Here is a 141958-nt window from a genome sequence, read left to right on the forward strand (position 1 = left end):
CTTGGGCGTGTATGGGAAGACAAGAGATACACCTGAGGCACGGGAGGACCTGCAACGTTTGCACGAAAAAGACGGCATGCCTCCGAAGCAGTATGAAGGTCCTGCCAACTACGCTCTTACGAAAGAAGAGAAAGAAATCTTCTTTGAATGTCTGCTCAGTATGAAGGTCCCGACTGGCTTCTCGTCGAATATAAAGGGAATAATAAATATGCCAGAGAAAAAGTTCCAGAACCTAAAGTCTCATGACTGCCACGTGATTATGACGCAACTGCTTCCGGTTGCATTGAGGGGGCTTCTACCGGAAAACGTCCGATTAGCCATTGTGAAGCTATGTGCATTCCTCAATGCAATCTCTCAGAAGGTGATCGATCCAGAAATCATACCAAGGCTAAGGAGTGATGTGGCGCAATGTCTTGTCAGTTTCGAGCTAGTGTTCCCACCATCCTTTTTCAATATCATGACGCACGTCCTAGTTCATCTAGTCGACGAGATTGTCATTCTGGGGCCCGTATTTCTACACAATATGTTCCCCTTTGAGAGGTTCATGGGAGTCCTAAAGAAATATGTCCGTAACCGTGCTAGGCCAGAAGGAAGCATCTCCATGGGCCATCAAACAGAGGATGTCATTGGGTTTTGTGTTGACTTCATTCCTGGCCTTAAGAAGATAGGTCTCCCTAAATCGCGGTATGAGGGGAGACTGACTGGAAAAGGCACGCTAGGACCGGACTCAATAATATGCAGGGACGGGCATTCTTGGTCTCAAGCACACTACACAGTTCTACAGAACTCTACCTTGGTGACCCTGTATGTCGATGAACACAAGAACAGTCTGCGCTCCAAACACCCGGAGCAGTGTGACGACTGGATTACATGTGAACACATCAGGACTTTCAGCAGTTGGTTGGAAACACGTCTCAGAGGTGACACCACTGTTTGTGATGAGTTGTACTCGTTGTCCAGGGGACCATCTTCGACTGTATTGACTTACAAAGGATACGAGATAAATGGGAATACATTTTACTCGCCCAAGATCAAAAGAGCACCAACCAAAACAGCGGTGTCCGCTTTGATGCAGCAACCGAGAGGGGAAAGGACACATATTATGGTTACATAATGGACATATGGGAACTTGACTACGGACATGATTTTAAGGTCCCTTTGTTTAAGTGCAAATGGGTCAATCTGTCAGGAGGCGGGGTACAGGTAGACCCACAGTACGGAATGACAACAGTGGATCTGAACAATCTTGGGTACACTGACGAACCGTTCGTCCTAGCCAATGATGTGGCACAGGTTATCTATGTGAAGGACATGTCTACCAGACCGAGGAAAAGAAAAGATAAGGAAGCGAATACATCATACGATGAGCCAAAGCGCCACATAGTTCTTTCAGGAAAAAGGGACATGGTGGGAGTGGAGGGCAAGACAGACATGTCTGAAGATTATGAAAAGTTTCATGAAATTCCTCCCTTCAAAGTCAAGGCTGACCCAAGCATCCTGATAAACGATGAAGATTATCCATGGTTACGGCGTAATAAGCAAATGACACAAGCGAAGAAAAAGTGAAGACTTTCTCCCGCAACTATTATGATGATACCATGCCAACTTTGTAATAGACGAGTATGATACCATTGTCTGTTTTGTACAAGAAGTGCATCTAGTTTTTGCCGTAACCCTCTCTACTTTCTTGCACATGCTATGTGGATGAAATGATGATACCATGCCAACTTTCAACCTTCTCAGAGTTCATTTGAAATGCTTTTCAATTTTAGGGTCTTATAGCTCAAAATAATTAGTAAATGCATGAAAAATAACAGGCCAAAAATTAAAAATTATGCCACCTACTGGGCCACCACGGCCTGAATACGATTATAAACCCATCCATGGGCCAGGATTCAGGCACGCAGAAGGCCCAGTAGGCCCACAGGCATGTACAGAGAGGTTAGGCCCGTAAGCCTGCTTTAGAGAGGAGCTCGACAGCTCAGGCGCACCGCACCTTATAAACAGGTGCGGCTCTCTCTCAGCTAGCGAGGTGGGACTAAACTCACCACCACGCCGCTGTGCAAGGCCATTGGTCCCGGTTGGTGGCACAAACCGGGACCAATTCCACTCTTTGGTCCCTGTTGGTGCCACGAACCGGTACTAATGAGGCTGTGGCCCCACGAGCACCTTTAGTACCGGTTCGTGGCACGAACCGGTACTAGAGTTTCTTACTAAGCAGTTTTTTAGTCCCACCTCGCTAGCTGAGAGGCACTAGGAGCGGTTTTATAAGCCCTGAGTGCAGAGACGATGAATAAGAGGCGCAATGCTCCCGTTGCTTAGCTTCAAGCCTTGAGGAATAAGGTAGACTGCATCGAGCTATGTGCAGTGCAGTCTACACTATTCCGAAAGGCTTGAAGCAAATCAACGAGCATTGCGCCTCTTTTTTATTTTTAATAACTTATTACAACTCCGGACTTCTTGTGTTCCGACAAAATAAAATAAACTTTAATAAAATTTATGAAACTAAAATTAACAAAGTATTTCAAATTTTAACAATTCAAATTTGAAAACTAATGGTACTAATAGAAAGTTTATATTTTTTCTAAAACTAATGGCACTAACAGAAAGTTTATAATTTTGCTGACCTAAAAGCAAAAAGAATTAAAAAAAAGCAAAAAAAAAAGAAAATAAATAATGCAAAAAACAAAACAAAAAAACTGAAAAAAAACTATTTTTATAGTAAAGTTAATCACAAACTTGTGATTCACACAAATTTCATAGAATTCAAATTTTAACTATTTAAATTTGAAAACTAATGGCACTAACAGAAAGTTTATAAATTTTCTGACCTAAAAGCACAAAGAATTAAAAAATAAAGCAAAAAACAAAAGAAAATAAATAATGCAAAAAACTGGAAAAAAAATTAAAAAAACTGCCACCTATTGGGCCACCACGGCCTGAATACGACTAGAAACCCAACCTGGGCCAGGATTCAGGCCCGCAGAAGGCCCAATAGGCCCACAGACAGCACAGTGTGACATTAGGCCCGTAAGCCTGCATTTGAGAGGAGCTCGAGATGGCAGCCGCAGTGGGGCTTATAAACCGCTCCGAGCCCCTCTCAACTAGCGAGGTGGGACTAAACTTTTGGCCGCGGGCAGCGCAAGGCCTTTGGTCCCGGTTGGTGGCACCAACCGGGACTAAAGGGGGCATTGGTACCGGTTCGTGGTACCAACCGGGACCAATGCCCCCCCTTTAGTCCCGGTTGGTGCCACCAACCGGGACCAAAGGCCGCCGGTTCCCGCCCTTTGGGCTGCTGAAAAGGGACATTTGGTCCCGGTTGGTGGCACCAACCGGGACTAAAGGGTGGCATTGGTCCCGGTTGGTGCCACGAACCGGGACCGATGCCCTTGCTATATAACCAGGACTTGTGAAAATTTCACATCTCCCTCGCCTCCCTCGCCAGTTGCCCCCGCCGCCAGGCTGCCCAAATCGCTCGCGCGCTCCTCGTCGCCGTCGCCGCCGCCGGCCGCCATCCCCGTCTCCCCGTGCCCCGCGCCCGAGCCCACGCCGGCCGCCGCCCCGTGCCCCTGCCCCGTCCCCGAGCACGCACGGCCGCGCCCCTGCGCCCCGGCCCGCCCCCACCATTGTCGTCGTCGCCCGCCCCCACTGCCGCCCCTGCCCCGACGCCGCCCCTCCTCCCCGTTCGGTCCGGCTCCGGCGACCCCCTTTCCTCCCTGCCCCTCGATCCTCTTCATATAATTTTTTTTCATATAATTTTTTTTCATATGCATATGTTGATTATATGGATGGATGGATGATGTATATGTTCATTATATGGATGGATGGATGATGTATGCTTTTTTCATATAATTTTTTTAGGCAGATTTTTAGAATTTTTTGTGTATGTATGTTATGTTTATATGTATGTATGTTCATATGTATGTATGTTTATATGCAAAGCATATGCAAAGAAAATGTATGAATGGTCATATGCAAAGAAAAATGTATGTATGGTCATATGCAAAGAAAATGTATGTATGTATGTTCATATGAAAGAAAAATGTATGTATGTATGTATGTTCATATGCATATGCAAAGAAAATGTATGTTCATATGCATATGCAAAGAAAATGTATGTTCATATATATGATGATATGTTCATATAAAAAGGAAAATAAGAAGAGGAAGAAAGGAGAAGAAGAGGAGAGGAAGAAGAGGAGAAATAAATAAGAAGAGGAAAAAAGAAGAAAAAGAAGAGGAGAAGAAGAAAGGAATAGAAGAGAAGAAGAAAAAATAGAAAAAATAGAAAAAATTCTATTTTTTCTTCTTCTCTCCTCTATTCCTTTCTTCTTCTCCTCTTTTTCTTCTTCTTTTTTTCTTCGATCTTCTCCTCTATTCCTTTTCTTCTTCTCCTCTTTTTATTTCTTCTTCGTTTTCTTATGTTTTATCGGGTCTGTCGTCGTCGATATACCCCTCTCCCGATAACTTCAACACGAGGGGGGGTCGATATACCCCCTCCCCGATAACATTATTTTCCCATGTATGTATGTCGTCGTTGTCGATATATATAACTCCCTCCCAGATAACTTCGACATGATGGACGGTCGATATTTATACCCCCTCTCGACCGTGATAACTTATACCACGGGAGCACCCCCCAGCCCTCTCGCTCGACCAAAACTCTCGAGGACACCCAAACCCTAGAAAAAAACGATGTCGGTCTCCTACCCCCTCCCGCCGCGCCCCTACCCTTGAAGCGTTGCCTAGGCCACCCCAAACTCGGAATAAGCTAGGTCTACGTTTGCACTAATATATCCACCTGCTGTCATGTTTGTGTAATAGTTGCCATGTTGTAATATTTGCAGAAACAATGGAGCACGGACGAGACGAGCAAGCAGAAGAGGTGTTGGGGGACATAATCTTAGCCGGAGGTGATATCTTGTCGTATCTTAACGACAATGATGGTCTGGAAGAACAGGGTGAAGAAGCAGGCTACGGTGATCGAAGAGTGGAGGAGGAAAGACATGATTATGATGGCTCCGGTGACCCAATGCTGGTGCAAGAAGGAGCCCGTGGTGACGGCTCCGGTGACCGAACAGAGTCCGGCCAGGTAAATATATTAGTTAAGCCTGTGCTGACTAGCTAATTGATGCATTCATTGTTTTGGTATGTACACATATTAATTAACACTCGTCTTTCTTCTTTTTTCTAGCCCTCCGGATCGAGCACAACTGCGGTAAAGAGACGAGGCCCGAAGAGAAAGTTGCGCTCGGATGAAAGGTTTGAGATCACAGCAATCGCGCGCGACGGCCAACCGATTGAACCCCTCCGGACAAAGGATGCATTTGCTGCTCAGTGCGGGGTTCTAGTTAGGGACAAGATCCCGATCAGCATCCACCAATGGTATAAGCCTAAGAAGGAAGACCCTGAGGTGTCTTATGTCAATGATATGCAGAAAGATGATCTTTGGACTGAGCTGAAGGCAAATTTCACCCTACCACCAGAGGAGGATCCGGAGAAGCCAGTTAAAGAGCAATTAATCAAGTCTCATGCTCTTAAGAAGATGGCAGACCTATTCAGGAGGTGGAAGAATGAGCTGAAAACGTTTGTCGACAAAGAGGAGACACCAGAATTCATCGGCCGGTATGAGAAGATCAGAGATCACTGGCCCGCATTTGTGGCCCACAAGACATCGAAAAAGAGTAAGAAGATGTCAGCGACAAACAAGAAGAATGCTGCGAAGAAGAAGCTTCACCATCGCACGGGGTCAGGTGCATGGCTACCTCAAAGCCCGGCCTAAGTGGGCCAAGGCTGAGAGGGATCTGCTTGATAAAGGGATCGAACCAGAGACAATGAACTGGCCAGACCGTTGCCGGACTTGGTTCTTCGGGGCTGGCGGAACCTTGGACCCTGTATCAGGGAAGTGCCGTTGGACGGACGAGCAACTTGGAATACCCGTCAAGAAGCTTAAGTACTATATCGATGCAGCGCAGGAAGGGACGTTCGTTCCAGACAAAGAGAACGACGAGCTCACAATGGCCCTCGGGAATCATGAGCACCCTGGACGGACACGAGGCACGCCAGGCGCCGTTCCGTGGAAGGCTGGTTTTCCGGACGCAGGCGGTTACAAAAGCCAGGAGAAGAGGAAAAAAGTGGAGCAGACCCAAATTCAGAAGCTGCACGAAAGGGTTAAAGCGCTAGAGGAACGAGACGGCAATCGACATGCCGAAACTGCCCCCGAAGCTACCCCGCCATCTCAGCGGAGAAGGAGCGTGGCTTCCACCGAGCTACTTCAGCCGGAGCATGTCTTGACAGCTCCTGCTAGCTACCCCGTGGATGCTATCACGGAGTCTCAACATTGCCACCTTATGGCGCAATGGCAGAACTTCAAAGTCAAGGCGGCTGTTGGCTCTGTTTTACCTCCTGAACTCGGCGCAACCTACCACTACCGGCCGATTCCAGAAGGATATGCTAGGGTGATGGTGGATGAAATAACGAAGGGATTTGAGGAGCTCCAGCTTGACCACCCTACCGGTGAAGGGGAGACTCGGCTGGGTTCTGCTCTGAAGACTCCATGCCTATGGCGGAAGGAGCTCATCAAGCTTCCGAACTGGACGGCTCCGGCGAGTAAGGGCACTCCGCCTCCTCCTACCCCTCCTCCTCCGGCGAGTGATCAGGGCACTCAGCCTCCTTCTCCGGCGCGTGGGGGCACTCCGCCTCCTTCTCCGCCTGCGCCGGCGCGCCAGAGCAGCCAGCCTCCTCCTTCTCCGCCTCGTCAGCAAGGGCGGAAGAGACCCGCCGCCGCTGCGGCTACTCCGGCGCGTCGTAGTCCTTCTCTCCGCCTCGTAAGCAAGGAAAGAAGACAGCCGCAGCCGCTCCATCTGCTCTGCCGGCGTCTAGCAGTACAGCTGCCAGAGGCGGGAGGCAATACAGATTCGGTCCTTCTCTGAAGACTCCAGAGAAGTTACCATACGAGAGGACCGAGGAGGAAACCAGGGAGATCGTGCGAGCCGAAGTGAAAAACTTCTTTGAAGGGGTGAAAGCAAAGAAACATCCACCTCCGGAGGAGAAGGTAGATCCGGTGAAAGCAAAGCGCACTCTGGCTGCCCTGACAAAACCACCAAAGTCTCCGCCGAGAGGCAACTATGAGTGCATTCTTACAAAGACATATGCCCAAGCGGAGCGGTCGAGAAGTACTGTCAGTGATAAGAGGTTAAAAGAACGACGAGCTGGGAAAAAAATTGCCCAGCTCGGCGAACAAGCGAACCAATCGTGCCCCCCGCTCAAGGTGCCAAAAGACATCGTCGCTAATGATCCGAGGATGGTGGCCGGTTATAGCAATCTTGGAGATTACCTGCCTGACGATGTACAATATGAAACCATGGAGGTGGACGAACACAAATACCATTACGGGAAGCCTCTCGTCAAAGATGAAAGCTCTCTAACAACGATGATGCGAAGACTACATGATTGGTACATGAAAACCTGCAGAGAGTCTGATGGGATGGATACTTTGACGCTGAGAGTTAAACCGGAGCATGACCTCGTTGGAATTGATCTGCTGAATGTTCCATTTGAGGATTTCTTCCTGTTTTACAATCAAAAGGCCCTCGATAAAACAACGATCACTTGCTACTGTCTGTAAGTAGTACTACTTCTGTCATTAAGTCTCTCTATATAGGTCAGCTCTTTCATTGCATGTATTTATAATTATCCTCGCTATATTATGCAGATTGAAGATCGCCGAATTGAAGAAAAGACAAATCGGTGATATTGGGTTCATTAACACAAATCTCATAGATGCATATACGGTTGAAAAACATCCCAAAGAAGCCGAGGCCAACTTGCTACAATCGTTGTATTAAATCAAAACAAAGATATAATACTCTTTCCTTACAACTTCAAGTGAGTGTTACTGTCTTGTGCATATTCGGTTTCCCTTATTAGTCCAGGTTATGGTGCTGTAATTGATGACTTATGCATGCATGCGCAGCTTCCACTATATTCTCCTAGAGATTAAGCTTGAGCAGGGAGTAGTAACCGTCTTAGACTCGAGACGAAAAGATCCCCAGGACTATGCGAACATGACTCAAATGCTCGAGAAGTAAGTTAAATTGATTATTATCCACCATATCAGCAACTTTGTTCATTTCCTGATATCAAGTAATTGTTTTCTTTGTCTGGCAGGGTTTGGAGAAAATTCACCACAAAAGCTCCGGGACTGCCGAAGAAGCTGCAATTTAAACACCCGAAAGTAAGTACTATAGTAGCATGTTCCGCGCATCTCTAGTGATTCAAGCGCTAGTTTCATCAATACCATTTAGCATGCTTGCTTATCAGTTTGATTGACCTCTATTTGTTGTAAAGTGGTTGTGGCAGGAATCCGGGAATAATTACTGTGGATACTACGTTTGCGAGTCCATCCGCTACACGACCTGTGAGCGGGGCTACACTGAAGAACAATATGAAGTGCGTAAGCAATAATATTCACAATTTTATTTTATTACCATCATTTGTGTTGAGTTTCATTTATTCATATATATATGTATTGACCCCCTTCTTCAAATTAGATGTTTCGGAAGCGGGATGAACTCCTAGAACCAGATCGTATGCGAGGAATTCAAGAGGAATTGGCGGCATTCTTCCTTGACCACGTGATCGATGAAAACGGAGAATACTATGTGGACCCTGTGTTCTTAGAATTTAATTAGGAGATTGTATTGTAAGAGATAATTATTGTATATATGTAGCCGGTAGTGTCGGATAGATATACGAGAACTTGTTGTTCGACCAATCTCTCGGAGAAGGAGAGGTGGTCGATATCACTTCTCTCTGTATGCATATGTTCATGACGATCTTCTGTTTCCTTCATTTGATTACTAGCTAGCGTGTCTACTCCTCTCCATACGTATATAGTACGTAGCGTCGACCAAGCACGGAGATAAGAGAGGACACTTCTCTCTATTAATTAGCTAGCTAACACAATATATGAAACACCTAAATCAACTCCCCAAAACCCCTAAACCACCCCCTTTCAAAAACAAAACAAAAACCTCAGCTCCTGCCAGCTGCTGACGCGTGGATGCCTATTGGTCCCGGTTGGTGACACCAACCGGGACAAAAGGCCCTGCCTATTGGTCCCGGTTGGTGGCACCAACCGGGACCAAAGGCCCCCCTGCCTGGGCTGGCAGCAGCGGCCACGTGGAGGACCTTCTGTCCCGGTTCGTGTAAGAACCGGGACTAAAGGGTTAGGACTTTAGTAACGACCCTTTAGTCCCGGTTCGAGAACCGGGACAAAAGGCCCTTACAAACCGGGGTAAAAGCCCCTTTTCCTACTAGTGGAGGAAGGTAGAATTGGAAGTTAAAAATCAACAAGAATTGTTTTTTTAAGAACACACAAGTTGTTCGTCTTCTGAATTAAGATAGGGAATTATTGCATCTTTTAGCTCAAAAGGGTAGTCAGAGAGAAGGCGGATAAGGAGATTGTTGATCTAGCTGGACCTGCAGGTGTAGGGGGAATGGCAAGACGTGCAAAGAAAAACCCATACAGCGTGTTTGGTTGGGGGATTTAAAGATTGGGAATGGGAGTTTAAGGTATGTGAGACTAAAAATCCCTTGATTGGATCTAGAACATGGGAATTAAGAGGGGAAGGGGAAGAGAAATTAAGGGGCCTAACTCCCTCAGATCTCTTCCCTGGGGTACCCCTGGTAATTCATGCGGGGATTGGGAATTGAGAGAAGAAATAACGATTCAGTTTATTTGTTACGTGCGCACGCGAATGGGTGCCGTTGAAAGTTTTCTATTCCGCAGCCTAATCCTATCAACCAAACAGGGGCAGTTAAGTCTCTCTTAAACTCCTTGGTCTAATTGCCTTCACATGCCGATCAAAGAATGGGATTTAATATCAATTTCCTATGGTAATCCTTCTGCAAACTCCCATCTCTAAATTCCCATTCCCTGTACCCATCGCTGCCAAACACGCTGTATAGGGGCTCGGACTTCTAGCCCAGTGATTAGAGTGCGGTTGTGTCTCCTGGCCGTTGTGGGTTTGAGCCTCGGCTTCGACGTCGTTGTCTCACATTGCCCTCTTAATTAAAAAACCGCAAGGGCTCCTACTGGTCTAGTCAAAAAAATAAACAGAACGGGCTGGTGAAAAGAACAGTTGGAAAGGTGGGCTTGCGCAGGGGCGTCAAATGCAATTCGAACGGCAAACGAAGCGTTCGGTGGTGTCCCAAAAATCAGACCGTTCGCTAATTAATACTTCCCAGAGAATTTAACGAAACTACAGAAATTTCGATGGTGCCAAATGAGGACTGATCTACAGCAAATGACATATGCATGCATCAGTCAATCTGTCCATCATTGACGCAACGTATGTGTTGCTTTTCTGCGGGGCTCTCAGACAAGTAGTATGCGTCCAATTGACACGGATGAAGGATTCGATGTTGGACTTGCTAGATCCTTAGTAATTCATGCAAGAAGTGATCACTTATGAGGATCCATATAAAATCCGTTTTGTGAAATATCTGCTGAATCAGAAGAAGAAGAAAAAAGACACAGAAGGTTTATCTACCGCTAAATAGATGAATCTTTTACTTTAGATAGAAAAAAATGATCCTTCAATCTCAAAGATTAGAAATAATTCCAGCGCTGGTAGCGACAAGCATCACATCTAGTGTCAGCCCTAGGCCATGGCAAAGGTGCGATGGTCCAGGGCCCATCTCAAATAAGGATCCAATACATATACATACCTAAATAAATTATAAGAAATACTCCATTCGTTTCTAAATATAAGTCTTTTTAGATATTTCAATATTGAATATTGTCTTTGGAGGCCGAGCTCCATGGAGCTCAATTTTGAAAAATTTGAATTTCGTCAAATTTCACATTTTCTATGTTTCAAAAAAAACCTGAAAAAAAACACAGATATACTTGAAGGCATAACACACATGTGTGTAATTTTTTAGGGCAAAATACGTTGAATACGGGCTGTGCAAAACAGACAAATTTAGGGCTTTTTAACACATGATACTATTCATCCTCCCATGCCATGAATGTGTCTTCTTTGTACAGGTCAGATTTCAACGTGTTTCATCCTGAAATTTTACACACATACACATAACACCCTTGTTTACTTGCACAATTTTTTTTCATATTTTTTTAATACCGAAAAGTTTGAATTTTGTTTTTTCCAAAAAAAAGGTCTCCATGGAGGCCGAGAGCCAAACGTCCGTTCTCTTCCAATATGGACTATATACAGAGCAAAATGAGTGAATCTACACTCTAAAACATGTCTATATATATATCCGTATGTAGTCCATATTGAAATCTCTAAAAATACTTATATTTAGAAATTGAGGGAGTATTATATACATAAGGGCATCTTTAAAGGAGACCCTCAAGCTCCGGTATATGTCTAGATTGTGGTGTTCGGCCCACTTGTGTTAACTTTTGTCATCCAGTTGGGACTCTATCAGTCCGTGAAGTGGTTTGAATGTCTGTTTTCCCGTAAATTGGAACTAAACTGGGAGAGCTATGCCAGAGTCCGGACATGCAATTCACCAACAAAAAGCCCCCACGTGGTTCTCCTCTCTTTTCTTTCTCTTCACATGCATGATCCCCTTCTCCTCTGTGACGCCCCCGATTTGACCGTACACTAATCATGCACGCAAATGTGTACGATCAAGGTCAGGGACTCACGGGAAGATATAACAACACAACTCTACAACATAAATAAGTCATACAAGCATTATAATACAAGCCAGGGGCCTCGAGGGCTCGAATACAATTGCTCAATCATAGACGAGTCAGCGGAAGCAACAATATCTGAGTACAGACATAAGTTAAACAAGTTTGCCTTAAGAAGGCTAGCACAAAGGTAGCAACGATCGAAAAGGCAAGGCCTCCTGCCTGGGACCTCCTAACTACTCCTGGTCGTCGTCAGCGGCCTGCACGTAGTAGTAGGCACCTCCAGTGTCGTGGGAGTCGTCGTCGACGGTGGCGTCTGGCTCCTGGACTCCAATATCTGGTTGCGACAAACAGATAGATAGGAAGGGGGGAAAGAGGGAGAGAAGCAACCGTGAGTACTCATCCAAAGTACTTGCAAGGAAGGAGCTATACTACATATGCATGGGTATATGTGTAAAGGGACATATCAGTGGACTGAACTGCAGAATGCCAGAATTAAAAGGGGGATAGCTAGTCCTGTCGAAGACTACGCTTCTGGACATCTCCATCTTGCAGCATATAGAAGAGAATAGAGTGAAGTCCTCCAAGTAGCATCGCATAGCATAATCCTACCCGGCGATCCCCTCCTCGTCGCCCTGTTAGAGAGCGATCACCGGGTTGTATCTGGCACTTGGAAGGGTGTATTTTATTCAGTATCCAGTTCTAGTTGTCATAAGCTCAAGGTACAACTCCGGGTCGTCCTTTTACCGAGGGACACGGCTATTCGAATAGATAAACTTCCCTGCAGGGGTGCACCACATAACCCAACACGCTCGATCCCAATTGGCCGGACACACTTTCATGGGTCATGCCCGGCCTCGTAAGATCAACGCGTCGCAGCCCCACCTAAGCACAACAGAGCGGTCAGCACGCCGGTCTAACCCTATGCGCGCAGGGGTCTGGGCCCATCGCCCTATGCACACCTGCACGTTGTGTACGCGGCCGGAAGCAGACCTAGCCTAGTGGCGTTCCAGTCCAATCCGGCGCGCGCCACTCAGTTGCTGACGTCAAGAAGGCTTCGGCTGATACCACGACGCCGGGATACCCATAACTACTCCCGCGTAGATGGCTAGTGCGTATAGACCAAATGGCCAGACTCAGATCAAATACCAAGATCTCGTTAAGCGTGTTAAGTATTCGCGAACGCCAAGCGTGTTAAGTATTCGCGAACGCCGACCAGGGCCAGGCCCACCTCTCACCTAGGCGGTCTCAACCTGCCCTGTCGCTCCGCCACAAAGATCCACTTGCGGGTACTCCTACGAGCCGACCCGACTTTAGTCATCACATGTGTCATGTATGTAGTATATAAGTATATACCCGTGATCACCGCCCAGGTGATCACGGCCCGATAGTATAGCACAGCAGACGGACAAGAATGTAGGGCCACTGATGGAAATCTAGCATCCTATACTAAGCATGTAGGATTGCAGGTAAAGGTATCAACAGTAGTAGCAAGGATAGGCTATGCATCAGGATAGGATATCGAAAAGCAGTAACATGCTACACTACTCTAATGCAAGCAGTATAGAGAAGAATAGGCGATATCTGGTGATCAAGGGGGGGGCTTGCCTGGTTGCTCTGGCAAGTGGGAGGGGTCGTCAACTCCGTAGTCGAACTGGACAGCAGCAGTGTCGGTCTCGTAGTCTACCGGAGAGAAGAGGGGAAGAAACAGTAAATACAATGCAAACATAAGCATGACGATGCGTGACGTGTCAATGAGCGGTGCTAGGTGTGTCCTAACGCGACAGTAGGTGGTACCGGTGAAGGGGGGGAACATCCGGGAGGTATTCCCGATGTTTCGCGTTTTCGGACAGACGGACCGGAGGGGGAAAGTTGCTAGTTCAATAGGTTAGGGAGGTGTGGTGGACGGACGGACTGCGTATTTGGATTCGTCTCGTCGTTCTGAGCAACTTTCATATAGAAAACATTTTCATCCGAGTTACGGTTTAAAAGATATGAATTTTCAAAGTTTATTTGAATTTCTGGAATTATTTTTATTCAGCAAAAAGGAATTATGACGTCAGCATGAGGCAAAGCTGACGTCAGCAGGTCAACAGGTCGGCTGACCAGTCAAACCAGACAGGTGGGTCCAGTGGGACCCACATGTCAGCCTCTGTTAGTCTAATACTTAATTAAACTAATCTAACAGTATAATTAGAGGGGTGGGCCCCACATGTCAGTGAGTGTTTAGTTAAACTAATTATTTTTATTTATAAAACATTTCCTTTTTCTTTATTTTTTAATTTCTGCGGCGGGGCCCTCATGTCAGTGACTGGGCCTGCCCAATCAGCAGTTGACTGGGTCAACCCAGTCAACTGGGGCCCGTGGGGGCCACTGGCAGTGACCCAGGGGTGGCCCCAGGTGTGCCACGTCGGCGGCCGGCGCCGGAGCAACGCCGGCAGCCAAACGCACGGCGGCGCGGCTCGGGAGGGGTACGGGTTTCACCCACAGTGGGTTTGCGGGGGCGGGGCTGGGCGCGTTCGACGCGGCTCGACGTCGCACGTCCAACGGCGGTGGTCGGAGGGGCTGGAACGGCCGGGGACGACCGCTACGAGCTCGCCGGCGGCGAGGTGCTACGGGTGCCCGACGGAAGCTGCGTTAGAGCGCACGAACGGCCGAACTAAGTAGCTAGGCGGGTGCGGCACGGTGCGGTCGGGCTAGCGGGCCTATGCCCGTGACCATTTGGTCACCGGAGACCCGCCGGCGGCGAGCTCCGCGGCGCGGCGTTCGGGCGCGCGTGGGGGAGCAGCTACGGAGCGCGGGCGAGCTAACGGAGAGGGGGAGGAGATGCGGGAGCTCACAGCGTAGCCGTAGGGAGTGGCAGCGTGCTCGGGGAGGGCGCGGGGTAGCCGGAATCGGCGACGATCGACGGCGGCCGAAGGTTGAAGACGAGCTCGGGGAGGTCGGTGCGGAGGCGCTCGGCTCGTTCCCGTTGGCGTAGTCGACGTAGTCGACGGCGGGGAGTCGTTCGGGCACGTCGTCGGGGCGATCTGGGCACGGTGGCCGCGAGTTCGACGGTGAACGGCGGCGAGCACGCGCGGGCAGAGGGGATCGAAGGGGAGAGGGAGGGGATCTGGCGGGGGGAGAGGCGCAGAGGCCGAGGGAGTGAGCGGGGTGAGTGGGAGAGAGGCCCGAGGAGACGGGGGCCGCCGGCGCCCTTATCCTCTCCGGCGTCGGTGCCGGCGAGGTGGTCGGGCGGGAGCGCGCCCCTGTTCCGACCCGGTCGGGGGAACAGGGAAGGGGGCGAGGGAGGAGAGGTGGGCTGGGCCGGGGGCGGGGGTTCGGCCCAGCTTGGGCCGGGGGTTCGGTGCAGATGGGCCACGGGTCCAGGGGGGAAGGGCCTTTTCCTTTTTTTTTTCCTCTGCCTGTGTTATGTTTTCTGTTTTCTTTTTATTTGTTTATTTTATTTTCTGTTTTATTTCATTTAAGAGTATTTAGGTATTTTATAAAAATGTGTTTTCTCCACCATAATTACCAGTGTAATATTTGGCACCCACTGAACATTTTTGTTTGAGTTTTTGAAAACTTTTATTTTTCACTTTAATTATATTTGAAGTTTGAACTAGGAGTTAGAAAAGGAAGGTGATTCAAATGTGATCAAGCCCTGCTTAGCAACATGATTAGCTTAATCACAGGGAGTTACTGTAGCATGATTCCCAGGGTGTTACAAATCTCCTCCACTACAAGAAATCTCGTCCCGAGATTTAGGAGGTAGAAGGAAACAGTGCGGGGTATTCTTCGCGCAGACGATCCTCTCGTTCCCAAGTGGCCTCATCTTCAGAATGGTGCGACCACTGGACTTTGAGAAACTTGATCGCCTTCTGACGTGTGCGGCGTTCAGCTTGGTCGAGAATGCGGACCGGATGCTCCTTATAGGAGAGGTCTTGCTGCAATTCGAGCACTTCATGATCCACAGCTCGGATTGGATCCTTGAAGCAACGGCGGAGCTGTGACACATGGAACACATCGTGAACCTGAGAAAGGTTCGGCGGTAGCTCCAGCTGGTATGCCACTTTTCCACGCCTTTCGAGAATAGTGAATGGGCCAATATAGCGAGGAGCTAGTTTGCCCTTGATCCCGAAGCGGTGAGCACCCTTCATAGGTGTGACTCGAAGATAAGCCTTCTCGCCAGGTTGATAGACCATGTCTTTATGATGACGGTCATACTGACTCTTCTGACGTGACTAAGCAGTCTTGAGATTCTCGCGAATAATGCGGACTTGTTCTTCGGCATCTTGGATAATATCCGGACCGAAGAGTGGACGTTCCCCAGTTTCTGACCAGTTTAGAGGGGTTCGGCACTTTCGTCCATATAACACTTCGAAGGGGGCCATCTTCAGACTAGCTTGATAGCTATTATTATAAGAGAACTCAGCATACGGGAGAGATTCCTCCCATTTCTTGCCGAAGGAAATAACGCAAGCTCGAAGCATGTCTTCGAGAACTTGATTGACGCGTTCAACTTGTCCTTGCGATTGAGGATGAAACGCAGTACTGAATGACAGATGAGTTCCCATAGCTTCTTGGAAACTTGCCCAGAATCTTGAAGTGAATAAGCTGCCACAGTCTGAACTGATAACCAATGGAATACCGTGGAGTGAAACAATCCTGGACATATAGAGCGTTGCCAACTGGCTAGCAGTGATCGTTTCTTTGACTGCCAGGAAATGTGCAACTTTGGAAAGCCGGTCAATGACGACAAGAATAGCATCATTACCTTTCTGTGATTTGGGAAACCCAGTGACGAAGTCCATCTCAACATGGTCCCATTTCCATTCAGGAATAGAGATAGGTTGCAGAGTTCCAGCAGGCCTTTGATGTTCTGCTTTGATACGACGGCAAACGTCACACTCAGCAACATAACGAGCAATGTCTTGCTTCATATTAGACCACCAGAATCTCTGTCGGATGTCTTGATACATCTTTGTACTACCAGGATGGATACACAGAGGCGTATCATGAGCTTCTTTCATAACTTCCTGTGTCATATCCAGGTTTTTCTCTGCACATGGCACCACTAGGCGGCCCTTGAAGTATAGGGTGCCATCTTCAGCAATGGTGAAGAATGAGGGCTTTCCTTCTGCGAGGTAGCGCTTAATCTTGTGGGCTTCAGAGTCATACTTCTGTAGCCTTTTGATGCTGTCCTCGAGATCTGGTTTAGCAACTAGGGTATTGAGAGAACCCTGGGTAACAACGTGGAGGTTCACCTTGCCAAACTCCTTAGGAGGGGGAATGAGTGCACCCGAAGGAACAATATGGAGGTTCAGCTTCCTGAATTCTTCAACAAGCGAGGGCTGAACTGTATGAACCTGGAGGTGGTTGCAGTAAGACTTGCGGCTCAATGCATCAGCCATTACATTAGCCTTGCCTGGCGTATAGGAAATACCCAAGTCAAAGTCTGCAACAAGCTCCATCCATCTCTGCTGACGGAGGTTCAGATCTGGCTGAGTAAACAGATACTTCAGACTTTGGTGGTCAGTGAAGATCTCGCAACGATTACCGAGAAGGTAATGTCGCCACTGCTTCAGCGCATGAATGACAGCAGCAAGTTCGAGGTCGTGAACTGGGTAGTTCTCTTCGTGAGGGCGCAATTGTCGAGAGGCATAAGCAATCACTTTGCGGTCTTGCATTAGGACACAGCCTAATCCTTGACGGGAAGCGTCGCAGTAAATGATGAAGTCCTTCTTAGTATCAGGTGGAGCTAGAACTGGGGCAGAAGTCAACTTGTCTTTGAGTGCCTGGAAATTTTCCTGACATTTGTCTGTCCATTGGAACTTGACACCCTTATGCAACAGGTTAGTCAGGGGCCTGGCGATCTTAGAGAAGTTCTCGACGAATCGACGGCAATAGCTGGCGAGACCGAGAAAACTTCTGACTTGCTTAACGTTCTTGGGAGGAGTCCAATCAAGAATAGCCTGAACTCGTTCAGGGTTGACGGCAATACCATCCTTAGAGATGACATGCCTGAGATAGGTTACTTCGGGTAGCCAGAATTCACATTTGGAGAACTTGGCATATAGTTGATGTTCTCGTAGCTTTTCCAGCACAAGTCGAAGATGTTCAGCATGTTCTTCTTCGTTCTTGGAAAATATCAGGATATCATCCAGATAAACCACGACGAACTTGTCGAGGTAATCCATGAATATGTAGTTCATCAGACGAGAGAAGGTGGCTGGAGCATTGGTTAAATCGAAAGACATGACGGTGTACTCGTATGAACCATAGCGAGTCACGAAGGCGGTCTTTGGGATATCCTCTTCGCGAACACGGATCTGGTGGTAGCCCAACCTCAAGTCGAGCTTAGAGAACACTGACGAACCCGCCAGTTGATCATACAGATCATTGATCCGAGGAAGAGGGTACTTATTCTGAATGGTAGCTTGGTTTATAGGACGGTAGTCTTGAACTAACCGGTTTGTCCCATCCTTCTTCTTGACAAAGAGAGAAGGTGCTCCCCAAGGAGAGCAACTTGGGCGAATGAATCCTTTGCGAAGAGATTTGTCGATTTCCTCCTTAAGCTCAAGGAGTTCATGCGGCGGCATTTTGTAGGGTCGCTTGGCTATAGGAGTGGTGCCTGGTTTCAAGTCGATGATGAATTCGACAGCTCTAGCAGGGGGAATCCCTGGAAGTTCTTCAGGGAAGACGTCGAGGAATTCACGCACGACGGGAATGTTTTCAATGCCCTCGAGTGGTGCAGCGTTCAATGCATTCAAGGCATAGAGCCTTGCCTCGGCATTTTGCACCAGATGAGCTTGGTAAGCAACTATTTCATCTGAAGGGTGTAATAGATGGACGGTTTTAGTGGCGCAAACTATAGAAGCAGTATGCGCTTTCAACCAATCCATACCCAAAATGAGGTCGATGTTAGACGACTTCAGGATAATGGGAGAGGCATAGAATTCCAGCCCTTCGATTTCCACGGGAACATCGATGCCAACCAAGGAGGTTTGACACTGTCCCACGGGGGTTTTGACCAATACAGAGGTGTTCATCTCCTCACATTTAACGTCGTGCTTGTATGCAAAATCTTCTGACATGAATGAATGCGATGCACCTGTATCAAATAAAACGGATGCTGGTACTGAATTTACGAGGAGTGTACCCATCACAGTAGCAGGCTGGTCTTGAGCTTCGTTGAGATCAACGTGGTTGGCATGAGCACGACCATAAGACTTAGCATTGTTGTTGCGGGGCTGATTGTTACCACGGCCAGTTGCTGGAAGGGCCAGTTGATTCTGGTTCTGGTTGCATTCTCTAGCACGGTGTCCTGGTTGACCACACCTGAAGCACAAGCCATTATTCGGAGTGGGAACAGGAGCTTGGGATGGTGGAGCTGGAAGTCTTGACTGCCTAGATGGCGGTGGAGGCAGACGAGGTGCAGCATATGTCTGCCTTGGGGCAGATGCATTTGGACGGTACATGCTGTTCGGGATCCATATCTTACGCTTCTGTGCGGGCGAGCCCGAAGATGAGCCCGTGTCACGGTTGCGCCTGTGAGAGCTCTGGTATTCCTGCAGACCAGTTTCGACATTGATGGCCTTGTTCACCAAGGTGGAGAAATCAGCAAAGTCATGCACTAGAAGTGCGAGCTTGATGTCAGCTTGAAGGCCATCACGGAACTTCTCCTGTCTGCGTGCATCAGTTGCAATGTCTTCTTCAGCATAGCGGGACAAGTCCAGAAACTCCCGCTGATAAGCTTCAACAGTTTTGTTGCCTTGGGTGAGGTTGCGGAACTCACGCTTCTTCCGGTCCATGACTCCTTGAGGAATGAAGCGGGCACGGAAAGCTGCTTGGAAGTCTGGCCATGTGATGATTGTTCCAGCTGTCAGAGTACACCTGTGGCTGTCCCACCATTGAGCTGCGGGTCCCTTCAAGAAGAAGGAAGCAAAGGTGACATAGCTGGCAGGGGCTACATCAGCAGACTCCATCTCATAGGTGATGTCACGGAGCCAGTCATCAGCATCCAGAGGCTGAGTTGAGCTGCGGTAGATGGTTGGGTTGAGGCGTATGAAATCTTGAAGAGTCACTTGAGCTGGCTGCTGGTTCATATTGGGGCGAGGGAACTGAGCCATCATATTTTCCATGAATTGGCGGTTCAGTTCAAACTGTTGGATCATACCAGCCATGTACTCAGGTGGTGGTGGGGCATCGCCACCACGACCACGACCACCTGGTCTAACCATCCTGCTAATTTATAACAGGGGTAGTTCAGCATTGAGAAATTTGCAATGACAAGAATCATTCATGATGAAACATGCATAATGAAAGGGGCACGATAGCTATTACATAGTAATCGGCATAACTTACAAAAGCGGTCATGCATAGAGTTCAGTACATAGACTAAAACATCATAGGCGGCACACAGGCTCGCGGCGACTGCAGCTAATACTACAAGCAAACCTACATCAGTCCCAAGAGGTACTGTGGAGGTAATCGTAGCCCGACAGCTGGTAGTGAGGCAACGGATAGCCCTCCACGTCAGCAGACTGGGGGCCGCGGATACTCAGGTGTAGAGCCCGACGCTCAGGTGGCAGAAGAGGACCAAGTGCGGGAGAGTAGCCTCCCACCTCTGGCCAACCGACACCGTGGGGCATCACGGTCCTGGCTGGGTAGATCGCAGTACGCGGTACCTGACCAGATCGGACAAAGGGGTGCAGCAGCGTCAGAGCACGGTAAAGGTGCTGACGGGTGGTGTACATCTCGTGGCGAAGAGCTCGGTTAGCTCGATCCAGCCCATCAGCATGCAGAACCAGGTGCTGATGGTAGAAGGGCTCTCGGGTGACAGTGGAGTAGGCAGCAGTATAGTATCCCTCCGCACCAACATCAGAGGCGATAGCAATGTGCCTGAAAGGGGAGGTGTCCAACTCCTGATACTCTCCACGAAGACGTGTCAGAGCAGCATAGGCAGCATCGTGGACAGCCATATCGATGGTCACACCAACACCATGTGCGGTGTGCAGCACAGTAGTGGAGTCATACTCCCGAGAGTAGAGGTGGACGATGGCACGGTACTGCTCCTGGTTAAAGTCCTGGTACTCCTCGTAGACGGTGTACTCAGGGTGCCAGCGATAACCCAGATAGGTCATCATCTCAGCTAGCACCGCAGGTGATCCCGAGGCACCAATGGCCATCGTGTGGCGAACGACCTGCCTCGTGGGTTCCATCTGAAAGCAAAGACGTTTCAAAGGAGTCAATTGACAGTGTGTGAATTGTTCAAAATACTATTCTAAGAAACAACTATGGCTTATCCATCTTTGGGGTGAACGCGGTCACGGGATCCTAGTGTTAAAGTTAGTAAATTCGTTTAACCCGAGTAGAAGAGAGTTCAGAGTCCCAGAGTAAAGGTCGATGAGTAAAAGATCCTAGTACCACCCAATGGCGACGTGGGCCCGTAAGACACACAGCCATGTTAGTAAAAGTTTTATAATGTCTAGACTCGACTTCGGCCAAGGAGTGTGGAAAGGGGGATTCCTACAGGCAGTCGGCTCTGATACCAACTTGTGACGCCCCCGATTTGACCGTACACTAATCATGCATGCAAATGTGTACGATCAAGGTCAGGGACTCACGGGAAGATATCACAACACAACTCTACAACATAAATAAGTCATACAAGCATTATAATACAAGCCAGGGGCCTCGAGGGCTCGAATACAATTGCTCGATCATAGACGAGTCAGCGGAAGCAACAATATCTGAGTACAGACATAAGTTAAACAAGTTTGCCTTAAGAAGGCTAGCACAAAGGTAGCAACGATCGAAAAGGCAAGGCCTCCTGCCTGGGACCTCCTAACTACTCCTGGTCGTCGTCAGCGGCCTGCACGTAGTAGTAGGCACCTCCAGTGTCGTGGGAGTCGTCGTCGACGGTGGCGTCTGGCTCCTGGACTCCAATATCTGGTTGCGACAAACAGATAGATAGGAAGGGGGAAAGAGGGAGAGAAGCAACCGTGAGTACTCATCCAAAGTACTCGCAAGCAAGGAGCTATACTACATATGCATGGGTATATGTGTAAAGGGACATATCAGTGGACTGAACTGCAGAATGCCAGAATTAAAAGGGGGATAGCTAGTCCTGTCGAAGACTACGCTTCTGGACATCTCCATCTTGCAGCATATAGAAGAGAATAGAGTGAAGTCCTCCAAGTAGCATCGCATAGCATAATCCTACCCGGCGATCCCCTCCTCGTCGCCCTGTTAGAGAGCGATCACCGGGTTGTATCTGGCACTTGGAAGGGTGTATTTTATTCAGTATCCAGTTCTAGTTGTCATAAGCTCAAGGTACAACTCCGGGTCGTCCTTTTACCGAGGGACACGGCTATTCGAATAGATAAACTTCCCTGCAGGGGTGCACCACATAACCCAACACGCTCGATCCCATTTGGCCGGACACACTTTCATGGGTCATGCCCGGCCTCGTAAGATCAACGCGTCGCAGCCCCACCTAAGCACAACAGAGCGGTCAGCACGCCGGTCTAACCCTATGCGCGCAGGGGTCTGGGCCCATCGCCCTATGCACACCTGCACGTTGCGTACGCGGCCGGAAGCAGACCTAGCCTAGTGGCGTTCCAGTCCAATCCGGCGCGCGCCACTCAGTCGCTGACGTCAAGAAGGCTTCGGCTGATACCACGACGCCGGGATACCCATAACTACTCCCGCGTAGATGGCTAGTGCGTATAGACCAAATGGCCAGACTCAGATCAAATACCAAGATCTCGTTAAGCGTGTTAAGTATTCGCGAACGCCGACCAGGGCCAGGCCCACCTCTCACCTAGTCGGTCTCAACCTGCCCTGTCGCTCCGCCACAAAGATCCACTTGCGGGTACTCCTACGAGCCGACCCGACTTTAGTCATCACATGTGTCATGTATGTAGTATATAAGTATATACCCGTGATCACCGCCCAGGTGATCACGGCCCGATAGTATAGCACAGCAGACGGACAAGAATGTAGGGCCACTGATGGAAATCTAGCATCCTATACTAAGCATGTAGGATTGCAGGTAAAGGTATCAACAGTAGTAGCAAGGATAGGCTATGCATCAGGATAGGATATCGAAAAGCAGTAACATGCTACACTACTCTAATGCAAGCAGTATAGAGAAGAATAGGCGATATCTGGTGATCAAGGGGGGGCTTGCCTGGTTGCTCTGGCAAGTGGGAGGGGTCGTCAACTCCGTAGTCGAACTGGACAGCAGCAGTGTCGGTCTCGTAGTCTACCGGAGAGAAGAGGGGAAGAAACAGTAAATACAATGCAAACATAAGCATGACGATGCGTGACGTGTCAATGAGCGGTGCTAGGTGTGTCCTAACGCGACAGTAGGTGGTACCGGTGAAGGGGGGGAACATCCGGGAGGTATTCCCGATGTTTCGCGTTTTCGGACAAACGGACCGGAGGGGGAAAGTTGCTAGTTCAATAGGTTAGGGAGGTGTGGTGGACGAACGGACTGCGTATTTGGATTCGTCTCGTCGTTCTGAGCAACTTTCATATAGAAAACATTTTCATCCGAGTTACGGTTTAAAAGATATGAATTTTCAAAGTTTATTTGAATTTCTGGAATTATTTTTATTCAGCAAAAAGGAATTATGACGTCAGCATGAGGCAAAGCTGACGTCAGCAGGTCAACAGGTCGGCTGACCAGTCAAACCAGACAGGTGGGTCCAGTGGGACCCACATGTCAGCCTCTGTTAGTCTAATACTTAATTAAACTAATCTAACAGTATAATTAGAAGGGTGGGCCCCACATGTCAGTGAGTGTTTAGTTAAACTAATTGTTTTTATTTATAAAACATTTCCTTTTTCTTTATTTTTTTAATTTCTGCGACGGGGCCCGCATGTCAGTGACTGGGCCTGCCCAGTCAGCAGTTGACTGGGTCAACCCAGTCAACTGGGGCCCGTGGGGGCCACTGGCAGTGACCCACGGGTGGCCCCAGGTGTGCCACGTCGGCGGCCGGCGCCGGAGCAACGCCGGCAGCCAAACGCACGGCGGCGCGGCTCGGGAGGGGTACGGGTTTCACCCACAGTGGGTTTGCGGGGGCGGGGCTGGGCGCGTTCGACGCGGCTCGACGTCGCACGTCCAACGGCGGTGGTCGGAGGGGCTGGAACGGCCGGGGACGACCGCTACGAGCTCGCCGGCGGCGAGGTGCTACGGGTGCCCGACGGAAGCTGCGTTAGAGCGCGCGAACGGCCGAACTAAGTAGCTAGGCGGGTGCGGCACGGTGCGGTCGGGCTAGCGGGCCTATGCCCGTGACCATTTGGTCACCGGAGACCCGCCGGCGGCGAGCTCCGCGGCACGGCGTTCGGGCGCGCGTGGGGGAGCAGCTACGGAGCGCGGGCGAGCTAACGGAGAGGGGGAGGAGATGCGGGAGCTCACAGCGTAGCCGTAGGGAGTGGCAGCGTGCTCGGGGAGGGCGCGGGGTAGCCGGAATCGGCGACGATCGACGGCGGCCGAAGGTTGAAGACGAGCTCGGGGAGGTCGGTGCGGAGGCGCTCGGCTCGTTCCCGTTGGCGTAGTCGACGGCGGGGTGTCGTTCGGGCACGTCGTCGGGGCGATCTGGGCACGGTGGCCGCGAGTTCGACGGTGAACGGCGGCGAGCACGCGCGGGCAGAGGGGATCGAAGGGGAGAGGGAGGGGGATCTGGCGGGGGGAGAGGCGCAGAGGCCGAGGGAGTGAGCGGGGTGAGTGGGAGAGAGGCCCGAGGAGACGGGGGCCGCTGGCGCCCTTATCCTCTCCGGCGTCGGTGCCGGCGAGGTGGTCGGGCGGGAGCGCGCCCCTGTTCCGACCCGGTCGGGGGAACAGGGAAGGGGGCGAGGGAGGAGAGGTGGGCTGGGCCGGGGGCGGGGGTGCGGCCCAGCTTGGGCCGGGGGTTCGGTGCAGATGGGCCATGGGTCCGGGGGGGAAGGGCCTTTTCCTCTTTTTTTTTCCTCTGCCTGTGTTCTGTGTTCTGTTTTCTGTTTTCTTTTTATTTGTTTATTTTCTTTTCTGTTTTATTTCATTTAAGAGTATTTAGGTATTTTATAAAAATGCGTTTTCTCCACCATAATTACCAGTGTAATATTTGGCACCCACTGAACATTTTTGTTTGAGTTTTTGAAAACTTTTATTTTTCACTTTAATTATATTTGAAGTTTGAACTAGGAGTTAGAAAAGGAAGGTGATTCAAATGTGATCAAGCCCTGTTTAGCAACATGATTAGCTTAATCACAGGGAGTTACTGTAGCATGATTCCCAGGGTGTTACATCCTCCCTACCGAACAACACACCACAATATCCCATCGCACGCATAATCCCCCTCTACTCTCTCTCCTTCCAACCGAATTAATTTGTGAATAGCATTGAATGTCCCTCCTGCATCATGTCCGTGGACCACATCCGAACATAAAAACAAATATTTACAGTATTAGTTTACTGGTCAACGTTGGAGATGCCCTAACATAACATCAATACCATGGGATGGACATGGGGCATTTGCCCCCCCCCCCCTACGACCACTTCACCATGTTATATTTATTCAATAGTTGTTTTTTAGTCAGCAATGTTAAGATATATAGTTGGCATAACCAGAAGTATAGAACCTTCCTTTTACAAGAAGGAGGGACTTGTGATTGGTTTTCTACAGGGAAGAGAGATACCAAGCCGGTTCATCAATTGACTCCTGACGTCTACGAAGGAGTGTGGTTCGTTCGACAAATTCCTACCTCTATATCGATCTCTGAGGTGTTTGGGTTTTGCAAAACTACATAGACATGCAGAAGAGAAATGCTATCCCTAGTCCGACCACCAACGAATCGAATTAACCCGATAATCCGTAGTCGGCAACCCAGATGGCTGGGCTATCCAAATCAGATCTGTATCCCCTCATGGTGATAGCTCGATCCGCTCACGCATGTGATTGATTTCTCCCCCCTCTTTCAAAAGTCTTCCATTCGAGCAGGAAGATTCCCTTCTCGCTCTGTATCCAGAACCTGAGGATGATGAGGATCTATAAAGGTTCTTTGATCGAGCACTCGCTTCGGCTCGACAGGCGCATCGGGGTCGGGCGAATCCGGTTCCCTGAGCTCGGCACGGCGAAACCACCTCGCCGGATTGGTGGCTATTGCGACGAATTCGCTTTCGTCCCCGGCTTCCCACAGTTCGCTTACAAAGGTATAACCTTTAGCTCCCCGGGGCTAAGCTGCTTCGCGCCACTGATAGTTAATTAAAATTCCATTTCAAAGGCATGTATCTTATGAAGGCAGTGTTACGCGTCCGCCGGATGATAAGTTTATTGAGACCGGCGCCCATGCTGCTGGAAACAGCCATCGGGCACTCCTCCCCTATGCTAACATCTTTCTGCAACCGAGGTTATGTTTCTGAAACAAGACCAATGTTGCAGAAAAAAAAACATCATCACTGAACCAGTTTTTTCTGTAATAAGACCTCTATTGCTAAACATTCTGAAACAAGACCCCTGTTGCAGGGAAAAAAACCTTCACCATCGAACCCTTCTTTTCTTTCTGAAACAAGATCTTTGTTGCAGAAAAAAACTGGATGCGCGGGACTTGTGGCCAGCATGAGCGCTCGACCAGGATTGATCTGACGGCTATGCAGGTGGTGGACGCATTAGCCGGGTGAAGGGTAGAGTTTTTCATCTTATAATCATTATTGTCATCATGTAATCACATATGTATAGTGTATTACGAAAGTGCCTTTCTGCTCCCGAGCTCATTTGAGCTCGGTGAACAGTAAAATCGAAAAAAAATCAAAAATTTCCAAAAAAAATTGGGAGAAACATTGACAAAAGTTCTAAGTGCTTGCAAAAAATTCATCATGAAATCACATTCCTGTAAGGCGTGGCAAAAAAAACAAATTCAGTGCTCCAAAATGCTTTTGAAAGTAGCTTTTTCAGAGTACTGTTTTTTTTTTTTGCCACGCCTTCTAGAAATGTGATTTCATGACGAACTTTTACAAGCACTTAAAACTTTTGTCAATGTTTCTCTCAAAAAAAATTGGATTTTTTTGAATTTTTTTTTATTTAGTTTGATTTTACTGTTCACCGGAGCTCATTTGAGCTCGGGTTCAGAAACTCCGCGTCCAGTGTATTAAGACTATTTTCCAATTAAAGGTATATTTTTTATGTTTATGTCATTAGAATAATTTTCATGATATGCAATGTATGTCAATGAAAATATTTATGTTACTTTGTTATAGCTAGCTATTAGGTCCATGGTACCTCGTTGCTAGGGCCGGCCCTGATCACATCCACGATATGGTTGGTTTTCTTCCATGCACGAAGAGTCTTCCCCTCGTGCTGCCCCGCCGACGCCAGCCACCGGCCGGCTCGCTCGGAACAGAGCAAGCCCCGGTTGCCTCGTTGCTGCACTGCCGCGCGCGCACTTTTCTCCATGCAGAGTCGACGCCGACGCCGGAGAGAATTAGAGAAACCGCCGAGAAAGCTCCGCCGATCGAGTCCGGTCGTCGGGGTCGTCAAGCAGAGGTGTCGGCTTCTGCATGCTCCCTCCCCGCGGGCCGGCGACGCCGCATAATGCCAGTGCCGCGGCTAGAGTACAACAAGGTGGCACTGCTGGCATAGATGCCGGCAAGATGGTGTATTGAGTTTTGATTGGAGTTTCAACTTTCAACGCATGCAAGACGGCGAGAGTATCCGCGCGGCTAGGTAAGGTAAGGTAAGGTTCCGAGTCGTGCTGCAGCAACTTGCAAGTCGTCCGTGTCCCTATCCTGCTACCGCCTACCGGGCATGCCGACCTGAAAAGGAGCGGCCGATTCCTCCATCTTCCGGCGAAAGGTCCGGTCAGGGTACTCATGAATATAGGCAGCAACTGGAGGGACAGGGAACGAATGGTGGCAGGCATCCATTGAGCTTGGACGAACCTGGTCGGTGTTGGCGCAACAAGGCGGCGACTTGGGGTAAATTAAATCTAGCAGTACGTGCTTCAGTGACAGCCAAAGAATGTGTTTCCTTCCCTCAAAAAAAAAATGTGTTTCCTACTTTTCTTGGAGTAGAACTATCGTTGACTACTTTGTTAGTGACAGCTGACGGGCACACCGGCCGTGCGGAAGGAACAGTGACGGGGAGAACATTCAGCTGACTAGTTGCGCGCGTGGGTGCTTTGAAATGAGAGCAGCACGTGCTCAAGTTTATGATGAAGATTCAGATTTTTATTTTTCCTAGTTTCACGTTCACATTGTTGGATGAAGTGGATACATGTAAACCTCTTGATACACTGCTCGTGTGCTGCACCACAGTCCTTTCAGTGTCGATGGCAATGGTGGGGTAGATGGGAAGAGATGATCGCGCCCGGGGTGATGGATAAGCTTTCCCGGTCGCCTAGGGACGGCAGGGAAGGAGGGCTGAAATGGGGCAAAGGAGGCAGAGAAAGATTGGTGCTCGGTACATGAAATCTATGTATTTCCCTTTCGGTGTGGATCTACCATCACCGCTGGAAAATCAAAGGCGGCGGTGGGGTAGGTGGGAAGAGATGACCGCGCGAGGGATGATGGAGAAGCCTTCCCGGTCGCCTGGGGACGGAGGGGGCAAGAGCAACTCTAGCAGACCCCTTAAAACGCCCCGACCCGCAAAATAACTGCCCGTTTACGGTTTCGCACGAAAAAAGTTGCCCGATCAGACACCTTATCAGCCCGCGACCTGTAAAAAAATTGCGGGGCACGGAAAAACGTCGCCCTCAACCTTTAGATTCACGGGGTGGGAGGCCGACCCGAGCTGACCCCTATCGGCTGCAAGATTTTGCGGGAGGGACATTTCCGCGCGGTAGTTCCCGCCTCCCCTGCCTTCCACCGCCAACCACCTCGCTTCGCCTGCTCCGGAGCACCTTCCCCTTCTTCCCTCCGCCGCGTTGGAAGCCTCCCAGCCGTCGGCCGTCATCGTGGACGTCATCCATGAGCCGTTCCCTTCGGCAGATCTCGTTGCCGGCGATGTCACGCCCGTCGCCGTTCAAGGATCCATCGCGCCACCCCGCAAGCGGCAGGGCAACGTCGTCGTTCAGTGCGGCGCTATCGCGGGCCCCCCGGGAAGGCACGCGCGCCCGCCGCCCCAGCCGCTACGAATCCGGTCCGTCCCGCGCGGACGAAGAAAGGGAAGGTTGCCGATGTGAAACGCAAGAAGACCACCACAAGAGCGACCCCGCTAACACCTCCCTCGATAGCTCCAGCAAGAACTGCCCCGAGGATGTCCGCCGATGACGCCGCCGCCCCCGCCCCCAAGATGTTCGACGGAATAGCCCTAAGGTATGATGCTTCGATTGCTTGCACTTCTTTCACTTTTGTCTATTGCGTGTGTTCGTGACTTGTCAAGCGAAATTGCAGCGCCGGTTTGCATGATGCGACTGCCGACTTCGTGCAAATGTTGGACGACAACACCGTCGACATCGATCAAGCCCCGATCAGTGATTACAATTACAATGAGATGGATGGTGCCATGCACGGTCATGGTGAGGAAGAAGATGATGTGGAGGAGGTTGACGAGGGGGTGTTCGACTAAGCGCAAGCAAAATCACACGCAAGATCGAAGAAACTACACACCATTGGAAGATAAAGTCTTGATCAAGGCTTGGGAATCGATGTCTCTTGATGCGTGCACCGGCACCGGCCAAACCACGAAGCTGTATTGGCAAAGGATCGAGGATCAATACCTCCGCACGATGGCAAAGTATCCCAACAGCACGCCACGCACCTTCCAGTCTCTCCAAGGTCGTTGGGACGTGATCAAGCCGATTTGTAGTCGTTGGGTTGCATGCTTGCAACAAGTCCGTAATGCACCTCCAAGTGGTACCGTTGAATTGGACTATGTGAGTTTGTTTTCATGTCGCACGTTGTGCAAATCTTTTGGAGCCGCCGGAGTGGTTGCATAATTTGACATTGTTTTCATTTTCTAGGACAAAATTGCACAAGAGAGGTACAAGGACATGGAAGCTTCTTGTAAGAAGGCATTTCAACTAGAGCATTGTTGGGAACTTCTCAAGGATAGCGAGAAGTGGAAGTTGATTGACAGAAAATCCCCACCGAAGAGAGGTGCACTCACCAAGATGGATGATGAAGATGAAGATGAAGATGGCCCAAGAAACAAGAACAAGCCCGATGAAAACAAGAAGCACTAGTAGAAAAAGGCCCATTTGTACCAACCGGGACTAAAGGAATTTTTACGATTTTTTTTTATTTTTTTAATAAAAAAATCCCGATTTTCAAATTTCATTTGTAATCCCGGGTTCTATTCCCCCTTGTTTCCAAGTCTGCACTTGTTGTTTTCCTGACAATACTAAGATGTCAATCCTATTAACCCTTAGGAGTTTAGCTTGAGCATGAAGTCACACGTTTCACTGTTTGAGTTTGAAACTATTATTCTAAAAAACAATAATTATTTAGTAACACTAATATTTCTTGAATAAGTAGTTTGACCATAGTTTGACCAGATTTGACCAAAATTCAAAAAAACTGAAATAATTATTTAGTAACACTAATTTTCTTGAATAATTATTTAGTAACACTTATACTTCTTGAATAAGTAGTTTGACCAGATTTAACCAAAATTCAAAAAAACTGAAATTTGAGCATATCTTTTTTTCCTTTTAGAATTTGAGGATTCTAAAAATTTGTAAAACGGCCTACGGCGGTCAAAATCAGATGCAGATTTTTGTGCTGAACATTTTGATATATTATACTTTTTTTTACATCGTATGCAAAAGTTATTGCCGTTTTACTTTTTCATAACACTTTTTTGCAAAACATGTTCAAATTTAAGTTTTTAAATTTTCCTAACTAGTAGATGTAGTAACATAACTACATCTCTAAGGATTTTATTTTTTGAAGTGTTTTTCATTTTCTTTTGTTTTTTTAACTGAAATGACGATACACCGGGGGGGTAGAGTTTGAGACCGGCTTGAGACACGAACCGGGACTAAAGGGCATCGCACCCTTTAGTCCCGGTTCGTGTCTCAAACCAGGACTAAAGGTCTCATTTGAACCAGGACTAATGCCTTTAGCCGCTCGAACCGGGACTAATGCTCACATTAGTCCCGGTTCGTAATGCAACCAGGACTAATGTGTATATTGAGCTGTGACCAAAGCCCTGTTTTCTACTAGTGAAGGCCAAGGACAAGATCAAGACGGAAGCGGAGGCTTCAAGCTTGCGGGACAAGCTAGATCACATGGTCAAGTCTAATGAGCTATTGGTGATCAAGACATTGGAGGCAAAAAAAAGTTGGCCGAGAAGAAGGCTCAAGAGAAGCAAGAGAAGTGGCAACTACTCAAGGAGGAGACCATGCGCAAGGCCGCCATTGAGGAAAGAAGAGCCATGGCCAAGCTTCTTGCCGAGGAGAACAAGATCATGATGATAAATCGAAATGAGATGGATGAGGTCACCAAAGAATGGCATGACATTGCAAGGTTGAAGATCTTGGAGAGGAGGAGGGTCGCCGCAAGAGGCCATGTGGTGCCAATGTTCGGTGGTGGTTTGGCAAGTGATGGTGCCAATGGTGGCGGTGAAGGTTTCATCTTGTGATGATGATGATGATGATGATGATGATGATGATGGATGCGATGTCTTTTGCGTTGTGGTGCGAAAACTATGTTGAAATGTCACCACAATTGTGTTTGAATTCTCGGGATTTGTGTTTTATTTGTCAAAATCGCGGTCAATTACATCGTGTGGTTTTACAGTTTGATGGGCGAAATCTCCGGGTTTGCGGGCTCTGTTCGGCCGCAACCGATTTCGGCCCTTAAAACGCGTTTTTCTCTGCCCTTATCCCGGTTATAGGGGTCGCGGGTTCAAGGGTCCTGCTAGAGGGGCTGAAATGGGGAGGGAGGCAGCGAAAGATTGGTGTTCGGTACATGAAATCTATGTTTTTCCCCTGAAGCGGATCTAGCGGGTAAGAATGGATCCAGGAAGATAATGAACGGCTCCGATTACGCCAAGGCGAAGCGAGACAGACAGCAGAGCAGAGCAGCACAGCGCCTTATCCTCTAGAAGAGCACGTCTTGACGCTCCGACACCACCAGCCCTGCCGCGCGCACCGCACAAAAACGCTGAACTGGGCACGCCATGGCCGCCGCTTCGCTGCTCCACCTCGCCGCCTCCATCTCCTCCCCGCGCCTCCATCTCGGCCACAACGCCGCCGCCGGCCTGCTCCGCCGGCAGGTCCGCCTGACGGCGGCCCCGCCGCGGGCGCACCGGGTGACGATCGAGCACGGCGGCGAGTCGCGGGTGGTGGAGATGGAGGAGGACGAGAACATCCTGGAGCGCGCGCTGGAGGAGGGGCTGGACGTGCCGCACGACTGCAAGCTCGGGGTGTGCATGACCTGCCCGGCCCGGCTGGTGTCCGGCAGGGTGGACCAGAGCGACGGCATGCTCAGCGACGACGTGGTGGCGCAGGGCTACGCGCTGCTCTGCGCCGCCTACCCGCGCTCCGACTGCACCATCCGCGTCATCCCCGAGGACGAGCTGCTCCAGGTCCAGCTCGCCACCGCCAACGACTGACCGACCCCTCCCCTCATCTTCCCACGCCGGCCACCTCGCGCGGCGTCGATCGGCAGAGTTCATGTGCTCCGAGGCTTTGTACAATGTATTTCACCAGCCATTGCAATAAGATGTTTCTTTTTTTGCCTAATAATCAGTTGCTTCAGCTGTTGCCTGAACAATCTTCAAACATTCTTGCTTGTCATGCTTGAAACATTGATTCGGCGATAACCGGAACATTAGCGAATCGAAAGATTTCATGTGAAGGCGACGAATCGAAAGATTTGATGAGAAAGGGCACATCATTTGTGGTAGTACTAATTTAACTTGATGTTTTAACACACAGCACAAGTTCAGTACTTCAGCCAGAGACATGCATATCCATATTACAGGCATGGGGAGCAGATAGATACAGGTAGTAAGGTCATCATTTATTTGGGAGTAACACATGGCACTGGATGTTTTCTCTACGATTCTGGAGCTTCCATCATCTTTTCGGTCTCGAGGTGGGTAATCACTGCCTGCAACCAAACAACCAAAGTATATAATGTGGATCAGTGTAACCGGTACTCATGTGCAAGAGAGGACAATTGACAGCACTTCAGCATAGCAGCATAGCAGCTCCCTGCTTACTTTGCCGCAGCGGCGGCGGGGAACTGCCGGTACAATTTCAGATCAGGAAATTCATTTCGGAAATGGTAGGCGCGGGCAAAGCTTGCAATGGATTCTCAACTGCAACATCAGTTACTACTTACACGGGTGTCGCAGAAGTAGAAGGTGTTTCCTGCTCCCAGCAGGTTACTTGTCGCCTGGGCTCGAGCTTGTGACTTCTAGACCATTGCCTGCGGTAGAAATAGAACCAAGCTGTCAATGATGGTTGAGGTGTGGATGTAGTAGGAATGGACTGCAGTACAAAGTTTGTATGCAATAAACACGAAAAGACAGATGAAAATGCAGTCCATTTGTCATTCCCAATCTTTGTTTCAGATATCAGACTTCCAAAGCGTTACTAACACACAGGAAATTCACTGCTGACGGAGTAACCATGCATAAACTTCTGGATTGAAATCTAAAAGCATGATGGTAGTCATGACAGATGCCATCTTTGGGTTTGTATTACAATTACACTCGGAAGTGGGTACGACAAGGCCAGTCACAAGTTAAAAGGAGAAGGAAATCTAGCATATGAAGAATGGTCCGATATACAAAGCAATGGATAGAATCCATTATATATAGCCCATAGATTTGGAAAGTTTATAGGTATCAGACAGTCTGCTCATGATCATCTTTGCTAACCAGAACACACCGCGTCATCTTTGGAGCATAAAGACGTGATAAAGTAAGCTCTAGCTAGTTATGGACAATGATTTGCCATTTTCGCTCTCCTGTCAATGATGGTTGAGTGTTGTTGAAACGGACTACATTATAGACTATATGCAACAAACATGAAAAGACAGATAAAAATGCAGTCTATTCATTATTCACAATCTGTGTTTCAGATATCAGAATTCAAAAGTGTTTTTACTAACACACAGGATATTCACTGCTCACTGAGTAACAATGCATAAACTTGTGAATTGAAATACAAAAGCATGATATTAATCATGACAGATTCCATCTTTGGGTTTTGTTACAATACACTTGACAGTGGGTACGACAAGGAAAAGGAAATCTAGCATATGAAGAATGGTCCGATATACTACAAAGCAATGGATAGAATCCATTATATATAGCCCATAGATTTGGAAAGTTTATTTATAGGTATCAGACAGTCGGCTCATAATCAGATTTGCTAGCCAGAACAACACAGCTTTATCTTTGGAGCCTAAACACGTGATAAAGTAAGTCCTGGCTAGTAATGGACAACTATTTACCATTTTCAGTCTCCTGTTGGAAACATATAATTGCAGCACTACTTACGAACAAGCAAATACAGTCTGCCTCTGGCTAAGATTTATCATCAACCTAAGGATGGCTTGCTACCTATTTATGGTAACGTTATGTAGTTTCTATTAATTTGCTGGGACTGATAGCGTAAAACTCGTTTTCAGAGCCCTATTGGAGTAACCTTGTTTTCTTTTTGGAGGACAGCTTAGCATAACCCGACTAAAAAGTGAAACAAAAGCATCTACCAAACAAGTACCTACATACTGAATGGCAGTTTATAAGAGAAATTGTACATGTATGCAGGAGAAATAAGATGCATAGCTGAACTAACCCCGTCTCAAAAACTTGACATGATAAGCTAACATCACTACTACTACTACCAATCATAAGTTATCCTAAGGACATAAAACATGCATAAACCCAACAGCTCTGATCTTTGCCTGAAGAAGAAGATCACCACAAGCACACTGCAAGTTCACAAATAGCACAGGTGATGGATTGTGATGGAGCAAACGAGTGTCAAGCTGGCATCCCTGCATCACTCAACCTGAATAACCCTCCCATTTCAAGCCACTCCTAAAATTGCAGACTTGTTTTCTAGTTCTCCTACTGAAGAATCTCTCTCAGAATTTCGTCAATTCGACACAATATCACTCAAATGCCACGGCAATTACAGTAGAAATCTAAAAGGATGGTGAGAAAATAGGAACCCAACGAAGATAACGAGGAATCCCTCGCTCGCTCACCGTCGGGGTCGAAGAAGAAGACCTGGCGCGTGCGTCCGTCGGGCTGGGACTTCTCGAACAGCTGGGTGCCGCGGGTCCTGAGCCCGGTGAGGAACCCGTCGAAGTCGGCCACGGAGAAGGCGAGGTGGTGCCGCCTGGGCAGCTGCGCGGGCGTGGCGCCTCCCTGCGCGGCCCCCGGGGCGGCGACGGCAACGGCGACGGCCGGGTCCCGCTCGATGATGTGGAGCGCGACGTCGGGGGAGCCCGGGAGGCGGAGCCAGGCGACCTGGAAGCCGGAGTAGGCCGGGGCCGGGACGCGCTCGAAGCCCAGCACCTCCTCGTAGAAGGCGGCCAGGCCCCGCACGTCGCCGGTCTCCCGCGCGATGTGGTTCAGCTGCAGCGTCGCCATCGGCTCCGTCCGGGGAGGGGGAGGGGGAGTGGGAGTGGGAGTCGGGAGTGGGCGGAGCGGCCGGGGAACTGGGCAAGAAAACGTGCCGTGTGGCCGGACACGTGTGCTGCGTGGCTTCTCGCGCGCCGCACACGTGTCACCCACAGGAGGGGGAGGAGGAGGAGAAGGGGAATTTGGTTTACCAGACCGGCCTTACAAAACAGACAACAAACACGTGCAGTGTTAAGCCAGTGATACAGTGATAGGCGTCGGCCGATCGGCAAAAAAACCAGGCGGGCGACCGCTCGGCCGTTAGATGCGAGTGGTCTGATCCGTTGGATCTAGAGAAAAAAAATGATTCGCCTCCATATTTTCTTCTTTCTCGCGCAACACCCGCCGTCTTCTCTCGCGTAACACCTGCAGCTCATCGGGTGCGCACGTCGAGCCACCGCACTTGATGCACCATATACGTCGTGAGTGGATGTAGCAAACATGTTGCCGGTAGTAGCAAAAAACCGACACAGTTGCAGCAAAAATGCCGTCCTCATCGTCGCCGGTCGCAACTAAGTCGTAAAGCACCATGGTCGTCGTGAATGGACATAGGCATATAGCAAAACACGTCACCGGTAATAGCAAAAATCGACGCAATTGAAGCAAAGAAATGCCGTCCTCGACGTCGCGGATCTTCACTAAGTCATAAATGGACGTGCCAAAAAAAATTGGTAGTAGCAGAAAACAATGATAGTTCCAGCAAGAACAACACCGCGGTTCCGACACCAAAAAATGAATGGAAAGAAATAGCATCTCGTAATAAAGTCAATCTTTTTTGAAAGGACATGTAAGCGCGCCCCAGACAAAGTTTAATGCCATTTCTGGATCTCCGAAAATCGTCCTGGTAACATTGTTGACACATCAGATGAAAAGTTGCTCATAGGGTCAAATCGTTGTCCTACAAAATAAACCAACAGAAAGGATTGGACAACCACTTTTTGGGAGTTGATCAAAAAAGATTTTATATGGATGGTTAGAGACTTTGAGAATGGTAATCTTGATATATATAAGTTGAATCATGCCATTATTACTCTTGTTCCCAAAATTCCTATGGCTAGAGATATGAAGAACTTTAGGCCTATCAGCCTTAGCAATTGTGTTGTTAATTTTTTTTCTAAAGCTATGACTACTAGTGTCTCCCCCTTATGTGACAAGCTTATCTCTTCCAACCAAACTGCTTTAATTAAGGGCGGATTCATTTTGGAAAGTGTGGTTATGGCTCATGAGGTCATTCATGAAATTCATAGGTCGTGTTCAGCTGGTTTGATTCTTAAACTTGACTATGAAAAAGCATATGATAGAGTTAATTGGGAGTTTTTGAAGGAAATGCTTCTTTCTAGAGGCTTTGGTAGTAAATGGGTGGAGTGGGGGATGTCTACTATTTATCAAGGGACTTTTCAGGTTAGGATTAATGACTCTAATGGTCCCCAGTTCTCTGGGGGAAAAGGCTTGAAACAGGGTGATCCCCACTCACCCCTTTTGTTCAATTTGGTAGCTGGTGTTTTCTCTAAAATGCTTCACAAAGCTGCCAATAGTGGCTTAATCTATGGACTGTTGCCTCAGGCCTTTCCAGGTGGGGTGATCAGTCTACAGTATGCTGATGATGTTGGGTATCGTAGCATAATTTAAAATTTTCCTACGCTCACCAAGATGCATCTATGGAGTCTACTAGCAACGAGGGGAAAGGAGTGCATCTACATACCCTTGTAGATCGCGAGCGGAAGCGTTCCAATGAACGTGGATGACGGAGTCGTACTCGCCGTGATCCAAATCACCGATGACCGAGTGCCGAACGGACGGCACCTCCGCGTTCAACACACGTACGGTGCAGCGACGTCTCCTCCTTCTTGATCCAGCAAGGGGGGGAGAGGTTGATGGAGATCCAACAGCACGACGGCGTGGTGGTGGATGTAGCGGGTCTCCGGCAGGGCTTCGCCAAGCTTCTGCGAGAGAGAGAGAGGTGTTGCAGGGGAGGAGGGAGGCGCCCAAGGCTTAGATGTTGCTGCCCTCCCTTCCCCCCACTATATATAGGGCCAAGGGAGAGGGGGGGCGCAGCCTTGCCCATTCCTCCAAGGAAGGGTGCGGCCAGGGGGGAGTCCTTCCCCCCCAAGGCACCTCGGAGGTGCCTTCCCCCTTTAGGACTCTCCCTTTCTTATCTCTTGCGCATGGGCCTCTTGGGGCTGGTGCCCTTGGCCCATATAGGCCAAGGCACACCCCTTACAGCCCATGTGGCCCCCCGGGGCTGGTGGACCCCCTTGGTGGACCCCCGGACCCCTTTCGGCACTCCCGGTACAATACCGATAAAGCGCGAAACTTTTCCGGCGACCAAAATAAGACTTCCCATATATAAATCTTTACCTCCGGACCATTCCGGAACTCCTCGTGACGTCCGGGATCTCATCCGGGACTCCGAACAACTTTCGGGTTTCCGCATACATATATCTCTACAACCCTAGCGTCACTGGACCTTAAGTGTGTAGACCCTACGGGTTCGGGAGACATGCAGACATGACCGAGACGCCTCTCCGGTCAATAACCAACAGCGGGATCTGGATACCCATGTTGGCTCCCACATGTTCCACGATGATCTCATCGGATGAACCACGGTGTCGAGGATTCAATCAATCCGTATGCAATTCCCTTTGTCAATCGGTATGTTACTTGCCCGAGATTCGATCGTCGGTATCCCAATACCTTGTTCAATCTCGTTACCGGCAAGTCTCTTTACTCGTACCGCAATGCATGATCCCGTGACTAACGCCTTAGTCACATTGAGCTCATTATGATGATGCATTACCGAGTGGGCCCAGAGATACCTTTCCGTCACACGGAGTGACAAATCCCAGTCTCGATCCGTGCCAACCCAACAGACACTTTCGGAGATACCCGTAATGCACCTTTATAGTCACCCAGTTACGTTGTGACGTTTGGCACACCCAAAGCACTCCTACGGTATCCGGGAGTTGCACGATCTCATGGTCTAAGGAAAAGATACTTGACATTGGAAAAGCTCTAGCAAACGAAACTACACGATCTTTTATGCTATGCTTAAGTTGGGTCTTGTCCATCACATCATTCTCCTAATGATGTGATCCCGTTATCAATGACATCCAATGTCCATAGTCAGGAAACCATGACTATCTGTTGATCAACGAGCTAGTCAACTAGAGGCTTACTAGGGGCAGGTTGTGGTCTATGTATTCACACATGTATTACGATTTCCGGACAATACAATTATAGCATGAATAATAGACAATTACCATGAACAAAGAAATATAATAATAACCATTTATTATTGCCTCTAGGGCATATTTCCAACAGATGATACCATTCTATTCTTGGATAACTCATTGGAGTATGCCAAGAATTTGAAATGGATTCTATCATGTTTTGAAAATTTATCTGGTTTGAAAATTAATTTCCATAAAAGTGATCTTTATGCTATTAATATTTATGAGCAAATATCTAATGATTTTGCCCAGGTTTTCTGCTGTCAACTTAGGGATTTCCCCTTTAAATATTTAGGTGTCCCCCTCCACTTTAAAAAACTTAGAAGGGAGGACATCCAACCCATTATTGATAGAATTATCAAGAACATCTCTGGGTGGTTAGGGAGATTTCTCTCATATAGGGGGAAACTGATACTGCTCACTACTTGCATTGCCAGCATTCCTGCGTACCTAATGTCTATTATGAAATTTCCCAAGTGGGCTATTGACATGATCACGTCACAAATGTCTCATTTTTTCTGGGGGGAATATGGGTGATAATCATAAATATCACCTTGCTAATTGGGGGTTGATCTCCAAAAGGAAAGAGTTTGGGGGTATGGGTGTTCCCAACCTTAGAGAATCAACATGGCCCTTCTGGCCTCGTGGGGAAAGAGGTTCTACGATGACAGGGATAGTGATTGGAAGAAGATGCTGACCTACAAATACAACACTGCTTGCCCTAATCTCTTTAACACAAGGGTGGCCCTGGGGTCTCCATTTATGAAAAGTCTATCTTGGGCTCTTACAGCCTCTAAGAACTTTTGTAGATGGATCCCTGAAGATGGTAAAAGCATTGCCTTCTGGCATGACATCTGGATTGGGGATTGTTCTCTAAAAACTGCTTTTTGGGATTTGTTTACTATTTGTCAACAACAAGATGCTACCCTTGCACAGGTTTGGGTGGATGGCGAATTACGTCTGACTTTGCTCTATTGGCTTCCTTCTGGAAGAAGAGAAAATATTGTGAAGCTTTAAACATTGTTACTGTTGCCACCTTGTGGAGCTTATGGCGTTTCCGAAATGACTTTGTCTTTCAGGGGCGAAGATGGCGAAGTATATGATGTGTTTTGGACCTGTTGGGGGCAACGATCAGGCAATGGAAAATCCGATGTTCAGAGGCTCAGGGTGCGCTTCTTCTCCAGTGCTTAAGGCTATTGGACCACCGAAGAGGGGAATTGCTTAGAATTGCATGGCGCTAAAAATGCTGCTTACCGGGGGACATGTTGGGTTGTGTTCTGTCAACTTGCATATCTTAGCTTTGATCTTGTAAAGTAGGCTGGCATGTTTCCGCCTGGTTATGTATCCTGCTTAGTTTCTGCCTAAAACTTGTAATAGGGCAGTTTAAAACCTTGATTTCCGTCTGTGGCAGCTACTCTTCGGTTGCCGCCGAGCGCTGTTAACAGTTTGTGTGACGTTTGCCTTGGCTTTATATAAAGTTGGGGCGGGGGGAAACCCCTTTTGGTTCAAAAAAAAGGATTGGACAACCATCAGACATCCCTTCGCTTGGCATCGTCAAAACGAGAACATGATGAGGGGATTTTATTCCCCACATTTTGTCCGCGTCATAAGGCACCCGGAGGTGGAGGGTGGCGGGTTGTCATTTTCCCTAAAGCGCGGTTATGGTCGTGTATGCGGTATAACGTTAGGTTTATGTGAAATCTAGTCAGATGTACACGTGTGTGTTGGGGAACGTAGTAATTTCAAAAAAAATCCTACGCACACGCAAGATCATGGTGATGCATAGCAACGAGAGGGGAGAGTGTTGTCCACGTACCCTCGTAGACCGACAGCGGAAGCGTTATCACAACGCGGTTGATGTAGTCGTACGTCTTCACGATCCGACCGATCAAGTACCGAACGCACGGCACCTCCGAGTTGTACACACGTTCAGCTCGATGACGTCCCTCGAACTCCGATCCAGCCGAGTGTTGAGGGAGAGTTTCGTCAGCACGACGGCGTGGTGACGGTGATGATGTTCTACCGACGCAGAGCTTCGCCTAAGCTCCGCAATGATATTATCGAGGTGTAATTTGGTGGAGGGGGGCACCGCACACGGCTAAAAGATCTCAAGGATCAATTGTTGTGTCTCTGGGGTGCCCCCTGCCCCCGTATATAAAGGAGCAAGGGAGGAGGAGGCCGGCCCTAGGAGGGGGCGCACCAAGTGTGGAGTCCTACTAGGACTCCCTAGTCCTAGTAGGATTCCACCTCCCATATGGAATAGGAAAAGAGGAAGGGAAAAAGAGAAGGAAGGAAGGGGGCGCCCCCCTTCCCTAGTCCAATTCGGACCAGACCAAGGGGAGGGGTGCGGCCACCCTTGAGGCCCTTTTTCTTCTTTCCCGTATGGCCCAATAAGGCCCAATACGTATTCCCGTAACTCTCCGGTACTCTGAAAATTACCCGAATCACTCGGAACCTTCCCGAAGTCCGAATATAGTCGTCCAATATATCGATCTTTACGTATCGACCATTTCGAGACTCCTCGTCATGTCCCCGATCTCATCCGGGACTCCGAACTCCTTCGGTACATCAACATACATAAACTCATAATAAAACTGTCATCGTAACTTTAAGCGTGCGGACCCTACGGGTTCGAGAACTATGTAGACATGACCGAGACACGTATCCGGTCAATAACCAATAGCGGGACCTGGATGCCCATATTGGCTCCCACATATTCTACGAAGATCTTTATCGGTCAGACCGCATAACAACATACGTTGTTCCCTTTGTCATCAGTATGTTACTTGCCCGAGATTCGATCATCGGTATCTCGATACCTAGTTCAATCTCGTTACCGGCAAGTCTCTTTACTCGTTCCGTAATACATCATCCCGCAACTAACTCATTAGTCACAATGCTTGCAAGGCTTATAGTGATGTGCATTACTGAGTGGGCCCAGAGATACCTCTCCGACAATCGGAGTGACAAATCCTAATCTCGAAATACGCCAACCCAACAAGTACCTTTGGAGACACCTGTAGAGCACCTTTATAATCACCCAGTTACGTTGTGACGTTTGGTAGCACACAAAGTGTTCCTCCGGTAAACGGGAGTTGCATAATCTCATAGTCATAGGAACATGTATAAGTCATGAAGAAAGCAATAGCAACATACTAAACGATCGGATGCTAAGCTAACGGAATGGGTCAAGTCAATCACGTCATTCTCCTAATGAGGTGATCCCGTTAATCAAATGACAACTCATGTCTATGGCTAGGAAACATAACCATCTTTGATTAACGAGCTAGTCAAGTAGAGGCATACTAGTGACACTCTGTTTGTCTATGTATTCACACATGTATTATGTTTCCGGTTATACAATTCTAGCATGAATAATAAACATTTATCATGATATAAGGAAATATATAATACTTTATTATTGCCTCTAGGGCATATTTCCTTCAGTGTGACCTACACAAGGAGGATAATTTCCTTTAAGAGACCAGGCTTACAAAACAAACAATGGCATACATGTCCTCAGGTGTATATATCGATATTGTCTTTTCACTCACTTATCAATGGCACGCCACAGGCAAAGTTTGATGCTATATTTGGATCTCCGAAACATCCTTCAAGTCAAGGTAACATTGTTGGCACATCAAACGGAAGTCATCGGTAGGATCAAATCACCATCCGAGATAAGAAAGCAACGAAAGGGATTGAACGACCTTCACAAATCAGTCTAGACATAATCAGGGAGGCATAATCTCAGTAGCTTCCTGACGTCGTGCTTTGTCGAAATGATAAGAAGCTAGAAGACCAAAACATGAGTCGTCGCCGTCCACTCCGCCAAGTGACCCTGCTTCAGATACTTCAATTGTAGATTTGAGTATTGAGCGAAAATGTTACACCTACAGGATATGGTACGGTATGAGTATCTGTAGGCAACATCAGGGAGAAAAGCGGTCAACCAGGTAGGCCTGTGCCCAGGAAAGAAAGGATTGGGGAGGGCTTTGAGAGAAGCCTTCAAAGTGGAAAATGAAGAGAGAGAGGGGAAAAAAGCATATCGTTTTTAGAAATTGTGGAATTTGACTCAGTTAAAGCTATGGTTTAGTATCAAGAGGGAAGTTTTGTAAAAACAACAGGAAGAATCAAACAGCCACCCAATATATTATCCGCACTTCATATCTTGTCAAGATCTCTGAATCTTCAATTACAAACCGGGAACTTTTTTCCATTTCCGAGGTCCAGAGAGGAGGAAATTGAAAAAACTAAGTATTAGTTAGGTTTAGGTTCAGGAAATGGAAATGGTAACAACGGCCCAAAAATGGTAAGGTTTTCTTTTCGAATCGATAGCAATAAGCCCTGTTTGAAGAGGTCCGTATACGGAACGCCTGAAAATTATACTTGAAGCAGGAAATTCAATTAAGCGGGATTCGGAAGCTATATGCCTCGCCCTGATCAAAGCTCCACATAACCTTCGCCGACGGCAATCGACATTGCCAGAACAAGAACATGATGGGGAGATTTTTTTTTTCATACACTACTGGCTAGTCCGTCCACGGCTCCACGCCATAAGGGCACCTTCAGCCACGTATATCTAATTCGACCCCTCAAATGCCCGCGGACGCGCCCGGTCAGTGACCGGGCATGTCCGTTTTGAGCCTCTACTTTTCCGTCCGCGCAGCCACACTCTTCATTTTTTTCTCATATGTTTGGTCACTTGCGCGTGATTGATGGAGAAGAAGAGAGAGAAAGAAAAGAATGAAGAAAGAAAAAGAAAAGGCGGTCCGGGATGGGGTCACGTCATACGTGGCGGACTGACCGGGCGTGTCCACGAGCCCTCATATATTTGAGATGGATATAAGAAGTGCCAGTTAGTCCGAGCGTTTGAGACGGATATGAGGGATCAGGTTGGGTCGCGTTTTCGTGACCGGTCACTAACCGAACACGGCCTGAGGAACCAGCGGCAGGCTGTCCTTTTTCCTAAGGTGTGGTTATGGTCGTGTGCATGTATAAAATTGGGTTTATGTCGCAATATAGTCAGATGTACAGCAAAACTACTCATTTATTCAGTTGAAAAAACAACACGTTTTCATATGACTTCTTATTCAGACACAAAAAATAAAATAGGAAGACACACATTTCCGAAATGCATATAACAACTCGATAGGTAGCTGATGATAATTTCATTTATCTTGATAATAATAACATTGCATTACAGAGGAAGAGATCTGGGAACTCTCTGATATATTACAATCTCTGGTATAATAACGGTTTAACATTCTGCAGGAGGAATTATCCTCCGCTTTCCGAGACATATACAATCACTAGTAAAACAAGTCTCATCAGCAATGCTGCAACAAGTCCTACATCTTTATTCAGAACCTTGCATCCATGGCTCATCGTCCCCACTTCCTCTTGAAATTCTGCTCATCGTCGCTCGCGTCGTCGCGCCTGAGGCTGCTCCTAGAACTGTGCCTGGACCTCTGGCTGCTCTCTGTATCACCATCAACGGTAGAAGAGACGCGCATTCTCTTCCTGTCATGGTGATCCTCGTGGTAGTCACTGGAACCTCTGTCGGAACGCCCATGGTCCCTACTACTCCTCGCCGGTCTTGACCGGGACCTGTCCCTCGACTCTCTGCGGCGAGGAGAAACCGAGCGCTGGCTGCGCTCTGATGGTTTAGATCTAGACCGGGACCTGTCTCTGGACTCTCGGCCGCGAGGAGAACCCAAGCGCTGGTTGCGCTCTGATGGCTCAGGTCTTGACTGGGGCCTGTCCCTCAGCTCTCTGCCTTGAGGAGAGCCCATGCGCTGGTTGCCTTGAGGAGAGCCCATGCGCTGGTTGCGATCTGATGGCCGGGGCCAAGCACCAGAGTCATGTGGCCTCTCGGTCTGCCTTGAACGTGCAGCAGCTCCAGCGTTTCCCTGGGAGACCTGCCTTGAGCGTGCAGCAGCTTCGGCATCACGGTGTAACGCGGCCTGGTTTTCCCAGCTAAGAAGAAACAAATGAAATACGTTTAGCATTCAGACTCAAATAAACAGATGAAGATACAGTGACTACAGCTGATCTTTACTAAATCGTTCCACTGACCATTGCTACGTCCATGTCTATGTTCATTTCTACAGGTAGAAATGAAGAAAAAATTGCAACTTGATAATACACACACCTTTGATAGTTTGGCGGATAGCCTTGCATGGCAAGAGCCTGCGGCGGAATATTGCCAAAGGGATTCATACCAAACGGACCCATCGGGAAACCACCATAGGGCATGCCCATTGAGCCGTACATGTATGGATCAGGTACCCCAAATGGACCCATTTGATATCCACCGTTGAAAGGGTTACAATATGCAGGGTCAAATGGAACGTTGTAACCATAATCAACATTGTTTGGATGAACAGCCTTAGATGAGTCTGCCTTCTTTCGCTTCTTCTTCAACTGATCAGTCTTAGCAACTTTTGGTTCTAAGGTCCCTGAAATAGTACCATTCTTCATAGTTGATTCGCTCACATCCTTCAGTTTGGGTAGGTCAGCATTAGGTATGGCTTTCTCTACTGATCGCCCTGCAGAGCCTTCAGTGTTGCTCTTCAGATCAGAATTCTTCTGAGGCCGGTCGACTTGATCACCTTCTGTGGCGACCTGGAGGCGGGCGTCGGGAGAAGCTTGCGATAGCTGGTTGTCCATACATTGCTTCGTGTCCCTTTCCAAAGCAGCCGAGGTGGTGTGGCTCTGTGATTTGGGATCAGCGTTGCTTCCTGAAGAACTTCTGTGCTTCCCTGTACCGCTGGCAGTGCTGCAAGTCCTTGTTCCTAACAAATTGCTGATTGTGCTCCTAACTGTGGGATTGGGGATGAGGGAATCTGCAAGGACCTTGACTCCACAAATGCACTTCGAATGTGTAATAATGTAATCTCGAATACCTGAGGGGGGAAACAGACGGTTATTTCTCATTCAATTTCAAGCAGCATAAACTAACGAAAATGATGGTACAAATATTGGGAAGAACTAAAGCAAAGTTGGAGCATAAGCACACTCCGAATATCTGAACATTGGCTCACCACGGAGCAAGACATCTAAAGATACAGACCGGATATAAGAGAACCGCTTACATTTATCACAGAAACTGACGAAGCAGCACTTGCTTGTTAACACCGCATCTGCCATCACCTTATTACATAGTTGGCAGTGGAGTTCTGCTGGCAAGTCATCAACTACACTCACAGATGCAGCTGGGGCAAGTGCGGATAGAATGTCATCAGCAGGATTTGGAGATACGACCGGGGCAACTGGACGAGACATTTTGTAGTTATCAAATTTGGAATCGCCAATGGTTGGGCAATGCTGAATAAAATGCCCTGGAACCCGGCATCTGTAGCAGGTATAGCCAGGTGGAGGCTTCTGGTTTTCCTGTGGGCAATGTTGAATGAAATGGCCTGCAACTCCGCAGCTGCGGCACACATAGCCAGGTGGAGGTGCCTCCCTTTCTGATGATCCATGGCCTTCAATTTGAAAGAAAATAGTGCACATGTTAAATAGTATTCTGAACACATCCACAGAACAACACAAGCATATTGTGCAGCAGTATAGTTCACATATTCACGAAACAACATGAATCTGTTAAAATTTGTATGAAAATCTGCTAGAGTTCAAAGGCTGTCCAATGGGCTGGAAACAAATTGTCTAGTTACTGTCAAAAAAGATCCAAGTGAAACATGGTCTACCGTACCAAAAAGAAAATAAATCTGGTCTTCGCAAAGCTTGAACACCTACACACTCTTTTTCATCATAACAATGGCTTTGATCTTTGAGAGAATCTTTTCAGATTATCTGCTAGCATAATCACAACTCAAAAGAACATGACACTGAAGACACGGAATTTCTGTATTACCATTATGGCGTCCTGATGTAAACCTTCCAGGAGCTTGTCCTCTCTTAAATGACTGCTCTTCCCTGCATGCGCCATTAAATAAGATCATTAGAAAAGGTACCCAAAAATCTAGCTGCTGACTTATGCGAGAAGGAAATGTTGTATTCTAACCATTTAAGTTCAGCTGCATCAATCACAGCTGCAATAGCAGCATCTTCATCTTTCACTTCTGCGGAGGAACAAGATTTTGAGACTGATTCAGTAACCACTGATCTGTTTGAAGCTATAGAACCATCTTCTATTACTTTCCGCCTGCAATTAGTGGTAGAATATTAGCATATGCAAAAAAAAATCTCCTTATATTTCACATGCAATCTCAGTTCCACCCCTTAAATTTCCTACTATGAATCATCCCCCCCCCCCCCCGACTTCTCTGTACAGACAGGGATACAGTGACTTACGAAGAGACCACGACGATATTCTCCGACTCTTGCCCAGCAGTTCGGCGGACCAGCACAGTTACGTTCTGTGGTATCATTGCATCTTCTGCATATTCTGCATTCAAGAACACAAAACAATATGTCAGAGCATTTCACTAAAACATTACCGTTCTAGCTTTTAAGTGTGAAATAAAATCTTCTCCAGTATAACCAAAATATGCAATAAAACTAGCGTGTTTAAATTGAAACTAAGATCTTCAAATAACAGCACAAGAATCAAAATAACATGTTAATTTACGTTGAGAGAACTGGGAAACTGCGAGCTACAGAGATGTGCAGGACGGGAAATAGAAGAGGATTAATCACAATCACGATTTGCGAATTGAACTATCCATAGTATAGGAGATGGGATCTCTCGTGCTATAGAAGCATATCACAAGGACATGCTAAAGAACAAGTATAGCATCTCTTCGAGCACAACAATAATACTCCCTCCGTTCCTAAATATTTGTCTTTCTAGAGATTTCAACAAGTGACTACATACGGAGCAAAATGAGTGAATCTACACTCTAAAATATGTCTATATACATCCGTATGTGGTAGTTCATTTAAATCTCTAAAAAGACAAATATTTAGGAACGGAGGGAGTATGTCCTAGTACATCATGAAGCAAACATACAGCAGGATACAGATTAATATTGGCCACCATGCTCAAGGGCTGCACAATTGGCACAACCATTATGCGAACACAGCCATAACATAATTGACCATTAATATATGAAAATAAACAGTACAACACAAAGAAGATAAAATCATTGATCGATAAAGCATGGAATGCAACAAAAATGTATAGGCTTCGTCCAGAGCAACACGAAATATCCATCATTGCTTTGCTCGAATCCATCAGATCTTACTTGCGCAACACAAAAATGTATAGGCTTCGTCCAAGACCTAACTTGCGCGCATAGGGCGTGAATCCATCAGATCGAATAATTTACGTGGGCAGGCAAAGCTACACCCAAACTCCAAGAAATTCACAACTGCTGTACAGATTTAACAACCATGGCCTAAATTAAATCCGCTACGAACCTTCGCCGGTCTGGGCGTTGGAGAGGGCGATATCCTCGCGGGGGCCGCGGCCGCGGCTACGGCCGGTGCCGTGCCGGTTACTCGACAAGATGAGCTGCTTGAGATCAGGCACAGATATAAACGAGTAGGGCAACGTCACAGGGTAAGTTTCCTTTGCACTCTTATATTTGTAATACAAGACACCCATGATGGTGGATCGAGTTCTGCCTGCCCCTCGCTCCGGGCCTCTCGCTTTGCACACACACACGCAATTCGCGAGAGGTCCGGGGAGGACTTGTCACAGATCGATCGATCCAGCGATCAAATAGTACAGAGAGAGCCGCGAACGGCGGGCGAAGTTACAGATCGGGCCCGATCCGACGCGGACGGCTGCGGCGGCAGGTCGCTGGTCCCTTGGCGCGGAGTCGGAGCCCTCGGACGGCGCGGCGCGGATCCTGGCGGTGTCGGCGGAGGTGGAAGGAGCCGGTCGCCGAGCTTGGACGGGGACGGCGGGGCAGCAGGGGGCCTTCCGGAGCGTGCTTGGCGCCGGGGTAGGAGGGGGCGCCGATTCCGCCGGAGGGGAAGCAGGCGTCCCGGCGTGGAGGTCCCGCCGCGGCGAGCTAGGGTTCCGCCGGACGAAGATTGGGGAATCGGTGGGCGGGGTGGGGATTGGGATTGGGGAATCGGCGGGGGCGGGCGGGTGGTTTATAGGTGGCCACCCGCTAGATAGGAAACGTCCGGTGCGGCCCGACGCGGGGGCGGGATGGGTCTGTTGGTCCGTTTCCTCCGCGTTTTCCTTTTCCTTGCCGCGAAGCTTCCGGCTTTAATCCCGTGAGGTGGAAACGCCTCCGCCTTTCGGTGAGAGATAATTCATGATGCATATAGTTTTATTATCATATTTATTTAAATTTGTAATAATAATTCCACCGAAATTTTGGTGTTTTTGCGGCAATATTTTCCCCAAAAAAACACTCAGATCTAGTTAAAAGTTAAAAGATTAATAAGTAAGAAAATACAAGGTGACGTGGACATACAATGTAAGGCGGACAGGGGGACGGCGATGAGCGGCGCGAACCTTCCGAAGCGGGCGTGGCGGCGGGGAAGAAGCGAGCCGCCGAATCCGCCAGAGTTGGCGCCCCGGTCTTCAAGTCGCTCTGCGTCTAGGGTTCCGCCGACGATTGAAGATTTTGTTTTGGGGGGGTGGGAGTGAGGGATTGGATGGGGCGGGGCGGGTGGTTTATAGGTGGCCGCGCCGCTGGATGTGATGTGTTTGACGCGGGTGGGTCATGCCTTCTTTTTCCTTCTCGCTTTCCTTTTCCTTGGCTGCGAAGCTTCGAGCTTTTCGACGAGATAATTTATGGCGTGTATTTTTCTCATGTTTGAATATGTTTCGATTTGGTCGAGTTTTGGGGAGGGAGCGGTCCGCCGATTCCGCCAGAGGGTGGGTCCCGGCCTGTGAGTCGCGCCGCATCTAGGGCTCCGCCGGCCGAAGATTGGGGATTGGGGAATCAGTGGGCGGGGCGGGGATCAGGATTGGGGAATCGGCGGGGCCGGTGGTTTATAGCCGCCCGCGCGCCCACTAGATACGATGCGTCCGACGCGGGGTGGGTCATGCTTTCCTTTTGAGTTATATCATACTCGGCTGAATTTTGGTGTTTATTTCACGCTAGTGTCCATTTTCAAAAAAGCACCCAGAGTTATTATGAAAGGTTCATAAGAAATACAAATCATCTTGAACATGATAAAATCTTCATGGCACTGTCGCTGCACGGAGGACACTGCACCACCAAACGACCACTAACGCAACGAGAACGACCCGTCGACGTGGCACTGTCGCTGCTCCTCTATCAGAGTTGACTTGACCTTCTCGATCACGGGCATAAAATCTTCATGCATGTGCCCATACGGAGCAACGCCATAGTGCCACAGTCGTCACAATTGAACCTTTAATCAATCTAAACTCTAAAGTGTTTGACACAAAATCTCCCTGGCCCACACGCACGACGAGAAATCCTAACCTCACCGCCCCAAGGAGACGACGTGAATCTACGTTGGAGCTCCATCACGATGGACGAACTCGAGGAGGGTTGGAACCCGAAAGACCACCTCGATCCGCTTGAACGCCGTGTAAGAAAGAAAACTCCAACCTAAACTACTAGCCAGAGTTGAGGCGTCGGGACCCCCTCGCCGTCACCGGTCGTCTGGGCAACAAGCAGAGGGGTGGTGGATCCACAGGCTCAAAACCAAAGTTTGGGGAGGGGGGATGATTGCCCTAGCAGTTGTAGTTGCGAGAGGAAACGAGAAACCCCATGAAATGATGGTGTTCTATTCTACAACAATATCCTTTGATGTGTATGTCTCTAAAAAATACTAATAGTAAAAATATGGGACTACAACGATTATGGCCATATGAGTCCCGCATTTTTTTATTTGTTTGGTTGCTTCTCAAAAAAGAACTTTTCTTAGGAGGTTTGAGTTGACGCTGAAGTTCCTATGGAGGACTCATTTGGTTCAAAGGAAAAGTGGGAGAAAATATATAAGAATGTGAAAAAAAATAATCTATTATGGTACTAAAAATACAAAAATATAATTATATAGTTTCTAGAAAACCGTTGCCTGCTCGACTGTTGGCTATCATGCTTTTGGTCAAAAGGAATGGGCCAAATGAAAAATAGAGAAATTCCTTTTATCCCTATTTCATGGGAATAACACAGGAATTCGAACACCCGCTCGGACTTCTTTTTAAAGTTCGTATGCACTAAGAACCAAACTAATATCCTTAGTGGCATAATAACATTTAAATTGTACATTTTTATATGGTTTTACTCTTATTTGACCATGATTATTAGTATTTTTGAGTTCTTCGCAATCATGTGAACCGGACTCCCAAGTTGAATATTACCCTATTTTCCATGATTTTGTTTTGCACATGCATTTTTATCCTATCGCCATATATTGAGAATTCTACTAACCAAAGGAGCCCGAAATGAAGGGCTCTTTTCTTTCAAATGAAAGGTGAATGAAATAAGTGGGAATAGGCTTTTTCTTCCAACGATGGCACTATTAACAATTTTGATTAAAAGAAATGTGGCAAAGAAAAATGAAGGAAATTTTCATTTGAACTCAATTCGAAAGGAAAAAATTAGGAGTTTTAACATGCACTTGGACCTCTTTTTCATTTTTATATGCACAAATAACGATGCTAAGATCCCTAGTGGCATGATAACATTATAAATGTACATGTGGTTTTGACTTTGTTTTACCATGTTTATTAGAATTATTGTGTTTTCAAAATCTTGTAAACCAAACAACAAAGTGGACATAATTCCTCTGTTTAGCAATCATCTGTTTTCCGCATGCATTTCTATCTTATTCATTTCTTTTTTCTACTTGTGTGTTTTTAGTATTCCCAGCATCAAAGGAGATCATAGCACAAGAAAATCTTGCTTTCTTTGTTTCTCTGGATTCTTTAGACATCGGACCAGTGATCAATCTCTTAATAATATTTCTAGTTGTGGTTTTGCTCTTGTTTTTTACCTTGCTTATCACTCGAGAAAATCCTATAGGATTCAATTATATAAATCAAACGACCGATGTAGGAAAAAAATTCTAAGGATTCCAATTCTTGAAAAATTCTAGGAAAATGTTTTAAATAAAGTAGCCCCTTAGGGATTATTTGGTTTGATTTGTGGGATTTTAAAAATGCAAGAACTTTAAAAACATAGGGCCACAATGTCATGCCTACTTAAATCCTATAGGATTTTTGTTTATTTGATTGCATCACAGGAAAAACAAAGGATTCTTTCTCGAGGTTTGAGTTGATGTTTATGGAACGTAGTACAAAAGACCCCTTAAGAAAAAATATATATTATAGAACAATCTTACGAATCAAACGACCAACGTAGATAAAATTAGTAATGCCTCATTTGGCTCATAGGATAGGGACATCATAGGAATAGAAAAATTATAGGAAGTGAGATGACATGCATCACAATTTTTATATAAAAAGAGAAGTCATTTGATGTAGAGAATAAGAAATTTTCCATTGAGTCTAGGCTAATTTTTTTCCTTTAAAATGCGAATGGTTGGTTCCTATACTACATACTACATAGGAACGAGAATTCATTCCTACAAACCAAATGCTCCACTCATATTGTAGAATTCCTACAAAGCTAAAGGAGGCCTAAGAATCTCATTCCTTCAAAACTCCTACAAAAATACTTTGAATCAAATCCTATGATCCAAATGGCTTTCGTAGGAAAAAAATCCTTAGTATTCAAATACTACAAGTCTACAACCCAAATAGGCCCGTAGTGAAGAGTGCGAAGTTGTAGTGCTCGGGCACCTTGGTGCCCTTTTTTTGAAAAAAATTAAAAAAAATATTAAATGTTTCAAAAAATTCAAAAATAATTCTGTAGAAACTTGTATGTATTCACCATGTATCCATAACATTTTTCTTTGACAAATTGTAATTTGTAAGCTGTAAAAAATAACAAAATTCCGGCCCAATAACAAAAAAAATAAGCCCATTTGAAAAAACATATTTGTCTTTTCTTGTACGTCACGTGTGAAAGTAGAATGATATGAAATTTTGCAGATACATAATATACATATCTGTGTGTTTACAAAAAAATTCAACTTTTTTTGTGTTGTAGAAAAATGTTTTTTGGAAACGCATTGCTAATTTTGGCTCAGTGAGGCCCAGCCCAAGTACAACCCCGGCCTATAACTCCCAACCAAACCCTAATCTTAACCCCCTACTAGGTTTTCAGTCTCTCGCCTCGACCAGCCGTCGCACCCGAGCGCCTCCACGCCGCCGAGAAAGGGACGCCGGAGGAGGATCCTCTGCTCGTCGTCCTCCGCATCTCGCCCCCGTCCAACCCAAACGCCCCAAAAGCTCACAAAACCCTAGCTTTCTTCCTAAAACTCCCGCAGCATGTCGGCATCCACCAGCGGCGGCGGGGGGCTCTCGCCGCAGGCGGCCGCGGCGCTCCAGGAGGGCATCGGGCTGGTGTTCGCGCGGTGGACGGCGCTGCAGATGGCGGTGGAGAACGAGTGGGGCGGCCGCGACTCCCGCGCCAAGGCCGACCGGCTCGCCGCCGACGTCCTCTCCTTCTTCACCACCTCCAAAGGTGCCCACTCATGCGTCCCCTTCAGCACCCTCCTTCGATTGCGTCTTAGGTCCTCGACGAATAGCTCCAGTCTCCAGAGAGGATCTGCGTTCCTTGGCCCCGTGACAGCTTCGATTCAGAGCTTTCACGGGCTTTCACAACCTGACATGTCCATACCATGATCGGTGAAACAATTTAGTTACGGTTTGATATATTGTACTCCAGCTTGGTTTAACCAACAGGGGAATTGTCCAAAGCGTGACCTTTTGTAATGATGCTCATTTCAGCTTTGAGCCGCTGTATTCTGTTCACCGGTTAATTCTAGTTGTCAGTTACATATCCATGCAGAGCATTCTATTTATTCATACGCTTCTGTTTAGTTAAGATTGACAGTGGATTCCAGTTACTAAAAATCCCAACATCTCTTGCATTCTCTGTTTATGTTAGGAAATTATGGCTTACTCTTTTTTTTCATCTACTACTCCCTCAGTAAAGAATAGTGATCTAAACGCTCTTATATTTCTTTACGGAGGGAGTAGTATACAATTGGTCCAAAATGTGATTTTGGCACGGCTGACTTATTTCTACTATGTTTGATTTTATCCGCTTGTCCTTTTCACGTCTGGGCTGGCATGTAATATTCTTTAGGTTTATTTTCCAGGTCCATATTATTTTGATGACTTGGAGGAGATGATGTTTGACAACATATCCGAATTCTTCAATGCTGACTTTGAGGATGGAAGTGTTGGGGAGGTAATTATTTGTTGTTTCCGTCATGTTTAGCACCAGCCGTAGGCCTTGAACTAGCCCTTTTGCATTTCTAATATGTACCTTTACTTAAAATTTCTTATTGCGAAAGTAGGCTGGGACTTGATCTAGCATTAATGGAGTAAATTTGGACTGACAGCATCTGGCCCTTGGTAACCATTGGGGAGGTTTAGGACAATGGGGTTGGCCTATGTGGCGTCTCTCCCGCGACACCAGTGAGCCGCTGGGTCATATGGCCCATACTGCTGTTAGCTTGAAACAGTACAGAGGCCATTTGAAGGGAATCAAGATGGTAAAACCTTCCAATTCACACTACAAATGCAGGAAAATAAAAAACACAAACAAAATCTAAAAGAAATGGCTGCTGTTTACTGAACCGACTCTCGGTAGCTCCCACTCCATTTTCTCTTTTCTCTTTCTAGTATCTGCACCAGCCATCACAGTGTACGTGTGTATCAAGAAATAGTTATATTATTATCTCACTTGTTCAAATCAAGATCTAGAGGCAAGCGACACAACAGGGAAGAAATAGTTGATACACCACATCCGGCAAGCTTTCCCGACATTTCACAATATACCTTGGTGACCGTTCGAGAGAATGGAGACAAGGTCATCGCTTGAGGGGGGGGGGGGGGGGAATCAAAGCAGCGACGGAGTAGCAAATGTGAAGTGGAGGTCACCGGCTGGAGAAATGGCTGTGGAACTCCAATGGCAGACAGCAGGAGGATGTTGATGAGGACTTGGATTTTAAAATTCTTTGACACTACCCTCTATGCGAATGTAGAGAAGTAATGAATATCTGAGGCAGCGTATGTTGCTGTGGGTTAAAGGGTTGACCTGCTCGGATCAAAGGACCTTTAGTTGCTTGGCCCAATTCACCTATTGTACTTGAGGGTCGCTACTGTGGCCCTTCGTTTGCTATTTTACAGGACTGTTAAGCGCGGTGATGGACCGACCTTCCCCATCGAGCTTATGTAGCAGAAAATCTGAAACTTCTTAACCATAATTAAGTCGGAATGTACTGCTTCTTTCAGTTTACGTAAAGGCTGTATTTGCTTTGCTTGTACATGGCACCATGTCTGTTTATTAATTCAACGCTCTTTGTGGTAAACAGGTTGCTGAACAAGTATTGATTATGCATGAAGAATGCCTGCAAAACAACTATTCGTCGATTGAGAAGCTAAGGAACACGCGTGCTCAAGCAAATGCTGTTTCCCAAAGTAGAATGGTACCTATTTGTATGCCAATTTTATTGTGATTAAGTGCTCTTTTTTCTTGCTATGTAATTTCTGCCGCCTCTCTTCTCACATTTGAGCTCACTAATGCTGCAACTTGATTCAACAATGTTCTATCAAAGTTCGCTTCCAAATTCCTATTGATAAATTGACTCATTACTTAATTGCTACATGGCGTTCTTGACATGATTGTATTTTGCTTCATTGGGGAATAATTAGAGAATGCTAGATTCAGTGGGTTTTTGCTTTGCCATGGGGATCTTAACATTGTCTTCTAATTAGAATTGGGAATCAGTGCTATTTCGAGATATATTTATATTTTGGGAACCATGTATATACGCTTGTTGCCTGAAGTCATCCTTTCATCACCACTGATTTCGTGGAGATTCCTGAACTGCTGACAGTATCGGCATTGCACAAGCTAACCGATTGGGTTTACTGGTTGCTTCGACTCAGTTTTGTGTATTTCTCCCCTCATCGTCGTCCTGTTTGTTCCATATACATATCAGATAAATGTGTGAATAGCTGGAAATAATGTTACACGCCAACTTAAGACAAAATGCTGAATATTTGTATTTGGCGAGATAATAGTCAGCAGTAAAAAACACAACTTGATTTTGTATTTCTTATTAATATTCGTCTCTTCATATTCTCCTTGTTGAACAACTTCTAATTTGTTTCGGTATGCTTCAAACTTCGAGGGCAGCCTTCAGATAATTGATTTTCTTCTCATGTAACAGATGGTAACTGATGAAGGCGATGATAGCTCGGATGATAGCTCGGACGATGACGACGGCGATGAACCAGCCAGGGCAGATGATATGTCGGTGGATGAGCCAAAGCCTTCCAAGCCTGCCCCTGATGCTGACGGGTGGACTGTTGTGCCACCGAAGCGCGGCGGCCGGGGCAAGAATTAAGCACAGAAGCAAACCTTGCCAACAAACTGCCATCTGAGAGGCCGTTTTGGTCCGAAGGCTTTGAAGCGTGATTAGCAAAACCTTGGCAACCACTTCCTGCCGCTTGTGCCATTTTGGTCTTGGAGGTTTTGAAGTGTTTGCACTCCACCTGTATTACTTGGATTTTGTCGGGAATGTTGGTTGTGTAGCATGTTTTCCTTGCTTACTCTCTTCGTGTTCGACTTGGCAACGAAAGATCTGGATTGTAAACGGGTCTAAAATATCCTTATGTTAGTGCCCGCTGTGTAGGTTTTGTTTATCTAAAAACTAAACATGTCGAGTATCTGAATTGCCTATGTTATTGTCCAGCCTGATGCGCGCTGTTTATGTGTAATTCTGTGACTATAGCATGCACATGCACTACTCGCTCTATATCAAAATGTAAGATCTAAGATCTAAGAAATCACGTGGTAACTCTCATGACTAAGAAATACAATCAAATCTCTTGGATATCTCCATGGTATCAATCTTTGCAATATCAAATACCACATGACTAGAGTAGCTGGAGCAGCATAAGTAATTCAGAAGTGAGGAAATTCTACTTTTACTCAGTCAACTAACCAACCAAATATAACATGCATTGATCGTTTCTTCAGGATTCTTTGCAAGTATAGAACGTATTATATTCGTTTCTGTATTACCAATCCTTTTACCATCTCTGCTTGATGTAGTAAAGTAAACACATGTTTTCGCACTAGGACCCCAGTCCCCAGCCGGACACAGTCCCAGCTTTTTTTACAAGGGAAAAATAGGGCATTCTTTGGGTAGAGCTCAAGCAACAGAGGCATGATCCATCCAACATCATGATGCACGACCTGTTAAATCACCAGCAGTGAGAGAGATGGACGGGTCTGGATGTACGTTACGGCTGGCGCATCAACAGTGCAGGTTACGACCTCCTTCCAGCGTTGGATATCCATCCACTCGCTTCCTTCCTGATCGACTTGACTCGTTGCTTCGCCGCGCCTTTTATAGCTCGATCATTTATGGGATTGACTCTCTTCTCTCTATATTTTGGGTTTAATTATGTTCCAACAGATGTTTCTTTTACTCGTATATCGTGTTGGGCTACCGTTGGAGGCGATATTTGTTTTGAGCGGAGAGTATAATTGTTAGGTACATGGTTCTACTATCATTACACGTTTCGGACTTGATGTCACCCGGCGGTGATTGTGTGAGCCTTTGGATTTTTATTACACGTTGAAGCAGTGGAATTGCTACTGTAACGCTCATATGGGCCGGCTCTTGAAGCAATCGCTCGCTCAGCTCGGCTCCCTGCTCCGCTTGCTTGCTTAATTTTTTCGCCCGCTTCAGTGGTAGCTAAAAAAAAACTGGCTATCGTCGTCAGAGTAGGGTTGTCCTTGTTGATAACAGTCCGGAAGTCTTCGTGCATGTGCCCTTAAGGACTAGTGCCCTAGAGCCGCATTTGTGGCCGTTGAACACTTAAATCGATCTGAAGAACCTAACATCAAATCTCGTAGTCGCATACGCACGACGAGAAACCCTAACCTTACCACCCCAAGAAGCTGGCAGGAATCTACGCCGGAGCTCTGTCTCATCCATCCTAACGGATGAACTTGAGGAAGATCGAATACCAAAAACTGGCTCGAAGAAGAAGCGCCGCCATTTGTTCGAGCGCCATCCCGGCGAGGATTAAAACCCAAACGTATCTGCTAGCCGTAGCCGAGGTACCAGGATTCCCCTCCCTGCCATCGGTCGCCGAAGCGACATGCAGAGGAAAGGCTAATTAACAGCCTCACCGACAGAGATCGGGAGGAGAAAGGCTTTGTCCTAGTCGTCTTGCAAGAGGAAAAAGAAAGACGTGGAGTTTCCACCCGTAAGTTCATATTTACTCCCTCCGTTTTCAAAATAGATGACCCAACTTTGTACTAAAGTTAGTACAAAGTTGAGTCATCTATTTTGGAACAGAGCAAGTAGATGCTTCTATCAGGGAGATGGTATTAAATTGTATATCAGTATATCATATGAGAATGATATGTACTCCTACTATAGCATTCCAGAACGCACTAGTCTTGCACCCGCCCCTGAACCCACCAGACAGCGTGTGAAGCATCCATGATTGGTTTCCTCCGGGCGCCAACCGAAAGATGATGCCCTAATCCTGTTGTCAAGCAGTGCAAAGCGTGTAGCCCATCAATGCCCGTGTCTCCTACACAGCGGCCACACCTAGGACCAAAAATTTCATCAACTAGTGAGCGTAGCTAGCACGTAGCATAGCATACTAGCAGAAAAAAAGGCAGCGAGCGAGCGAGCGAGCCGTGCCTTCCTTTTCCCAGTTTCCATAATAATCCGGATGGATGCCCCCAGCGTGATGATTGGCACCCATAATTCGGTCAGCACCGTGGGGTTCTTTCTCATGCATGTACTAACCACTTCTCATGAGCGGCTAGGAGTAGTGTAGTGAAAAATGTTTGTCTTAAGGCCTTTTCGCTTTGGACAGGAGGCTTCTTTCGCCTTATTTAGTAAAAGAAGTAATAAAAAAAAGAGAAGAGAAGAGAAGCGGCTGGTACGTAGCTGCTGTGACAAATGTGAGTTGAGGAGCTAGCTTGTTGTTCGGAAGGAACGAAAGTTTGTAGAAAAGCATTCAATCCCAAGTTCCTAACAGTACTTGTCAATCCCCAAAGAGGTACTGCTAGCTCCTGCTAGCTCGGCTTGGGTTCATCAAAGCAATTCCACCACCAAGCTTAACTACCAATCTCTATCTAAACTAGGAGTAATAAATAAAAAGTGTTAGGGCAACTTCAACACAGGAGCACAAACGAACACGGATTTTATCCCTTTTTTGTCCGTTTGGATCGCTAGTTGGCCGTGTCCACCTATGTCCGCGCTAATCTGCGTAGTGCGCCCAACCGGCCGACCCATTTAATCCGTTTGGACAGTGCGCCACCCATTTGGCCCTCGTCCGTTTATTTTTAACTTCCATATTTTCATAATCAAACATAGCAAGTTGATAGCAAAATAAAAATCTGGCATTCGTTGCATAGTAACGTATGCCATGCCGGCATACAACATTGCACCAAAAGGACCGTCACGGCTATATTTCATTCATCTCGGCCCTAGTTCATGAAAAACAAACACATAAAAGATGATCACACATAATCTCGGCCTTGAATCAACTTTTGCTTGCCCTCAAACCAAGCCTTATTTTTTGGGGGTCATCTTGCTCGTGTTGGCCGCCATGATCTCCACTTCCTTGGAGATTAGTGCAAGCTCCGCCTCCTTTGACTCTTGTCCGAGCATTGGTCTCATCGATCTCGAGCTCTTTTGTAGGTCAAAGTAGGTTTTCATTTGCTCCTCTTTCTCTTGACGCTTCCTCTCTTCCCTCTCTTCCTTTTGGGTAATGAACCCCTTCAAAGTTTCTTGCAAGGCGATTATCGAAGCATCACACTTCTTATCCACCTTGGAATTGGTCTTCCCCCTCGGCCTCTTCTCACTTTCACTTGGGTCGGCGACCGATGAAGGCCCCCCCCTCCCTCTTTTTTGGGCAGCATATTGGTCCTTGAACTTTGGGCAATCCTTGATTTTCTTCCAAGAATGGCTCAAAGTGAACGGCTCGCCCGCATTTTAGACTTTGAAGGTATCCATGGCTTGAAACTACTACAGATAGAGATGAAAGCAACAAGTTACCTTCATATGCATAGGAGAGGACGATATATGCTCTTATTATGAACGAGGGAAGGAAATGTATACCATGTCCTTGATCCCAAGGCCACTCACGGGACGGCCTACGATATTCTCATGAGCACCACCAAATGTGTTCCACTCCAATTGGATGAAGCCCTACCTCTTTTGAATTGACACGTCGATCTGGTCACTCTCAAATTTGTAGGGCTCAAACTTCCGACGTTCATGAAAGTAATCACCAACCCTCTTCCAAAATGTAGTTCCTTTTTGCTTGCCGTTGGCTTTGGGATCTTGTCTAATTGTCATCCAAGCTTCGCAAATCAACTTGTCCTCCCCATCCGTGTATGGTCCCATCCTCGTGCTCTTCCTCCTCTTTTGTGACTTGCCTTGTTCCTCTAGCTCGTCCTCAAACTCCAATGGCTCTCTGTCGATGTCTACACCCTTGCCGCCTTTAGAGTCTTGGACATCATTGTAGTGCCCATCGTAGTATTGGTCGTGGGCGTCTTGGCCGTCTTGAGTGTTGGAGATCGTTGCAGAAATTAAAAAAAATTTACGCATCACCAAGAACAATCTATGGAGTCTTCTAGCAACGAGAGGGAAAAGAGTGCATCTACATACCCTTGTAGATCGCGAGCGAAAGCGTTCAAGAGAACGGGGTTGATGGAGTCGTACTCGTCGTGATCCAAATCACCGATGATCCTAGCGCCGAACGAACGGCACCTCCGCGTTCAACACACGTACGGAGCAGGGACGTCTCCTCCTTCTTGATCCAGCAAGGGGGAAGGAGAAGTTGATGGAGATCCAGCAGCACGACGGCGTGGTGGTGTAAGTAGCGGGATCCCGGCGGGGCTTCGCCAAGCGCAAGCGGGGAGGAAGAGGTGTCACGGGAGGGAGGGAGGCGCCAGGGCTTGGGGTGCTGCTCCCATGCGTCTCCCCACTATATATAGGGGTGGAGGGGGCTGGTTTCTTGCCTTCCAAGTCCATTGGGGCGTCGGCAAAGGTGGGGGGAAGAAATCCCATCATTTCCCTTCCCCACCGATTGTTATCCCCCTTTTTTAGGGATCTTGATCTTATCCCTTCGGGATATGATCTTATTCCTTCTAAGGTGGGATCTTGGTGCGCCTTGACCAGGGGTGTGGGGCCTTGCCCTCACCACCCACGTTCATGTGGGTCCCCCATGCAGGTGGGCCCCACTTCGGAACCTTCTAGAACCTTCCCGGTGTTGGAAATATGCCCTAGAGGCAATAATAAATGGTTATTATTATATTTCTTTGTTCATGATAATTGTCTATTGTTCATGCTATAATTGTGTTATCCGGAAATCGTAATACATGTGTGAAACACATAGACCACAACGTGTCCCTAGTGAGCCTCTAGTTGACTAGCTCGTTGATCAACAGATAGTCATGGTTTCCTGACTATGGACATTGGATGTCATTGATAACAGGATCACATCATTAGGAGAATGATGTGATGGACAAGACCCAATCCTAAGCATAGCACAAAAGATCGTGTAGTTCGTTTGCTAGAGCTTTTCCAATGTCAAGTATCATTTCCTTAGACCATGAGATCGTGCAACTCCCGGATGCCGTAGGAGTGCTTTGGGTGTGCCAAACGTCACAACGTAACTGGGTGACTATAAAGGTACACTACGGGTATCTCCGAAAGTGTCTGTTGGGTTGGCACGGATCGAGACTGGGATTTGTCACTCCGTATGACGGAGAGGTATCTCTGGGCCCACTCGGTAATGCATCATCATAATGAGCTCAATGTGACTTAAGGAGTTAGCCACGGGATCATGCATTACGGTACGAGTAAAGTGACTTGCCGGTAACGAGATTGAACAAGGTATTGGGATACCGACGATCGAATCTCGGGCAAGTAACGTACCGATTGACAAAGGGAATTGTATACGGGATTGATTGAATCCTCGACATCGTGGTTCATCCGATGAGATCATCGTGGAACATGTGGGAGCCAACATGGGTATCCAGATCCCGCTGTTGGTTATTGACCGGAGAGGCGTCTCGGTCATGTCTGCATGTCTCCCGAACCCGTAGGGTCTACACACTTAAGGTTCGGTGACGCTAGGGTTGTAGAGATATTAGTATACGGAAACCCGAAAGTTGTTCGGAGTCCCGGATGAGATCCCGGACGTCACGAGGAGTTCCGGAATGGTCCGGAGGTGAAGAATTATATATAGGAAGTCCAGTTCGGCCACCGGGAAAGTTTCAAGGGTTATCGGTATTGTACAGGGACCACCGGAGGGGTCCCGGGGGTCCACCGGGTGGGGCCACCTATCCCGGAGGGCCCCATGGGCTGAAGTGGGAAGGGAACCAGCCCTTAGTGGGCTGGGGCGCCCCCCATGGGCCTCCCCCTGCGCCTAGGGTTGGAAACCCTGGGGGTGGGGGGCGCCCCACTTGACTTGGGGGGGGGGAGTTTCCCCCCTGGCCGCCGCCCCCCTTGTAGATGGGTTCCAGGGCCGCCCCCCCCTCCAGGGGGCCTATATATAGTGGGGGGAGGGAGGGCTGCAGCACCACAGCCCCTGGTGCCTCCCTCTCCCCCTGCAACACCTCTCCCTCCCGCTTGCGCTTGGCGAAGCCCTGCCGGGATCCCGCTACTTCCACCACCACGCCGTCGTGCTGCTGGATCTCCATCAACCTCTCCTTCCCCCTTGCTGGATCAAGAAGGAGGAGACGTCGCTGCTCCGTACGTGTGTTGAACGCGGAGGTGCCGTCCGTTCGGCACTCGGTCATCGGTGATTTGGATCACGGCGAGTACGACTCCATCAACCCCGTTCATTGGAACGCTTCCGCTCGCGATCTACATGGGTATGTAGATGCACTCCTTTCCCCTCGTTGCTAGTATACTCCATAGATGGATCTTGGTGATGCGTAGGAAATTTTAAAATTCTGCTACGATCCCCAGCAGTGGCATCATGAGCCAGGCCTATGCGTAGTTACTATGCACGAGTAGAACACAAAGCAGTTGTGGGCGTAGATGTTGCCAATTTTTCTTGCCACTACTAGTCTTATCTTGTTTCGGCGGTATTGTGGGATGAAGCGGCCCGGACCGACCTTACACGTACGCTTACGTGAGACAGGTTCCACCGACTGACATGCACTAGTTGCATAAGGTGGCTAGCGGGTGTCTGTCTCTCCCACTTTAGTCGGAACGGATTCGATGAAAAGGGTCCTTATGAAGGGTAAATATAAATTGGCATATCACGTTGTGGTTTTACGTAGGTAAGAAACGTTCTTGCTAGAAACCTATAGAAGCCACGTAAAAACTTGCAACAACAATTAGAGGACGTCTAACTTGTTTTTGCAGCATGTGCCTTGTGATGTGATATGTGTTGGGAATCGTAGCATAATTTAAAATTTTCCTACGCTCACCAAGATGCATCTATGGAGTCTACTAGCAACGAGGGGAAAGGAGTGCATCTACATACCCTTGTAGATCGCGAGCGGAAGCGTTCCAATGAACGTGGATGACGGAGTCGTACTCGCCGTGATCCAAATCACCGATGACCGAGTGCCGAACGGACGGCACCTCCGCGTTCAACACACGTACGGTGCAGCGACGTCTCCTCCTTCTTGATCCAGCAAGGGGGAAGGAGAGGTTGATGGAGATCCAGCAGCACGACGGCGTGGTGGTGGATGTAGCGGGTCTCCGGCAGGGCTTCGCCAAGCTTCTGCGAGAGAGAAAGAGGTGTTGCAGGGGAGGAGGGAGGCGCCCAAGGCTGTAGTTCGCTGCCCTCCCTCCCCCCACTATTTATAGGACCCCTGGGGGGGGGGCAGCCCTTGGGAGATCAGATCTCCAAGGGGGGGCGGCGGCCAAGTGGTGGAAAGGGGTGCCTTGCCCCCCAAGGCAAGGGGGAAGCTCCCCCCCTAGGGTTCCCAACCCTAGGCGCATGGGGGGAGGCCCAAGGGGGGCGCCCCAGCCCACTAAGGGCTGGTTCCCTTCCACTTTCAGCCCACGGGGCCCTCCGGGACAGGTGGCCCCACCCGGTGGACCCCCGGGACCCTTCCGGTGGTCCCGGTACAATACCGGTAACCCCCGAAACTTTCCCGGTGGCCGAAACTTGACTTCCTATATATAATTCTTCACCTCCGGACCATTCCGGAACCTCTCGTGACGTCCGGGATCTCATCCGGGACTCCGAACAACTTTCGGGTTTCCGCATACATATATCTCTACAACCCTAGCGTCACCAGACCTTAAGTGTGTAGACCCTACGGGTTCGGGAGACATGCAGACATGACCGAGACGCCTCTCCGGTCAATAACCAACAGCGGGATCTGGATACCCATGTTGGCTCCCACATGTTCCACGATGATCTCATCGGATGAACCACGGTGTCGAGGATTCAATCAATCCGTATGCAATTCCCTTTGTCAATCGGTATGTTACTTGCCCGAGATTCGATCGTCGGTATCCCAATACCTTGTTCAATCTCGTTACCGGCAAGTCTCTTTACTCGTACCGCAATGCATGATCCCGTGACTAACGCCTTAGTCACATTGAGCTCATTATGATGATGCATTACCGAGTGGGCCCAGAGATACCTCTCCGTCACACGGAGTGACAAATCCCAGTCTCGATCCGTGCCAACCCAACAGACACTTTCGGAGATACCCATAGTGCACCTTTATAGTCACCCAGTTACGTTGTGACGTTTGGCACACCCAAAGCACTCCTACGGTATCCGGGAGTTGCACGATCTCATGGTCTAAGGAAAAGATACTTGACATTGGAAAAGCTCTAGCAAACGAAACTACACGATCTTTTATGCTATGCTTAGGATTGGGTCTTGTCCATCACATCATTCTCCTAATGATGTGATCCCGTTATCAATGACATCCAGTGTCCATAGTCAGGAAACCATGACTATCTGTTGATCAACGAGCTAGTCAACTAGAGGCTTACTAGGGACAGGTTGTGGTCTATGTATTCACACATGTATTACGATTTCCGGACAATACAATTATAGCATGAATAATAGACAATTACCATGAACAAAGAAATATAATAATAACCATTTATTATTGCCTCTAGGGCATATTTCCAACAGTCTCCCACTTGCACTAGAGTCAATAATCTAGTTCACATCACCATGTGATTAACACTCACTGGTCACATCACCATGTGACCAACATCTAAAGAGTTTACTAGAGTCAACAATCTAGTTCACATCACTATGTGATTATCACTCAATGTGTTCTGGTTTGGTCATGTTATGCTTGTGAGAGAGGTTATTAGTCAACGGGTCTGAACCTTTCAGAACCGTGTGCTTTACGAATATCTATGTCATCTTTGTGGATGCTACCACGCGCTATTTGGAGCCATTTCAAATAATTGCTCTACTATACGAATCCGGTTTACTACTCAGAGTCATCCGGATTAGTGTCAAAGTTCGCATCGACGTAACCCTTTACGACGAACTCCTTTCCACCTCCATAATCGAGAAAATTCCTTAATCCACTAGGTACTAAGGATAAGTTCGACCGCTGTCACGAGATCCTTTCCCGGATCACCATTGTACCCTCTTGACCAACTCATGGCAAGGCACACTACATGTGCGGTACACAGCATAGCATACTATAGAGCCTATGTCTAAAGCATAGGGGACGACCTTCGTCCTTTCTCTATCTTCCGCTGTGGTCAGGTCTTGAGTCTCACTCAATACTCACACCTTGTAACACAACCAAGAACTCCTTCTTTGTTGATCTATTTTGAACTCTTTCAAAATCATGTCAAGGTGTGCTGTCTTTTGAAAGTATCATCAGGCGTCTTGATCTATCTCTATGGATCTTGATGCCCAATATGTAAGCAGCTTTATCCAGGTCTTCCTTTGAAAAAGTCCTTTCAAACAACCCTTTATGCTTTCCAGAAATTTTACATCATTTCGGATCAACAATATGTCATTCACACATACTCATCAGAAATGTTGTAGCGCTCCCACTCACTTTATTGTAAATACAAGTTTCTAACAAACTTTGTATAAACCCAAAAACTTTGATCACCCCATCAAAGCGTATATTCTGACTCCGAGATGCTTGCTCTAATCCATGGAAGGATCGCTGGAGCTAGCATACCTTTTAGCATCCTTAGGATCGACAAAACCTTTCTGATTGTATCACATACAACCTTTCCTCACGAAAAACTGGTAAGGAAACTTGTTTTGACATCCATCTGCCAGATTTCATAAATGTAGCTAATGCTAACATGATTCCGACAGACCTAAGCATTGCTACGGATGAGAAAAAACTCATTGTAGTCAACTCCTTGAACTTGTGAAAATACTCTTTGCCACAAGTCGAGCTTCATAGACGGTAACATTACCGTCCATGTCCGTCTTCTTCTTAAAGATCCATTTATCTCAATGGCTTGCCGATCATCGGGCAAGTTCACCAAAGTCCATGCTTTGTTCTGATACATGGATTCTATCTCGGATTTCATGGCCTCGAGCCATTCGTCGGAATATGGGCCCACCATCGCTTCTCCATAGCTCGTAGGTTCATTGTTGTCTAGCAACATGACTTCCAAGACAGGATCACGCATTACTCTTAGAATCTATCACACCCGATCATCACGTGGTGCTTCGAAACAACGAACCTTCGCAACGGTGCACAGTTAGGGTGAACACTTTCTTGAAATTATTATAAGGGATCATCTTACTTACTACCGTCGTTCTAAGCAAATAAGATGCAATCAAATAGTGACATGATATGGCCAATATCATCATGCTCCTTTGATCTCCATCTTCGGGGCACCATGATCATCTTCGTCACCGGCATGACACCATGATCTCCATCATCATGATCTCCATCATTGTGTCTTCATGAAGTCGTCACGCCAACGATTACTTCTACTTCTATGGCTAACGCTTTAGCAACAGAGTAAAGTAATTTACATGGCGTTATTCAATGACACGCAGGTCATGCAAAATAATAAAGACAACTCCTATGGCTCCTGCCGGTTGTCATACTCATCGACATGCAAGTCGTGATTCCTATTACAAGAATATGATCAATCTCATACATCATATATATCATTCATCACATCTTCTGGCCATATCACATCACATAACACTTGCTGCAAAAACAAGTTAGACGTCCTCTAATTGTTGTTGCAAGTTTTTACGTGGTTTGTAGGTTTCTAGCAAGAACGTTTCTTACCTACGTATGACAACAACGTGATTTGCCAATTTCTATTTACCCTTCATAAGGACCCTTTTCATCGAATCCGTTCCGACTAAAGTAGGAGAGACAGACACCCGCTAGCCACCTTATGCAACTTGTGCATGTCAGTCGGTGGAACCTGTCTCACGTAAGTGTACGTGTAAGGTCGGTCCGGGCCGCTTCATCCTACAATGCCGCCGAAACAAGAAAAGACTAGTAGCGGCAAGAAGAATTGGCAAACTCAACGCCCACAACTGCTTTGTGTTCTACTCATGCATAGTAACTACGCCTAGACCTGGCTCATGATGCCACTGTTGGGAATCGTAGCATAATTTAAAATTTTCCTACGCTCACCAAGATGCATCTATGGAGTCTACTAGCAACGAGGGGAAAGGAATGCATCTACATACCCTTGTAGATCGCGAGCGGAAGCGTTCCAATGAACGTGGATGACGGAGTCGTACTCGCCATGATCCAAATCACCGATGACCGAGTGCCGAACGGACGGCACCTCCGCGTTCAACACACGTACGGTGCAGCGACGTCTCCTCCTTCTTGATCCAGCAAGGGGGAAGGAGAGGTTGATGGAGATCCAGCAGCACGACGGCGTGGTGGTGGATGTAGCGGGTCTCCGGCAGGGCTTCGCCAAGCTTCTGCGAGAGAGAGAGAGAGAGAGAGAGGTGTTGCAGGGGAGGAGGGAGGCGCCCAAGGCTGTAGTTCGCTGCCCTCCCTCCCCCCACTATTTATAGGACCCCTGGGGGGGGCAGCCCTTGGGAGATCAGATCTCCAAGGGGGGGCGGCGGCCAAGTGGTGGAAAGGGGTGCCTTGCCCCCCAAGGCAAGGGGGAAGCTCCCCCCCTAGGGTTCCCAACCCTAGGCGCATGGGGGGAGGCCCAAGGGGGGCGCCCCAGCCCACTAAGGGCTGGTTCCCTTCCACTTTCAGCCCACGGGGCCCTCCGGGACAGGTGGCCCCACCCGGTGGACCCCCGGGACCCTTCCGGTGGTCCCGGTACAATACCGGTAACCCCCGAAACTTTCCCGGTGGCCGAAACTTGACTTCCTATATATAATTCTTCACCTCCGGACCATTCCGGAACCTCTCGTGACGTCCGGGATCTCATCCGGGACTCTGAACAACTTTCGGGTTTCCGCATACATATATCTCTACAACCCTAGCGTCACCAGACCTTAAGTGTGTAGACCCTACGGGTTCGGGAGACATGCAGACATGACCGAGACGCCTCTCCGGTCAATAACCAACAGCGGGATCTGGATACCCATGTTGGCTCCCACATGTTCCACGATGATCTCATCGGATGAACCACGGTGTCGAGGATTCAATCAATCCGTATGCAATTCCCTTTGTCAATCGGTATGTTACTTGCCCGAGATTCGATCGTCGGTATCCCAATACCTTGTTCAATCTCGTTACCGGCAAGTCTCTTTACTCGTACCGCAATGCATGATCCCGTGACTAACGCCTTAGTCACATTGAGCTCATTATGATGATGCATTACCGAGTGGGCCCAGAGATACCTCTCCGTCACACGGAGTGACAAATCCCAGTCTCGATCCGTGCCAACCCAACAGACACTTTCGGAGATACCCGTAGTGCACCTTTATAGTCACCCAGTTACGTTGTGACGTTTGGCACACCCAAAGCACTCCTACGGTATCCGGGAGTTGCACGATCTCATGGTCTAAGGAAAAGATACTTGACATTGGAAAAGCTCTAGCAAACGAAACTACACGATCTTTTATGCTATGCTTAGGATTGGGTCTTGTCCATCACATCATTCTCCTAATGATGTGATCCCGTTATCAATGACATCCAGTGTCCATAGTCAGGAAACCATGACTATCTGTTGATCAACGAGCTAGTCAACTAGAGGCTTACTAGGGACAGGTTGTGGTCTATGTATTCACACATGTATTACGATTTCCGGACAATACAATTATAGCATGAATAATAGACAATTACCATGAACAAAGAAATATAATAATAACCATTTATTATTGCCTCTAGGGCATATTTCGAACAATATGGCCAGAAGATGTGATGAATGATATATGTGATGTATGAGATTGATCATATTCTTGTAATAGGAATCACGACTTGCATGTCGATGAGTATGACAACCGGGAGGAGCCATAGGAGTTGTCTTTATTTTTTGTATGACCTGCGTGTCATTGAATAACGCCATGTAAATTACTTTACTTTATTTCTAAGCGCGTTAGCCATAGAAGTAGAAGTAATTGTTGGCGTGACAACTTCATGAAGACACAATGATGGAGATCATGGTGTCATGCCGGTGACGAAGATGATCATGGTGCCCCGAAGATGGAGATCAAAGGAGCAAAATGATATTGGCCATATCATGTCAATATTTGATTGCATGTGATGTTTATCATGTTTTGCATCTTATTTGCTTAGAACGACGGTAGTAAGTAAGATGATCCCTTATAATAATTTCAAGAAAGTGTTCCCCCTAACTGTGGACCGTTGCGAAGGTTCGTTGTTTCGAAGCACCACGTGATGATCGGGTGTGATAGATTCTAACGTTCGCATACAACGGGTGTTGACGAGCCTAGCATGTACAGACATGGCCTCGGAACACACGCAATACACTTAGGTTGACTTGACGAGCCTAGCATGTACAGACATGGCCTCGGAACACGGATGACCGAAAGGTCGAGCATGAGTCGTATAGAAGATACGATCAACATGGAGATGTTCACCGATCTTGACTAGTCCGTCTCACGTGATGATCGGACACGGCCTAGTTAACTCGGATCATGTTTCACTTAGATGACTAGAGGGATGTCTATCTGAGTGGGAGTTCATTGAATAATTTGATTAGATGAACTTAATTATCATGAACTTAGTCTAAAATCTTTACAATATGTCTTGTAGATCAAATGGCCCACGTCGTCCTCAACTTCAACGCATTCCTACAGAAAACCAAGCTGAAAGATGATGGCAGCAACTATACGGACTGGGTCCGGAACCTGAGGATCATCCTCATATCAGCCAAGAAAGATTATGTCCTAGAAGCACCGCTAGGTGAAGCACCAATCCCAGAGAACCAAGACGTTATGAACGCTTGGCAATCACGTGCTGATGATTACTCCCTCATTCAGTGCGGCATGCTTTACAGCTTAGAACCGGGTCTCCAAAAGCGTTTTGAGAAACATGGAGCATATGAGATGTTCGAAGATCTGAAAATGGTTTTCCAAGCTCATGCCCGGGTCGAGAGATATGAAGTCTCCGACAAGTTCTTCAGCTGTAAAATGGAGGAAAATAGTTCTGTTAGTGAGCACATACTCAGAATGTCTGGGTTACACAACCGCTTGTCTCAGCTGGGAGTTAATCTCCCGGATGACGCGGTCATTGACAGAATCCTTCAGTCGCTTCCACCGAGCTACAAGAGCTTTGTGATGAACTTCAATATGCAGGGGATGGAAAAGACCATTCCTGAGGTATATTCAATGCTGAAATCAGCGGAGGTGGAGATCAGAAAGGAACATCAAGTGTTGATGGTGAATAAAACCACTAAGTTCAAGAAAGGCAAGGGTAAGAAGAACTTCAAGAAGGACGGCAAGGCAGTTGCCGCGCCCGGTAAGCCAGGTGCCGGGAAGAAGTCAAAGAATGGACCCAAGCCTGAGACTGAGTGCTTTTATTGCAAGGGAAGTGGTCACTGGAAGCGGAACTGCCCCAAATACTTAGCGGACAAGAAGGCCGGCAACACCAAAGGTATATGTAATATACATGTAATTGATGTGTACCTTACCAGTACTCGTAGTAGCTCCTGGGTATTTGATACCGGTGCGGTTGCTCATATTTGTAACTCAAAACAGGAACTGCGGAATAAGCGGAGACTGGCAAAGGACGAGGTGACGGTGCGCGTCGGGAATGGTTCCAAGGTCGATGTGATTGCCGTCGGCACGCTACCTCTGCATTTACCTACGGGATTAGTTTTAAACCTCAATAATTGTTATTTAGTGCCAGCTTTGAGCATGAACATTGTATCTGGATCTCGTTTAATTCGAGATGGCTACTCATTTAAATCCGAGAATAATGGTTGTTCCATTTATATGAGAGATATGTTTTATGGTCATGCCCCGCTGGTCAATGGTTTATTCTTGATGAATCTCGAACGTGATGTTACACATATTCATAGTGTGAATACCAAAAGATGTAAAGTTGATAACGATAGCCCCACATACTTGTGGCACTGCCGCCTTGGTCACATTGGTGTCAAGCGCATGAAGAAGCTCCATGCAGATGGACTTTTGGAGTCTCTTGATTAGAATCATTTGACACGTGCGAACCATGCCTCATGGGTAAGATGACCAAGACTCCATTCTCCGGAACAATGGAGCGAGCAACTAACTTATTGGAAATCATACATACCGATGTGTGCGGTCCAATGAGTGTTGAGGCTCGCGGAGGATATCGTTATGTTCTCACTCTCACTGATGACTTAAGTAGATATGGGTATGTCTACCTAATGAAACACAAGTCTGAAACCTTTGAAAAGTTCAAGGAATTTCAGAGTGAGGTTGAGAATCAACGTGACAGGAAAATAAAGTTCTTACGATCAGATCGTGATGGAGAATATTTAAGTCACGAATTTGGTACGCACTTAAGGAAATGTGGAATCGTTTCACAACTCATGCCGCCTGGAACACCTCAGCGAAACGGTGTGTCCGAACGTCGTAATCGCACTCTATTGGATATGGTGCGATCTATGATGTCTCTTACCGATCTACCGTTCTCATTTTGGGGCTATGCTTTAGAGACTGCCGCATTCACTTTAAATAGGGCTCCATCGAAATCCGTTGAGACGACACCGTATGAATTATGGTTTGGGAAGAAACCTAAGCTGTCGTTTCTAAAAGTTTGGGGATGCGATGCTTATGTCAAGAAACTTCAACCTGAAAAGCTCGAACCCAAGTCGGAAAAATGCGTCTTCATAGGATACCCTAAGGAAACCATTGGGTATACCTTCTACCTCAGATCCGAAGGCAAGATCTTTGTTGCCAAGAACGGGTCCTTTCTGGAGAAAGAGTTTCTCTCGAAAGAATTGAGTGGGAGGAAAGTGGAACTTGATGAGGTGATAGTCACCCCTTCCGAACCGGAAAGTAGCGCAGCGCGGGAAGATGTTCCTGTGGTGCCTACACCGACTGGGGAGGAAGTTAATGATGATGATCATGAAGCTTCGGATCAAGTTACTGCTGAACTTCGTAGGTCCACAAGGACATGTTCCGCACCAGAGTGGTACGGCAACCCTGTCCTGGAAATCATGTTGTTGGACAACGGTGAACCTTCGAACTATGAAGAAGCGATGGCGGGCCCGGATTCCGACAAATGGCTAGAAGCCATGAAATCCGAGATAGGATCCATGTATGAAAACGAAGTATGGACTTTGACTGACTTGCCCGATGATCGGCGAGCCATAGAAAATAAATGGATCTTTAAGAAGAAGACAGACGCGGATGGTAATGTGACCATCTATAAGGCTCGACTTGTCGCTAAGGGTTATCGACAAGTTCAAGGGGTTGACTACGATGAGACTTTCTCACCCGTAGCGAAGCTGAAGTCCGTCCGAATCATGTTAGCAATTGCCGCATTCTATGATTATGAGATATGGCAAATGGACGTCAAAACGGCATCCCTTAACGGTTTTCTTAAGGAAGAATTGTATATGATGCAGCCGGAAGGTTTTGTCGATCCTAAGAATGCTAACAAGGTATGCAAGCTCCAGCGCTCCATCTATGGACTGGTGCAAGCATCTCGGAGTTGGAACATTCGTTTTGATGAGATGATCAAAGCGTTTGGGTTTACACAGACTTATGGAGAAGCCTGTGTTTACAAGAAAGTAGTGGGAGCTCTGTAGCATTTCTCTTATTATATGTGGATGACATACTATTGATGGGAAATGATATAGAATTCTTGGAAAGTATAAAGGCCTATTTGAATAAGTGTTTTTCAATGAAGGACCTTGGAGAAGCTGCTTATATATTGGGCATCAAGATCTATAGAGATAGATCAAGATGCCTCATTGGTCTTTCACAGAGTACGTACCTTGACAAGATATTGAAGAAGTTCAATATGGATCAGTCCAAGAAGGGGTTCTTGCCTGTATTGCAAGGTGTGCAATTGAGCACGGCTGAATGCCCGACCACGACAGAAGATAGAGAAAAGATGAGTGTCATCCCCTATGCCTCGGCCATAGGGTCTATTATGTATGCCATGCTGCGTACCAGACCTGATGTAAACCTTGCCGTAAGTTTGGTAGGAAGGTACCAAAGTAATCCCGGCATGGAACACTGGACAGCGGTCAAGAATATCCTGAAGTACCTGAAGAGGACTAAGGATATGTTTCTCGTTTATGGAGGTGACGAAGAGCTCATCGTAAAAGGTTACGTCGACGCTAGCTTCGACACAGATCTGGATGACTCGAAGTCACAAACCGGATACGTGTATATTTTGAATGGAGGAGCAGTAAGCTGGTGCAGTTGCAAGCAAAGCGTCGTGGCGGGATCTACATGTGAAGCGGAGTACATGGCAGCCTCAGAGGCAGCGCAAGAAGCAATCTTGATAAAGGAGTTCATTGCCGACCTAGGGGTGATTCCCAATGCGTCGGGCCCGATGACTCTCTTCTGTGACAACACTGGAGCTATTGCCCTTGCCAAGGAGCCCAGGTTTCATAGGAAGACCAGGCATATCAAGCGTCGCTTCAACTCCATTCGTGAAAGTGTTCAAAATGGAGACATAGATATTTGTAAAGTACATACGGACCTGAATGTAGCAGATCCGTTGACTAAACCTCTCCCTAGAGCAAAACATGATCAACACCAGAACGCTATGGGTGTTCGATTCATCACAATGTAACTAGATTATTGACTCTAGTGCAAGTGGGAGACTGTTGGAAATATACCCTAGAGGCAATAATAAATGCTTATTATTATATTTCTTTGTTCATGATAATTGTCTATTGTTCATGCTATAATTGTGTTATCCGGAAATCGTAATACATGTGTGAACACATAGACCACAACGTGTCCCTAGTGAGCCTCTAGTTGACTAGCTCGTTGATCAACAGATAGTCATGGTTTCCTGACTATGGACATTGGATGTCATTGATAACGGGATCACATCATTAGGATAATGATGTGATGGACAAGACCCAATCCTAAGCATAGCACAAAAGATCGTGTAGTTCGTTTGCTAGAGCTTTTCCAATGTCAAGTATCATTTCCTTAGACCATGAGATCGTGCAACTCCCGGATGACGTAGGAGTGCTTTGGGTGTGCCAAACGTCACAACGTAACTGGGTGACTATAAAGGTACACTACGGGTATTTCCAAAAGTGTCTGTTGGGTTGGCACGGATCGAGACTGGGATTTGTCACTCCGTATGACGGAGAGGTATCTCTGGGCCCACTCGGTAATGCATCATCATAATGAGCTCAATGTGACCAAGTGTTTGGTCACGGGATCATGCATTACGGTACGAGTAAAGTGACTTGCCGGTAACGAGATTGAACAAGGTATTGGGATACCGACGATCGAATCTCGGGCAAGTAACGTACCGATTGACAAAGGGAATTGTATACGGGATTGATTGAATCCTCGACATCGTGGTTCATCCGATGAGATCATCGTGGAACATGTGGGAGCCAACATGGGTATCCAGATCCCGCTGTTGGTTATTGACCGGAGAGGCGTCTCGGTCATGTCTGCATGTCTCCCGAACCCGTAGGGTCTACACACTTAAGGTTCGGTGACGCTAGGGTTGTAGAGATATTAGTATGCGGAAACCCGAAAGTTGTTCGGAGTCCCGGATGAGATCCCGGACGTCACGAGGAGTTCCGGAATGGTCCGGAGGTGAAGAATTATATATAGGAAGTCCAGTTTCGGCCACCGGGAAAGTTTCGGGGGTTATCGGTATTGTACCGGGACCACCGGAGGGGTCCCGCGGGTCCACCGGGTGGGGCCACCTATCCCGGAGGACCCCATGGGCTGAAGTGGGAAGGGAACCAGCCCTTAGTGGGCTGGGGCGCCCCCCATGGGCCTCCCCCTGCGCCTAGGGTTGGAAACCCTGGGGGTGGGGGGCGCCCCACTTGACTTGGGGGGGGGGGGGGAGTTTCCCCCCTGGCCGCCGCCCCCCTTGTAGATGGGTTCCAGGGCCGCCCCCCCCCTCCAGGGGGCCTATATATAGTGGGGGGAGGGAGGGCAGCAGCACCACAGCCCCTGGCGCCTCCCTCTCCCCCTGCAACACCTCTCCCTCCCGCTTGCGCTTGGCGAAGCCCTGCCGGGATCCCGCTACTTCCACCACCACGCCGTCGTGCTGCTGGATCTCCATCAACCTGTCCTTCCCCCTTGCTGGATCAAGAAGGAGGAGACGTCGCTGCTCCGTACGTGTGTTGAACGCGGAGGTGCCGTCCGTTCGGCACTCGGTCATCGGTGATTTGGATCACGACGAGTACGACTCCATCAACCCCGTTCATTGGAACGCTTCCGCTCGCGATCTACAAGGGTATGTAGATGCACTCCTTTCCCCTCGTTGCTAGTATACTCCATAGATGGATCTTGGTGATGCGTAGGAAATTTTAAAATTCTGCTACGATCCCCAACACCCGGTACAATACCGAAAAATCCCGAACATTTTCCGGTGGCCAAAATAGGACTTCCCATATATAAATCTTTACCTCCGGACCATTCCGGAACTCCTCGTGACGTCCGGGATCTCATCCGGGACTCCGAACAACTTTCGGTTAACCGCATACTAATATCTCTACAACTCTAGCGTCACCGAACCTTAAGTGTGTAGACCCTACGGGTTCGGGAGACATGCAGACATGACCGAGACGACTCTCCGGTCAATAACCAACAGCGGGATCTGGATACCCATGTTGGCTCCCACATGTTCCACGATGATCTCATCGGATGAACCACGATGTCGAGGATTCAATCAATCCCGTATACAATTCCCTTTGTCAATCGGTATGTTACTTGCCCGAGATTCGATCGTCGGTATCCCAATACCTTGTTCAATCTCGTTACCGGAAAGTCACTTTACTCGTACCGTAATGCATGATCCCGTGACCAAACACTTGGTCACATTGAGCTCATTATGATGATGCATTACCGAGTGGGCCCAGAGATACCTCTCCGTCATACGGAGTGACAAATCCCAGTCTCGATTCGTGCCAACCCAACAGACACTTTCGGAGATACCCGTAGTGCACCTTTATAGCCACCCAGTTACGTTGTGACGTTTGGCACACCCAAAGCACTCCTATGGTATCCGGGAGTTGCACAATCTCATGGTCTAAGGAAATGATACTTGACATTTGGAAAAGCTCTAGCAAACGAACTACACGATCTTGTGCTATGCTTAGGATTGGGTCTTGTCCATCACATCATTATCCTAATGATGTGATCCCGTTATCAATGACATCCAATGTCCATAGTCAGGAAACCATGACTATCTGTTGATCAACGAGCTAGTCAACTAGAGGCTCACTAGGGACATGTTGTGGTCTATGTATTCACACATGTATTACGATTTCCGGATAACACAATTATAGCATGAACAATAGACAATTATCATGAGCAAGGAAATATAATAATAACCATTTTATTATTGCCTCTAGGGCATATTTCCAACATTGAGTCCCGTCGTCATCATACCCTTGGCCACTCTCATTGATCATCTCATCCAAGACTTCCTCATGAAACATCGGATCGGCCTGTGTCGGGGTTGGCGTTTTATCAAACAGGTTGCGGGCATCGGGTAACTTGGTCGGGGTTACCACCCGCGAGTGCTTCCTTTACGCCATAGGTGTGACACTGAGATCAATGCGGGACACCATGGGGAAGACCGACACGTAGTTACTCATTTCCGTCGAGTCGTCCCGAGGCGACGTGGAGAGGTGGGACGCGGTCAGGTTGTGTCCGGGAAGGTACCGGTACGTCGGCGGAGTTGTTGACATGCGCGAGGACTTTAGAAGTGGTGGGCAGGCCGCCGACGAGCTCGTGCTGGCCGCCACAGACGAGCGGGCCAGGGGTGTTTGCATGGGTGCAAACTCACCCTAAATTTGGACTGTAAATGGGTCGCGGCAGACATAAAACGAACACCCGTCCGTTTACGTCGGCGCGGATCCAAACGAACGTGAAGGAACGAGCCGCGTCCTGCGTTGCAGTTAGGCTAGTCATAGTGGGGAGTAACTTAGACTAATAACATACATATGTTACTCGTCTATATTAGTACCTCCATAGTGGGAAGTGTGGTAGGTGTAGTAACATACATAGCTACATTTATTGCTTTGTAGACTCATTTTGTATTTGAAAGCGTTATGTGATGATAACATATTATGTTACTCTATTTGCCTTCTCCTCTTTAATTACACGACACATCATTTTTTTTTACTTATGTGGCATGTATGTTACCACTTATGTTACTCCCACTATGACTAGCCTTAGCCTTAACGCGCCAAAGCGGGCCGTCATTGTTTCTAATCAGTGGTGGAGTAGTGGTGCTATGAAGCTTTGACAATCGGCGTCTGGCTCGTGTACGCTTGCACAGTGCGGTGCGTGTTTGAGAAGATCGTGTGGATCGCCCGGGGCCGGAGCGGCGGAGCCACGGAGGAAGGAGACAAAGACGAGGGAGAGGCCGTCGTACGTGTGGCCGCGCCGCGCCCCACTGTCGAGCACAGCGCCGCGGCGGTTTTGACCAACCGCTCCCGCTCAGCTTCACGCACCCCCGACCGACAGACACGGCGGCGTGTGGGGCTCCGGCCGGCGTCTGCCGCAGGTACGATTCGCCCGTCCATTGCTTTTCTTCTCTCACCGGAGTGCCATGCCCTGCGATGGTAATTGTTAAAAGCTCGTGATGGCAAGACCGACATCGATGGATGGATGGCTTCCTTCCTTTACCATCAAGCAAGCAAGCAAGCAAGCAAGGCGGATGCAGCATGTGTACTACTCCTATATGTGTGTGTGTGTGTGTGCAGGGGAGGGTAAAGGAGTGGGAGAGGGGCCAAGGTTGGATTGGTCATTAGTGGTGTCTCCCAGAGGGCGGAGAAATCAAGTGGCCATGACCCTGCGAACGAATGGGTCGGTACAGACAAAAAGACCTCTGTTTCTGTCGACGCATCTTGTCCGTCCGTCCGTCCGTCAGTGATCAGTCCATCACCCATTGACCAACCAAACCAACCAGGCGATAGATACAGAATTACAGAGAGTAGGTCCATGAATCAGCCGACAAAACCACGCTATCGGCATCACAGTGCACGGGCTGTTCCCACGACACGACACGACAGGGGCAGCAGAGCAGAGGTGTAACTACTGACTGACTGACCCTGTCCATCCGGTGTTACTGTTGATAAGTAACCCATCCGGTGGTCACTCGACCATGATCGTAGCATAATTCATCCGGCCGCCAAGACAAACAGGCAGACACGACCGTAGGATAATTCTTGCCGGACCCGCAGTTGAGTGTGACAGTGCCTCTGCACTGAAACAATGGGGCGATGGGTCGGGTCAAAGGTGATGAATCAATTAACGGACGGAGCAGACAAGAGGAGAGGAACAGAATCACGAGAGGGGCCGGCCGATGCATCATGCTGGTGCTACGTACTGGTACAGCCGCGGCACCATCCCTGTCTCGCCAACTTTTGCTTCCTCACCCCCGCAAAAAAAAAAAAAAAAAAAAAACTTTTCCTTGCTCACAGTCGGCCTCTGTGCTCTGCAGTGCCGCGCCTCCTCGATCTTGTCAAAAAGGCTTCCCCTTCCCTTCCACGACGCGACGCAAGCCCGGCCTGCCCCCGTACCCTATAACCAAGGCGGCATTGCATTTGCATTCCACCTACCTACAACGAATTTCGCGGAGGAAGAAGCGGCAAGGCAAGGCATGAAGGAGGCGGCGGCGGGGGTGTCCCCGTGCGCGGCGTGCAAGCTGCTGCGGCGGCGGTGCTCGCCGGGGTGCGTGTTCGCGCCATACTTCCCGTCGGGGGAGCCGCACAGGTTCGCCAGCGTGCACAAGGTCTTCGGCGCCAGCAACATCAGCAAGCTCCTCCAGGTCAGCACCGCACCTTACCATGCTCGCTTGCTTGCCGCCCCCGCCCATGGATGCCAATGCTCCGCTCCATACCTGTGCGCCTCTCATCTCAAGATGATGGCTTCTGTTCGCCATGCCCGTCTTCTCCGCAGCATGTGCCGTGCTGTGTGATCACAAACAAGAAGATCACGCAGCTTCCTCTCTTTTTACTTAGAAAAATATAGACCATCACCATCACCATGTGCTGTCTGTCTAACTCTAATCTAATCACAACAAAGAGGTCTGGAAGGTGGCATACGCCTCACACCAATATTTGACAAAAGTTTGCTCCTACGCCTGCTTCCTTAGCTGCTGCAGTCCATGTGTCTAGAGTTTTCACATTTGCACTTTCTTTGCTATGCTATGCTTGACGGCAGCATCCATCCATATGTATCAACATTCATCAAGCATGGGCAGCAAAACTTACTATCACTTTCACTGCTCACTGGGGTCATCCCTGTGACTGTGAACCTGTCCCTGAAGCAACGCTACATGTGCAGTGTAGTCAATTTCAAACTTTTTTTCGATAAAGGTGGTCAAATTAAACTAGATCGATTGCCCAAAGACATGCCTAGTTACTACTATAAGATTTTCCATCACTAATGCTCCCATAGACATGCTTACTACTCGCGCTACAGCTAATAGGATCTTACTAAATCTACAAAGTGTTGGCTATGTCTCCAAACGAAAGCTTCTCCCTCCCATGTGATAATCCGTCCCAACAGTCAGTAAATCAGTGGCGTACGGCCTAGCTCTCTCTGCAGCAGCCAGTCATCTTCACACAACCACTGCACATGCCTCCCACCTCAACAGAAAATTCAGAAACTTTCGGCCGCACCAAACATGTTGCAACCATCATCTTTCTCAACTTATTAGAGTCATAGTATCGTTCATGTGTGCTAACTATTACTAGGTAGGAAACCGCTTCTTTTTTTTTTCATTCTTCTTCCGTCTGAAACTAAGCATGATGTATGTGTGTGTGCAACCTGCAGGAGATTCCGGCGGAGCACCGGGGCGACGCGGTGAGCAGCCTGGTGTACGAGGCGAACGCGCGCGTGCGCGACCCCATCTACGGCTGCGTCGGCGCCATCACGTCGCTGCAGCGGCAGGTGGAGTCGCTGCAGGCCCAGCTCGCGCTGGCGCAGGCCGAGATGGTCAGGCTCAGGATGGCCAACGCCTACGGCGGCGCGTCACGCCGCAACGGCGGCGGTGGAAGCAGCGCCAGCGGCTCGCCGTCCTCCATGTCGTCGCCGACCAAGGCCACGCCGGACCATCACCACATGGCGGTCGACCAGCCCGGCGTGATGGAGCTGGAGCTCGAGTGCTCCAGGTTCTGGTCCTTCTGAAGGCTGGACGACAAGCTATTATATTACTTAGGCTGATTTAGTCAGTGCGTGATCAGGTGATGGCTTGGTATATATAGAAGTACCACTAGTATTTAAAAGTAGCATAATATGGTGACACCGGGAGGAAGGCGAAGGCAGAGGAGAGGCCCTTCCTTCTTCTCTCCTATACTTAATCCAGCATTTCCAGGGATTTTTGGCTGTGCTCCTGTTGAGAAGGTAGAAGAAACACTCATTCCTACATGCTACAGATATCTTGTGTGTGCTTTCCTTTGTGATGCTACCCATTGCAAGAACCATGTTGCAATTTGAATTCTACTTAGTTCGACTCCGCTGCTGCGGCAATGCAGACTGCCATGTTTATGTCAGTCTTGTGTCAATTGTTGCTTATCAGATGATGAGCATTGTAGCTGAAATTAATCATCTTGGCATGAAATGTTTACAGGTTTTCTGCAATTTTACAATGCTGTCTATCTAGTTCATGCAGAGCAGAGCAAGAGAAATATGTCTATCAAGGGACCAAGTAGACAACAGATAACAACTGCAGCTTTATCACAAGGCTTCAAATAGCTTCAGGTTCTCTTGTGTGCTACAATTATACAATGCTGGTTCAAGTGAATGGACGATCTGGGAAAACAAAGTTGAGAACCGGATTTTGCCAGATTACAACTTGTAAACCCCTTCCTGCTCAGGCAGATCCAATCATCTCATGATAGAATGACCCAAAATTGCAATTGAGCATCGCATACCAATCTAGATGACATTAAGCTATCCAGCGCGATAACTTCCTACTGTCTGCAACTCCAACAAATTAAGATATTTGTTACCACAAAACCCTCTCAGCGCAAAGATCGTGGATCATGGAAGTGCTTAATTAGGTAGGAAGCCTTACCAGAAGCACAGCGCTTGTGAATCCTATGCCCTACGGCAAGCTGCGGTTTAGTAAGCCTTGGAAAGAGAGGTACAGATCTTTGCTATCTGGGCCAAATATCTCTTCAGCCTTCTTGAGGGTTTCCTGGTTCAGATGTAAATATGGCAAGTCATTTATAGAGGTTCATGGCACAACATAAACTCATTTCATTAACCAGCATCAAGATGCAGACGACCAACCTCTCGTGACTGCTTATGAGCGTTGAGCTCTTTGATGTTCGCTAAGAACGCTCCAAACTGTTCATATGATAGACGGCTCCTGGAATAACAATGGCGTGCTTTAGCGATTTTGATACACCCATCTTAGCTGCTGTTGCAGATGTAGAGAGTAGGAGATCAACTGACCTGGCCTGGCGGAAAAATTCTTTTCCATCGATACGAGGAGTGCGACCTGAAAAACCAAGCATCAACCATATTAATGATATCATGTTGTACACAATCATTTAAGGCACAACATAATCTTCAAAGTTCAGAATAAATGAAACCTGGATTGGGACGTCCCCTTGGAGGTGAGTTAGCTGCAGACGACTGCTTGCTTGAATACCATGGTGTCATTGACATGTGTCCTTCAATACGAATTCTTGAAGGCGAGGTAGCTCCAGATATCAACTTTGGTGTTGCTGTGGTGGACATTCCTCTTGGAGAAGCAGAGGTGGACATTATATTTGGTGTGGCTTCTGGCGTAAGGCGTTGGTTCATGTGTGGGGAGAGGGCATACTTTTGGACTGGAGGCCTTGCCACTGTACCAAACAGATTTGCCAAAATGCAGAGGATTAAATCATAGATAGCTTGAGAACATCGAAATAGACAATCAATAGGATGTTAAGAAGACCTTCTCTTGTCGTGCTTCCAAGATCCCCAGACCCATTCAACAAATTTGCTGCGGCGTGGCTGATAGATCCATCTTCAATATTCAAAAGATAATAGCAGTCAGTGATTCATGTCAGGTATTTCCAATTATGATACATAGAACACATAAGGTTTTTCAGGATAAACCTCCACAGGACGATGTTTTGGATGATACTGACTGATCACATGTTGTAATGTCAACCGTTTCTTGTGGCTGCTTGGAAAGATTCAGCAGAGAATTAAAGGAAAAGTGTCAAACATTGCTGCAGACTAGCAAGAAATAACATATACGGAAAGAGATTGGATAATAGCATGATTATTTACACACCGATGTACTATCATCGCGGAGTGACTGCATCAGATGCCTCTTGAACGACTCCAACTGATAATAGAGCAAAAAGTTCAGAATGTTGTCAAATAAATAAAAGAAGTTAAAGGAGAAAAGAAACAATAGAACCAGAAAGCAATCATCTGACTTGGTCCTTTAACAAAGAGTGCCTTGCCTTTCATTTGTTACAGAAATCTACAAAAACGCACACATTTATTCAATCCATGCATGCATGCATTTTTGCCACAATGCTCTAATCTTCTTAATTCTGGCAGGCCACGATGCAAATGAACATAGTTGCTAATTTGGTGAAATGTATTTTAATTTCACCAGAATAAAAATTCAGCTGACCGCAGGCTGTCCTTGATTTGCTATCATTGTTTGCACATGGCATTAACTATGTGAAGAATTCCCTTTTTCTGTCAAACCTCACTCTCATCTGTTGCCTGCCAAAGTTAGAAGTCACTCTTCCCTCGTACCACTAAACTTAGTCTACTACTACTACTAAATAGTCCAAATTCGTAAACACTGTAGGAGTTTGCAGACAGACGCACCCAGTGAGCTGCTACATTATTACCAAGTCATCAACTGAACCAATCAAAAATTACTCCATAACAAGCTTCCTAAATGGGGTCTTGTAGAACCAGCCAAAGCCAGGGTTGCGCATGAGTACATAGACAACATCTTCTGATGCGAGGGGGTAAACCTTGTGCAGGTCGCGCGCCTGCTTCTTGGAGGTCTGCGCCAGCGAGTCCCGCTCCTTGCTCAGCTGAATCTGCAATCTCAAAAGCAAGCAGCAAAAGCCTCGTCAGCCGACGGAAGCGGAACCAAACGAGAGCGGAAGGAAAACAGGAATCGAAAACCCACTGACATTGTCCTCGAGCGCGGCGCGGAGCCTGGCGTTGGTCTCCTGGAGCGCGCGGTCGAGCAGCGCGACGCGGTCCCGCAGCTCGGCGTTCTCCCGGTCCCGCTTGGCGGCGCCCTCCCTGAGCCGCGCGGCCTCCCGCTCGAGGCCCGTCACCCGGCCGGCGACGGCCAGCGCGGTGATGCGGCGCGCCAGATCCAGCTGCTCGTAGGGGTCCCGCGGCAGCACCGCCAGGACGCCGTCCGGCAGCGCGAACTCCGAGACCCCCAGCCCCGCCGCGCCCTCCGCCGGTGGCATCGCCCGCCGCGGCCAGACGAGATCTCGGCCGCTTCGGAGGGGATGGGAGGGAGCTGGCTGAAAGGGACCACTGCCTGCCGCCTCGCCGCTGCGCGTGGAAAAGTTTCGATTTTGAAATGAGATTGGGGGGCTCGGCGGCGGAAGCGAGGTTTCGAATTGTTTTGGGGTGGGCACGGGGCGGGGGAGGGACCTTGCCTCGGTCCTGTGTTTGTTTGTGTTTGGGTGGACGGACGCCCAGCCCAGACATAGCAACGGAGTATGTTTTTGTTTGGGAGTACTCTTTGATAAGAAAAATATAAGAGTATTTAGATCACTTATAAAATACCTCTGGAGTTTCGTCATATGAAACTCCGGCATGAAATGAACTCTCTTTCGGCGGAATCTCATTTCATACCGGAGTATGAAACTTCGATATGAAACACGGCAGAAAGCATTTCTCTCGGGCTCCGGGAGAAAGTTTTCTCGTTTGGAGCTCGAGGAAATGGCCTCCATGCTGCCCTTGGATTCGTGCCGTATGTGTTGAAACTGAGATTTGCACACGGCCTTGCAAAACCCTTTCTTGTGGGCGTGGTTTTCGCAGATTAACCAGACAGCTCTCTTCTGCCTTCTTTTTAAGAACCGGCGCTCTAAGAGACACGACTTGAGAAAAGAAAAGAAATGAAAAATCCTTCCTCTGCGCCGGTTTAAACTCCATCTATTTTGAGCAAGCATTTACCTTCGAAATGCTCCTGATTACAGATATGCCCAGATAAAATGGCCTACTCAACGGTATGCCTTTTCCACAGACCATTTATTCCATCACTGGATTGTTATATAGCGAATGGGTTATGCAACTGGCCTGTGATGCGCCACTTTCGAATCCCCGATGAACCATAGCAGCACAAGACCTTTCCTTGGCCCAAAACCAGGTGAACAAAACACTTGTCTAGGGACGGACAACATGTGCAACAAGTCATTCCATTCGTCTACAGCATTCGGCACTACTAGTACCACATGTTACACCTCTTTATCACCCACTGGAGTACAAAAAGAATCGCACAACACTCACTATCAAGAGCGTTTTTGTACAAGGCTCAGACGGCACCAGGAATTTACACATACTGCTAGACACAATTCAGCATGCAGCCTTACCCGACAACCAAAAAGAGAGAGACATGTATGGGAGACAACATGGCAGCATTTCCAGCCGACGCCGGTCCGCAAGCTGCTATGCATGCATGCATATTCGTCATTATCCTTTGATGAGCGGGTTAGTACCATCAGCTTAACAACACAGGACCATCCATTGGTCCAGTCACCCGCCGCGGCTCGGCATTTCATCATCGTTTTATATGGCCCGCCTTCGTTTTCATCTCCATGGTTTCTATGTCACCTGCTCGTTCTCGTTTCGGGGCGGCTCGGCGTAGTCCTGACCGTGGTGGTGGTCGCGGACGTCCCTGAACATGGAGAAGAAAGAAACTATGCCGTCAGAAGCGCCGCCTCCTAACAACCACAGCAAGAGGGAGCCGAACGGGTTCAACGAGCCCGAGGCTGCGGGGGCGTTGCCGGCTTGCTCGAGATTTTGATCTTCGTACTGGAGAGGGTCGGTGGCTGCCGCCTCAGCGTTTTCATTCAGTTGCTGGCCCCCCTCTTGTTGGTTCCTCGTCGGCTCGGCCTGGGCCAGTAGGGGATCCGCTTCACGAGCTGCGCCAACGTCGTCGTTCATCGTGCCGGGGTCCCTCACGTTTACCCTCGCGATATGTAATGTTGAAGTGTAGATGGTGGAGGATGTGATCTGAACACCAGTCTGTTGGTGGATATGAGCTCGGCTCCTGATGAATCTCTGGAGGGCTGGCACCTGAAACACAGCAAGCCAATCTCAGGTAAATATCATGGGTGACAAGGAGACGTCGGGGCTTTTGAACCCATTAGCCATTATACTACAATCTTCCCACCATCCTATGTGCACCCTATCTAGCTCGGTAGCTATATGAGATCAAAGCAATCTTTGCGATTTATAATGCATGAAAAGTGTGACAAGAGATGCATCTTAAGCAGTTTTCAGAATCTACAAATGGAACACTTCATCGTGCCCAAGGGAACAAAGTGTCAACTGGTATTTACATGCTCAGATATGAAACAAGACAGTGGCAAGCCCTGAACAAAGAAGAGCGAAGAAAGTACAAAGCTACAGAGACAGTCGGATCAACTCACCTCAAAACGATTCCAAAAGTACAGGATTAGATGCTGCATGAATGCTGCCGTGGCAGAGAAAGCCAGGTACGAGAAGCCTGATAAAGAAAACACAAATATGCAAGTCATTTAGCTATAGGATACCTAAATTAGTTTTTCAATAGTATGTTCCAGAAAAAAACATATCCAACTACATACCGTAGGTGTATGAGAAGAAGTAGATGTGGAAAACCAGGAAATACAACAAGAAGAAGCGCGGAAAGAACTGCATTGATATAGATGTGCGCACACTGCAAAAGAAGAAGAATTAAAGTAGTTCAGTCTAAAGTAACTTTGTATGCATGACATTACTGCCTGCAAGTGGATCCCCACACTCCCTGTAAAGCTTTCTGTATCTCTAAGTAAATCTAACTGCTCTTGCAGTAGTTCAGTGAACAATCCTAGTTATTACTTGAACAATTTTACATGTGCATACTGTAGTAAGATCCCAATTCTGTAAAAGTAATCATAAAGCATATTCCAGCACTATGGTCACCTGATCATCGTGAACAGCTCACATAACCACACAAGAGTCAGAACAAGAAATGCGAGCAACTGGTCATCGTAGAACTCAAACAGAAAAAAGAGGATCCCAATCATGATCTACAGAGACAAGAGTACAAGAATTTGTGTTAAGTATACAGTTATACATTTTCAACAAGAATTTAAGTTAGTTAAATACATTGAAGTGTTTTGCCATACCGGAACAAAAACCAGTGATTCAATGACATGCACAAATATCAGTTGAAATGTGGGCAGCTGGTGGCGTGCATGGTGTTGAAGCTGCACTGAAAATTTCAGGGAAACATGCATTATTTATTATCCATTCATGAAAGTAGTTTCTGCAACCTACAGCAAGAAACACAAACCTGTGAACCTAAGCATGCGGGACTGTGTTTCCCTCAGGGTAAATGAAACAGACATGGTGGTTGTGAAGAATACAAAGAGTGACATTAGAAGGACACCACATTTCGTCACAAAGTAATCTGCAAACAGCAAATGTACAAGACATCAGAATTCAATAGACATAAATGAGGAAGGAATCTTGTGAGACATGTAAAGCAATAAAAGGGCTGTTGCAAAAATTGAAAATATTGTGGTTCCACATTTTCTACTCACATTATGTTGCAAGATTAGCAGTACAAATCTCATCAGGTACAAAAACATTCATGCCAATAATACACCGTGTAAAGACAGACACAACGTGTAGTCAGGTCAATTTTGAGAGAACAGGTTAAGGAAACAATATACAGACCTCCGAATCTTGTAGGGCCTGTTGGCGGTTCATGCCCATAACTAAGATCATAAAGCTCCTTTGTCTGAAAGTTATATAGATAACCTGCATATTATGCCAAGGGGGAAACCCATCTATCAAAATGGGTCGTCTTAAAGAACAAATAAAGATAAGACTCCTAACATGTGACATTTGACATGCTTCCAAGCAAGTCCTGTGCGTTTATCAAGGACTAAGTTAGCAAACATTACATAGAGGAACTATGACAGTTTTAAGACCAGCATAAGCACAGCCATATCAGAAGTGTACCCTGGCCAGGAGAATTCACTAAGCTGTTTGTAAGTATAGTATCATAACCAACAATGCTGTTTATCAAAAGCTGCTGCCACCTGAAAAGAAAAGGGGGAAAAGGAGATGTAAATATCCGCTTGCAGTTCACTTCATCTTAAATAAATGTGTTATCCAAAATTTGTCTCCTACCAAAAAAATTGTCATGATCAACGATATTATTGTCATACATGCAAATTGTGTATTATGCATAAAAATACTAACCCCGCATACGGGGGGTAAAATACTTAATAATTACCTGTTCCCAAAGCAAGGATTTCGAGCAGAAATTGTGATGTTTATAGTTCGGACACCATGACTATTTTTGGCTACTTCAGAAAGCAAGAAATATCCCTGCAGAAAACAAAGTAAGACATAAGAAAGGTCTTACAGTGAATAATAGCAGAACTACAAAGCCAGCACATGTATACAATCATTGATATTTTTTTTCTGGAAGTACAATCAATCAAACATTGAAGTTAATGGTAATGGGCCTCCAACCCATGAATGCCTTCATGGAGTCATACTAAGAAGAGAAAAATGCACTGGAGCTCTCTAAACTGTTGTGATCCTCTCACTTTCCTTCCCGAATACTTAGTTTACATTCTGCGCACCTAAGCTTGCTTTGTTTTGCTCCATAACTGCCATCTGCAGTTAACTAACAGATCTCATTGGCATGGCTTCCAATGAGCCTAGTTTGTGGCATCACATGGTATGATGTGGCTACACACAGGGGTCTATGCAGACAAGTCATGACACTAAATTTACAACTGTATTAATTTAAGATTTCTAATTGACTACATCTGAGCCATACTCCCAAGTATAACTACGTCAAGCAAGCGACCAGTCAGCACAGCGACACGAAACTCTACCTCGCCGCACAGCATGGGGGCCTCAACACCGTGCACCAGATCATCGCCGAAATGAACATGCAGATGAACAGCACCGGGCAGGAGTTCGACAGCGAGGTCGCGGAGAGCCGTGTCAGTGTGGCACCATGATCAACTAGCCCAATGAAGTGGAGGAGACAATGCGACTCATCACCGCCAGGAGTTTACATGTGAGCATTCTTTTTGCTATCCCCATGTATTCCACGCAATTACTTCTCTTCCTAAACTACAGTAGTGTCTTATCCACAACAGGACCATCTTTGCCACTGTGATGCCTGTCTCAAGAAAGAAGGCATATCCCTCCTGTCGTTCCATGCCAGCACCCAGATCACATAGACCGTTAGCAAATCATATTGGTGTGTGTGAGTTAGTTTTAGGAAAGACATTTTGAACCTATCAAAACGAACGCAAATGTATGAAGCACAGAATATCAATTGAAAGTTTTGAGAGGTAGGTGGAGAACCACACAACTTTAAAGAGATGCGATGCCTTTTTCTCTATTAAGAACGAACTACAAACCCAGTCGTTCTCAGTAAAAATTGCAGCTAGGAAGTTCAATAAGTCGTGAGGCACCATAGTGCACTGATAAAATGACTAATAAGCCAAGAACCTTACCTTCTCCACACCATATAAATAGGTAGGCTCAAACGATTTGCTTCTTTTCTCAAACCACTTCACTGTAACAAACAACATAACCTAGTGAGAAGTCCGAGGAAATAAATACTCGAAGTTTAGCAACCAGCAGAGAGTTATAAAAATTTCTACAGGCACCATTGTAGGAGGAAGAACCAGAGAATATGGCCATTTTACAGCAAAGAGAAAACATTACCAATGTTCGAAAGAAGATGATCCATGCTTGGTAATTGAAGATCCTTAATGAGGTGGAGGAAGTCATCCCAGTTCGATCTGACCTGTCATTCATATATGGGAAGAAAAGATCAACCCCTAGTTAGAATATATGCATGACTAATAAACGAGACACAGATATCAGCACAGCACCAGTCATGAAAGAGCAACTCCAAAACAGAAAATCATGATGTCGCTTTATGGGATTCAGCATGGAGAATTATCTTAATAAGTATCCCTTTTATTAATCAAATGATATTGCTAGCTTGCATGTCCAGACGTGCTCCTCATACAACAAACTGAATCACCTAACAGTTTTTTTTAATAGCACCTAACAGTTCTGTTACTTGCAAACATGATCCTTCAAGGACCAGCTGTAGAAGAAATTTTTGGAAAGGAGCTACAAATGCAAAGAGTTTATGACACTGATCAAACTTCTTACCATTAGTTGGAGGGCATTATCTGAAACCTGCTTTATGTTCCTCCAAAATAAGGCAGCACGAGAGTACCACTTTCTGGATAAGTATGTAGCCGCTGCTTTGATTGATTCTTTAGCAGATAAAGGATGATGTACAGAACCCTCTCCGGTTGTCTTCAATTCCGGTACCCCTGGAATGATTGCAGTAACAATTGCGTCAGCTGCATTCTCTGACTGTGGTTCAAATTCTTTGTGTCCATTCCAAGTTCGAAACATAATCTTACTCCTTCTAGCTCCAGGACCAACCCAAGTTGACAAAAACTTAGATGCCAAAACATTGAACTTATCACCATTAACCTCTAGAATTTTCTCAGCTGAACGCCCCAGGTTCTGGAGATCCATAATATAAGACGCACCTTTGCTGGCCCATAGTCCACCACTGATTATCTACAACTCAAAAGCAGAGTAGCACTTTACAGACGATACGATAATACCAATTGGAAACATGGACATGTATTGCAAATAGGAACAACAATCACGGGGAACATTATTGTACTGGAAATCCAAGTATGCAAGGAGGAAAAGCATAAATACATACCTTGATTTGGACTAGTTGTGCTTCACCAAATTCAATCCCAGTGAACTCACTTGAGCAGCCCGGCTTCGCATGGAAAAGACAACTCAAAGATTAGAGGCTACACATACACACTGGACAACTATGGACCAAAAATAAAACAGAAGGAACAAATATGAGCTACTGAGCACCAAATAGAATGGCTTGGTATTCTTGTTGTTTTCTTACTAATCTAGGGTAGGCCATCTGGCCCCTCACACGCGTCAAGCCGCAGGCACTGCAGCAATTAACGTTCACGCTCCAGTGCATGCAGTAGCATGGCCAATCGGGCCGTGATGAGCTCTCCACATGCGGGCGGGCAACGTACTGGCTGATTGATTTCACATTTGAGTTGCAGCTCTATATAGTGGCCGATTGATTTCGTATTAGAGTTGCAGCTGGTTGGGCTATATAGTGGCCGGCTGACTTTGCATTTGAGTTGCAGCCCGTTGGGTCATTTACTGGCCGATTGATTTCGATGCAACGGCTCGAACAATTAATGTGGATGGCAGGCCAAGCGTCGCAAGCGCTTCTGCGTGCTGGCAGGCCAAGCATCGCAAGCGCTGGTCGAACTAGGAAAACGCCTTCTAAATTGGAACAAAACAGAAAATTAAGCGCCTTCTTATTAGGAACAGAGGGAGTAGGCAACAGTACTTAGAACTTTCTCATTTAGGTGCAGACTGTATCATAGTAAAACCTAAGCAGTTGGCATAAAAAATTGAAGAAACATTTGCCATGAAGAATGCAAGCAAAGGACATTATAGATATCAGATATGAAATTAACGCGCTGATGATTTGACGAAAGGCGGAAACAAAAGCACATCCGAGACTTTTCTGCTGGGCTACACTAGGGCAGAATGCATGGTGTTCACTATTCAGGGAAATCAATTGACCAAAACACATCAAAAACAGGACACAAGACGAAGTTCAAGTTATTAAAGCAGCCTAATCAGCAACCAACACTGGAGTAGTCTAGCAACAACCATCCATAGACCCTCTCGTAGGAAACGAAGCTGGTTCACGAGTTCCCTGTCACGAAATCGTCAAAATGCTACGCCGATTTGACCAATTTCGTAATCGAATTGGCTACACAACAGCACTGTTGAGTTGAATTCAACAGAAGCCCTGTCCTAATTAATCGCGTGTGTAAGATACTCCTAGAAAAGAAGGCCAGCTAGGGCACCGAATTAAATTCTTCTTCCTTCGGCGAGACAGAGGGGGGGGCAGGGCGAGGCGGGTGGCTCACCTGCTGCACGAAGTTGGTGTGCATGACGACGAGCAGGCAGAAGAGCGCGACGGCGCCGGCGAGGTAGAGGTACTCGAGCGCGAGGCGGATCCGCGGGGTGAGCAGCTGGGACAGCATCCCGGAGAGCCGCGCGTGCACCCGCAGGAACGTCTGCTCCGGATCCATCCCCCCGCCCCCCGCGCCGGCGCCGAAGAAGCTTCGATTCGGCCGGGGGAAGGCAGATCGGGAAGGGATTCCGGGAGCGAGCTCCTCGCTCTCCTAATCTTCCGGCCCTCGGGGAATTGGTTGGGGATTTGAATTCTGCGGGGCAGTTCGCATGTGATGCCTCGATATTTTTTTGGTTTGTTTCGTGTTGGTTGTGTTTCCTGTGGCGATGATAATCCAGAGAGGGAGGGGCTTTCTTGGGGAACGGGCCAGTGGCATGTGTCAGCGTGTGTAAAAGCGGCGGCACGCACACGGCAACTCGTACCGGTGGCGCCGCACATCGCTTCTTCTGCGAGGAGTACTACTACCTAGTTACTTTTTCTTTCTTTCTATATAAAAGTAAGTAAATTTTCTATTGAGTATTGACACTCTCACGGGCTAAAATCGAGCATCCCCTCCTATGTATATACACCAATCTTACCTCGATGATACTCACCCTTCTCTTCCCAAGGACGGGGAGCTTGGGGGTGCGAGTGCTCTCATCCAGCTGTGGTGCCAGCAATTAAAAATTATGGGTTCAAGTGCACTAATCTTTCTAAAATCTTGCTCGCTCAACGGCCGTCTCCCTTATATATGAACCCTTGTATCCATGCAACGTATAACATAAAACTACGCAGAACAACACATCAGCAACAAGCCAACAAATGAACATAATTCAAAAGAATAAGTATTCATCGGCGGACAATACTAATTTAAACATAAAAAGTTGAGAAAACGGGCAGACAAAGTAGGGCAAAGGAAATCACCATTTCCTCGTCGGCCCCTTCCCCTTGCGGTCGTCAGTGCGGCTATAATTGGACCCTTCACCACTTCAGGGCCTTTGACTGGTGCCATTATAATGGACGCGGGCTACAGATGGGAAGTATTCCCATGCAACTGATACACGGCGGAGTATTCCCGCGCTTCCAGCATGATAATTATACGGTCTAGTTCTAACAATATAGACCCGCCTTATCCACGGACCCACCTGATCACGTGGCGTATTTTACCCGACGTGCAACACATGGTGTGGGACCCACCAAGGTCACTTCCCATCAAGAGAGATCATGTGTATCGAAACCCCTGGTGATTAAATGATTGCCTCCACGATCCCTGTGTGTAATTAACGTACAAGCATGGGTAAAGGGGGCGATTTACTGCCATGCGACGGCTTTAACCCGTTGTCGTTTCGTTTTTACCCTAAATATAAAGGGGAGGCGTCAAGGCAAACACTTTACGCTCTCATTCCTCTATTCCTCTTCTTCCTCATGCCTATAGGCTATAGCCCTCGTGCCCTCCCACATTCCTCGCCCAGGAGTAGCGTTTTAGCTTGTCCCCACCCCCGATGGCATGGCCGGAGCAGGGAAGCAGGGCAAGGAAGGGAAGGCGACAGCCACCAAGATGAAACCGGCAACAAGGGCCAAGGCTCCTTCTTTGACAAATGGGAAATGAAGGTCGTCCACCATGGACAAGGCCTAGCTGAACTGGCTAGCCGAAGCGTATCTTCCGTCGCCGGAACACGCCTCCGCATGCTCCTCGCTGGTCACCAGGAACGGTGGCTCCTTGCCATCACGACCCCCAAGCCGCGCGCAGCTGAGAACGAAGGAGCCTTGCCGCGCGCAGCTGAGAACGCATGATTCATTCCCCACCTTTTGCCGCCCTCGGCTTTTTAATCCATCCCCTCCTCAGGGGCCTCCTTCATTTATATGGCGTGCAGCTTTACCATCTTGCCCCAAACTCCATACCGCACATCGTGTGTTTTTGTGTTGTGCGCCCCACCTCGGCCTGTAGCACAAACATTTTTGCGTCAAGCTCTTAGCTAATGGCTCTGGGCCATGCGAGTGCAGTGCCGCATCCATCAACAAGGTTCTTGGTTTTGGCTATTTAAGCGGAGCCTTCACAGAAACCAACAAGAAGCGGCAGGGGGAATGGTTCTACATTCCAAACGTGCCATTGGGGCCTGGGCGGGGAAGCTTCTCATGTATACGAAAAATGTTAATAGTGTGTATCAGAGAAAAGCAGACATCAAAAACATGTATTTGAAAATGTTAATAATGTATTTGAGAAAACAAAGAGAATCGGGAAAAAACAAGTAAACCAAAAAAGAAAACAAAAATAAAAGAAAACCCATGCAAAGCAATGGAAAAAGTTAAACCCGAGAAAAAAAGTTAAACTCAATAACGATATAAAGAAAACCATAGAACAGAAAGAAAAATGAAGAAAGCAAAAAAAAAACAGCGAAATCGAGAAAGAAAACAAAGGAAAACCAAGGAAAAAAGAAATGAGAAAACCAGCAAAACCCGTGAAAGAAAGAAAACCGGTGGAAAAACAAAGAAAAAAGAAACCGAAGAAAAATAGGTGAAGAAACGGAAGAAACCCAAAAAGAAAAAGCGGCTATCTTTTTTGGTTCCTCTATTATGTATATATGTATTAAATTTTTTATTGTTTTGCTAGTTCTGCCAAAAAATATTGACCGTGAATCAAAAAAGTGTTTATCGTATATTTCAAAATTTGTATGTAAAAATGTCCTGATATACACAAAAAAGTACAATGTGTATGAAAAAAGTAGCGATCAAACACAAAAATTGGGGGAAATATTAAACATGTATAATAAGATGATCCTGATGTATATGAAAAATTTATAACGTGTATCTATAAAATTGAACATCGAAACATTATTATTTAAAAAAATGTTGACCCTATATCAAAAGAAATGTTAGCCGTATACTCCCTCCGTTCGGAAATACTTGACGTGGCTTTAGTTCAAATTTAAAATAAAATCACGTAAATTATTTCCGAATGGAGGTAGTTTATCAAAAATATTAATCTCGTATAAATATTGTTCCCTATATATACGGAAAAATAAATGTATATGAAAAAAGTAGTCATCAAACATATCTTTTTTCAAATGTTAATCATGTATTTGAAAAATGTTAAGCATCTATATAAAAATGTTCCTGAGTAATACAATCAATGTACAATATCTATGAAAGAAAGTAGTTGTCAAACACATATATTTTAGCCATGCAAAAAAACACATATATTTTAGAAAAATATTAATCATGTATTTTAAAATGTTAAACATGTATAAAAAATGTTGCTAATGTATACGAAAATGTATAGTGTGTATGAAAGAAAAGTAGACATAAAAATATATATTTGAAAATGTTAATAATATATTTCAGGACTCGGCGAAACCGAGAAAGAAAAACAAATAAAACCCCAAAAAATGAAAACCGAAGAAAACCCATTCAACAGAATGGAAAAAGTGAAACACGAGAATGAAACAAAAAAAAACCGAGAGAGGAAACAACAAGAAACCAAGAAAGACAAAAGGAAAAGCATAAACTGGGAAACTGGGAAAGTAAACAAAGAAAAAGGGAAGAAAAGCATAAACAAGTAAAAACCATGAAAGAAAGAAACAAGGAAAACCGGTGAAAAAACAAAGAAAATAGAAAGCCAAAGAAAAACCGATGAAGAAACGAAAGAAATACAAAAAATAAATAGCGGCTACTGATGACCCACAAGTATAGTGGATCTATCATAGTCCTTTCGATAAGTAAGAGTGTCGAACACAACGAGGAGCAGAAGGAAATGACAAGCGGTTTCAGTAAGGTATTCTCTGCAAGCACTGAAATTATCGGTGACAGATAGTTTTATGATAAGGTAATTTGTAACTGCTAAAAAGTAACAAAAGTAAACAAGGTGGCCCAATCCTGTTTGTAGCAAAAGACAAGCCTGTACAAACTCTTATATAAAGGAAAATGCTTCCGAGGACACATGGTAATTATCGTCAAGCTAGTTTTCATCATGCTCATATGATTCGCGTTCGTTACTTTGATAATTTGATACGTGGGTGGACCGGTGCTTCGGTACTGCCCTTCCTTGGACAAGCATCCCACTTATGATTTACCCCTCTCGCAAGGATCCGCAACTACGAAAGAAGAATTAAGGTAAACCTAACTATAGTATGAAACATGTGGATCCAAATCAGCCCCTTATGAAGCAACGCATAAACTAGGGTTTAAGCTTCTGTCACTCTAGCAACCCATCATCTACTTATTACTTCCCAATGCCTTCCTCTAGGCCCAAGTAATGGTGAAGTGTCATGTAGTCGACGTTCACATAACATCACTAGAGCAAAGACAACATACATCTCATCAAAATATCGAACGAATACCAAATTCACATGACTACTTATAACAAGACTTCTCCCATGTCCTCAGGAACAAACGTAACTACTCACAAATCATATTCTTGTTCATAATCAGAGGGGTATTGATACGCATAAAGGATCTGAACATATAATCTTCCACCGAATAAACCAACTAGCATCAACTAGAAGGAGTAATCAACACTACTAGCAACCCACAGGTACCAATCTCAGGTTTTGAGACAAAGATCGGATACAAGAGATGAACTAGGGTTTGAGAGGAGATGGTGCTGGTGAAGATGTTGATGGAGATTGACCCCCTCCCGATGAGAGGATCGGTGTTGATGACGATTTTCCCCTCCCGGAGGGATGTTTCCCCGGCAGAACAGCTCAGCCAGAGCCCTAGATTGATTCCGTCACGAGACGGCGACACTTCGTCCCGAAAGCTTCTTTCTTATTTTTTTCAGGGCAAAAGACACCTTATACCAGAAGATGGGCATCGGGGGGCTTCCAGGTGGCCCACGAGACAGGGGGCGCGCCCTCCACCCTCGTGGACAGGGGGTGGCCCCACTCTGGTGCTTTCTTCGCCCAATATTTTTAATATATTCCAAAACTGACTTTCGTGGAGTTTCAGGACTTTTAGAGTTGTGCAGAATAGGTCTCTAATATTTGTTCTTTTTCCAGCCTAGAATTCTAGCTGCCGGCATTCTCCCTCTTTATGTAAACCTTGTAAAATAAGAGAGAAAAGATATAAGTATTGCGACATAATGTGAAGTAATAGCCCATAATACAATAAATATCGATAGAAAAACATGATCCAAATGGACGTATCAGCTACTTTTTTTGGTTCTTCTGTTAAGCATATATGTACTTAAATCTTTTATTCCTTTGCAAGTTTAGAAAAAAAATTGATCGTGTATCAAAAAAATGTTGAACATATATTTAAAAATGTGTTACAAAATGTTCATGATATATATAAAAAATGTACAATGTGATTGAAAACATGTAGCCATCAAACACAAAAATAATAATATAATTAGTAGAACTTGTATAAAACAATGTTACCGATATAATAATGTATTTGAAGAAACGAAGAAAACCAGGAAAGAAAGACAACTAAAATGAAAAAAGAAAGTGAAACCCAAGGAAAACCCAAGCGACTGAATGGAAAAAGCGAAACTGGAGAACAAACCAAAGAAAACTGGGAGAAGGAACAAAAAAACACGAAGAAATAAAATAAGGAAAAAAAGTCAATGAAACTGAGAAAGAAAACCAAAAGAAAAGGAAAGAAAAGAGAAACCAGTGAAAAATGTAAATGAAATGAAGAAAACCGGTGGACGAAAAAAAACCCGAAGAAAAACCAATGAATAAACGAAAGAAAACCAAAAATAAAAGGCAGCTATCTTTTTTGGTTCTTTTGTTAAGCATCAATGTCGGTAAATCTTTTATTGTTTGGCTAGTTGTCAAAAAAACAAATGATCATATATCAAAAAAATGTTCAACATACATTTAGAAAATGCGCAAAAAAATGTTCCTTATATAAACAAAAAATGTACAATGTGTATGAAATAGAGTAGTCATTAAAACACAAAAAATCATCTACTAAAACAATGTTGAAGTTGTATAAAAATATATTTGTGATGTGCATGAAAAATGTTGAACATGTATTTGACAAATTTAAAATCATTTATTTAATATGTTGATTGTGTATAAAAGAATGTTAACAATATACTCCCTCCGTTGGCAAACACTTGATGTGGTTTTAGTTCAAAATTAAACTAAGACCACATCAAGTATTTCCAAATGGAGGTAATATCTAAAAAATGTTAAACTTCTATGAATAATGTTGCCGATATACTCCCCCCGTTCGTAAATATAAGTATTTTTTTAGAGATTTCACTATAGAGACTACATTCGGATGTATATAGATGTTTTTTAGAGTATAAGTTCACTCATTTTGCTCCGTATGTAGACTATAGAGGAATCTCTTAAAAGACTTATATTTAGGAACGGAGGGAGTATATGGAAAATAAAATGCATATGAAAATGCAGTAATCAGACATATATTTTTAAAATGTTCATCATGTATTGGAAAAATGTTAAACATGTGTAGAAAATGTTCCTGATTAATACAAAAAATGTACAATATGTACGAAAGAATGTAGTCATCAAACACATATATTTTAGAAAAAATTTAAGTATGTTTTTGAAAATGTTAACCTTTATAAAAAATATCATTGATGTATACGAAAATCTTTAGTATTTATGAAAGAAAAGTAGTCATAAAAAACATGTATTTGAAAAAATGTTAATAACATATTTGAAAAAAACAGAGAAAACCTAGAAAACACGAATTAAACCTCGAAAATAAAATGGAAACCGAATAAAACCCATGCAAGGGAATGGAAAAAGTGAATGCCGAGAACAAAACAAAGAAAAACGAGAGAAGAAGAAAACAAAAACAACCAAAAAGAAAACAAAAAACCTTGTGAAACGAGAAAGAAAAAAAGAAAAGAGAAAAAGGAAAGAAAAGAGGAAACCAATAAAAGCCATAAAAGAAACAAAGAACACTTGTGTAAAAAGAAAGGAAGAAGGAAACTCAAATAAGAACTGATGAGGAAACGACAGGATCAAAAGGAATAATAAAAATAAAATAACAAAAGGGACCGAAAACCTGTACGTGGACCGACGAGTGAGCGAGCTGAGCTAGTGGGACGGCTCTATATGCGCGTGCTTAGGATGGACGAGAGTTAAACTTGTTATAGCTCTCGTGCCTTCGATGGTCTAGTTGGCAGAAAAATGAAAAGCAGGTTAAGCAGGTTAGGAGGGACGAGAGTTAAATACTGATTTTTTTTCCCTGAATGACATTTTTGGAGCATCGATTTTGTTGTTTTAGAAAGTCTAAAAAATTGTAAATTTCGCGGACATGAGCTCGGGCTAACGCAGGATCACATGGGCTCGTGCTAAGAAACTCCATGTCCGGCTATTCTGTGATTTGGTCACCCGTAACGAATGCGAAATAGTAGTGGAGTGCAGGAGCAGTAGACAGATTGCTGTAGGAGCTGGAGTGTCATGCGTGGACCAGCAGTACTCCGCGTACAGCACGGAGGAAATCAGGAGCAGGACACATGTGATGTGAAGTACAGTAGCAGCCCAGCACTCAACCCAAGCGTGCACATGCATGCATGCAGCCGCGCATGAACGGAGCAGGACGCCCGACCCACCGCCAGCGGCCCCGACCAAGCAGCGGGAGAGAGGGAGAGACCACCAGCCCAGCCGGCCACGGACAAGGGCGAGCCATACTCCCGCAGAATCTCGCCGGGATTCGTCCCGTGCGCCGCTGCGGCCGCCACGAACGCATCCAGCGCAACAGCCAGCCAAAAAACGACCCGAGACCGGCGGCCGAGACGGACGACGGCCTGGGTCACGCGGCCTCGTCGCGTCGCGCGCGGTGCCGGGCGGCTCCGGCGCGGCGTGCTGCTGGCCACGCCGCTGCAACTCTGCCATTGCAGCAGCACGATCTCGCATCGAATGAACGATCTAGACGGTAAAACGGCAACCGGCCAACGAGGCCCAGCGTGCACGGCGGCCGAGAGCGGCCGCTTGGCGTGGCCTCTCCCCGTGGATCGCTCACGGGCACGGGCACCTACCTACTCTACCTAGGCGATCTAGGCCCGGCCGGCAGAAGCAAAGCGACGAGGGGCGACGACCGAGCGAGCAGCATTTACCGTCTCGTCGGCATGCATGCGAGCGGATCCACCGATCGATGTGATGTGACCCCAGTAAACCTGCTGCCACTAGCCACACACGGACGGACGGCCCCAAACGCTCTCCCAGGGACGAGATAAATATTGCGATAAACCGCACGAGTAGCGGAGCAGAGCGAGTGGTAATCTAATCACCGTGCAGTCGCTTTCGTCCTCCTTCATTCCCGCTCCGTGAGAGTGAGGTCGTAAATTCGTAATGGTGACGGACTGATGGTGCATCTTGGCTCACTTTTATCCACGATGGAAAGAAGGGAGCAGATTGGGTGCATGGTAGTAATATCTTACTACTTTAAGCTGCACCATTAGGGTTAGCCAGGCAAGAGGGAAGGCGGCCCTGATCAAAAACAGTTCGCGGAAAGGGACGGATCATCAAAAATAGAAAATAAAAAATCAGGCCATCCAAACTGTAATACTGTATGCTTTGCTGCCTCGGACGTCGTGGTTACTTTCCGCGCTCGCTAGCGACGGTCGCAAGCAAAGCGAAGTGACAAGACCCGTCCGTCGGTAACCGGAGCCACCGGCCAAGATCATCAGTTGCTGGCTCCTCCCAAAGCTAGCTACTAGGCTACTAGCTCTCGTCGCCTCTCACCGCTCGAGGAGTCGCTTTGAACCCTTCATGGACCGGACTACTAGTAGCTAGCTAGGGCCAACGATTCTGCATGCCTGCAGTAATTTCCCAAACACACCTTGCCACTCACCCTAAAATGCTGAGTCTATGAGCGTTCTTGAGTCTTGACTGCTTCAAACTGCACCCTAAAATGCTCGTAGTTTGAGCAGAAGCCAAGTGCCATTGCATAAACAGAGCAAGATAGCCATTTCTTCATGCTACAGAGCGCATCATCATAAACCAGTAGCCTTCCAATTCTGCAGAGTACAACTACTGTTTCTTTTTTGAGGGGTGAGTACAACTACTGGAAGTACTCTTAGTACACTACCCGTCGTTTCAGGCGGTACATTACATAGTACGTACACCGAACGATAATACTAAGGGAAAAAATAAAACAAGGCCAAGCCCAAAGCTAATTAATAATCTTCCAGGCGGCGACGTGCAAGAACTGCTAAATAGGGCCGCGCCTGGGCTGGGCTCAGGCCGAGCTCTCCCGGGTGGCTACCATTAGCAGCAGTCGGCGGCGACGGAGGCGAGCGCGCGGCGGAAGGCGGCGGGGGAGCAGCAGGGGATGCGGAGCGGGCCCTGGTGGTCGTACCCGTACTCCTGCGCGGCGCGGCCGAGGAGCTCCGCCAGCGCCGGCCGGCCCAGCAGCTCCGCCCGCACCAGGAACCGCTCCGCCTCGCTGCCGTCCCCGACGTGCACCGGCACGTGCCCCTCCGGCACCACCGCCCTCCCGCCCCGCCGCTTCGACGACGGCGACGCGGGCGGCGAGGAGTCGTCGCCCACGCGGGACAGCCGCCGGATCAGCTGCCTCATCCCCGACCTGGCTAAGCTATGATCCGAGCGTCGGACGGGGGTGCTCTGCCGCTGCTGCGTGTGCCCGGCGCGCGCGAGTGGAGCTGACCGGTGACCAGCGGAGCACGCACGGAGACGGAGACGCCGCGGCTGGCTCGCTTATTTATAGCGCCGGGGAGGTGTGACTGTGAGCCCCGGGTCGCAGTGGGGGTTGTCGGGTGGAGGGCACAAGCTCAGGTGGGACTGCTGCCGTGCCGTGCCGTGCCATGCCGGACTCCTCCTCTTTTTGTGTCCCTCGACAGGCGCCCGGGAGCGCGAAATTCACGGTGTCACCCCTATTTTTCGTTGTTTCTTCTCATGATTAACGTGGGAGAACTGCACGTTGAAATGATTTACATTGTGCTTGGGCCAGTATTCATATCAATTTTTCTACGTGCATTTCGCACGATCACGGACAGGCTCATCATGATCGGTACGCGAGCACTGTGCGCAGGCACATGTGGAGAACAGCGGCCACTCCGGCTACGGCCGGCGGGACCCGTCGTCGCCATTGATGTCCCGATCTGGAACAGGCGTACCCGGCGGACGTGTCGAGCGCGGACGCAGGAGCTGACGAGGTGGGCGACGACGTGACCGGCCAGTACAGTACGTCCATGCCTCCTCGGCCAGTGATTGTGGGTTCGGTGTCCGCCCGCTGTACCGGCCGTCACTTCCGGTGTTTCTGGCCGTCTGGTCTCAACCCGTGGTTACCGGTTACAGTTACTCTTTTTTCTTTTTGCGAGGAACCGGTTACAGTTACTGATTAACCGTGGGAGCTTTTCGTTGGAACTGACATGGACCGTCCACTCTTGCACTAGTAAATTAAACAAGTCTCTCGTGTTGAGCATACGTCCTAGCCACAGGATACTTGATACTTCTCGTAGATATATCATATATGCGTCAGGGCGACCCGTAAATTTCCTCCCGCATCGTTTCACGGACAGGATCAGTCTGCGGACACAGACACGTGAGACAGCTATTGAATACTCTCCGCATACATTTCAAGCCGAGTTTCGACTTACCTAATGAAATCCATGCAAACCGACTGATATTCATTAAAATTTGAAAAGAAAATAGCATAAATCATTCATACATAACATGCAAATAAGTCTAGTACAACAATGTCTTAAATTCAATGTCCACCGAGTTTTTCAATGGATCATGTTGTCCCACACAAACTACCCCTTTAGCTTCATTCAACAGTGTATGTGCTTCATCCGTCAAGAATTACTTGTCGGAGAAATGGATGTTTTTTTTTCAAGAGTACGCGAATGCGTACCATGTTTTTATAGAAGGCAGAATTTGAGTTACAAGAAGACTACAACTTGTTGCAAACAACGAGCGTAGTTCACACACCACACCAGGGCTAGTCCGAAGACAACCACCACCAACAACACAACTACAAAGCAAAAAGCACTTGTCCAAAAACAGAGCAACATCGCCGCGTCTCGACCATCGCCGGTCACCTCCGAAGACAACACCAACTCCGGGTGAACTTCCCTCGTCGACGCACCATCCACCCTTTGATGCCTAAAAGGAGGTGGCAAGTAAATGGCGGAACTTGATCAGTCCACAAAAGGCACCGTCTTGCATTCACCGGCGATGACGTACATTGCGCCACTGAAGATCGTCTTGGACAGCGGCGAGCACCGGAAGCACCGCAACATAGAACCTCATGACCGTGTCTTCAAGCGCAATGTTCCCAACAGAGTAACGACGTAGATGACGCCGCCATCACGCCGATTCGGCTCCGAACCTAGGCTTTCACCCGAAGACCGCTACCAATCCAGACGCGAGAGATGGAGATGTCGACACACCTTGGCGACGCCTCCAAGGAGAAGAACGACACCCACGGGCGACGTCATCGCCAGCACCGAACACGGGCAGGATTTTCTTCCGGATCGCCTCACACCTCCATCCCTGCCCTCCGGATTGGGGCCACAGCATCCAAGTTGGCTACTTCGCCGCCGCCGCAGCACTTCGCCATCATAGCCGAGAAGCCGGGGTCCCACCAAGACCCTCACAGCCAGGAGCACACAGCCATACCACCAGCACCTTCACGGCTGAGAACTCGCCGAGCTCCCTCCATGCCCGACCAAGGGATGCCGGACCACACACGAGCCGTCAGGCCAACTCCCGGCAGACGACTGTGTAACGACCCGACAGCCCAGATCGGACCCATCCGGCCCGCTCCACCGCCTCCAGCACCCACGAGCACGAAGAATAGGAGGGGCACCACGACGGAGGCGCGAGGGCCGCGACGTGCTCGGCCGCCGCAAGCGCCGCCTCTCCTGGCCGAGCACCACCACGCCACCATGGCCGAACCGCGCCGCCGCCGCCTTGACCCGCCAAGTCCCGTGTCGTCGCCTCCGGGAGGGGCCACCGCGCCGCGACCAACTCCTCCTGCGAGCCCCAGCCGTGCACCTCCACCCCACTGCGAAGCTCCGCCGTGCGCCGTCACTCGAGCTCCAGATCTCGCAGCCAAAAACTCCACAACACCCACCACCGCGAGGGGCGCGCCCGACCAGCGCGAGCGCCAGATCCCGCTGCCGCCGGCCGCCAACGGGCTTTGCCCACCGACGAGCGCCGACGGCGGCGAGAGGGGGTGAGAGGGAGAGGGGGCGGCGGCGGCGTTTAGGGTTCCGCTCGAGCCGCCCCTGCGGGGCGACGCGGGGGCGAGAGGTAGGAAGGGGAAAGTCGAATCGGATCGGAGAGGTGTTGTTTATCGTGGGGGGGGGGTGTATCTAGACGTATTTTAGTTCTAGATATATCCACTTTTACCCATTTCTACGACAAGTAATTCCGGACAGAGAGAGTACATAAATGGTCATCCCTCTGTCGGGTGGTACATCATGGCAAGGTGTATGGGCTACAAAATGTATACAATAGCATCGAGTGAATGAATGATTCAATCAACAAGTTAAGTAAGAAAAACCTACGTTCTCCCATGCCGCGTTCAATGGCCATCTTGCCTTCAGATGAGCAACTACGTGACAAAATATGGTGATGATGGTCTGGATGGCGCACCATCGATACGATAACGACCTCATATTGTGATCATGGATGATATGCATGCCGTAGGGCGCAATTTGCTTTCGTGCTGCCAAAAGGTCAACCCTCTGCTCCTGTCAACGAAATCCATGGATACGGCCAATCACGCATCGCATAACAACTTATCCTCCATGATCGATCACACCGCCATCCTTCTTACTCTGAAAAAACGACATGACGTCCAAAAAAAGCTCAATGGCATTTGACCGAACACCCGTCGGCTGGGCGTGGTGGCCTCCAGGTCGTCGACAGGGTGGCGGAGTGTACCTGGGTACAAACAGCTCCAGGATGGACAGCGCCGTCGTAAAAGACGGGCGGGCGCGTCGGTGCTGGTTGCGAACGTCCGGGAATGCTTGTGTGGGTGACGAGAGGTACAGCGGCGGCGGAGGAAATGAGACCGGGAGGGCAGATTTTAGTGGACCTGGGGTGTCGACTTGGCTCCTGTCCGGAGTCCCGCAAACCACCCCCCCCCCCCCCCCCCACACACACACACACACTTTTTGTCTCCACTTTGCGGGAAAGAGTGCGTCCGGACCGCCGAACGGGCAGATACAGACCCATGTTGGATGGCCTCCATGGTTCGGACCGAACGTGCACGAATTTTCCAACTAGGAGTACTATTTTGCATTCTTAATAGCAACCAGTGCACGCATGCCCTGCGTTTTGTTCGTTGCGGATGTACGTGCATGTACTACGGTAGACGTCCTGGAAGCTCGTTACTTTTTTTCTTTCTTTCTTTTTTGCTTTCTGCCGGGTGGGTAGCCCGTCGGTCGAGAGCACGGAGCTAGCATGCCCCGATGGGCCGATCGTGGAAGAGCCGCACACTGTCGCCTAGTCCTGTCCATGAGAAGCCCGGCCCGGCCCAAAAATGCCCGACCCGGCCCGGCCCGACACTGCTCCTGGACCGGGCTCGGGCCTAGATTTTGAGCCCGATGGCCGGGCCGGTCCCGTCGATTTGCGCTTTTCTGAACGGGCCCGGCCTGAGGCCCGATGTGCTTTTACGCGTTCGGGCCCAAAAAACAGGCCCGATGGCCGGGCCGGGCCCGGGCCTAGGTTTTTTTGCCTCGGGCTTGGCTGTGCCCAGCCCAAAGCCCGGCTGGCCCGAGGTTTGGCCAGGTATAGTGTCGCCTACTCTCTTTATTTTATAACATAGTGCATGTAGATTTTTTTAGAAGTCAAACTTTACAAACATTGAACAAATTTATTGAGAAGACTATTTATGTGTACAGTATCAAATTATATAAAATATGGACTATGTCTTATGATGAATCTATTGATATATATCGAAAAGTGTACGCACCACATTTTAGAACGGCAGGAGTACCATTTAACCGGCAAGTTGGTGTACGGTATACCTTTCCCTTCGACTCACCATTTTTTCGAAAAACTGTGAGCGCTGCCTTTGAATTATATTACTCCCTCCGTCCGGAAATACTTGTCATCAAAATGGATAAAAGGGGATGTATCTAGACGTATTTTAGTTCTGGACACAATCTTTTTTGTTCATTTTGATGACAAGTATTTTCGAACGAAAGGAGTAGAAGAAAAGGGTGTGTTACAACAGAAGCCAAGTGCCATTGCAAAAACTATGCATAGACTGTCATTGCTTTGGACATATTTTTCCAGGCAACAAGGGAAGCATTTACACTATACAGAAGGGAGAGAAGCAGCACTGAATTTGAAGAGAAACCACAGAGTGCTCCATAAAACATAAACCAGTAGCCTTCCAATTCTGTAGAGTTGCAAGTTTGCAACTGCTGGTACTCCTGTACACTACCCGTTGTTTCAGGTGGTACATTACACCGAACTGTAATATTATAACAACGTAAAGCTAATTAATGAATCATCTTCCAGCCGGCCCGTGCGCCTGGGCTGGGTTCAGACTTCAGACCGAGCTCCCCCGTTGGCTGGGTGGCTAGCAGCAGTCGGCGAGCGCGCGGCGGAAGGCGGCGGGGGAGCAGCAGGGGATGCGGAGCGGGCCCTGGTGGTCGTCCCGTACTCCTGCGCGGCGCGGCCGAGGAGCTCCGCCAGCGCCGGCCGCCCCAGCAGCTCCGGTGCTTGGGCTACGTGCGTTCCGCGCAATCACGGGGACCGGCCGGCCGGCCATCTACCTCTGCCGGTACGCGAGCACTGTGCGCGCATGTGGAGAGCGAGCGCAACTGTCACCCCAGGTACTCACTCTACAACAACGGCCACTCCGGCAGGAGAGGAGAGGACCCATCACCCAGTCCCCAATCTGGAACAGGCGTGCGTGTCGAGCGCCGGGAGCGCGACGCCGCACCAGCATGGCATGGCCCCGATCGATCGACGGAGACGTTGGCCTCTTTTTCCAACCTTGACCCGCGCAGGAACATGCGCATGCAGGAGCTACGATCGAGGTGGGCGACGACGTGACCGGCGGAACAACTACTCCTGCTGCTGCTACTGTTGCCGGGTGTACGTCCATGGCTCCTCGGCCAGTGGTCGTGGGTTCGGTGTCCACCCGCTGTACCGGCCGTCGCCTCCGCTGTTTTTCAGCCGTCCGGTGATGCGATGAGACAGACATGCCTTCTGAACCCTGCATCAGCTGACCCACATGATCTTTGATACTGTTCATCAAGATATGCACCATGCTATGATGTTAAGCAAGCAAACTCTATGGCAATTAGGCCAGCCACTGAACAGTAATCCTGAGGGGACCATTCACACCCTAGCTCCAACGAGGTCTCCAAAGTCACAACTAAACTATATTACTCTACCTTTTTGCATCTGTACTTTGAGCCTCGAACAGCCACCTAACAAAATAGTTTCGTGGCAATAGTTATTTTTCTATACAACCAATTCCTTTTATGTAACATTTTAAATCAGCCATGTGAGTATTTTTCTGTAATATATGATCCATGTCTCATCGATTGTCCCGACAGATAATTCATATGAGAAACATTTTTTATTCGGACACAAAAATCTTAAAAGTTATGAACATATTGGCATACATTGTTTCATATATGGTAGAACATTTTTCAACCTACTAAAAAACATGTTTCAAGATTTTTCTTCATATAATATAAACTTAAATGTAAATAATCCACCATGTGTCTATATATATATATATATATATATATATATATATATATATATATATATATATATATATATATATATATATATATATATATATCTCCACTGGTCCATATGCATGCTTTGCAGCATATAAGCGGGCTGTCTTGAGCCAGAAAAGCTCAAAGTGCCGCCCGTTTAGCACCAATGGCGTGTAGTTTTCCAACTTGATCTCCTCTCCTTTTGAACAAAAGTGTAGGTGTAAATAATCAGTCAACGACGGCCGTCCATGCATGCTGTCACATAGTCATTGGAAGGTTCGGTCAGAGATATGCGCACCTGGATTATCAAGTGCGTTGCTCAAAAGCTGAGTGGCGTCTAGTCAACGTGCAAGAATGTTCCAACTATACCGAGTAACAAAAGAAAAGAAAAACGTTCCAACATGATCGAGCCAGGCGGTCGCAAAAGCGTACCCCACGCACGTCCGTACTCACTCTCGTTTAACTCTCCGAGGGGTTAGGTGGGTGGGATCGCCTGCGGTGGCCACCACCGTCCACCGCCATGCCAATATTATCGAGCTAGCCGCCAGCCATCCGTACTCAGGTACTCTACGCACGTCCTCCAAGTGGTACGTCCGGCATGGATGGCATCGCTTTCTGCCGGGAGGGTACCCCGTCAAGGCGTCGATGGAGCCCGATCTTGGAAGAGCCGCACACTGTTTGCAAACCATCAAGTGGCAACACTTTTTTATTCTTTTGAATAAACAGGCAAAAAGTTGGTGTGCCTTCGCCTCAGACACCATCATGGACTCACTAGTGCAGCAACAACTAGCTATGGCTTGCTTCTGGCACTTTAGGTGTGACCACTTTTTATTTATACCCACACTTTCACATAAGGTGTGGACATTTTTTATAAATTACACCTTTTTGCCAAATAAGTGAACACTTTTCTCAATCAAACGATGTTTTCTACTAAAACAAGTTTCGAAATTTTACAAACATTTTATAAAGGTGTGAGCACTTACAAAACAAGCTCGTTGAAGATTTTCATAAATAGATTAACACCTTTTCTAAGTACAAAATAATTTTATCAGACGCATAGCTACGTTTTAAAAATTAAGCAAATATTTTTAGAAATACACGAATGCTTCTTTAAAAACATCAATTTGTTTCTTGACGTTGCGCATATAGTACAAAGAATTTAAACATACATATAATTTGGAAATAAAAATCATGAAAATGCCGCTTACTAGGCCGGCTTGGTTCTGCTCATCAATGTTTTCGTGAGCGGGAGAAAATACTATTTGGCGAGGAACACGCCTATGTCTCGCTTGTGAAAACCGATAAAAAAAGAAACCAAAGAAAAAAAGAAAAACAGAGAAAGAAGCCGAAAAATGGAAGCAAGACAACGAACGCAGTGAAAGAACCGTGCTATGCTAACTTACTCGGCCGGCTCAGCACTGTACAAACCGGAAAGTGATTCAAGCCAGAGAAGCGTACATTTTGCTATAAGCCAGATATAGATCTCGTGATTGGCGAGAGCTCCTAGTTCGGAGCTTCTATTCGGCGCGTTCTGTGCCCATAAAGGAAACTGCGCCCACACACGCTCCTTTGTGGACCGGCCCATACACGCCCCTTCGCTCATCGCTCGATCTCACTCGATTGCTGAATTCCTAGTTTCCTTGGTCGCTCGACCAGCATTTGGCTGGTCACGGTCGACCAGTTGACAAATCAATTGTCGATTTTCAAAACAAATAAGGAAAAATTAAAAATCATAAAAATCGTGAATTTAAATAAGATTACAGCTTTTCAAAAAAAGATCACAAATTCCAAAAAACTCATGCATTTGAGAAAAAGTTCATCAAATTTGAAAAGTTAACAAAATTGAAAAGAATTCATCAATTATTTAAAAATGTCAAACATATGCAAAAAAGTTCACACATTTTGAAAAAAGTTAATTAAATTCGAAAAACATATATCATCAATTTTGAAAAGAAATCTCATCGAGATTAAGAAATGTTCATCTTAAACAAATATTCATCAATTTTGAAAAGAGAGTTCATTTTAAAAAAAAATCATATATTTTAAGAAAAGTATTAAAAAATGAAAAAAAATCATGACATCCGAAAGAAGTTCACGGATTTCGAAAGTACACCAATTGAAGTAAATTTGATGGATTTGCAAAAAAAAGAAGAAAACAAAATGAAGTGAGAAAGAGAAGAGGGAAAAAAGAAAACTGGCCAAAACCAAATCCGAAAAAAATGAACCAGTAACTGAAAACCACTTTGGTTTATTCCAGCACTAAAGATGTATAAAAAAAGCAAATTGTGCACAAACACGGTGCTAGTGCGCTTGGTTACTGCCTTTTTGCCTGAAGCACCGAATAGGATTCCCACTCCTAGTTGACAGTCGCGTGCTCGTTAGGTGGGCCAGCTTATCCGGAGTTTCCTTCACCGAAAGGGTCGGCCAACTTACCGAAGAAGCTGTTTTCATATTTTCCCTCTTCGGTTTATTAAATGGGTTTTTATCAAAAAAATAAATAAACCCGCGGTTGTTCTTTACAAGCAAGATATCTATATAACCTGCTAAAAATAGAAAAAACATTTTTCTTGCAAAATTCATAAATACTCCATACGTCTGAAATCACTTGCCGCTCAAACTGATATATCTAGCATTGAAATACGTCTAGATAGATCTATTTCAGTGACAATTAAATCCAGGCAGAGGTAGTGTATGTTCAGTGTGTGTTTCAAAAAATAAGTTGTTTTTTCGTTTCCGAGAGGCACGGCCGTGCCTCTCACGAAAGCACAACCGTGCCTCTCACAGAAAAAAAGAAAACACATTTTTTTCGTCCTCTCACAAAAGCACAACCGTGCCTCTCGCGGAAGAAAAAAAACAGAATATTTTTTTTCGTTTTCGAGAGGCACAGCCGTGCCTCTCGCGAAAGCACAACCGTACCTCTCGCGAAGAAAAAAAAGTGTTTTATCATGATATGTTTTTGGTCCAAAAGCTAGGAAGTCTGGTGGAAAATCAAAAATTCAAAAACGCGTGCAAAAAATAAATAAATAAATAAAATTTGAAGGATGCGTCCAGAGCGCGACACGTGACGGCGGCTGAGAGCGCGCCAAGTGACGCGTCTCAGCCCACCCCCAAGTGATCGTTGGGAGGCACCCGTAGGAGCGCTCGCCAACTAGTTGCTTTCAGCAACTAAGGAACGACTACTCGTTCGGGAGCACAATTTTGCTTCTGTGAGAGGTGCGGATTTGCTTGTCATGGAGGCACAGTTTTGTTTCCGCGAGAGGCAAAAACATGTTTTCTTTTCTTTTTTCTTCTGCGAGACGCACGGGTTTACTTCTCGTGGAGGCATAGATTTGCTTCCACGTGCCTCTGTTCGAAAAGGAAAAAAAACATGCTCACGGTTCATTTTTTGTTTGGTGTTTTGTGAAAAAAAGTTTGTTAAAACCTATCAACACGGGATCTAATTTTGAAGATCTGGACGCGAGAAATTCAACGCTGAAATCGGTTCGAAACTTGGAGCACGGTTTAAGAGATAAAGCATTTTGAATAAACAAATCTATCAAAAGGGAAAACCTCGCAGGTTGCGACAAGTGGCGCACATGCAGTATGCCACTTGTCGTAACCTGAGAAGGTGGAAGTAATCTTTACAAAGAGTGCTCCTTAATTAGTGTTTTGTGGTTTTCTATCGGTCTAGGGAACTAGGTTCCCTAAACAAGCTTTCTTATTTCCGTTTTTTCTTATTTTTTCTATTATGTGTTTTTCTACCTTTGGATTTTAGAAGAAAAAATTCAATTTTTTTCAATTTTTGAAAAGTTTTGAAGTTCCAATATTTATAATAACATTTGTGGTTTCAAACTTTTACTTTGAAATTAGAAAAAACAAGTCTCTTAAAATTCGTTTGGATTTATAAAACATATTCTCATTTTTCAAATTTTCACAAATAAAAGAAATTTTGGAATTTCAAAATTTGATCAGGTTTCGGAAAATCGATTAGGTGTTTAAAAAATGCTCGCTGTTAGAAACTTCGAAGTTTGTTTGGTAATTCAACAAAAATACACAGTTTAAATATTTGTTTGAAATTTCATTAAATGTTCCTGTTTTTCAAAAGTTGTTCACAAGTTAAAAAAATAATCAAGAATTTTAGAACAAGCTTGTGGTTTGAAAGTTATTTCTTCTTCCCAAAAAAGTTTGAAATTTCAAATTTTGCACTTGTTTTTCAAAAAAGTTTATGTGTTTTTAGATATTTTATTATGTTTTCGAATTTTTTTTGGATTTTCTAAATATTGTTTGTGCTTATCAAAAAATGTTTGTGTTTTCTAGAAGTGATTATGTATGTTTAAAACAATCGCTACTGCACCTGGTCTGACCGCTTCGGTGTCCGATTCGGTTCGCTACCGCACCTGTTCAATCTTCTTTTGTGGACAGTATTTTAAAGTTTTGCGGTGTTTAGTTAATAGCAACACTCATTAGCTCTCATGACAAGGATCAAGCATTCAGTAGCCACGAGTTGCAAGTTTTACTCCACTCGAGTGTACTGTTATTTGGGTTTATACGCTCTAGTGCCTTTTGGTCACTCGTGGTTGCAGGTATTAGGCAGGCCCATTCACGGGTGCCCGTGTGTGAACGACCGATTATTTGTCGCAGAATGCGTCATATAAGAGGGCCCATGTCAAATTTCTGTCCAAACACAGGGGGGCGTGCAAACTGGGCTAGCACATTTACATTGGCTTCCTGTACTTAGTGAGCGGACAGGTATAGTTCGTTAAGATAATTATTTTGGTTCATATTCAAGTGATTTTTTCTCCAGTTTGTTTTCTGCTATCCTACAGTTTTTTATTTTCCCATCATTATTTTTCATTTTGTTCTTTTTCGTCATTCCTTGTTTTTATTTTCTGTTTTACTTTACTTATCTGTTTTGTGATTGAATCTTTCTCTACAAGATTTAATAAAATCATTTTTTAAATATCCGAACATTTCTCTAAATACATGGTTTTTGAAAGTTTAGATAACATTTTTTGAATATAATAAATATTTCAAAATCCCAAAACATACATAAAACAATACATGCATTTTGAAATTCAGACACAACGTTCAATTGTGATAATTGCTAAAATTGTTTGAACAATTTATTCAGTTTGAGAACATTTTTTTTACTCGTGGACGTTTTTTCATTCAGAAATATTTATAGTCCGCGTATACTTTTGTTTATTCACAAAAAACATTTAGAATTTTTGAACATTCTTCTTCTATATATAATAAATTAGGTTGAAAAATAAATGGAAAATGTGAAGGAAAAATAAACGTTCTGTATTTCCCGTGACAGATTGAGAAACACGTCTCGAACTTGCCGTAGACGCACGTGCGTCTATACTATTCAAATTCCAGGCTTGTGGCGCCACTGTTAACCACTAGTTTGAGAGCTATTCCTTACCACGTGCTGCACCACATGGATGGAGAATAATGGAAACGGAGCAAAGATTGCACGATCGCATCCTGCAAGTTGGCCGCACGCCCACGTGCCGCGAAAGGCAACGGGTCACACGAGCGGCAGTGATCAGCATGCATCTGTCTCCGTCGCTTTGGTTGCCTTGAACCGTTCGACGAGCGTATGAGCGCGCGAGCGGCAATTACACGCGTGGTGTGTTCCTCGCCGAAGCCGCGGGCCGCTGGTTTACGGGCGCGACTGGCCAGGCTTTGACAAATTCGGCAGGACGACGACGACGACGGCGCGTTGTTGCGGCTCGTTTTGACGATGGTAGTGGTTCTCGTTGCTTCGGAGGTTTATTTTTATCTCGTCGTGATGCCTTGCGCTTTAGATGAATCTTTTTGTACTAGATCTGAGTCCTTTTGTAGAAAAAAGATCTTCTAATTGAAACACATACTTTATCGTACGGGCCATTTATATAAGAGCATCTCTAGTAAACCCCTTAAAAAGCATGAAACTGAAAAATAACCGCCGGTTTACAGTTTTAGGCGAAAAAAGTGACCCGAATAGAACCCGTAAACGACTCTGGCCCGTAACTTTTTTAAGGGGCGCGGTAAAAAACTCCTCCCGATCTGCAAACAGATTTGGCCGCTTACGTGTGCTTTGTATTTGGCCGTCAACCACTTCGTTTTGGCCGTTTTTGTGCGTTGTCCGCCGGCTTCGTAGGAGACCATGGACACGGGCGAGAGGAAGAAAAAGACATGGGAAAAAATATGCGGATATTCGGTTTTACAGTTTATGTTTGAGGGGTCTGTTCAGCCGCAACTCAAGCCTACCTTTAAAACGTGTTTTCCGCGGTTTAAGGGGTCTGCTAGAGATGCTCTAAGTCGACTAAACATTGAGTGTGTGCAGATCAGTTTCGGTGAGAAAACAAGCGTAGATCGAGGCCGACATCGATTACGAACGACGTTGTGAGTGACAGCGAGCAGAGCGAGCAGCGGTGTCGCGGTCATAGGCAAGGAAGACGCCGGTTAATAGGTGCGGGTGGGTGGGAAGTGGTTCGTCGGAATGTATTTGGCCGGCGGGGTGGTTTAGAGGGATGGTCGAGGGTGGCGGCAACATGGTGGTGGACGGCGATAAGGAGAGGGTCAGGCAGCGAGACGATCATGCGAGCGCCGTCGGCCGTGGGTGACGACGGCAGGCGGATATCGGCTGGGGGTGGTTGGCGGTTTCGGAGAAGGAAAAAGGCTGGGGGTAAAATACAAACAACAGTCGTTGACCAGACCCAACGGCACAAAAAAAAAGACCTACACCATTTTTTTAGCCGACCTACATGTAACCACGCTCATACCCTGGTTGTTTCCCTTATAATAACCCGGAACGTGCTGGCCGCCAAATCTTGTGTCGTCAACACGCTGGTCCAAGTTGAGTCCAATCAAACTTATCCACGCTCAGGAACGGGGCACCGATTGACAACACTTTTGTGCTTGTGCCCTACATGATATACTACGAGTAATTTCAACCATCTGCAATATTTACACTATATTGATCCAAGGGCCGGCAAGAATCAATGACCCCAAGCGGACATGCAAGTAAATTCGAAAAGAATACCCTCGCAACGGCGCTAAAAAAATTAGAGCTAAAAAAAGTCCAAAATAGCAGTAAATTTCGAGCTTCAGTTCCCGGTTTTTGTCACGTAAAAAATAATAATTCCGGTTTTTGTACCGGGTTCTTCGGATGCCATCTTAGTGTGAAGATTTGCAAGCACATAGAGAAGTCTTTCATCTTTGACGTATAAAAACTTGGATTTTTCAAATTTATTTAACATTTCATTTGAATGTACTGTCCAGTTTTTTTTTAGCCCGGGCAGAGTTGGATTTCCGGTTACTTTCCCCCTCGTTTTTTTGGCCAGCATGCAACGAACCTAGCTTGTCCGCACCCCTTTCGATGGCCCCAGATTTTGGACTTCTTTCACACGACCGCCGCTCCTCATCACAGGTCAAAAACAAGCCGCCAAGTGCATCCACCCCGAAGGATCGTCGAGGTCGGGCCATGGCCACGAGACTATCCACGCCATGACTTTGACCACTTACCTATGATGAAGCACACGTCCTGCTCCTGCTACTACCAGATCAACGATTCCATGGTCCCCTTCTACTTCCCGGCCGTATAAATGCACTGGCTCGGCCTCATCATCTCTCCGCAGCGCCAACCCAAGAAACTAACCACCGCGCTCGCCGCAGCTCCAGGTCTCCAAGGCCATCGACCGGTCTGACCTGTTCTTTAATTTTTATTGATCGCCATGGCATGGAGGAAGAAGAACGGCGGCGAGTCGTCTTCGCCCGGCGCCTCACCGTGCCGCGACGACGAGCGGGAGAAGGTCCCCAGAGGGCACGTCCCGATGGTCACCGGCTGCGGCGCGCGCGTGGTGGTGCCGGTGAGGCTGCTCCGGGACCCGTGCATCGCGGAGCTGCTTGACATGGCGGCGCAGCAGTACGGGTACGGCCAGCCGGGCGTGCTGCGGATCCCATGCGACGCCGGACACTTCCGCCGGGTCGTCGACGGCGCGCTGCACAGAGCCGACTAGGCGCCCGGCGTCATTAGAGCATGTGTGAATACATATGCAGCAGTGCCACTGTAGAAGAGTATAGTTGGATATACGAAGTCTGTTCTTTGATTGATCAGTTCTTTTGTACATGAATGCACGAGGAACGTGAAAGACAAATTTGTGTCAAATTTGAAGTGCTCACTCCATCTGCACAAGAACTATATGGTTAGTTTTTCGATTTCAATTGTGTCTAACGAGAGACAACCCAAATCATTAGTCACGCGCGTTTGCTATTCTTTGGCCGCGTGAATTCTTTTGAAGTGTCAGTCAGTTGCGAGAGACCAGGTTGCCACGACCGGCTACAACGTCGCCGTGTGGGGGGGGGGGGGGGGCACGAGCAGTAGCACCTGCCGGTTGTAGGTGGTTGGGCCCTAAGAGCATCTACAGTCCGACTTAGCAAATCCGACCCCTACACGCCCATGGGGGAAGGCGCCGGGGAGGGGGGGGGGGAGGGATCACCGTAGAAGGGTAGGGTTAATGGTACTATCAGAGACGGTGAACCAGCGAAGGAGGTCTCGATTGGCGAGGCACAAGCGACATCATAGCTGGTCACAGGTTATTGGGGCCTAATGGTCGGCCCATGTTGGAGGTGGTTCTTTGGGGCGAGAGGAGGAATAAAGGCCCTCTGCCGACGGACCCCGATCAGATGGTACAAAAAAAATGCTGGAATCAAAAAGAAAGAAAGAAATCAGTTCACTCACAAATAGTCGGCACGGTTACAAGTGTCTATCTTTCTGCTTTTTGCCACCATGATATCTCTAAGAAAATGTTTTTTTTTAGTGGCAAAGTGACAGTGAAAATTAATATTGTTTAGTTGTGTCATTTGTCGTCCAAAAGAGCAAGGTTGGTTAAAGATCCTAATTTTTTTTAAAATGTGTCCTTAAATAAATAGTTATTCAAACTTCCTACTAATTAAGAAACGGGTGTAGCAAATCAACAACATAATAAATATGTGGGCTCCAATGATAGCATTCATGTTCAATGGAAACACATGAATTCACACTTTTAGACCAGATTGATGAATGTGAAGCAAATTTTCTTCTGTTTTGAAACTTTCGCTATCGAAGATGGCTCATAGTTAAAATTTTAAAGACTTACTTGGTTGGACAATGCCTCCCATCGTGTCCGATATCACGGGCTTTTTCAAACTGTGTGCCGTAAGCATATCACGGTTGCAGAATTCCGTGTCTAGCTGCCAAATGTGATTTCCGGGAGGATTTAGTAGGCTGTTGACCAATAGTGCGGAAAGTTTTGCTAGAATGATTAGATTCCATTTAGTTGTCACAATGTCCGAATTTGGAATAGAGCGAAATTATATAGTGATTTCTCAAAAAAAAACTTTGTTTATGGTTTACAATAGCTGCTTGTTAATCCCGAACGCCACTTATATGCATTTTTTTACGGAAATTTTATAAAAGAAATATAAAGTGGGAACAAATTCGCTTAAGAATGAACTACGAACAAGGCAAACAACCAACAAACTGTGAGGCGAACCGGGTGCAGCTCAAGTGGTTAGATTTCCTATAGTGCAACCAAGATGTTGTGCCGGTTCAATATCTCAAAGGTGCTTATAGAGATAAGGTATGCGTATATGCGTTCATAAGGTCGAATGTACGTGAATGTATGCAAGTATATACTGCATCCGTAAATTAATATAAAAACGTTTAGATCATTACTTTAGTAATTTAAATGCTTTTATATTAGTTTACGGGGGAAATACGTTTGTACCATGTTGAAAACACGGGAGCATGACTTGTTCAACCGTGCGCCGAACCTACGTACTGCGCACCACTTGCCGTAAGAAACAACAGTGGCCCAAGACTACTCCGCACCGGTATAGGTCAAAAGAAGCCGCCAACTCCAGGTGCAATAAACTCCCACCCCGAAGGATCATCGAGGTCGGCCATGGCCACGAGTATCCACGCCATGAGGTTGACCGCCATTCTAGGAACGTATTACATGGAGCAGCTCGGCATCTTCATCTCGCCTTAGCGCTCGAGGAGATCGATCAATCAGTCATTTACTCTGTCCTATTCTTCTTGATCGCCATGGCATGGGGGAAGAAGAAAGTTGGCGAGTCGGCATCGCCCGGCGCCTCGCCATGCCACTTGGACGAGCGGCACAAGGTCCCGAGAGGGCACGTCCCGATGGTCACCGGCTGCGGCCAGCGCGTGGTGGTGGCCGTGAGGCTGCTCCGGGACCCATGCATCGCATGGCGGCGCGGCAGTACGGGTACGGCCAGCCGGGCGTGCTGCGGATCCCATGCGACGCCGGACATTTCCGCCGGGTCGTCGACGGAGCGCTGCGTGCACAGAGCCGACTAGCCGCCCGGCCTGACACGTGAAGAGAGCATGCATGTGTGGAGCTGCGTGTACATATGCAGCGTCCACAGTGTAGTAGATGTATGTAGGAGGTGGATATATACTCATATAGACATGCATGGTCACATGGGATTCATATACATGTGTGGAGCTCCACATCTTGAGGCGGCCTGACTAAACCAAGAGCATTAATTAGGACCACCCTCCATGAAAATTTTGTGAGGCTACAATAAATAAATAAAAACAAATGTTTGATGGTTTCATATGCCCACACAGGAAGCAGTGACTATTCCCAGTCCAGCCTTGTGAAGCAACACATCTTTTGTCAAAAAATGCCATTTTCTTAATCATCAGCTACAAAAGATTTTGATTATCAAAAGCATCTTGAGCTTCCACATCCTTCTATACCCTACCAGGGCCAGGCCTTAAGCGGTAAATATATATCTCGAACAATAAATGATATCTTGCGGCCAATTCTCCAAGTCACCCTGTTAGGATCATCAGATAAAACAACATCATCCACCAAAGCTGTTAATTCTTCAAACAAGTTTCACCCCTCAAAGTTCTTATGAATTGCAGACAATTCCAACCTTCAGATTTCACCATGATGACAGTAACTTTCTTAGAGAAGCACACCGTATGTAGTCTGGGGAATCTAACAGCAAGAGGAGTATCATCTATCCAAATGTCTTCCCAAAACAGAGTTTTTTTTTTTCATCTCCACGTACTCTCTTGGCAAATCTCTAAAGATACTATTGACTTTCATCAAACCTTGCCAGAAGTGGGATCCACCAGATTCTGCACCCATACTTGGGAAGGTCTGAGAATGTACGGTTTTTTTTTTTTCTGTTAAGAGGTTCCGCCACACACCTTTAGTGTTTTCTACTCCCAAAAACGCTCTTATATTATGGGACGGAGGGAGTAGTTTCCAAAGCCACTTGCAAAGCAAGCATTGATTCATAGTCTGAAGATCTAGAACCCCAAGACCACCACATTCTTTAGGTAAACAAACAGTAGGCCAATTGATCAAGTGATATTTCTTTTTTATTTATTTTGACTGTCTTGCCAAACCATTGTAGCTCTACTAGAGTTCATCTTCTTCAGGAAACCTCTGGGAGTTGGCAAAGAGGAAAGCATAAATAATGGAATGCTGCTAAGACAGACATTGGTCAAAGTGACCATGTCTCCAATGGAAAGTGGCCATTGCCTTATGCACCGCATTTATGGATAGCTTTATGCACCGCATTTGAGGTTCTAAAGCTGGGTGTGCATGGGAAGAAGACTTGTCAAGTTGCGTTTATGCCAGTCCAAGCCAAAGAGATGTAAAAGAGCAATGCCTATAAATATAGAAAGAAGTCTATCCTAAACTCCAAATTGTGGTGCTTGGTCTAACTTTAACGCTGAACAACTATGAAATTGCACACATTAGACCCTGAAACTTTCTAAATCTGTATAGCTGAAATCCTAGCTGATTAGATGGATAAAAATATAGCCCATATACGCTAAAGATATCCAGTCTAGTGTATGAGCAGCGTGGTGCAACTAACCACACATGTTCGACAGAATGACAGAAATTTAGAATTCAACTAAATTTAATGAAATTTGAGTGGATGTGACATAATTTGGCATTCCAGTAGTGAACACTCAAACGAGTTCTTTGTCGACCCCGGCTACCATGCGAAAAAATGGAACCAACTTTTCATTTGGGGAAATAATATGATGGAATAAAAGTTATTACAACGTCGCAGCTAAAAGCTATTCCCTCCGTAAAGAAATATAAGAGTGTTTAGATCACTACTTTAGTGATCTAAACACTCTTATATTTCTTTACAGAAGGATTATAAGTTTTAGGAAGAATTTTGTAAGTGGCATACTAGCTAGTTGTTACGACTTCATAAATAAATAGAGAAATCCATGGAATTTCATAGCAATGGCTTGTTAGCTGGCACACGGTAGAACATCTTTGTCCGGTTTGTATGAAAGTTGTCATGTTTACATGAAATTCGGCCGTGTTTGCATTAATTTCACCCGGTTTTTTGAAAAAAGAGTTTAAATTGTATGCAGTTACAGTTGGATGACGGCCTCCCGCATTTTTGTCCGCGGACTGCCCCCCTGTCCGCGAACAGATGCAAGAGGAAATTTGCGGGTTGCGGTTGGAGATGCCCTTAGAGCATCTCCAGCCGTTGACACCCCCAAGAACATCACCGAACCAAAAAAGTTGGTGTCTTGGGGGTCATCCGGCGAAATCTGGCGAAATAAAGTGGGCATCTTCTCAGTCGAACCCCACCCCAAGCAAAAGTTTGTGAGGAGAATGATTAAGTGGGCCAAGAAAAAGGATATGTGGTGAGACACGATTCGCCGAAACTTCCGCCGGCGCCCCAAGAGACCCTAGCGCGCCGGGTTTCGCCTGGGTTTGCCGGCGCTATTTTGACGTCCTGGGGGGCGTTGGGGGCGTGGCTGGGCCGTTTTTGGCGAAAAATGCCGTCCGAGCCTAAAACCGAGCCTAAAAAGGTGTCCCGGGGGGGCGTCCTGGGGAGGCTAGTGGAGATGCTCTTAGCTGGCACACGGCTAGAACTTTTTTGACAATCCATATATGTACCATACTGTGTGCATCTTCTATTTAAGACTCGGTGACCCAAGAGTTTGGACTGTGAACCAGGTGATAGATCCCAAACTGTCAAAAAGAAGACGCCCAATGCAATGGAACTCGGGCTGGTCCACCCTGAAGAATCGAGGCATTCTGAAATTCTCCATGGTTCAAAGTCTAGTCTCCAACCGGGCCATAGGAGCCAACCAACATTGTTTTGTACGTCGACCACGCGTGAGGATCCTATATTATGCTCGCATATAAATACGAGGACCTCCGCATCCTTGTCGTCCCACCGCAGCACCAACCAAGAAAAAGAAAGAAACCAAGAGCGAACAACCACTGACCCCTATCAAGGCGTGTGCTCGCCATGGCATCGAGGAAGGAGAATGGGAGCGAGCCATCATTGCTGGGCGCCGCGCCGGGCCATGGCGAGAAGGTCCCGAGGGGCATGTCCCGATGGTCACCAGCTGCGACGAGCGCGTCGTGGTGCCCGTGAGGCTCCTCGCTGTTCCCTGCATCGCGGAGCTGCTTGACATGGCGGCGCTGTGCGAACTAGCGGAACGTCTTGCCTTGCTCAGGTCGACGGCTTCGTGTTAAATAGATGAGGCGCACCTCCCATAACAGCGCATACATGTGGTTTGGATTACAATTTTGAAGATCAAGAAAGGAGATAGAGATAAGAGGTTACATGAGATAAATATAAGACTCTAACAACCTAACTATCTCAACTATCTCCTATGAGATGCGCCGGTCACATAACGTGACATGTTGCATGTTTAACACCCTCCCTTAATCACAACTACATTAGGTTAAGATTATACTTGAAGTTTTCAAAGCTCTTGACAGGCAATGCCTTTGTAAACCCATCTGCAATTTGGTCACGGGAATGCACAAACCGAATGTCAAGTTGCTTCTGAGCAACTCTTTCTCTGACAAAATGAAAATCTATCTCACTGTGTTTAGTCCTGGCATGAAACACTGGATTAGCTGAGAGATAAGTAGCACCAAGGTTATCACACCACAGACAAGGAGCTTGTTTACTCTTTATACCAAGTTCCTTTAACATGGACTGAACCCATATGATTTCAGCTGTGGCATTTGCCAGAGCCTTGTATTCTGCCTCAGTACTGGATCTGGAGACTGTGGCTTGTTTGCGAGCACACCATGATATCAAGTTGGATCCAACGAAAATAGCAAAACCACCAGTGGATCGTCTATCATCAAGACAGCCTGCCCAATCAGAATCAGAGAAGGCACTGACAAGTGTAGAAAATGATTTGCTGAAATTAAGACCCATGCTTAATGTGTTTTTGACATATCGAACTATCCTCTTTGCAGCAGTTAAATGGACAGTTGTAGGTGCATGAAGGAACTGACATACTTTGTTGACAGCAAAAGAAATATCAGGCCTGGTAAGAGTGAGGTATTGAAGAGCTCCTACTAGGCTCCTGTATTTTGTGCTGTCCTCTTGAGTCAAGAGAGTTCCTTGCGTGAGAGATAATTTTTCTGAGCTTGATAGTGGAGTAGGTGTAGGTTTACAACCTTGCAAACCAGCTTTTCTTACCAAGTCAACTGCATACTTTTCTTGAGAGAGATGAAGTCCATCCTTGTGCTTCTTTACTTCAATCCCAAGAAAATAGTGCAAGTCTCCAAGATCCTTCAAGGCAAAATCTGCACTCAAATCTTTCAACAGTCCAGTGATGGCTTCATCAGATGAGCTTGTTACAATAATATCATCAACATATATGAGGACAAATATGCATGTATTGGACTTGTTATAGAAGAACAGAGAGGTGTCAGACTTTGAAGGAACAAAACCAAGTGTTTGCATTTTGTGACAGAGACGGGAATACCATGCTCTTGGTGCCTGTTTCAAGCCATAGAGTGCTTTGTCCAATTTGCAGACATAAGAGGGTGCACTTTTACTTATAAACCTAGGAGGTTGTTTCATATATACCTCCTCTTCTAGAACACCATGAAGAAACGCGTTCTGTACATCAAGTTGCCTGAGACTCCATCCCCTGGAAACAGCAACAGACAAAACAAGACGGGTAGTGGCAGCTTTAACAACCGGACTAAACGTGTCCTCATAGTCTATGCCATACCGTTGTTTAAAACCCTTTGCAACGGGCCTAGCTTTATAGCGATCAATAGTTCCATCAGATTTCCTTTTGATTCTGAATACCCACTTGCAATCAATTAAACTTTTGCCTAGCTGTGGGGGAACTAAATGCCAGGTTTTATTTTTCTTGAGTGCCATGTATTTTTCATTCATGGCATTCTTCCACTTTTCATCACCAAGTGCTTCCTCAAGTGTATGTGCTTCACCGGGTTCACCTGTCGAACAAACCATACCATATTTGGTTATGTGTTTATAATTAACTGGATGTATTACCCCATGCTGTAGTCGTGTACGTCGTGACGGTGCAGCAGCAGGATCACCAGCCACAGAGAATCCCGGGATAGAAACTCCTGTAGCAGAGTCTGCTCCCGCCGGATCTTCTGTGACAATTTGATTGTGTGCAGCTTCTCCAGTCGGCGCAGAGGATCCCGGGCCTCAACATTGGCCGATGATGGCGCATCCACCTCGAAGCGGACGCCTATCGGACACGTGGACGCGCGCGTGTGCGCGCTGGAGTCCGTGCCGGATCCCGCGTCAGGCCTGGGCCCCGCGCCAGGTGGGCTAACGGAGTCGTGCCGCTTGTACACGAGCGGCTGGTCGCGGAACCGCGCGCCGTCCTGACGAGCCGCATGCTGCCGCGTGCCAGATGCGGATTGGCGCGGAGGAAGACTCAGGCCACCGCCACTAGAGAGACGACGCGTGTTGCGCACTGGGCTGGAGACAGCGACGCGGTCGGCGGACGCTGTCGCTGGCGCGTCTGCCACGCCTGCCGGTGCTGATCCCAAGGAGGATCGACTGGGCACCTGCTGCGGGCCCGATCCCGAGGAGGATTTTCCTCCCAGAACCGGATGCATGGAATATGGGTCTGCCGACGCATTTTTTTCCACTGATTTCTGCATCGTTTTCGCTGTTTTCTCCTGTAGCATCATCAGAAAACTCATGCACACCATTAGTAGCAGAATTAGTCAACAATTGATCATCATAATTCAGACCCCCTTGATCAATACTGGTGAGATGAGTGGGTAGAAGAAGAAATTCTTCTCGAAGGCGAGCGCCGGCATTTGGATGTAGGGTGGCAAACGAAAACTTTGTTTCGTCAAAGACAACGTCACGAGATATATAAACGCGACTGGATATATCTAAGCACTTGACACCTTTGTGTTGAGGGCTATACCCTAGAAAGACACACTGCTTGGAGCGTAGCATGAGTTTGCGTTTGTTGTATGGGCGAAGGTTGGGCCAACAAGCACACCCAAAAACACGAAGAGATTTGTAATCTGGTTTTGTGTGAAGAAGTCTTTCTACCGGAGTTTCGTTGTTGATGACTCGACTAGGGAGCATATTGATGATATGAACAGCGGTGAGAAAAGCCTCATCCCAAAACTTGAGAGGCATGGAGGCCCCTGCCAAGAGGGCTAGCCCAACTTCAACTATGTGCCTGTGCTTTCGTTCAGCAGAGCCATTCTGTTGATGAGCATCAGGGCATGAAACGTGATGTGATATGCCAAGTGTTTGGAAGAAGGAGTTTAGTTTTTCATACTCCCCTCCCCCCTGTCCGATTGCACTTCAATAATTTTGCTAGCAAATTTTTGTTCAATCAAGGCTTGGAAGTTTTGAAAAACTTGAAAGACATCGGATCTCTTTTTGAGAAGGTAAATCCATACAAATTTGCTATAGTCATCTATGAAGCTCACGTAATACTCGTGTCTAACAACAGAAGTAGGGGCAGGACCCCACACATCAGAAAAAATTAATTGAAGTGGTTTGGTAGAAACACTAGTAGATATTGGGTATGGTAATTGATGACTTTTAGCACATTGACAGGAATCACAAATAGTTTTGACATTTCGCTCACCAACAAATGGGAGTTTATTTTTCCTAAGTAAACTTTCAACTAAAGAAAAAGCAACATGCCCTAATCGATCGTGCCACCATGTTGACGAGACTTTGACAACACCATTGGCTTGTTTATTGAGTCTCCTAAGCTCCGGAATCAACGGGTAAAGCCCTCGAACACATCTACCTCGATAGAAAACCTTCTTCGTTGCCTGGTCCTTGATAAAAAAGAAGTAGGGATGAAATTCGAGGAAAACATGATTATCAAGGGCAATTCTATGAACAGAGAGAAGACTTTTAGCGGCACTAGGGACATGCAAGATTTTCTTAAGATGAATTGGATGATGAGGGGTACGAAAAATAGAATGACCAATGTGAGAAATCTACATACATTCTCCACTTGCCGTGTGGATGTGATCTTTGCCACGGTACTTCTCCTTCACCGTGACCTTCTCAAGCTCATTGGTTATGTGATTAGTGGCACCACTATCAACATACCAATTTGTGTCGACGCCGTAGGATCCATCAGCCGCGGCGACCACCTTTTCTTCATCTTGGGAGTCATCGTCATCTTCATCGTAACGATACCAGCAGTCCTTCGCGGTGTGCCCTAGCTTACCGCAAATTTGGCAGCGGGGCGTCTCTGAGCGGGCCCGATTTGGGCCACCACCACGGCGACCGCGGGATGCACCGGAGCGGCCGTTGGAGTTGCCGCGCCACTGTTTCCGCCACCACCGCCTCCAGACCTCCCCTTGTTGCGGGAAGAGCCACGGCCATGCGAGCCATCACCACGACCGTGGACCGCGGCGTTGGAAGAGGAGCGGAAACCGCCGCCCGAGTGGTTGAACTGAGCCATGCGTTGATCGAAGTTGCTGAGCATGGCGTAGAGCTCGTCGAGGGAGACCAGCGTGACGCGGGCGTCGAGGGTGGAGACGAGGGGCTAGTAGTCGACGTCGAGGCCGTGGATGATGTAGGAGATGAGCTTGTCGTCTTGGATGGCCTTCCCGGCAGCCGCAAGCTCATCGGCGAGGCCGCGGAGAGAGGCGAAGTAGGCGGCGACCGTTTGGTTGCCCTTCTGGGCGTTGATGAGAGCCGTCCTGATGTTGTTTACACGGCTCATGGACTGTGACAAGAACATACCTGCCAACGTGGTCCAGAGCGTGAGCGACGTGGTGACCGTGGTCACCGTGACGAGCACCTCCTTGGAGAGGGTGCTGAGCAAGTAGCCCAACACCTGCTGGTACTCCCTGACCCAGATCGGGTGGAGAGGGTTGGGCGCAGAGCTTTCTTTGCCATCCTTGTCCTTCGTGACATGAAGCCTGGACGGCTCCGGTGTGGTGTCGTCGACGTAGCCGAAGACATCGGCGCCACGCAGATGGGGAGTGACCTGCGTGCGCCACACCACGTAGTTCATGCGTGTTAGCTTCTCGGTGACCTGTCCATTGAGGGTAGGTTGGTGTGACGCCCCCGATTTGACCGTACACTAATCATGCACGCAAATGTGTACGACCAAGATCAGGGACTCACGGGAAGATATCACAACACAACTCTAAAACATAAATAAGTCATACAAGCATCATAATACAAGCCAGGGGCCTCGAGGGCTCGAATACAAGTGCTCGATCACAGACGAGTCAGCGGAAGCAACCATATCTGAGTACAGACATAAGTTAAACAAGTTTGCCTTAAGAAGGCTAGCACAAACTGGGGTATAGATCGAACGAGGCGCAGGCCTCCTGCCTGGGATCCTCCTAACTACTCCTGGTTGTCGTCAGCGGGCTGCACGTAGTAGTAGGCACCTCCAGTGTCGTAGGTGTCGTCGTCGACGGTGGCGTCTGGCTCCTGGACTCCAACATCTGGTTGCGACAACCAGATAGAAAGGAAAGGGGGAAAAGAGGGAGAGAAGCAACCGTGAGTACTCATCCAAAGTACTCGCAAGCAAGGAGCTATACTACATATGCATGGGTATATGTGTAAAGGGGCATATCAGTGGACTGAACTGCAGAATGCCAGAATAAAAGGGGGATAGCTAGTGCTGTCGAAGACTACGCTTCTGGCAGCCTCCATCTTGCAGCATGTAGAAGAGAGTAGATTGAAGTCCTCCAAGTAGCATCGCATAGCATAAATCCTACCCGGCGATCCCCTCCTCGTCGCCCTGTTAGAGAGCGATCACCGGGTTGTATCTGGCACTTGGAAGGGTGTATTTTATTCAGTATCTAGTTCTAGTTGTCATAAGGTCAAGGTACAACTCCGGGTCGTCCTTTTACCGAGGGACACGGCTATTCGAATATATAAACTTCCCTGCAGGGGTGCACCACATAACCCAACACGCTCGATCCCATTTGGCCGGACACACTTTTCTGGGTCATGCCCGGCCTCGTAAGATCAACACGTCGCAGCCCCACCTTGGCTCAACAGAGAGGTCAGCACGCCGGTCTAACCCTATGCGCGCAGGGGTCTGGGCCCATCGCCCTATGCACACCTGCACGTTGCGTACGCGGCCGGAAGCAGACCTAGCCTAGTGGCGTTCCAGTCCAATCCGGCGCGCGCCACTCAGTCGCTGACGTCAAGAAGGCTTCGGCTGATACCACGACGCCGGGATACCCATAACTACTCCCGCGTAGATGGTTAGTGCGTATAGACCAAATGGCCAGACTCAGATCAAATACCAAGATCTCGTTAAGCGTGTTAAGTATCCGCGAACGCCGACCAGGGCCAGGCCCACCTCTCACCTAGGCGGTCTCAACCTGCCCTGTCGCTCCGCCACAAAGATCCACTTGCGGGTACTCCTACGAGCCGACCCGACTTTAGTCATCACATGTGTCATGTATGTAGTATATAAGTATATACCCGTGATCACCGCCCAGGTGATCACGGCCCGATAGTATAGCACAGCAGACGGACAAGAATGTAGGGCCACTGATGGAAATCTAGCATCCTATACTAAGCATGTAGGATTGCAGGTAAAGGTAACAACAGTAGTAGCAAGGATAGGCTATGCATCAGGATAGGACATCGGAAAGCAGTAACATGCTACACTACTCTAATGCAAGCAGAATAGAGAAGAGTAGGCGATATCTGGTGATCAAGGGGGGGGGGGGGCTTGCCTGGTTGCTCTGGCAAGTAGGAGGGGTCGTCAACTCCGTAGTCGAACTGGGCAGCAGCAGTGTCGGTCTCGTAGTCTACCGGAGAGGAGAGGGGGAAGAAACAGTAAATACAATGCAAACATAAGCATGATGATGCGTGACGTGACAATGAGCGGTGCTAGGTGTGTCCTAACGCGACAGTAGGTGGTACCGGTGAAGGGGGGGAACATACGGGAGGTATTCCCGATGTTTCGCGTTTTCGGACAGACGGACCGGAGGGGGAAAGTTGCTAGTTCGATAGGTTAGGGAGGTGTGGTGGACGAACGGACTGCGTATTCGGAATCGTCTCGTCGTTCTGAGCAATTTTCATATAGAAAACATTTCCATCCGAGTTACGGTTTAAAAGATATGAATTTTCAAAGTTTATTTGACTTTCTGGAATTATTTAATTAACAGAAAAGGGATATGACGTCAGCATGACGTATGAGTGACGTCAGCGGTCAACAGTCCGGTTGACTGGTCAAAACTGACACGGGGGACCCACTTGTCATAGACAGTGGGTTAAACAGAAGATTAAACTAATTAATTTTTAGCTAATTAACTACTGGGCCCACCTGTCAGTGAGTGATTAAGTTAATTAATTATTTTTATTTATAAAACATTTTTCTTTTTCTCTTTTTTTTTAATTTTGCGGCGGGGCCCGCATGTCAGTGGCTGGGCCTGCCCAGTCAGCACGTTGACTGGGTTGACCCAGTCAACGGGGCCCACGGGGCCCACTGGCAGAGGCACTGGGGTGGCCCCAGGCCGGCCACGTCGGCGGCCGGCGCCGGAGCAACTCCGGCGAGCCAAACGCGGCGGCGCGGCTCGGGAGGGGCGCGGGTTTCACGCACAGGGGGTCTGCGGGGTCGTGGTTGGGCGCGTTCGACGCGGCTCGGCGCCGCGCGTCCAACGGTGGTGGCCGGAGGGGCTGGAACGGGCGGGGGCGAGCGCTTCGAGCTCGCCGGCGGCGAGGTGCTTCGGGCGAGCAACGGCAACGTTGGTTCGGCGCGAGATCGGGCAAGCGGAGGAGCTGGGGAGCATCTACGTGCGGTGGGGAGTGCTGCGGGCTTGAGCCCGTGACCAAAAGGTCACCGGAGACCCGCCGGCGGCGAGCTCCGCGGCGCGGCGTTCGGGCGCGCGGGGAAGAATCTAGGGGGCGCGCGAGAGAGAAAGGACAGGGGAGGAGGGGGGAAGAGGCTCACCGCGCGGCACACGGAGGCCGGTGAGAGCTTGGGAGCAGCAGGTCGGCGCCGGGGAAGAAGGGGGTCGCCGGCGTCCGAAGTTGAAGACGAGCTCGGGGAGGCCGTTGCAGTGGCTCCGAGCTTCAACGGAGAGGCGGAGGTGGTGTAGTCGAGGGCGGCGACGGCGTATGACACGGCGAGGTGGCGATTGGGGCACGGTGGCCGTGTGAACGACGGGAACGGCGGCGAGCGCGTCGGGCGTGGGGAAGAAGAGAGCGGCGCGGATCGGGGGGGGGGGGGAAGAGGGAGGCGCAGGGGCCGAGAGGGAGAGCGGGGGGGGGGGGGGAGTGGGAGAGAGGCCCGAGGAGGCGGGGGTGCTGGCGCCCTTATCCTCCCCGTCGCCGGCGAGGTGGTGCGGCGGGGACTGCCCCTGTTCCGACCCCGGTCGGGGGAACAGGGGAGGGGGGGCGAGTGGGAGAGGTGGGCTGGGCCGGGGGGTCGGCCCAGTCGGGCCAGGGGTCCAGCGGGGGAAAGGGCCTTCTCTTTTTTTTTTCCTTTTTTCCTTTGCCTGTTCTGTTTCTTTTGCATTTTCTTTTTATTTGTTTATTTTCTTTTCTGTTTTATTTCACTTAAAAGTATTTATGTATTTTATAAAAATGTGTTTTCTCCACAATAATTATCAGTGCAATTTCTGGCAGTGCCCGAACATTTTTGTTTAAATTTTTGAAAATTTTTATTTTCCACTTTAAATTTAATTGAAGTTTGAATTAGGAGTTTGAAAAGAAATGTGTTCCAAATGTGATTAAGCCCTGTTTAGCAACATGATTAGCTTAATCACAGAGGGTTACCGTAGCATGATCCTCAGGGTGTTACAGTTGGGAGGCGCCGGAGGAGGAGGAAGACATGGCTAGGCTCGGGTAGATGGGATCTCAGTAGATGGGAAGAGATGGGGCTCTGATTACCATGTGCGAACTAGCGGAACGTCTTGCCTTGCTCAGGCTGACGGCTTCGTGTTAAATAGATGGGGCGCACCTTCCATTACAGCGCATACATGCGGTTTGGATTACAATTTTGAAGATCTAGAAAGAAGATAGAGATAAGAGGTTACATGAGATAAATATAAGACTCTAACAACCTAACTATCTCAACTATCTCCTATGAGATGCGCCGGTCACATAACGTGACATGTTGCATATTTAACAGGCGCAACGGTACGGGTATGGCCAGCCGGGTGTGCTCCGGGTACCTTGCGATGCGGCGCATTTCCGGCGGGTCCTGGATTGTGCGCTGCGGAGAGCCGGCTAGGCCAATGCCCAGGCAGTCACACCAAGCGGGAACACATGTGGTGGAGCTGTGTGTATACATGTGTGGATGAATATAGGTGCACATACATGTAGTCCGTTTTCTCCCTCTTTTTTTTTTGCATTGATGTTGTCCGTTCTTTGATTGGTCAATTCTTATATGGATAGAGACATAGAGTGCATATATACAGTGTATATGAACACAGATGCATATACATATGTCTACTTATGAAAAACGTTTGCAGCCGGCTTCGTTGGATCCAGTAGCGATCGAAGCGCCTGCGTTTAGCTAGGCCATCCCACCAAAACATGTGGCTGTGGGGGCCCACGCACGGCCCGTAAGCCGGTCTTCTTTCTTATCTACTCGATCCCCCTTCCATTTTGCTTTCTTCCCCGCTAGTATCAGATCGATACCACGCCAGCTCGCCTCTCGGTCGGGACACGCGAGTCGCCGGTGCAAGGAGGAGTGCGCAGCCGGGTTGTGCTTGTCGCCATGGCTGCCGCCAGCTGCGTGCGCTCCTCTCCATGACCGCAGCAGGCGGGGGTGCGCTACGACGGTGTGCATGAGGGGATGCAGGCCATGGCGGGCTGGAACCGTAACGGGCACATGCTGGAACCAGCGAACGATGATGTTGTGACCATGTCTTCATTTTACAGGAACTGACTACATAAGGTGCTCGAACCAGATCGTCGGAGTGCTGCAATCATGGTGCCGTTTGCTGGTACCGGCTTCTAGCGGTGCTGGAACCGTGCGAGGAGATGCTAGAACCGGGGCGTGGGTACGCTGGAAGTGTCGCTGCGTGGTGCTGGAACCATCACGCAGAAAAGCTCGAACCGGTGATGGGCCGTGCTGGAGCCAGCGCGCACAGATGTTGGGAACGGGCAACAATGGGTGTTGGAACCAATATCATCACCGCAGCGGGATGTTGTTGCAACCAGCCGCGGTGATTGTTGGAACCTGCATTTTTTGCTGCAACCCGCGGTTAATCCATGCCTTTTCTTTGTTTTTTTGCTGCAACCGCAGAGTGCAAAAGCTGGAACCTTTGTTGTGCGATGCTGGAAAGGTGCATCGGGTGCTAGAACGAGGAAAGGTGACGATACTGAACGGCCGACCAATGTCGACGGGGAGTCGAGCTGCAAGTAGGGAACGACGGCGAAGCTCCAAAGGGGCAGAGCTGCATCTCGTGGCACGGGACCTGTAGCCGTTTTTTTGGAAGAGTTGCGACCTGAGCTGTGGTCATCGGGGGTGAGGAGAGGATGGTGCCGGAGGTCCTCGTCGACCGGCAGGGTCACCGCTCGCGCGCAGGAGCTGTGCGCCGTGCGCACGATGAAGGCAGAGCTTTGAATATCTGTCGCATTGTAGACGAAGCTTTCTGGATAGGGGCAGAACGGACGGTTGTTTTTTGCCAATCGAACGGTGCACATGCGACCGGCTGAAAGTTTGGGCCGGTCGGCTGGCGCCCATCGCAGACCCCACAAAGAATCAGGTCCAAGCCACCGTTTTTCTCTAAAACTAGGCAACCTACGAGAAGCTCTCTAAAATGTAAGCCAAGGTAAGCAAAATAGCTTAATCAAGGGGTGGAAGAGGTGGAGTTTTTTTTACGGCTTCTGAAACCCCCGCTCCCTCGCGTCGCCGTCTCGAGGGCGACCAACCTCCCCGTCCGCCTCCCCCCATCTCGATTCCTTCCCTCGCCGCCGCCGGAGACGGGCGCCGGGTCCCCCGCGCGGCCGCCGATGAGGGTGGCGGCGAGGCGGCGGCCTATGCTGGTGAGGGCGGCGTCGTCCTGGCGGCGGGCGGCGCTCGCCGGTGTTTAGGGCCGCCTCTATTCGGCCGCGCGGGCGGCGAGTCGGCGGTGGATGCAGGCCGCGCGTGGAGGGACCCCCTACTGCTCTCCTTCGCCAGATCTGAAGATGGCGCCCCCGTGCTGCTGCTTCCTCCTCGTCAGTCCGGCCGGATCCGGTGGCTAACTGCGCGGATGTGGGGTTGGGAGCTCTGGATCGGAGTAATTTCTTGGCCGGCTGCGGCGGCCACGACGCCGGCGGCGCTCCAGGCGTTGTTTCCTTCTTGAAGGCGGCTTCGAGATCCAGCTCCCTCCCCCTCGTCCTCCCCCTACACCCGGGTGAAAACCCGCAACTTTGGTTGGGCGGCAGCGGTGCCCGGCTCCGTCACCTTCTTGAAGGCGCCGCTTTGGGTCCGCGGGAAGGTGGGACAGCTGCAGCGCGTTCTTGGCGTTCTTGATGGCGGCGGTTCTCTCTTCAGTGGTGTCGCTTCGCCATGGCGGTCGGCTTCCTCTTCATGCCATCGTGCCCTCCTCGCCGTCTGGTCCGGTCTGTCCGGCGGGTCGACGCCCTCGGCCTGGGCGAGAGGGGATAGTGGTCCCCTCTACGGCGACTCGGACGCGTCGGCGCCTGAGGGATGGTGTCCTTGGCGAGATCCGGCTCTCGTGGTGATTGTGGTGCTCAACTCTTCGCCGTGTCTTCCTGAGGTGCTCCCGTTCAGAGGCTAGTGTCTTCGGTGTGCTTCTTGCTGTAAGCTGCGGCTTGTGTTTCCGGTAGCTTGCTTGGACTGGTGGTCGCGCTCGGTGCCTTTTTCTTCTTGCTTGCTCTAGAGGGAGCAAGCCCCATTTCCTGTGGCGCGACCCCGTCAAGCTCTCTGTTTGGCCCCAAGTTGTAGCCTTCCTTCTTTGGCCGTAGTATTTTAGCCTTCCTTCTGCGCCATGTATCTGCTGCTTTCTTTATGTTTGTTGTACCTTATTGTAATCCTGGCCGGTTGATGGCTTTGTTAATTCAAAGCCGGGCAAGGTTGGAGTCTTTTCTTGGGCTCGGCCTGTGCCTTTCCACTAAAAAAATAGCTTAATAAAGTATAGACAAATTAAACTATGTACCAGCCATGAAGTTACCTCGCTTTTATATTGTCGTCTTGATCCGACAAGAATCGGCCTGTCACAGTCTACACCGGTGACCTAGTGGCTACCGCATCTACAGTTCCACACACTACTCAAACTCTATGGTCACAAGATGAAATAGAGATGAAAGTCTGGATACATACATGAATTAATGACTGATAACACACGTGCGTTTTTTGTGCATCCACACAATCGGAGACGCCCGATGTTGGAAAACCATATGGTCTGGTTATGTTCTTGTCGATAGAGACCTCCGTTGAATTGGCCACTTGGCCATTATGTGCTCGTTCACAAGTCATGCGTGGCTTGTTGCTGCAATACGGCATGCAAATCACATGTTCCTCTATTGTGGATAATGTATCCGGTGCTCTCAGTTTTAGGATGCTATCCATGGTCCCAACCGAAAAATCATCATAACTTTAGTAAAGTAGATCTAAGGGCCTAAATCATCATAATTTAGCTTCCATTCAGAAGTTGCTTGCCATGCATACTGTATGGTGGGAGCACTGGTAATCTGGCTTGTAAGAAAAAAACACCTTTTAATAAGGCATGTACGGTATTTGATAAAGTGCTTAATCTTACGTTGTTCAAGATAAATAAAATAGAAGCTAGCTTTTCTCCTCTTTCCTCCAAAAGGCCAAACCTGGAAAGCCCAAAAAACAGAGACCCTTCACCTTATATATTGAAAAAAAAGAGTACCATGCCTACAAGGCTGGCTGGGGAGCTCCTAATCGGCGCTCTAAGCGCCGGTTGGCCGAAATCACTAGTAGAGGAGCGCTCCCCGCAAAGGTTAGTCGGGGAGCGCTCCTGAGACTTTTTCAGGGCGCTATGCGCGCGACACGTGGCGCGGAGAGGCCCTCCCGTGATTTTCGGTTTTCGGCTTTTCTTTCTGTTTTTTTTTTCACTTTACTTCTTAAACTTTTAGTGCTTTGTAATATAGTTTTGATCTGTTTCCGAGATATGTTTCTCTCTCTAGTGTTTTGTAAATTTCGAGCTTCAATTTTTGTTTTTTGTACCGAGTTCTTTGGATTCCATCTTTGTGTGAAAATTTGCAAGCACCTAGAAAAGTCTTTCCCCTTTTATGCATAAAAAAATTCGGAGTTTTCAAATTTATTTAATATTTCATTTGAATGTAGTGTCCATTTTTTTGAGCGGTTTTGAATGTACTGTTCGTAGGAGAAGAGATGAGCTCGGGGATCAGAGTTGGATTTCCGGTTACTTTCTCCCTCGTTTTTTTGGCCACCATGCAACGAACCTAACCTTTGGATGGCCCCAGATTTTGGACTTCTTTCACACGACCGCCGCTCCTCATCACAGGTCAAAAACAAGCCGCCAAGTGCATCCACCCCGAAGGATCGTCGAGGTCGGGCCATGGCCACGAGACTATCCACGCCATGACTTTGACCACCTACGTTGGATGAAGCACACGTTCTGCTTCCCGGCCGTATAAATGTGCTGGCTCGTCCTCATCATCTCTCCGCAGCGCCAACGCCAGAAACCACCGCGCTCGCCGCAGCTCCAGGCCTCCAACGTCGAGGCGATCGACCGGTCTGACGACCTGTTCTTAAACTTCTTATTCATCGCCATGGCATGGAGGAAGAAGAACGGCGGCGAGTCGTTGTCCCCCGGCGCCTCGCCGTGCCGCGACGACGAGCGGGAGAAGGTCCCGAGAGGGCACGTCCCGATGGTCACCGGCTGCGGCGCGCGCGTGGTGGTGCCGGTGAGGCTGCTCCGGGAGCCATGCATCGCGGAGCTGCTTGACATGGCGGCGCAGCAGTACGGGTACGGCCAGCCGGGCGTGCTGCGTATCCCGTGCGACGCCGGACATTTCCGCCGGGTCGTCGACGGTGCGCTGCACAGAGCCGACTAGGCGCCCGGCGTCAGTAGAGCATGTGTGAAACTGTGAATACATATGCAGCAGCGCCAGTGTAGAGTATAGTTGGATATACGAAGTTGGTTCTTTGATTGATCAGTTCTTTTGTACATGAATGCACGAGGAACGTGAAAGACAAATTTGTGTCAAATTTGAAGTGCTGACTCCACCTGCACAAGAACTACTCTTATATAGTTAGTTTTTCGATTTCAATTGTGTCTAACGAGACACAGAAATCACAACCAAAATCATTAGTTACGCGCGTTTGCTATTCTTTTGAGGCGCAAGGCACGGGCGGTAGCACCGCCGGTCGTAGGTGGTTGGGCCCTAAGAGCATCTACAGCCAGACTTAGCAAATCCGACCCCCTATACACCCGCGGGCGCGCCTGCCGGCCCATGGGGGAAGGTGGCGGGGGAAGGGATTGCCGTATCCATAGAAGGGTAGGGTTAATGGTACTAGGACAGACGGTGAACCAGCGAAGGAGGTCACGACTGGTGAGGCACAAGCGATAGCATAACCGATCGCAGGTTATTGGGGCCTAATGGTCGGCCCATGTCGGAGGTGGTTCTTTGGGGTGAGAGGAGGAGGAAAGGCCCTTTGCCGACGGATCCCGACCGGATGGTACAAAAAAAATGCTGGAACCAAAAAGAAAGAAAGAAAGAAATCAGTTCACTCACAAATAGTCGACACGGTTACAAGTGTCTATCTTTCTGCTTTTTGCCACCATGATATCTCTAAGAAAATGTTTTTTCTCCAGTGGCAAAGTGACAGTGAAAATTAATATTGTTTAGTTTGTGTCATTTGTCATCCAAAAGAGCAAGGTTGGTCAAAGATCCTAAATTAAAAATAAATGTGTCCTTAAATAAATAGTTATTCAAACTTCCTACTAATTAAGAAACGGGTGTAGCAAATCAACAACATAATAAATATGTGGGCTCGAATGATAGCATTCACGTTCAATGGAAACACATGAATTCACACTTTTAGACCAGATTGATGAACGTGAAGCAAATTTTCTTCTGTTTTGAAACTTCCGCTATCGAAGATGGCTCATAGTTAAAATTATAAAGACTTACTTGGTTGGAGAATGCCTCCCAACGTGTCCGATATCATGGGCTTTTTCAAACTGTGTGCCGTGAGCACACCACGGTTGCGGAGTTCCGTGTCTCGCTGCCAAATGTGATTTCCGGGAGGATTTAGTAGGCTGTTTACCAACAGTGCGGAACATTGTACTAGAATGATTAGATTACATTTAGTTGTCACAATGTCCGAATTTGGAATAGAGCGAAATTCTCGGTTAACTTGATGCGTCAGGCTCTCATTTATCGTGATTGTGATATTGCTATCAATATATTTTGGAAGATGAAATTACCTCTAGATTAAAAAAATTCTTGTGATACCCTCGCAAAGGGGTGACCATAATGAGGAATAATCTCGTGAAGCATAACAGGCACATGAGTGCATACTGTTGCTTTTGCCATAAATAAGACAGACATTGATCAAAGTGACCATGTCTCCAATGGAAAGTACATTCCCAATCCAACCAGCCATTCCCTTATCAATCTTTTCCTCAAACATCAGAATACTGATAGAGATATTGCTTTATGGATAGCTTTAGCTTTATGCACCACATTTGAGGTTCTAAAGCTGGGTCCGCATGCGAAGAAGACTTGTCAAGTTGCGTTTATGCCAGTCCAAGTCAAAGAGATGTAAAAGAGCAATGCCTATATAATTATAGAAAAAAAAAGTCTATCCTAAACTCCAAATTGTGGTGTTTGGTCTAACTTCAACGCTGGACAACTATGAAATTGCCCACATTAAACCTTGAAACTTTCTAAATCTGAATAACTGGAATCCTTGCTAATTTGACGGATATAAAACTCTGGTCGATATTCGCTATGGATATCCAGTCTAGTGTATGAGCAGCGTGATGCAACTAACCACACATGTTCGACAGGATGACACAATTTTAGAGTTCAACTAAATTTAATGAAATTTGAGTGGATGTGACATAATTTGGCATTCCAGTAGTGAATACTCATACGAGTTCTTTGTCGACCCAGCTACCATGCGAAAAAATGGAACCAGTTTTCAGTTGGGGAAATAATACAATGGGATAAACATTATCGCAATGTCGCAACTAAAAGCTACAAAGTTTCAAGAAGAATTTGTAAGTGGGATACTAGCTAGTTGTTACAACTTCATAAATAAATAGAGGAATCCATGGAATTTCATAGCAATGGCTTGTTAGCTGGCACACACGGTAGAATTTTTTGACAATCCATGAAAGTACCATACTGTCCCCCCTCCTCCTCCCCCTCCCCCTGCGCTCCCGTCGCCCCCCGAGGCGGCGGAGCACCCCTGGCCTCCTCCCCGTCTTGACTCCCCGCGTCTCCTTCTACCCTTCGCCGCCGCCGGCAGCGGCCTCCGGCGTGCCCGGGTGGCGCCGGCGGCGGCAGATGTTCCTTCCCCGCGCGCCTGGAGGGGGAGTCGGGGCTCCCTCCTGCCCGGTGGACGGCGGTGGGGCCCAGCAGCAGAGCTCTGCGGGCCTCGGGTGCTCTCGATGTGGCGGCGTGGCCGTTGGCTGCGGGGCGGCGCGGTGGGCGGCTGGCCGGCGGCGCCCGCTCGGCCTGGGCCCTTTCGGGTCCCATCTAGGCTGGGGTGGGCCTGTGGGACGGGGCGCGACGGCGCTGCTCCCTGGTGGTGACGCTTGGCGGCCGTGGATACGGTGGTGATGGCTCCGTCAGCCGGCGTGCTGCAGCGTGGCTGCAGGGACTGTCCGGACCCGATGGGGTCCGGCCAGGCCGGTGGTGGCCTGGCAGGTCCCTGTTGCTATGTCCGGTCGGCTCCGCGCGGTGGTGGAGGTGGTTCCCTCCTGTCGGCTGCGTTGCGGTTACCATCGAGTCCGGTGTCCCCTCGTCCTACCTCCAGGTCTCGTGTTGGTGGCCTCGGTGAAATGGTGAAGATGTTGTGGTGTCTGTGGTGGCACAGGCTGGTGGGCGGCATGTTGGGCGGCGCGCTTCCGATTGCCTGGGGTGGCGGTGGTGGTTTCGGGGCGAGAGAAATCTCTGGCGACTCGTTCGCCACCGGCGCGGCTGCGCCCGTGGGCGTTGCCGGACCCTCCTGAGGGGCGTCGGTGATACCCCTTCCCCACTGCCATCCATGTACCGGGGGAAACCCTAGGACTTGTCCGGGCAGCAGCGGCGTCGTCGTCGCATTCCTTCATGTAGGTGTTGCTTGGTACGTGAGGCTTCGGAGTGCTTGGCGGGTGGTGGTACTTCTCCGAAGGGTGCAGCGGATGTCGGCCATCTTCGCTTAGTTGAGCTGCCGGCGTCGACATTTGTTTCTTTTTTCTTTTGAACTCGTTTGTGCTGCGGCCTCAGCAAGCTCGTTGTATCGGTTGGTCGTTGCTTTATAATCTAAAGCGGTGGAGACCCTTTTTCTTAAAGTACCATACTGTGTGCTTCTTCTCTTTAAGACTAGGTGACCCAAGTACCCAACACCCAAGAGTTTGGACTGTGAACCAGGAGATATATCCCAAAATGTCAAAAGAAGACGCCCAATGCAATGGAACTCCGGCTGGTCCACAACCAGGCCATATGAGCCAACCAACATTGTTTTGTACGTTGACCGCACGTGAGGACCCTACTGTGTTTGCATATAAATACGAGGACCTCCGCATCCTTGTCGTCTCACCACAGCACCAACCAAGCAAAAGCAAAAGAAAGAAACCAAACGAACAACCACTGACCTCGATCAAGGCGAGTGCTCGCCATGGCGTCGAGGAAGAAGAGTGGCAGCGAGCCATCAGCGCCGGGCCACAGCGAGAAGGTCCCGAGGGGGCACGTCCCGATGGTCACCAGCTGCGGCGAGCGCGTGGTGGTGCCCGTGAGGCTCCTCGCTGTTCCCTGCATCGCGGAGCTGCTTGACATGGCGGCGCAACGGTACGGGTATGGCCAGCCGGGCGTGCTCCGGGTACCTTGCGATGCGGCGCATTTCCGGCGGGTCCTGGATTGCGCGCTGCGGAGAGCCGGCTAGGCCTAGGCAAGGCGGCGGCGGAACTGGCTAGAATATTTAGAATTTTGCATACACAGTGTAAATGAATATAGATACACCTTTTCCATGCATGCGAGTTTATTAAGATAGAGGAAGATACAACGCCAAAGAAAGGTGTAAACCATGTTGGAATATTAGGCAAGTTCAGGATTAATTCCAGTAAATAATTCATGACTAGAAGAGATACTAGCATGCAATAATCTAGCAAACTAGAAGAATAGCAAGACATGCATAACAGCAGCAAACACGTAACAATAGCTGTAGAAACAGACATGAACAGAGGATGTTGGACGTACTGATCGTTAGCTATTATGGGTGCGACAGTGTTGATGACGATGTTGGCGACGATCTGCTGCTGACGGCGATGAATACGACGATGAGTAGCACCGCCCGACTTGGACGGAAGACGACCCGTGATGACGAATTTGAGCAGTCGCGCACAACGCTTCCCAAAAACCTAATTCGTCCTCTCCCGGTGCAGGATCGCAAAGACGAACGGTTCCGGAGACCTGCTCTCCCACGTGCCGATGCACGCCGGCGTTTGGGATGGAGTAGACTACGATGGCGGCGCAAGTTGTGAGATGAGGCAAAACCCTAGGTGTTTTTTCGGCGTGTCTTTGGCCGCAGCCGGTAGCTGTATATATATTAGGACCAGAGGCGGTATTGTGTCGCGACCACAATCCCAAACCGACTCGGTTTCTAATTCGTATACTTACCGGACAAGAAATCAAAAACTTGTCTGCCAAGACATAAAAATAAAACGGCAAAAGGAAGCTGTGCTCCTGCAAGGAGACGGACCAGATTTCGGCGGACCATTCACGCGCCGCCTCGCCTCGCCACGCCACGCCACGGCCAGGCGAGGCGAGGCGAGCGAGCGCGCGCGCGTGGTTTTCCCTTTCTCTTCTCACACACCACTTAGAGTGGGGGAGAGAACCCACTATATAAAGAGGTCCAACTCTTCTTCAACTTCTGGGGTGGGACTAAACTTAGCACCACCACTTGCCATTTTACACATGGGTTTTGAGATTTCAGAAATTGCTATGGGCCTAGCCCATTAATTCTAACAATCCCCCACCAGATCTCAAATACCCATTTAGAGATTTGCCTTCTCTCACCACTTGTTTAATATACCAGTGTTTCAGCAGAGGCTGTTAAGTTGAACTTCTGCCTAGAACTTTAAGCTACATCCATTCACAACTTGACAATGGACTATGCCTTGAATTGCTAGTTTTGTGTGAACAGGTTTCACTCAAAGTCTTAACCAGTACCTGACCGCCAGTAGGCTACCCCGCGGCTTGGAGCTTATACGTCATACTCCCTGGTTTCTTCGTGAGCTTACTAGAGATCACCCAAATCTCATAGACTGCGACGTTTACAGTCAGAACTCATATAGGTGTGTTCTTTCAAGACTGCTCTGTAGGACAGCATCTTTGCTAATTATAGCCAATAGAACCACATTAAGGCATGTTGCCAACCTGCCTTACAGATCTGAGCCTTGCAGCTATGAGAGTTTTGCATCTTCACTTGGAGACGATCATAAGTTATTACTCTCCTCGGTTAACCAATAGCTTGTTCTTCCCAGATCCTAATTTACGGGATCTCCGATCACAAAGGTTGGGTTACTACTATGGTGTAACATCTATGGGTCTCATACCCATCTCCCTCGATGCAACATCTATCACATTTCGTGATAGTCCCTTTGTAAAGGGATCTGCCAGGTTTTTGTCTGTTTGTATATACGTAACAGTTATTACTCCGGAGTTTCTCAACTTCCTGACAGACTTCAAACGTCTTTTCACGTGTCTTGATGACTTTGCATTATCTTTAGAATTGTTCACTTTAGCGATAACCGTTTGGTTATCACAATTCATAAGAATAGTCGGTACAGGTTTTTCAACAACCGGCAAGTCCATCAAGAGCTCACGCAGCCATTCTGCCTCAACAGTAGCTGTGTCCAAAGCAGTTAATTCTGCTTCCATAGTTGACCTCGTCAATATGGTTTGCTTGCAAGACCTCCATGACACTGCGCCACCACCATGAGTAAATACATACCCACTTGTTGCGTAAAGTACATCAACATCGGAGATCCAATTTGAATCACTATATCCTTCTAGCACAGCAGGATGCCCTGAATAAGTAATTCCGTAACTCATAGTACCTCTCAGATAGCGCAAGACCCTTTCTAGTGCATGCCAATGATCATCACCCGGGTTGGACATGAACCTACTCAGTTTGCTCACAGCAAAAGAGATATCTGGTCTTGTAGCGCTAGCTAAGTACATGAGTGAACCGACAATTTGAGAGTATCTTAATTGATCTCTCGTTTCTTTCTTGTTCTTTCTGAGTGTCACGCTGGGATCATAAGGTGTTGGAGAAGGCTTGCTATCCATAAAACCGAATCGGTTCAAGACCTTCTCAACATAGTGAGATTGCGTTAATGTAATCCCACTCTCATCCTTAATAAGTTTGATGTTTAGAATTACATCGGCTTCTCCCAGATCTTTCATGTCAAAACTTTTTGATAGAAAAGACTTGACCTCATTAATTGCATTAATGTCTGTACCAAAGATCAGTATGTCGTCCACATACAAACATAATATGACACTATTGCCCCCACCATGGCGATAGTAAACACACCTATCAGCCTTGTTAATGACAAATCCTGCAGAAGTCAGAGTTCTTTCAAACTTCTCATGCCATTGCTTAGGTGCCTGTTTCAGACCATACAAAGATTTTAACAACTTGCACACCTTTCTCTCTTCACCCTTTACCACAAACCCGTCAGGCTGATCCATATAGATCTCCTCTTCCAACTCTCCATTGAGAAAAGCTGTCTTTACATCCATTTGATGAATGATAAGACCATAAGAGGCAGCCAAGGTAAGTAACACTCGAATGGTGGTCATTCTAGCAACGGGTGAATAAGTGTCAAAGTAATCTTCGCCTTCTTTCTGAGTGTAGCCCTTGGCCACTAGCCGCGCCTTGTACTTATCAATAGTACCATCAGGCTTTAGCTTCTTTTTGAACACCCACTTACAGCCCACAGGTTTACAACCATATGGTCTATCAGTTAGTTCCCAAGTTCCATTAGAAAGAATTGAGTCCATCTCATTATGAACAACTTCTTTCCAATCATCTACATCCGGAGATGCATATGCTTCTGCAATCGTCTTGGGTGTGTCGTCCACAAGGTATACAATGAAATCATCACCAAAGGATTTTGCAATCCTTTGTCTCTTGTTCCTTCTAGGAACTTCATTGTTATCCTTCTCAAGGACTTCCTCATGTGGTTGTTCGAAATATTCATCAGTTGTACTAGATTCAGGAATTATCTCAGAAGAAAATCTAGCAATGCTATGCATATCTTTCATAGGAAATATGTTCTCAAAAAATGTTGCATCACGAGATTCCATTATATTATCAACATGCATATCAGGTACTTCAGATTTTACCACTAAAAACCTATAAGCAATGCTCCGTTGAGCATACCCTAGAAAGACACAATCCACTGTCTTTGGTCCAAGTTTGCGTTTCTTAGGAATAGGAATATTGACCTTTGCCAAACATCCCCAAGTGCGCAAATAAGAAAGTGATGGTTTTCTCCCAACCCACTCCTCATAAGGGGTTTTCTCCTTATTATTGTTGGGAACTCTATTCAGGACATGACATGAAGTCAATAGAGCCTCCCCCCACCATGCCTTAGATAAACCAGCAGTGTCTAACATGGCATTCACCAAGT

At 47.5% G+C, this 141958-nt stretch overlaps 10 protein-coding genes across 17 annotated transcripts; 5 read left to right on the plus strand and 5 right to left on the minus strand.

Moving 5' to 3' along the window:
- Window positions 1-31698: 31698 nt before the first annotated feature.
- LOC109747832 (ferredoxin C 1, chloroplastic) lies at window positions 31699-32367 on the plus strand. Its single transcript, XM_020306871.4, has one exon. It carries the CDS (start codon window positions 31762-31764, stop codon window positions 32194-32196), a length of 435 nt encoding a protein of 144 aa, XP_020162460.1. The 5' UTR covers window positions 31699-31761; the 3' UTR covers window positions 32197-32367.
- Window positions 32368-32458: 91 nt separating this feature from the next.
- Window positions 32459-35282, minus strand: LOC109747833 (uncharacterized). Its single transcript, XM_020306872.4, has 3 exons — window positions 34809-35282; window positions 32931-33017; window positions 32459-32696 (listed from the first exon to the last, which is right to left on the minus strand). The coding sequence occupies exons 1-2, from the start codon at window positions 35194-35196 to the stop codon at window positions 32974-32976; spliced, it is 432 nt and encodes a 143-aa protein (XP_020162461.1). The 5' UTR covers window positions 35197-35282; the 3' UTR covers window positions 32459-32696; window positions 32931-32973.
- Window positions 35283-43610: 8328 nt separating this feature from the next.
- LOC109747835 (E3 ubiquitin ligase PQT3-like) lies at window positions 43611-49025 on the minus strand. 3 transcript variants are annotated; one of them, XM_045227302.2, is made up of 7 exons: window positions 48895-49025; window positions 46773-46866; window positions 46483-46623; window positions 46333-46394; window positions 45554-45943; window positions 44611-45364; window positions 43611-44435 (listed from the first exon to the last, which is right to left on the minus strand). In XM_045227302.2, exons 2-7 carry the CDS (start codon window positions 46847-46849, stop codon window positions 43841-43843), a joined length of 2019 nt encoding a protein of 672 aa, XP_045083237.1. In that variant the 5' UTR covers window positions 46850-46866; window positions 48895-49025; the 3' UTR covers window positions 43611-43840. The 3 variants fall into 3 exon arrangements, with proteins under 3 accessions (XP_045083237.1, XP_045083238.1, XP_020162464.1); XM_045227303.1 differs by lacking the exon at window positions 48895-49025 and adding an exon at window positions 48854-48872; XM_020306875.4 differs by lacking the exon at window positions 48895-49025 and adding an exon at window positions 47841-48611.
- A 3553-nt stretch (window positions 49026-52578) lies between these two features.
- Window positions 52579-56197, plus strand: LOC109747834 (uncharacterized). The gene is made up of 4 exons (XM_020306874.4): window positions 52579-52951; window positions 53592-53683; window positions 54813-54926; window positions 55674-56197. Exons 1-4 carry the CDS (start codon window positions 52756-52758, stop codon window positions 55848-55850), a joined length of 579 nt encoding a protein of 192 aa, XP_020162463.1. The 5' UTR covers window positions 52579-52755; the 3' UTR covers window positions 55851-56197.
- A 22286-nt stretch (window positions 56198-78483) lies between these two features.
- On the plus strand, window positions 78484-80500 carry LOC109767252 (LOB domain-containing protein 4). Its single transcript, XM_020326016.4, has 2 exons — window positions 78484-78808; window positions 79819-80500. The coding sequence occupies exons 1-2, from the start codon at window positions 78641-78643 to the stop codon at window positions 80170-80172; spliced, it is 522 nt and encodes a 173-aa protein (XP_020181605.1). The 5' UTR covers window positions 78484-78640; the 3' UTR covers window positions 80173-80500.
- Window positions 80501-80702: 202 nt separating this feature from the next.
- LOC109767251 (uncharacterized protein At4g15545) lies at window positions 80703-83596 on the minus strand. Of its 2 annotated transcripts, none has more exons than XM_040386413.3 (10): window positions 83148-83596; window positions 82983-83051; window positions 82277-82330; window positions 82096-82165; window positions 81932-82003; window positions 81585-81839; window positions 81445-81490; window positions 81280-81358; window positions 81062-81184; window positions 80703-80964 (listed from the first exon to the last, which is right to left on the minus strand). In XM_040386413.3, the coding sequence occupies exons 1-9, from the start codon at window positions 83436-83438 to the stop codon at window positions 81092-81094; spliced, it is 1029 nt and encodes a 342-aa protein (XP_040242347.1). In that variant the 5' UTR covers window positions 83439-83596; the 3' UTR covers window positions 80703-80964; window positions 81062-81091. The 2 variants fall into 2 exon arrangements, with proteins under 2 accessions (XP_040242347.1, XP_020181603.1); XM_020326014.4 differs by having other exon boundaries at window positions 82096-82162; window positions 83148-83594.
- A 785-nt stretch (window positions 83597-84381) lies between these two features.
- On the minus strand, window positions 84382-91704 carry LOC109767249 (membralin-like protein At1g60995). Of its 5 annotated transcripts, none has more exons than XM_073496060.1 (16): window positions 91224-91704; window positions 89963-90025; window positions 89781-89811; window positions 89389-89555; window positions 88930-89011; window positions 88716-88777; window positions 87470-87564; window positions 87193-87272; window positions 86905-86988; window positions 86519-86635; window positions 86352-86437; window positions 86146-86252; window positions 85809-85900; window positions 85632-85708; window positions 85013-85275; window positions 84382-84874 (listed from the first exon to the last, which is right to left on the minus strand). In XM_073496060.1, exons 1-16 carry the CDS (start codon window positions 91386-91388, stop codon window positions 84802-84804), a joined length of 1644 nt encoding a protein of 547 aa, XP_073352161.1. In that variant the 5' UTR covers window positions 91389-91704; the 3' UTR covers window positions 84382-84801. The 5 variants fall into 5 exon arrangements, with proteins under 5 accessions (XP_073352161.1, XP_020181602.1, XP_020181601.1 ...); XM_020326013.4 differs by having other exon boundaries at window positions 89649-89811; XM_020326012.4 differs by having other exon boundaries at window positions 84382-85275.
- An 8412-nt stretch (window positions 91705-100116) lies between these two features.
- LOC109767255 (auxin-responsive protein SAUR71) lies at window positions 100117-100966 on the minus strand. The gene has a single exon (XM_020326019.4). It carries the CDS (start codon window positions 100750-100752, stop codon window positions 100441-100443), a length of 312 nt encoding a protein of 103 aa, XP_020181608.1. The 5' UTR covers window positions 100753-100966; the 3' UTR covers window positions 100117-100440.
- Window positions 100967-114226: 13260 nt separating this feature from the next.
- Window positions 114227-115091, plus strand: LOC109767254 (auxin-responsive protein SAUR71). Its single transcript, XM_020326018.4, has one exon. It carries the CDS (start codon window positions 114602-114604, stop codon window positions 114884-114886), a length of 285 nt encoding a protein of 94 aa, XP_020181607.1. The 5' UTR covers window positions 114227-114601; the 3' UTR covers window positions 114887-115091.
- An 18145-nt stretch (window positions 115092-133236) lies between these two features.
- Window positions 133237-134360, plus strand: LOC109767253 (auxin-responsive protein SAUR41-like). Its single transcript, XM_020326017.3, has one exon. The coding sequence runs from the start codon at window positions 133740-133742 to the stop codon at window positions 134157-134159; it is 420 nt and encodes a 139-aa protein (XP_020181606.2). The 5' UTR covers window positions 133237-133739; the 3' UTR covers window positions 134160-134360.
- The last annotated feature ends 7598 nt before the right edge of the window (window positions 134361-141958 follow it).

The sequence above is a fragment of the Aegilops tauschii genome, chromosome 4 (genome assembly GCF_002575655.3).
Source record: "Aegilops tauschii subsp. strangulata cultivar AL8/78 chromosome 4, Aet v6.0, whole genome shotgun sequence".
Lineage (NCBI taxonomy): Eukaryota > Viridiplantae > Streptophyta > Magnoliopsida > Poales > Poaceae > Aegilops > Aegilops tauschii.

Bases quoted from the DNA above. Each gene is read 5' to 3' on its own strand.
- LOC109747832 (XM_020306871.4), top strand. From the start codon at position 31,762: ATGGCCGCCGCTTCGCTGCTCCACCTCGCCGCCTCCATCTCCTCCCCG.
- LOC109747833 (XM_020306872.4), bottom strand. From the start codon at position 35,196: ATGGCGACGCTGCAGCTGAACCACATCGCGCGGGAGACCGGCGACGTG. The intron at 33,018-34,808 runs GTGAGCGAGCGA...TTTCTACCGCAG, and splicing joins CTTCTTCTTCGACCCCGACG to GCAATGGTCTAGAAGTCACA.
- LOC109747835 (XM_020306875.4), bottom strand. From the start codon at position 48,027: ATGGGTGTCTTGTATTACAAATATAAGAGTGCAAAGGAAACTTACCCT. The intron at 46,395-46,482 runs GTTAGAATACAA...TGGCGCATGCAG, and splicing joins GATGCAGCTGAACTTAAATG to GGAAGAGCAGTCATTTAAGA. The intron at 44,436-44,610 runs GTGTGTGTATTA...GTTTCTTCTTAG, and splicing joins TATCCGCCAAACTATCAAAG to CTGGGAAAACCAGGCCGCGT.
- LOC109747834 (XM_020306874.4), top strand. From the start codon at position 52,756: ATGTCGGCATCCACCAGCGGCGGCGGGGGGCTCTCGCCGCAGGCGGCC. The intron at 52,952-53,591 runs GTGCCCACTCAT...TTTATTTTCCAG, and splicing joins CTTCTTCACCACCTCCAAAG to GTCCATATTATTTTGATGAC. The intron at 54,927-55,673 runs GTACCTATTTGT...CTCATGTAACAG, and splicing joins CTGTTTCCCAAAGTAGAATG to ATGGTAACTGATGAAGGCGA.
- LOC109767252 (XM_020326016.4), top strand. From the start codon at position 78,641: ATGAAGGAGGCGGCGGCGGGGGTGTCCCCGTGCGCGGCGTGCAAGCTG. The intron at 78,809-79,818 runs GTCAGCACCGCA...TGCAACCTGCAG, and splicing joins ACATCAGCAAGCTCCTCCAG to GAGATTCCGGCGGAGCACCG.
- LOC109767251 (XM_040386413.3), bottom strand. From the start codon at position 83,438: ATGCCACCGGCGGAGGGCGCGGCGGGGCTGGGGGTCTCGGAGTTCGCG. The intron at 83,052-83,147 runs GTCAGTGGGTTT...TTGAGATTGCAG, and splicing joins GCGCCGCGCTCGAGGACAAT to ATTCAGCTGAGCAAGGAGCG. The intron at 81,840-81,931 runs GTCTTCTTAACA...TGTTTGGTACAG, and splicing joins TGGAAGCACGACAAGAGAAG to TGGCAAGGCCTCCAGTCCAA.
- LOC109767249 (XM_040386414.3), bottom strand. From the start codon at position 91,388: ATGGATCCGGAGCAGACGTTCCTGCGGGTGCACGCGCGGCTCTCCGGG. The intron at 86,636-86,904 runs GTCTGTATATTG...TGCTGTTTGCAG, and splicing joins AGGCCCTACAAGATTCGGAG to ATTACTTTGTGACGAAATGT. The intron at 85,276-85,631 runs GTGAGTTGATCC...GCTGTGTTTCAG, and splicing joins ACTTTTGGAATCGTTTTGAG to GTGCCAGCCCTCCAGAGATT.
- LOC109767255 (XM_020326019.4), bottom strand. From the start codon at position 100,752: ATGAGGCAGCTGATCCGGCGGCTGTCCCGCGTGGGCGACGACTCCTCG.
- LOC109767254 (XM_020326018.4), top strand. From the start codon at position 114,602: ATGGCATGGAGGAAGAAGAACGGCGGCGAGTCGTCTTCGCCCGGCGCC.
- LOC109767253 (XM_020326017.3), top strand. From the start codon at position 133,740: ATGTGCTGGCTCGTCCTCATCATCTCTCCGCAGCGCCAACGCCAGAAA.